Here is a 141432-nt window from a genome sequence, read left to right as displayed (position 1 = left end):
TCATTAAATGCGATAACAACAAGGATTCTCTATTGCTGATCTAACCATTCATCCCCATTATGAGATAATGACAAGCATCATTTAGCATCCAGTAAGTCATTCAGGATAGAGGCGAGAATCGTCGACCCGATAGATCGATTCATTGACATAGGTGTGATTAATAGTAACGAGGATCATATGCCTGGATGGATCTTCCGCGGGTCAATCAAACTGAGTGGCGATTCCTAGGATCTTGATCCACTTGCCTATTGACTTCTCGTCTCACTACACCACCAAAATATAATAATATTTCTCTTTTCCAATTATTAGAGGTTTGTTGGCTCAAGGCCCACATCCCCTGCAACAACAAATATCTCCTCTGTTCCTGCCCTAATCTCATGGTTGCACAGACAAATCTCCCTCTCATTTGGGTTTCATCCCAAAGCTCTCGATAAACCTTGGTTTTCTTCTCTCATTTCTCACAGAATTTCAGGGTTTCAGCTTTCCCGCGCCTGAGTCTGTCCCTAATTCCAAACTACCCACTCCCTTCCCTTTCTTAAGTTTCTACTTTTGCCCTCAGTCTTTTGTAATAATAATAATAAAAAAATTAGGTTTTTTCTATGGAAGCAGAATTTCGTAATCATAATCATACTAAAAGCAAAGAAGAAACAGTGGGCTTTTCTCGAACGAGCTTCGGGAATACGACTGAAAAGCAGATCCGCCAAAAGAAGGACGTATGCAATGAGATTATTGAAAGGCTCCGAGAATCTGGACATGAAGCTGTGGATAGTCCCGGGTTCGTAGAAGGCCTCCATGCCCATTTCCAGCATCTACCTGTCAGGTACGGCCTAGTAGGGTTCATAGGGTTGAGGATTATTTGCACATTTCAGTTTATTTATGTCTTTCTCATGTTTGCACGAGTTCAGTTCATTTTATATGACCAAAATGATATTAGGTGTTTTGAGTTTCAAACGTTTCGTGGTTAATTTTCGTCTTACTTAGATGTGCATGAATTCTGGTCATTTGATGGGAACAAATGATTTGGTCACATGTATGAACATGTGGTAAGGTATGTGAGTCAGGGGTTAGGGGTTAAACATTTCGTCAGAATATGATCATATGATATTTTTCATGCATTCATTTTATATTATTTTTATCTGATTTGCCCAAGTTTCTACTCATTTCTGGTTAATTAATTAATTTTTGCTCTATATCTACCTGTGTGGTTTAGCATTTCAATTAATTTTTGCTCTATCAGATTGAAATGAATTCATGCTTTAGGATAATATGGTTTAGGATTAAACATTCCATTGAGCCTTTCCTAAATTTTATTTGAATGAGATCATAAATATGACCATGTGCTATTTTCATATTATAATTGTAACGCAAACTAAATCATTGAAGTTATGTTTGTTATTTATTTATTTTGTATGAGTTCATATTCATTTCAACTGATATGTCCACATCTGTCTTTGAGATACTATCAAAAAATTTACTTGTAACATTTGCTATGCTATATGGATTAAGGTTGATAGTGTCTACACATTTTTAGATGATATTCTACAGCAGGTTTAACCATTCAAGTTGGTGTCTTTACTTGATTTGCATGGGGTAACTATACTTAAAATCTGTATATCACATGTATTCAAGTTCTAAATTAACACCCCTTTTTATGATAATTACATATGCCCTTTCTTATTGAGTATGTAAGTATCCCCTTTATATGATAACCTTCTGTGACTGTGGAACTTTTGGAGATTTTCCCAGGCCATGTTTGTTCGAAAACTTTTCTATTGTGTAGTTGAATTTAGGTTACAGATAGGGCAATTGGCCTTTTGTCGATATCCTGTCTGGATAGCTATAGTGCTGGACATTGACATATTCCATGCACATACTTGGGTGTTTAATATCATGTAGAGGGCCAGTTACCCTTCTGCACATCTTTTTCTCCCTGTTATGTGATTGGATCAACCCTCTTACGGTTGCAGTGGTATGGATGTTTCTTGATGCACTAGTCTTCAACATGGGTCTCTACGGGATGTGCAAAAGTCACCTAGGTTACTGGCTGATCTTAGCTTAGGGAATTGGTTAGGTCAGAGGGTTATTAGTGCGCTTATTTAATTTCTTTAATTTTATGTTAAATTATGTTATTCTCTTTGTTAGGAGATCCACTGCTTGATAATGTTTCTAAGGCTGGTAGCAATTAAACATCCATATTTATGATCAAGCTCATCCAACCTTCACCTTTGGAACAAGAGATAGACTTTTGGTAATAACCTGGACTTCGCTTTGGTCAATCCTATCATTAATTACATAGACGGACTCTGTCAAAGTGAAGCAACCTATATATGAAAAATGTTTATACACCAAGTCTTACAGAATTTAGTAGCTTGGGTTCACATACTTCCATTCCAAGTATTTACTAAAATAGCGTACTCTGTAATCTTTGGAAGAATCTCAACATGTCATTGTCTGTCTTTATTTTCTGGATCATCTGCCTATATAACCCATGCTACAAGCTTGAGCAAAGGATGTTATGTGGAGAAACTGGGGTTACCTCCTTCGTTATCTTGGTAAAGTTCATAATATGATAGTGCACTTTACTGCCCGTTCGTTAGGGTGTTTATCATCTTGTTAATGTTGATGGTGTTCCAGTGCCATTGTCATTATCTGTGCTAGTCAGCATGTCATTGTCTGTCTTTATCATGGGTCCTCTGCTTATATAACCTATTGTACAAGCTTGAGCAAAAGATGCTATGTGCAGAGACTGGGGTTACCTCTATTGTTATCATGGTAAAGTTCACTATGAGAGTGTACTTTACTGCCAGTGTATTAGAGTGTGTTTCAACCTGTTAGTGCTGATGATGGCACCCAAAACTTCTATGAATACGGCCAGACAAGGAGTCTTCAGAGACTGGAGCCATGATTGTTTAAGGAAATCTAACAATGTTCCTAATCCCGTTGATGATATGCTACCCCTGCATATATGCCCACTGTCTACAGAACATCAATTTTTATCAATAGCACAGCCTTATGTTGTCAGTACATTCTTGTGCTATGTCAGGCCAGTTTTTTATTGATGGATCTGTTTTCTTGGGTGTTGTATTCCCTGGAATTGTCCTGTATATATAGCTATGACTTTATTGCCTTTTCTTGGGTGTTGTATTTCCTGGAATTGATGAATTATCCTGGACACTTTTGTATTGCCTTGATTGCCATCATTTTTGTTTTGTCCATATTAACATTTAGTCCACTGATTTGATAAAATGTTATAGGAGAATAAAACAACATTGTTGGAATATAGGAGTAGAAAAACAAGCTCATGCATGAGTTTTGCGCCATCCAATCCTTCTTCTTTTGCAGCCTTGTTTACTATTTCTTCAAGTTTATCGATACATAGACCAAAGAGTGTGGGAGAGAGTGGACTCCATTGCTTGACCCCCATGTTGCTCAAAAAGTACTTCAAGAAACCACTATTCATTTTCAATTGCACCTGACATGCTCATAAAATCATGCTACAGCTGTTTTATATTCTATTGGCTCTCTGATCTCCATCATTCTTTTCGAAAGCCCACTCCATGATACAGTATCAAATGCTTATTTGAAGTCCACAAAGCAACAATATAGTGTGTGAGAGAGAGCTAAGATCATGTGCGCGTTTTGTATATATTAGAACAATACAATATCTTTCTACAAGAAACGGAGACCAAGGACTTTCATTGCAGGTACGCTATGGATGTCAATCCTGAGAGAGCTGAAGATGTTTTGGGGCACAAGAGATTACTGGAATTGGCAAGAACTAATAAAACTGCCCCCCCCATTGTCCATGTTAGATCTATCCATGTAAGCATTTCCCCTTTTTCTCCATTGGACATGTTCAAAATGGTGTTATGAACCTGTATTTAATTAAGGATCTTAATTTTCTCGTCCTATTTTTGCACGACTTATAGTAGGGATTTTAAATTTCCATAATCATCTCTAGATTCTTAATTAGCATATAAATTAATGACCTAGAAAATAATTGAAGTATGGGCTGAATAAATTATCGCAGTATATCCTTAAAAATAAATGCAACAGTTTGTGTATATTTACTTTATTTTGACTCTAGTCTGCATCTTGCTGAATTTACTCTATGAGTGTGTTGAGTATAGGTTGTGCCCACTGGACTGGATGCTTCAGAAGTAAATGTTTTAGAGAATTCATCGGGGAAAGAAGATATTGGGGGCATTGCCAAGCCAAGGTATTGCAATATTGAAGGAAATTTTATCTTTCTGATTCAATGTATTGATAAACTTAAATCTTCTTGTGTCAGTATGCCTGGTCCTCCTTCATTCGGCACTTTCGCAAGTTTAGAAGCATTGGCAGTAGAGATGATCAAGCCCTCAGGAATCGATAATGATAGATCTAGCATTGCTAATGGTCTTCATTCTTCACCCAAGTAAGATGCACCTATGTTATGTAATCTTTACGAGAAGTGTCAGCATATCTGGGCTTGCATGTATATGTGTCCATCATTCTTCATCTTGATGCCCTTTGTATTAAAAGAAACCTTTTTTTGTTGGATTATTAAGATATCATGTACCCATGCATGAAGTTACCTTTTCGACAATGGATAAACCAAAGCTTCTTAGTGAGGTAAAATCAATGTTGTAAAGAAGGTTGAGAGCAAGAATTTCTGCAATAAAATTATCATGCCATACTATCTGTGATTATAGTCACAGCTGCGTTGCATGCGCAGTTATCATCTGTGCTTGCAGAAGTTGGACTCAACATTCGTGAAGCTCATGTATTCTCAACAGATGATGGATATTCTTTAGATGTTTTTCTAGTAGATGGTTGGCCAACTGAGGTACAGGATTCATTACCAAATGCATTACCAAGTCTCATATAGTAATTGCCATTTTCTATTATTTTTTCTTTGGGTGTGAAATGTCAGCAATGAATGTATTTTATATAGGACACAGAAGAATTACAACACCAATTGTGGAATACAATAGCTGATTCAGAGGTATGTGCATTGATGAGCAGCCTTTTATATTCTTATCATGTAGCTGAAATGGGATTGTGTAGATTTTAGTTTTAATATATCTTCGTTTATAATAAAATAATTTGGCTGCTAAGGTTCATTCATGATCATGTACATATAAGGTTCCCCATGAGTTTGCCAGAGGGTAATAAATTATTCAGCATCATTCCTTTTTTCATAAATGTGTCCTTCCACAATTCAAGGGTAGATCCAAAATTCAAATAACATGGTAGTGATGGTGACTAGGCAGATGTACATGCTGATGTGCACTTTTAAAAAGGCTGACATATCCCAGTTTGGGTAGTAATATAAAATTTTGATCAATGGCAAGCATTCTAGTTGTTTATTTCTATTGTCAACAGAAGAAAATTTGGACAAAAGATTCTAGTGATGAGGCAATGCCAGATGCTAAAAGGGCAGCAGATGAGTTTTTGAGCATCCCATCTGACGGCACTGATGACTGGGAGATTGATCCTAACCTACTTAGATATGGCAATAAAGTGGCAAGTGGATCATTCGGAGATCTGTGAGTACTAACTCTTCCTTACATTTAAGACTTTATTTGAACATTGAAAATGGATATTTTGCAAATTCAATGCAGGTTTAGGGGTACATACTGTGGACAAGATGTGGCCATTAAAGTCTTGAAACCGGAGCGTTTAAACAAAGATCTGCAGAAGGAATTTGCTCAGGAAGTCTCTATCATGAGGTGCTATTAGAAAACAATCTTAATAAATTATTATTTGGCCTGTCTTAAAGCACTAGGATAAGAATCTTTCCACAGTGATAATTCATTTGAAATAGTCCAATGAGTTTCCTTCTTGCACAACAACATTTGGGTAAACCACTAGTTAAGTTCTGAAGTAATGTGATATTTGGAGTACATGGGTTCAATTTTCTTAATCTAAAGCTGAAGTTTTTACTATCTGATCCTCAAGTTTAGGCTTCACGTGCATGATTGTATGAGAAAAATCTTTTATCAGACTGTAGACACCATTTATGTTTTGTTTTTAATCTTTCAGGAAAGTTCGTCACAAGAATGTTGTACAGTTCATTGGTGCATGCACCCGACCTCCCAATTTATGTATTGTTACAGGTGATAATATTTGGATTGGTTTCTGCTGACTCAATTGTGTTTGTACTTTGTTACTTGAAAGATTCTCATGATGTTTCATTGAATCAAAAAATAGAATTCATGTCAGGAGGGAGTGTTTATGACCATTTGCATAAGAAACATGGTTCATTCAAGCTACCAAATCTGCTTAAGGTAGCAATTGATATTTCAAAAGGGATGGATTTTCTGCATCAATGTAATATCATCCATAGAGATCTCAAGGCAGCAAATCTTTTAATTGATGAGCATGAGGTAATTCAAGTAACACATCAATCTATATTTTGAGATTGTGTAATTTTTGTTAGATAATATTTGCAATAAATGAAAGTCTAAGAACGTAATTGATTACGATATATCCAGGTTATTAAGGTTGCAGATTTTGGAGTAGCCCGTGTCCAATCGCAAAGTGGTGTGATGACAGCAGAGACTGGCACTTATAGATGGATGGCTCCTGAGGTAAGCATGTGCTGCTAGGTATGCACCTAGAGTCTGGGATACTGTAGGATTTCTCATTTAGTTAATATTTTTCCTGTAGATAAAAAACACCCAGAGAATTTTTCACTCTTCAGAAGCCCACATCAAATTTCAAACAATATTTTCTAGTCACTGAAGATGGCCATCTTTCTATCCCTGCCATTCTGCCACGCCTTTGTTTGATGTGTCCTCTTCCCAAAAATATATACATCTAAGTATTAGTATAGGCTATATGTTAATAATATGCTTTCTGATTATTTCTTTCCTGATAAATGACTGTGTCATATTCAACAGGTTATTGAGCACCAACCTTATGATCATAAAGCTGATGTATTCAGTTTCGGAATAGTCATGTGGGAGTTGTTGACTGGCAAGGTGTTGTGGTGTTGACTTTATGTATGCATATATGTAATACTCACCCACTGCATAGCACTCCTGAGTAGTGTAATCCTTTGTTTTGTATTGCAGTTACCCTATGACCACTTAACGCCATTGCAAGCGGCTGTCGGAGTGGTACAAAAGGTTCGACGAGTAGGAAAATGGCACATTTTTTTGTTGTATTGATGAAGTTAATGTTTTCCTACTCAAAGCTTGCCTTAAACCACAGGTGGGGTGTTTGAACACTGCCTCCTATCCTCTGTTGTCACAGATGACAATAGATGCCACCCCATTAACAGACAGCATAAGAACTTGTTTGCTAAATCAGACACATCCTTACTATTTACACCACTCACATCAGATAGAGCGATTTGTATGCCACTTTTGAATGATTAATTCTATAAAGTTGTGCAGGGATTACGCCCAACCATCCCCAAGAATGTCCATCCGAAACTCGCTGATCTACTTCTCCATTGTTGGAAACAGAATCCTGCTGAACGTCCTGAGTTTTCGGAAATCACAAGCCTTCTTCGGGATTTTCTGAAAGAGGTCTTATTATATGATCCTATTTCGTTTTCATTCATTGCAATGGCTTCTAAAAACCTGGAATGAAAAAAAGCACTTCCCTGATCATGAAGCAGTTAATTTGTAGGTCACCATCGCGGAAGAAGAAAAGGAGAAGAAAAAAGGTGGCTTCTTTTCAGCTTTGAAGAGGAAGCCAAGCTTCAGCTGACTTGTGTTCTTGAAGGTATTTTTAGTTGAGGATTGGTTACGCTATTGTTCTATTTTATAATTGCATATTGTTTAGGGTACATGAAAGAGCTATCAAGAATGGTGATAGTCTCCGAGTGTCTTTATTAAGGGTCTCGGAAATCTTTGCATTATGTACATCATTCCCTAAGTGGATACAATCCTCTGGGGATGTACATCATTTGAGATCAATTGTAAATGCCTTGTGTATTTCCTGGGGAGGTAAATATTATGAGATTCAAGACCATGATCTTTTATAACCTGAATTGTCTACATTTTTGTGAAAGGGAAATAAAAGATGTCATGTCTTCTGTTTACAACCTATTGAATGGCTCGCAACTCTATTGATGTATTTGCAGTTAAATTCTTAACAGTGTTGATAACTCTCTTTAGAATGTGTTACACAACTGGGCACAATAACACTTGTTCCAAAGATATCACCACAGCACATATGCATGAAATCATTGATAATTTATGTTAGAAATAAAGTATGTCATGTCTTCTGTTCACAACCTATTGAATGACTTGTGACTCTATTGATGTAATTGCAGTTAAATTCTTAACGGTGTTGATAAGTCTTTTTAGAAAATGTGTTACACAACTGAGCACAATTAACACTTGTTCCAAAGAAATCAGCACAGCACATGCATGAAATCATTGATAATTTATGTTAGAAATATGTTATAACAAACATTTTTTAATTGGTAGTGAATTGTTTTTCAAAGGCAAATGACTTGTTTAACATATAGATGTTTGAGCCTATGAGTATGTATGCAGAAAGAAAAGCTTCGAAACCAACATGGGAAGTTATGGATAATGTGAATCCTGGGAGTGAGGAAAAAGGTGTGAAACTGCATTGATACATTGGATTCCATGCACGCCCAGAGAGTAGTCATGTGATGAATTTAGATGATTTATGATTAACAGAAAAGAATCAAATTTAGTTCATCACTGTCATCCACAATTGCATGGAAGTTATATATATATATTGAATGGTTATGTATTTGTCCATGGATGATTTGATCGCCTTAGACAATATATATTTTTATTTGAACGGTGCTGAACCATGATAAAGATACGGAGATATATGCACAGAGAATTAGAGCTTATTTGTATTTTAAAGGTGTATTATGTGTATGTGATCTAAAGCCGAGTGCATTTTAGGAAAGGACACGTGCAATTATAGCAAACTAATAACTTCTCTATTACACTTCGTTTACAGAAATTGCTCAAGTAACATTAAAACAATTTAGTTTGCTTATTTGGCAATGCATTTAATGGTAAAAGGAAATGGATATGAACAATATGGTTAGGTTTTCCTTCTGAATGGTACTCCCATACTATAACCCTCTTCTCGATTGTCCTACTCATTTTATCCTTTGCACATGCAATCCATGCAATGATGTGCAAGTTAAAGGTATAAAGTTAGGTTTTTCTTCTGAATGATACTCCCACATTTTAACCCCTTCTTTATCATCCTGTTCATTTGATCCTTTGCACATGATCCATGCAATGACGTGCATGTTAAAAGGTATAGTGCGCAAGTTTGGAAAGAATGCTATGATTGTACATGTAAAGTCTTATCTTTCATGCTGCACCTTTTGGAAAGTGTAGATTGTACGGCCTATGCAATGTTAGATATTATTGCATATAACATATAAACCAATAATGGTTAAGTGTCCATTGAATGTATTGATTGAGCAACTTTTTGTTGTCTAGATTGCTTCCTTCGTAAATATACTTGGTCTTACTTGGTCTCTTCTCTTCACTCAATTGTTACATAGTAATTGGACCTTAATTTATTGAACTTTTTTGTGGACATTTTGCCGATTGCCATATTATTATAGGACAATATTCAGAATTAGACTTTTTTTCGCACTAACATACATTGTATTGGACAAGATCATAACCAACAAAACCAAATGAAGATGCCAATGGATAAATGTGAAGAGCATCCATAAAGTTGAACAAGAATAGTGTGCCTTACCATTGTCCTTTTTCTCCTCTCCACACATTCATTTAAATATGAACAAGAACTTGCATACATACACACTTGAATATCACAATGTAAGATCCTAAATATAAAGTTAGGATTCTGAGCTGATGGCCTCTTTGAACACTAACTTCCAAAACATAACACATTTGTCCTCTTGAAAGCAATGAAACAATGAAACAATGACACATTTTGGATTTATATGTTATAAATTCTTGGAAAGGCGGACAAGTGAGTTAAATATTGTGAACGTAGGTCTTATATCCTTATAAGGTTTGTTCTTAATGAAATATTTTGGTATGAAGAACCATGCATGGGAAATATCTTCTACAAGGAAATACACCAACAATCTAGAAATTCCAACCTAGACACTATGCAATTTTTGTTTTTTGGTGAGATTACCAAATTGCCAAATAATGCATGCATTTATCTGCTTGTGTCAAATGTTAGAAATGTTTTGAAAGTCAGTGAATAGTAAAGGCAAATTCAATGTCAATGATGTATTTTGCTCTTGTGCAACAAACTCGGAACGGTCAATCGTGAAGAAATTGTTCAAACCAATATCTATACAAGATACCCACGATCCCGCCGGCTACTTTTGTTGTTGAATGCAAATGATGGATATGAACATTGAGACGTGAACAAATAACCAATAGACTATATCATTGAAAACACTTTATGACTTTTTATATCATGAAGATGTGTTGAATAGTGTATTATTAGTTTGAGAAGATAGGATAATCATCGGGTAGCAAGCAGATGATGATTTATACTAATTTCAATTCTAGATATACACATGCAACTTGCAAGGATGTTACACTTTTAAATTTACGGTTATTTATTGTTTTATTTACTTATGATAGATAGGAGAATATGCAATATGTGATACACCTGATTCACAATTACATTCAATACCCCAACACCTTTATTCTTGTTGGCTTGGAAGTTGTTCAACTGACCATATCAACCTTCTACATTACAAAAATCAATTGATGCATTACACATATTATCTACTAAAGCACATAGCACAAACCTTGTGCAACTATAAGGTTCTGAGGTAGCTGTTCTCAACTTCAAACCAAATTTGAAATTAAATTATAGATCTTGAGAAGGAAACATCACAACATAATAGGGCTTTATTGTTGGAATTCTACATGAAATCATCGGTTAGCCAATGATGATCAAGGTTACCTTTCGGGCTGGTTTAAAACACCAACAAATTCAAATGGGGCCAGTTTTTCTACAATGATTGAGGAGATACCAAGCACAATTTGGCATTTCCTTGCAAGCCTACTTGTTGAAGTCATTTGGTTTGTTATGTCACAAATTTGGGCATTGTTAATTACGAAAGTTTTGCCATCCTTTCAACTAATTTTCACATAGGGAGGAAGCCATAGCTTTACCAACGGAATAACTGGATTATGAGAATATGTTCTTCTAAGATGTTCTCCATAGAGTACCACAATCAATATTTAGGGTGAAAGGTAAATTGATTTAGCATTTTTTGCGATTGAGCTCTAACTAAGATATAAACCTACGATTTTGACTAATTAAGGGAGCTTCTAATGAACAAATTAAGCTTCAAAAATTAGAGTGATGAATTATCAACTATGACATGCCTACTAGCAATTAAATAATCACACATCTTAATTATTGTAAATTGATCTTCAGAAAAAGAGGATTGCGATATCCATTGGAGTCAACAACAACTACAATCTAATCTCTACGATTTCCTAGCAAAGCAAGTCATTCTGAAATAAAGAGAGCCCGGAAAGGTTGTTTCAATAAGGAGTAGCAATCAATTTGGGTATTGGTTGACAAAAGGTCAAATCAATTTGGGTCTAATTTTGGTAGGGATCTCTTTTAAACCAAAATGCAGATGAGGATCAGTCTCTTTTAAATTCCAACATTGATGGGATGACATCTCTTTTAAAAACAAAGCATAGGCGATGGCGATGGTAATGGTGATGGTGATGGTTGAAGACCACCAAACCCAAAATACATATCATGGGGTCTACTTCAGCAAACTACATGTCCAAAGTAAAATTTTGATTGGAACATCATGGACATATATACTTCCATGTTTGAAAATTCATATGAATTAATAAGGAGATTTTTCTGAGCTCAAATGGATAAAGAATTTCAAACCATTCTACAAGAATACACAGGATGATCAAAATGCTCAAGTTACTCGCCACATTAAGATATGCCCTATCAGTAAACCCAAGATAAAAATATATGTACGTACACATGATTACTCATAAAAGAATTTGAATTGATACAAGGGAAAATACAATATAAAAAATTATACAACAATAGGGCATGTACCCTCTCCTCTATCTTTCATACATAACTATGTTCATCAATCAAAGAGTTTTTATTGAGATACGATATCTATCATGCATCGTTGGGTAACTCTAAAAGCTGAGCTCCAACGACCTCCATTGAAGAAGGATTTTGAAGGAAAACAACCATTCCACACTTAGCTTTTGTATATCCTTCCCAAAGCTTAATGTTAACTTGTCCCCGCGTGGGCTTTTTAGTTACAGGTGCTTGCAAGGTGCAAACCTTTTCTAGGCTTCTTACAATGCGATCATTTGTGAGAACTCGTCCTCTATTTTCGCCCTTGCAACAATCTGTCACCAGTCCATTCTCAAAAATGGCTACCATTGCATCAACATTTCCCTCGACCTTAACTCTCAAGGATACACTTAGCGTCAGTTGGAGCTCTGATGGGTTTGGCCTCGAGAAAGAAACCTGATTGAGATAAAAGGTATAAAATCTCTCTCTCTGTCTCTCTCTCTCAAACACCAATTATATTAATAAATGTGTGTACAACCACTACTTACAATGAGTGTCACAATGGAGTACGGTCACCCACTAACTACACGGGTAGTGGAATATGTTAAATTGCATATAGGCAAGACAAACACTCCACTGAGAAAAGAATTTCCACTTGCCCATATAAAAAAATATATCACATCAGTGCTCCCTTCAACTTTCACAAACATGCTTTTGACTCCATGCCTACCATCAAACACAAAAGCATTGCGGATATCCCAATTATGACACAATCCCTAATATCTTAGAAGTAGAAAAACAATTTCCATCTCTAATTTGGGTCGACCTATGTGAATTGTGCAAACACCCACTGTCTTTAGCATCAAATAAAACCGTGATAAACCTAACCGAATGTGATAAACATAACTCCAAATCTAACAAGCAATCAAGCACTGTATGAACGATGAGTACTATCTTCCATTTGAACAATGCAAAAGAAGCAACTACCCATTGCTATTTCTCATCGTTTTAGAGTTTATCCCACAAGCAAAACCCCAATCAAAACTCTCCAAATGAAGACCTCTGCTACAAGTGAAATGTAAAATGCCAACCAGGTTGTATGATCTGCCACTATCTATGCTCAGAGTTTAGTAGACACTGATACAAGAGATTAGTAGTCACTTGTAAAATCCGCATATGACCTTGTAAACACTAATCAAACCACGATTTCTCTTTTGGTTGTAACAGTAATGAACCTTACATTAATGCAATATTTTGTAGTTGTTGCAAGGTAAACCAATCATTGGGCAAGATGCGTAATAATTGAGGTACTTCAACAAGCTCCAAAGTTTTTTGAGATGGAGCCTCAATTATATCTCCCGCCTCTATAACCCCCAAATAAAACATGTGATTAAACTAAGAGCACGATCTCTCCTTTCTAGGCCAATATAATAACCGAGAAGACACAATTAACTTTTTTTGCACTAAATTACAATGCTCTTTACTAGATGATGATTTCCATACAAATAGCGAGAGAGCTTCTTGCCATGAACCATGAAGACCAAGGAATCCTAAGTCAAATACATTTGCTCCGTAATTGCCACCATGAACCCTTAATCAATGTCCTCCCATATATTAAACCTTGTTTTCAATAAAATATTAAATAAAAGATATCCATGATTGTGAGTTTGATCACATCTTGCAAAAATGAAAATCTATGAGCCATCATATGCATAGATAAGTCCAAGGGCTTAGGTGTTCATAGATGATTCCACACAACCCATTTGATTCCCATATTATCCCTTTGCCTCCACAACAAATATAAAAGAGGTTGCAAAACAAAATGCAAAGCCTTTGTCCATGGCAACAATCGCAAGTAATATAATACCATGGTTCCATAATACATTGTACAACCTTTAGGTGTACGTACAATGGCCAACATTGTGACTTACAATACATGGACTTATACCCTAACTTACTAGACATCAATTCGATCAATTCACCATTCGTAACATTCATTCCCAATTGGATACCCCAAGTGCCGAAAAATAGAGCCTTTCCTAACCATGGGTTTTTGCCATCCTCTCTCTCTCTCCAAAAGATCCAAAAGACACATAAATGCTAATTTTTATGTTCTATTTGGATGCAAGATATGGAAAAATGATTCGGAATATAGGATGCCACACACTTGCTTCATGATGCATCACTAGCTTCATCTATGTTGCACCTAACTCCAAATCTATATTCTTCGCCAAACAACAAATTCGCACACATGAATACATGTTAGAACACATCCCATTGTCTGCCATCCAAACCATTGCTTCCATGCAACCTAGCTCATGTGTATTGCAATGTCAGACAGAAAGTTAGGACACAAGGGTTGAGAGTAGTCGACTATGCAAGTATCACACTTTGAGAGCACTTCATGCATTTCTCTTAAGTTAAGATTTATTATACGACCAAAATATCTAGATATGTTCTTACCAAATGCATTAAGGGTTGTCATTTGGACAACTTGGAGTATCATCCCACCAACTTGGGATTGAAAATGGTTGTGCTAATGGAGTTCCTCGAGAGGAAAGGAAATGTAGATTATGTCATAGAGAGATAGAGGATGAGTAGCAATGGGCGCGGTTCGGTTTCGGTTCGGTTCGGTTTCTTGACCTTGAAACCAAACCAAACCAAACCAAACCGGTTATTCATAAAAAAAACCAAACCAAACCATTTAAAAAATTTGAAGCCATTTAAACCAAACTATTTAAGCCAAACCATTTAAACCAAACCGTTTAATAGGTATGAGAAACCAAACCATTTAAAACCAAACCGTTTATGTAAAATGTAGAACCAAACCGAACCGGTTTACCAAAAATCAAAACCAAACCAGTGTATCAAACATCAAAACCAAACCAAACCAAATTGGTTTTGACATAATCCAACCAACACGAAACAATAAATTGTACCAAATCAAAGACTATAACACTATAAAATAACAGAAATTCACAACACATTTTCTGAAAATTGTTAATTTGTGAAACATGATAAGATATTACATAAAAAGATAAATGTTTTTTGGAATGATAACAAAAATCCATACAATAGAGTTCCAAAATTCCATACAATAGAGTTCCAAAATTCCATACAATAGAGTTCCGAAATTCCATACAATAGAGTTCCAAATTTCCATTCAGTAGAGTTCCAATTTTCCAATTAAGAACAACAATCCATATAATAGAGTTCCAATTTTCCAAATCCATGGACCATAGGACTTAATCCAGCTTTTTGTTTCCAATATTTGAATAAGGGATTTCTGAAAGCATAAAATATACAAAAGAATTAAGTAATTCATAATAACAAATTTAAAGAATCGACTAAAAACAAAATAGTAAACAACATGTAATAAAAATTACAATGACTTTGAAGATCTCCAATTGCAACCACTATTGTCGTTAACATGTCAAAAATCAACATGATTCCTGTACATATAAAATACATAAAAACAAGTAAGTAATTATTAATAAAACTTTAAGTAAAGACTCAAACAAAAAACAACCAAGTAACAAGTATGCATACCTTAATCTTCCTTTGACTATCATGCGATATGTAATCTATTACCTCGTCTTCAGCAACAAGATCATCCAAATTCATTGTTAGTTCCGCATAACTGATGTGAAAATTATCTAACATTTGAACATTACATTCTTTTAAAACATTCATCCATGATCGAACGCACATTTCAGCTTTGAAAGTGCATGAATGTAGTTTTATCCTATTATCAAAGGTCATTTTTGCTGCCGAATTAGCCTCTTCAGCAGGTACTGATGATGCTGGTATACTGAGGTAATCACATGCCATCCTATATAGTGAAGGCATTGCCGATTTATTTTCATTCCACCATTGTAAAGGATCCTTATCCGTGCTAGCCGAAGGAAGTCTCATAAAGTGCTGAATTTCTGACTGTGAATCGGAAATAAGACTTTTATTATTTACACCCATTAACGTCCAAATTTTAGAGTTCTTATCATTTTCATGTATTGTGGTTGAAGCCGAACGTGGTTCAACATCACTCGAGAACGAGTGATAGTGGGACTCAATCATGCTTTCAACCAACTTAATATCTAACTCTCTTTCTGTATGATTATTTGGAAGAGGCAATCTATCAAACAAATAAAACGGTTTTAAACTCAAATAAAAAATCAGAAATCATGATGATAATTGTACGATATAAAGGTAAGCATTACCTGGGATCAAGAAACATTGCTATGCGAGATGGAATAGACTTTAACGATTCTTGATACTTAATTAAATATTGCAAGCAGTTCTCAGATGCTCTTTGAAGCACCTCTTGTGTAAATCTAGATGATCCTGGAAGCGAAGAATCTAAAAATTGATTGCAATGATTTAGTAAACAATTATATGCTAGCGATGCTAGTGATAATGTAGGATATTTTGAGCCTCCCAAAAAAGTAGAAACCTCGGCCGGTGTATCTAGCCATTCCGCCATGGCATGTATGTGACTCCAATCTTCTCTGGTCAAGACATTACCATTGAAATCACTTGATATTGTTAAATCTGAAATTGTAAAGTTCAATACATCTTTATCTTTGATAGATTGCCTAAACATTTCCAAGGTAGAATTCCATCTTGTAACAACATCGAGCCTTGGGGGTTCCCTTTCATGATGCTCAACCATCCTAGCATACTTCCTAAACACTTCCCTTCGAACCTTGCTAGATCTAATAGTATGGAGCACTGTTCTCAACTTTTCTGTTGAGGGTGAGATAACCTCTAATGCTGCCTTGATACCCAACTGAAAAGTGTGAACCATACATCTTAACATATGTGATGGAGCCAAAATTTCCTTACCATGCTCATCTTGTAACAACATGCTCAACTCTTTTGCAGCTACTTGTGCATCACTCGCTCCATCAAAAATTGTAGCTAAGAGTCGACTAGAAATATCAAAGGATCGAAGTCGAGCAAAAAGGGCATGTGCACAACGCTTCCCTGATCCAACACCTGGAAATACATGCACAAAATCCAATAACATTGACCTTGACCTTGCTGTCTCATGACATACCCAATGAAGTGTCACTGAGTAGAAGCCCTTCAAACTACTATTTGACCAACCATCAAATGTTATGGAAAATCTTGATTGGCATTTTGATAGCAAATCTATCACCTGACGACGCAACACCACATACATTTCTAGGATAGAACGCTTAATTGTACGTCTTGACTTTACTTGATATCCAGGTACAATTTGTTGCATGAATTCCTTAAATTCAGGTGATTCCACATGTGCATGGGGCAATGTTCCCTTCACAATATACTTCACGATGGCAGCATCAATTTTCTTCTCTAAAACATGAGATACTCTAGCTGACTCAATTGAAGATTGAATGTGATGTGATATACCTGAATTTTGGTCTGGGTCGCTTGATAAACGATGCTTTTCTGCTAAATGTTTGGCTATAGTGCCTGTGGATGTTGTAGAAGACCAACAAACATGGCAATGATGGCATCGTCGTCGAGGTGTGCCATTATCCATATAAAATATGATGTGAGCATCTGTCCATGATGTGCGTAGCCTTTTTCTTGAGCTACTTGTTGACCCACGACTAACATCAAATGAAGATGAGTTCATTGCAGCATCAGTTTGAGATGATGATTCCATTTTATGGTGTCCTATAAAATTCAATTAACTCAATTAGCACATTTCAAATATGTACATTATAATGAGAAAAATAAATGAAGTAGAAAGTTTGCTAAGTTAGCTAAGAACAGTAAAACGACCATTATGTCCAATGGCAAACATAGAAAGATAGACATGCCCATTACTCTAATCACTCAATAAAACATTCGTGTTAACTTCACTAACCAGATAAACAATGGACACCACCGTTTACTCTACTCACAAGATAAACGATGCAAATCCAAGTTGTCAAGTTAACCCATGACCGCGCACCCATGTTTACCTTAATCACCAGATAAATTGGACATCCATGTTTACTTTACTCCAATCATTAAATAAACAATGGATACCCATGTTTACTCTCATTAACAGGATAATCCATGGACATCCATATTTTCTGACAGGATAAACAACTGACACTCATGCCCCCAATGCTCATAAGGTAAATAATAGATGTTATTGTTTACTCTGCTCACAAAATAAACAATGGACGTCCATGTTTAAAATGCTCCATTCACCACATAAATACTCGATATCCATGTTTTTCTACTCACAAAATATAGAATGTGCATTTATGTTAACATCAATAACCAGATAAACAGTGGATAACCATATTTACTCTACTCTGAAGATAAATAATGATCATCTATGTTTACTCCACCCAGAAAATAAACAATAAACATGCAATCTTAATGGCTCAGAAAATGAGCAATGAACATCAATGTTTGATATGAATGGTGAAGACTTTCAGTACTTTATAATATAATGATACAGTCTTTCTAAGTTAGTTATGTTCTTGCAGGTGTATTTGCAGGTGTTCTAATTTCAGCATATACAATTGATACTCCTTCAGTCAGATAGCGTGGACTGAGAACTCCAAGAAATATTATTCCTTTCAATGAAAATCTAACGAGCATTGGTGTACATTAAGATCATGTCAAAACAGATCACAGAAATATCGAAAGAGAACATAGTTGAAGCTATTCGAGATAAGCAACAAGTATTCGAAAGAGAACATAGTTGCAGGAGTCCAGTATAGATTTAAACATTATACCAGTTCAAGATACTCGCTCACAAACACATACATATACATATATTACTGATTATTCAATCGAGCATAAACTCACATACTCGTATTGATCTCATATTTGCTTACATACAAATCTCTCTTCTCTCACATGTATGCACACACGTTAACTCACATACCCATATTCTCATATATGCAAACCACACATCTATAAAAAAAGTTTGGAGTGTCTCAGCCTGTGTTATGGATCATGATTCATACCTGTGTTATGGAGAGTTTGGAGTCTGAAGAGCAATGAAGTGGTGATTGGTGGTTGCCGCCTCAGCCTGCACAATGCCGCCTGTGTTTCTGTTCGATAATTGTGTCTGTCTGTAGTTAACAGTAGATACACAGTGTGTCTGTTCGATAGTTGTGTCTGTAGACTGTCTGTATCATACCCTATAGTTTGTAATATGTAGTATGTACTTACTACTACTAACTAGTATTAGGTCCATAGTAAAAATAAGAAGGGTATAATTTATAAAATAGAAAATTTAGGAAGGGTATAATTTATAAAATTGAAAATTTAGGGCTAGGGTAAGAACCTATAAACCTATAAACCGAACCAAATTAATAGAAACCGTTAAACCGATAAAACCGATAAACCGATAAACCGATAAACCGATAAATGTTAAACCGAACCGAACCGAAACCAAACCGAACTTTCATTCTTTAAACCAAACCAAACTCATTATTTAATTTTGAACCGATAAACCGTTAAGCCACGGTTTAACGGTTCGGTTCGGTTTGAGCCGAAACCGTGCCCATTGCTAAGGATGAGTACCATTTTACATGCAAAGTTCGAATCTATCCCACCCTCTCCCAATTAGTAGATACCTCAAACATAAAGACACTACGTACATATATCTTAGAGCTAATACAACATAGAGAGACTAAGCTACAAAATGTTTACTATAACCTTTCTAATAGCCATGAACTCATAACCATTGAATTTTTTCAAGTACAAGGGGAACGATGAACGTGGACACACTACACCACTCAGCCTCTCCCTCACTAACGCAAAAAACCAAAGAGCAACCAAATGCCCTCAGATACCGGGCTTCAAAGCCACTCGTTGTCATGTAGAAGGATATGAGAAGATAAGAAACGGGACTCACCCCGCCTAGAAGCTATCATGGTCAAGATACAATTTACATTGAAACCATGGGGCACACCTACATCGAAACCTGTCAACACCCCCCCCCCCCTTTTTCGAGGGACTTGGATTGAAATGAAACAATAGTCTTATGACAAAGCCTTTTTCTTTATAGAACATGTTACACGTCATAACATTTTTTGTACCACACTAGAACTTTTTTATTTATGTTTCTTTTATTTTTTATTTTCAATGATTGAGTACATATCCCATTACTGTAATCAATTGTCCCATGGGCAGATTTTGGTATTAAAAGTTGGGGCGAGTACTTCTAATTATAGTTGATCCCAGAGATTAAGTTGGCGCCCTGTGAATGCCAATACATCTTCTCATCATCATCCTCTCTATCACTAGATACATTGCATTTCCTTTGGGTCACCATTATTATCCTGATCACCATCGTGAACATAGACATCATCCATAATACCATCATCATTGTAGCTTATCACTCACATAGATGCATTGCATTTCCTTTGGGTGATGATCACTATCATCCTGATTAACGCCATATCCAATACAAAACTAAAAACCAGCAAAAACAAAAGGCTCCAGCAGAAGCATTCTTACCCGAACATCCAGAGCAGGGAATCTCGGGGCAGATTCAATGAGATCGGAAACCAATTCCACGTTCGAGCCAATACAATGCAAACGACCCTGGACAACCACCTCTGGCGTATAGATACTATCTTGTTGGAGAGCTTCACCATAGCTTCGATGCCTACCACTCCATCGATTGCATGCAAAGGGGTCCTTCCATCCTAGATAATCCCAATAATCCACATGATAAGCCAATGCAATTACAGGTGGAAGCTTCGAGATCTGGTCAGGTTCATTGCTTCTAGAATCTTCTTTGTCTCTATTTTTTACATCTCCATCTTCCCCTTCTCGTTTTCTATCTATTTCTCTTTCTTTCTCCGATTCTCCTCTTTCATCTTTTTCTCCTCTTTGTTGACCAAGCTTTGAAATAATTAGATCTGCAGGGGGGCATGAGCTGCATCCTTGTGATGTGAAGAGCTCTACTAGTAGTGGGCTCAATGACTTTGATGAACCAGAATGTTCTGATGACTGGAAAGGCAATTTTGTTGCCACAGTAGAAGATGAAGGTATAACAGAGCTTAGCTTCTCTGTAGAGGAACCACGAGAGAAGCAGAAGCAGAGGCCAGACATGGCTGTGATACTCTCGATCCACAGTGCGGGGAGATTTCCTCCCTAAACTTGAAAAAGATCACAGATGGAGTTTTTTATCAAACCCTAAAATCGAAGACGAGTTTTTCTTCAAAGCTGAAATCAGAGACAGTTTAGTCTCAAACCATAAAGGAAGGGCTTTATCTCAAATGCTAAAATTCAGCGATGAGTTCTTTCTACAACCCTAGAATCGGAGATGTTCCTACCAAAACCCTAAAATCAAAGACGAGTTTTCCGAGCAATGCTAAAACAAGAAATGATTCTTCCTTAAACGCTAAAAACAGATATGGATTTTCTCCGACGTCCTAGAATCAGGGATGCCAGTTCTGTCAAGTTCCTAAACATTAGAGATGAATTTCCTCAAACCTGTAGATGTGAGTGTTTACGGAAACCCTAAAAGCAGAATACGGACATTGTCCCAAAACCCTAAATATCAGAGGTAGGGTTTGTTCTCGAGCCCTAAAAAAGACATGTCAGAGGCAGGGTGTGCTCTTCAAGCCCTAAAAGCCAGAGATATGGAGTGGTGGGTGTTTTGTTCGTCTTCAAAGTTCAGACCTTGTTAAGGGGAAGAATAGAGAGAAAGAGGGATGTTAGATGGAAGATTTGGTCTTAGGGAGGGACATGAAATGGTTCAAACCTTGTTAAAAGAGAAGAATTCAGAGATGTTAGATGTAAGATTTGATCTTAGGGAGGGACATGAAAGTGAAGAATAGAGAGAAAGAGAGATGTTAGATGTAAGATTTGGTCTTCAGGAGGGACATTAAATGGTTCAAACCTTGTTAAAAGAGAATAATTGAGAGATGTTAGATGTAAGATTTGGTGGTCTTAGGGATGGGACATGAAATGGTTCAAACCTTGTTAAAAGAGAAGAATTCAGAGATGTTAGATGTAAGATTTGATCTTAGGGAGGGACATGAAATGGTTCAAACCTTGTTAAAGTGAAGAATAGAGAGAAAGAGAGATGTTAGATGTAAGATTTGATCTTAGGGAGGGACATGAAATGGTTCAAACCTTGTTAAAGTGAAGAATAGAGAGAAAGAGAGATGTTAGATGTAAGATTTGATCTTAGGGAGGGACATGAAATGGTGCCATGCACACCCCACCTGGGTTCAAATCCATCCTAGGTGGGTGGGTACATGAATGACTCTTCTAAATTCAAATATTCTTGGGTGGGTGACTACATGAATGACTCTTCCAAATCCCTTTATGCCCCAACTACGTAGTGTAGGGGATTGAACGCATGACCCTTTATTGTCTCCCTCTTGCACTGAAACAGATGAGAAAATTAATGCAAAAAGAGTGTGTGATGTTTTGTGGGAGCCCACTTCTATGGGTGATGACACGTCTTTTCACCCTAGGAAGAGTGGTGGGCATATGGAAACCTCTCAATCACTCGAGAAGACAATTTCATTATGTCGTAAAGGGGCATGGTTACTCTAGGACAAGCTACACAATTGTTGTTAACACCCACATATAAATCGATGACTTGTGACATTCTCCATCAAATCATAATGTGCACGTGATGATTGTCTCTTTTCATCATATTGTTGTTGTGAGCATGTGGAATGGCTAAAGTAAGTGGATTAGCTAAAGCAATTACATTAGCCCTAGATAGTCAATTGCTAATCGAGAGGGCTATGGCATAAACCTAAACCTTAGGGTGGCCACACATCGATGAAGAGGGAGGAACACATTTTCGACTCACAAATGTGTCCTTTAGTGATGAGTGATGGCAATACCTGCATACAATTATTTAAACTAGCATTGGGCATTGAATCATGATCAATAACTTGTTCATATTAGCAATAGTCGTCAAGTTCTCTACCATGAATTGAAAACCTTAGACAAAAGTCCTTGTCATACATCACCCATCACGACCTTGAAATATCACTATTATGTAGATCGTTATCACCACATTTGATGGGATTAGTATTCAACCACGTTTGATGGGGTTAGTATTCAACTCAAATAAACATGCTTTGAATATGGAATATGGGCATGCATGCAATAGTTATGTTTACATCGTGATTCATACCCCTCTCTCACTAGCTTAACCATAATTATCCATCACTTATCACTATCATGGTAGGTTTACCTTGATATCCCATAGAGTATTGTCACTACCTGCGTGTAATATAATGGTTGACGGTTGTTTCACGTCGAGGTATCACTCCAAAAGTCATAAATCATGTTTGGAGATGTGTAAATTGGATACTTATTATTTCTCCTCGGACTCCTCCCTTTAAATTTGGATTGTGTTTACCACAACATCCTAGAATGATATTCTAAATTAGGGGCATGTTGTTGAAAAGTAGTTGCGATGATTAGATCTAGCGTTGCATGTCCTTATAGGGATTTGAAAGGCACATATTTTAAGTTTGGGTGGGGGAGGGGGGGTGGAGGAGTAGGTAATGGTGGGTCACACATTGTTCCAAAAATTGGTAGTAGGAAAGTGAAGTGGTTGATAACTATGTATTAGATACTTGAGTTGATAGTGATGGGGATTGCGTCTTATTTGGAAATGAAAGTATAGGGGTTTCACCCATGGGTTTTCAAGTAGAGGGATCATCACTATCTCGTTGGACATTGTTGGCTTATACGTCATGCAAAAACACTACTCATAAGATGTACATACATACATTTGAACAAACCAAACAATTGTTGTTTATTGCATTGGTTGTTTATTTTTCTCTATATTTGACACACCTACCTTCGAAAGGGACTTAATGTTTTCCTTTGTGCATTGCACATGCACGAAACAACCACCGCTTTTGTCATGAGTTCACACATCATAGAAGAGACTTTGGATGTCTCCATAAATTAATGCTTTTAGATCCACCAAATTATTTCATCAAAATTCTAAACTTCACACGTAATAGATTTGATGATGATTTTTGTATTGTTACTTTGCGAGGCACATCAACCGTTTTCTTCATATCAACGTCTATATTGTTTTCTTGCAATGTGAGTGAAAGGGGAATACTAACAAAACTTGATTAATATTAAATTTCCACCTCAACATTTACGGTTTTTGGCTCCATGTTTAATTTTATGTAGTTGTTTGCATTTACATTGATAGCGTGTGTACATAGGATATAGACTTAATGACTGCCCACCAACACTCTAATGAGAAGAAAATTTAGGTGTGCCATGAATCTCTAATTCTGCATTAACATATACTTGTTTCAAACATATTATTTCATTCATGGATGATGGTATTATGCTATTAGCCATTATGTTATGACTAATAGGTGGATGTCAAAGAGCCTTATCAAGACAAATTTGAAATATTGCACCAAATGTGCGTACTTGACCTTCTTGTCGATTATATATCGGTACCAATACAATCATTAGAACCTTTGATATCATCTATGGATTTCAGTTTTATATTTTCCCTTCTTGACAAAACTTCTCACACGACAATCGAGAGGGGTAGAGTTAATGAAATTATTTGTGTAATTGAATTCATGAGGTTTTCATTTATGATACCGATATTGACATTCAAAACATTTGAATTGCTATTGCATGTCTCTTGATACGGCAAATCATTTATGTGCCATGAATCTCTAATTCTGCATTAGCATATACTTGTTTCAAACATATTATTTCATTCATGGATGATGGTATTATGCTATTAGCCATTATGTTATGACTAATAGGTGGATGTCAAAGAGCCTTATCAAGACAAATTTGAAATATTGCGCCAAATGTGCGTACTTGACCTTCTTGTCGATTATATATCGGTACCAATACAATCATTAGAACCTTTGATATCCTCTATGGATTTCAGTTTTATATTTTTCCCTTCTTGACAAAACTTCTCACATGACAATCGAGAGGGGTAGAGTTAATGAAATTATTTGTGTAATTGAATTCATGAGGTTTTCATTTACGATACCGATATTGACATTCAAAACATTCGAATTGCTATTGTATGTCTCTTGATACAACAAATCATTTATGAATCATGATCCAACATTGGCACTCACATCAAATATCATGGTGGTCTCTTCCAATTAAATATTGGATGAGTCATTAGATCATGGTTTGGAATCTGGATCGAACAAGAGCCAAACAATCTTATTAATACATATGCATTTGAAATATTCCAATGAAGAAACAAGTATCCCATAAAATAGTGATGAAGCATACTCTCACATAACTAAATTTGTAATGCAACCCACAAATGATGAAATGTTGATATGTACAATTACAATAATTAGAATAATATAACATATTTGAAATACAAAAAAAATGTTAAGTTCTTCCTTTTATTTAGTCTTTACAATTTCCTTTTGAATTAGACTTCTTGCACTTCAAAAGTAGTGTTAAGTTTTTAACCAAATTTTGTGTAATTAAATTATTACATGATTTTGATTTCATATTAACAATGAACCATGCTTGGTTTATGTAAGATATTCTATGCGTATTTTGCATCGAAGTTTGAACCAATCTATCACAATGGGAAAGTGGCCATTCTATCAAGATATCTCACATCACTTAATTACGAGGGTGGACTTTAACACACTTGTTGTGGTGATGTGGCAGACCCGAAAGGTAGAAAGTGGAAAAAAATAGAGGGCCCAACCATTGGGGAGTGACATCCACTAATTCCTTGGTTAGCCCACCCATGGAAAGAGCTACCCTTCAAGACTTGGTAGTGATACTTGGAAGTGCAACGCTCCAAGGTATGAGTCATGTTAATCCCTTCGAAAAAATGTGATTCAAATGTATCGTTGGAGTATAAAATTTGCATAGTAAGTATCCTCTTGATATGCTCATCGATCTCATCATCAACGGATGAAGTTGTTTTGTCAAATCAATGGAGCTCTATAGATCATCTTTATGTTTCCTCTATCAAGACAAATGGGATGGGATGAAGAGATATTGTCAAGGTCTCTACTATCCCTCAATGTGTTGTGGTCACTCAATAGCTCATGATAGTCACTTAGTCACACATTATAAGGTTTGGTTTGACAACAATGATGTCCTCGATTGTTGTAGTTGTGACCAACTTTGGAGCATACCACAATGTTGATTCGTTGAAGTGACATATGTGAACTTTAAAACCCTAAGGAAATAGCTAAAAAAATACACGTTTCTTGACTTTGCAACAACTAGTTTGTTTAGAATTCATAGAATATGCATGCATAGATGTTATCAAAACATTTAAGTGATACAAATTTGATTGCTTTCCATACGATCACTTGTGCGGAGTCATATCATGTACTCGAGTAGTTAGGCACCAATGCATGAGATAAATAACCCGGCTTTGGGATGCCCCAAAAATATGTTTTCAGATACTATTACAACCTATGCTTGCTATGAGTGCTTATTGTCTTCCTTTTCATCATAGCATGGGCCACTTCCTTGATGAATGGTGTTTGGCCAAAACCATACTACCATGTTGGCAAATCCATTCCTAGTTAGGCTAGAGACCAACTCAAGTGAGCCAAAGCAAAGCAACAACTAACAATCATGTGCCATATGGCAATATAGGTAAAGGTATGTACATAAGAAGTTATAACAAGTTTCATGTTTAGGAATTGGATAACATAGTGTAGTTTGTATAGAAAAGGTTTAACAACTAGATAGTTTAAGGATTGACTATATTTAAAGTCGGGACACATAACTACAACAATAGTGACCATGCCTTGATAAATTACCAAGTCCTAAATAGGAAATGAATAATGCCCTAAAAGGGACATTCCTTGCTTGGTGATTTAATTGTGTTTCCCTTTCTTATCTCCTTATCTATACTTGTTTTTCTTTCCATCTTCTTTTCTTGCTGTGTTGCAAATGAATAAGACAATTTGAGATCCTCTTTTCAACATGGCACTTCAAAACAAACTAGATAAATACTTGGTACATTACCCAATATATACTATTTTGTATGTAATTGTATACTAATTAGGTACTAATCATATGTGTAACTAGTACTAGTTATGTGAGTGATTCTTAATCATGTCACATGTGTGTGATTACATAGTGGAAGCATATGTGTTAATCTGTGCTTGTGTGCATATGAGAGGAAAATTTAATTAAGAGAGAGAAATAATTAAACAATAAACATACAATAATAGTTGATGATTAATACTTGAGAAAATAAGCACAAAAGAGCAAATGCTATTAAACATCAATTTCAAAAGAACCACGTGTTCCTTTGTGGTGTGCATGTGTTCCTTTGTGCCACCCTTTTAGCTCACCCTTTTTAGGATGCGTGTGCTCAAGTTGACCCACCCTTTTAGCACACCCTGTTTAGCCAAGCCAACCCAAATGGGTTCCGTTGTATCAACTATAAATTGATTAAGAAGTAAGAAGCTAAGTAGACTAATTTTTGATCTCTTATGTGCATTTCACATATTGGTGGAGATGCGGGGTACCAGTCCCCCACATTTAAGCATCTACCTCTTCCGCTTCGTAAGTAGCATCACCCTCACCACCATCACCGACACTCTTGTTAGTCTCTTGTAGTAGTATCTCTTCTATTAGCACCACCTTAGTTCACTAGTTAGGCCTCCCGATATCCACCACTTCCTCCATCCAAGTCCGTTTTTGGCGATCGCCATCTATACCTCTCTAGCACGTAAGCCCACTACACCTTCACCTTAGACACTCTCACTTTCTCACACCACTTTTATGTCTTGCCCCACCAATTCTTCCCCCTCACCTTAGGTTGCCCATTAACTTCTTGTCCCATGAGTTTCTCTGATCCCCCTCCTATACGATAGCCCTCCTGACCCCCACCTCAACCAAGTCCAGGTGGCCCTTAGACCACAAGAGTGATTGATCTTTCTTTGCCAAATGATCTTTTCCCCGATCCCCCTCTGACACGATAGCCCTCCTGTCCCCCACCTCAGTCCACAGGTGCGATTCATCTCTCGCCGCCATATGATCTTTCCTCAATCCCCCTTCGACACGATAACCCTCCTGTCCCCCACCTCAGCAAAGTCCAGGTGGTCCTCAGTCCACAGGAGCGATTTATCTTCGCCACCATATGATCTTTCCTCGATCCCCCTCCGAGATGACACGATAGCCCTCCTGTCCCCCACCTCAGCAAAGTCTAGGTGGCCCTTAGTCCACAGGAGTGATTGTTCTATATTCGCCGATTGATAACTCGTTTTTCGTCATTAGCCCCGTCCAACTATCAAGGCCAACAGTTCCATGGGGATGTCCTCAACGTCGTTGCACCTCAACTACGTGTCCATAGATGTTTACATCCCCACGCCATCTTCACCGAACGCCTCAACAAGACCCTCAAACACGAGATGGTTGCATAAATCAACCCTTTTCAAGCACTCTATGGGTGTAACCCTCGCCTCGCACTAAAATCAACGATGGATTTCCATTTGAAACCTGCTATCAGATGCTCCCCCTCCTTCGACAAGCCATTGTTCTTGTTCTTGTTCTTGTTCTTGTTCTTGTCCTGTTCTTGTTCATGCCCCTCAATCTCTTGTTTCTCGCAGGGGGGAAATGTGGTGTGCATGTGTTCCTTTGTGCCACCCTTTTAGCTCACCCTTTTCAGGATGTGTGTGCTCAAGTTGACCCACCCTTTTAGCAAACCCTGTTTAACCAAGCCAACCCAAATGGGTTCCGTTGTATCAACTATAAATTGATTAAGAAGTAAGAAGCTAAGTAGACTGGTTTTTTATCTCTTATGTGCATTTCACACTATTAAACATCGATTTCAAAAGAACCACGTGTGAGTGGACATGCAATGGTAACAAGATTCTACAATGAATGAGTGAGAAAATAGGATGTCTAGAAAATATCTAACATTGATTCAAAGCACAACATCTTATTTCATCGAACACTTATGGAGTTGACCTACATGAAGGCAACTACAAAATATTTACAACTACAAGGATCTTAACAATGGGTTAACTAAACAATCATAATTGAGCTTGATATCTCGATTCTCAACACTTAGTCATTAATTGTCTGTCACATGGGGTTGATAAATATGGATAAAAAAAACATGTGAACCAACAACAACAAAGCTCAAACAAAACTATAAGGGACTTAAATATGGTTGGGCACATGTGGTTAATGAAGTGAAGAAAAAACACAATTATCAATTGTATTAGTTTCTCTTACAATGGTAATTAAATGAAAAGTTACTCCAAATCACTAGACTCGTGAAGGAGCTAAGCGTCAAGGTGGCTACAAAGGAATATAAGCTTCAAGATGCCTCTAAGTGCCTTGGCTTGTAAAGGTAATGTTGGATGGGAAAATAATGAACTATATCATTGTTGTAACTTGTAACCATGGTAAGTGATCAAACCAAATAGTTGTAAATATACAATAACTCATATCTAAAACAATGACCCTAACTAGTGGAGAAACAACTCGTTGCTTTTCCCCAGCAACTACAATAGGCAAAGGACAAATTCCAACTAGTGGAGAAAAAATTCATTCACCATCAACTACAATAGGCAAAGGACAAATTCAAGAGAGTTGTAGGAGGGGTTAACGTTGTTAAAAATTAGGTTTTGAAGGCCCTTACGTGAAGAATTGTAATATTTATATAAGATCCAAAATATTAATGGTTTTATGGGTATATTAAGATTCAGGTAAATCACATAAGATTTGGACACATGTCAAGTATATGCAATGGCATGCAGACCTAGGGTGCAAATATAAACTAAGAAGTAGCTAATGTCACGAGGGAAGAGGAATACCTCTATCAAAACCTTGTTCAGACACCAGTGGTATGGTGAGGCTCTTGTTAATGATAATGTTTTGTGGATTTACACATAAGGTATGATCTTAGGTGATATTCGATGGTATAGAATAACGATGGTGTTTATGATCCATTGTAATTCCTTGGATTGGGGGGTGATTTGGAGGTAATGTGCCCTTAATCTATTTATTTCCTTAAATATATAATTTTTGCTTGATCATTAGTTTTTCTTTAACATCCTACCTCCTTCATTGATAGTTACGAGGGACCTCTACGGTTAATGGATGAAAAACATACAAAGGAGTGGCTTTACGATCAAGAATTGGTGTTAATGGCAACTTTTGAGGCATTGATTGCACTTCAACAACAATTTGAGCGTTTTATCAACCCAACAAGAGGCCTTCAAAAATCCCTTGAATTGGTTCGTACCAATGGCCAAAGCAAAATGATGATAGCAAGGTGATGCAATGAATGTTGACATTGTTGATGATTGCCAAAAGTCTTATGGCAATGGGTAACAAAATCTAGCCAATTGCACTTGCTCAACATGAACGGGACACCCAAGGACAACAAAGAAAAGGAAGATAAATTCCTTATCATGGAAGCAGTGTGACACTTGATGGTATCAACAAAATGGAAGCTAATTTCCTTGTCATGTAAGTAATAGATGTTAGAGGTTCAACACCACATTGCCACGTGGGCATACGAAATGGATGGTTGAGAAGCCATTTGAAACTTTTACTAGTTCAATGAGTTCCCACCAAGCCCTCAATCACCGAAAAGTTTAGACACCAAAGCCATTAAACGTTTTGGTGCTACCACTACAGTAGCTCCAATTGATAACCCATTGATGAAGCTAATGTGTGAATTCATTCAAGTCCACATGGAAATGGATGGTTGAGAAGCCATTTGAAACTTTTACTAGTTCAATGAGTTCCCACCATCCTTACAACAATATGCTTGTCACACGAGCCCTCAATCACCAAAAGCCATGTCTAAACCTTTTAGTGCTACCACTAGAGTAGCTCAAATTGATAACCCATTGATGAAGCTAATGTGTGAATTCATTCAAGTTGAGTCATTTCCCATCCATTTTATTTTTACTGTGGAGTCTAGTACATGTGCCCCAAAGGGTGTGTGGTATGGCCTTGATATCTCAACAACAATAATCATTCCAAATATGATATTGTTATCAAACCTTCTCAAGATGGCATGTTTTGTGAGTTTGAGTTTTTGGATAATAACCTATCGTCACTTATGATTCAATCCCCCGAATTTGTAGGAACAACTTCATGACAAGTATAGTAAGCCTACCTGAAGGTTAAAGTTAGCCATGGTACATATAAGAGGATTGTAAGAATAACTAGAGCAACGTTCTACCCAATGGTTGTAAATGAAATATCATTACTTAATTGGAAAGATACCAAAGGTTGTAAATGAAATATCATCCCAACACTTAATTGGATATTTAATTGGAAAGGTATCTAAGGTTGTAAATGAAATATCATTACTTAATTGGAAAGATACCAAAGGTTGTAGATGAAATATGATTACTTAATTGGAAAGATACCAAATGGTGTCAATGAAATATCATTACTTAATTGGAAAGGAATCTTGACACATTCAATATTTATGAACGATCTACTTAATCATATGCAAATGAAATATTAGGATACAACATGACAAGATATTAACACACACAACATGGTATTTCAATATTTAGTCAACATGTTATTTGGGTTCAACAATGTTGTCATTAGAATCAACGATGGCAATATTTTAGGACAAATTTCATAATGCAATATAATGCCAAAGAGTGTTCGTATAGTTGTGTTATTCTTGGTTTGGGAGTTTGATTTTCATATCGTTATTGTTTGATTTACTTCATTGTTTAGTTTCATATTTGGTCATTCTATTGTTGTTTTTATGGAATTGATAACAATGACTTTGTTGAAAACATTTACATATGAACTTGAATTGTAATTGGAAAACACCTTGCAATCAATCAAGGCCAACTTTGGCATTTCAACTATTTGAACAATTTGATGTGACAACACTTATGGATAAGATTTGTATGGAAAAGACGGTCAATAACAATGAGATCTATAGGATTCATACAAATTCTATCTAGTATATTTCACAAACCAATATGTTATTGGGGTGTGATAAATCATTAACACATATGTTTCACGTTGAGAGAAGTCCATTACAATCTTGTTAATGTATGTATACATATATGAATGCTTAGTTTGCTATAATTAAATAACATAAAATTAAATTAGAACTATGTATGTGGAGAGAAGCTTCTTTACTCTAGAGAGGTGAGAAATCATGTTCATTTAGTCTAACCCACATCTCAAGCATTAAACTCTAAGAACATTAAAACGACCAATGTTCCTTCTTTGCAATATGTTAAACTATAGTTCACATAAACAACGTTTTTTGTTTGTGCGACAAGAAATTGATATAATCATCCCTTGTGAAAGCACATTGTAACAGGAAAATGTAGAGTCGTGTTTGGTGGATGTATTGTTGCGGGAAGAAAAAAATAAACAAGTGGTTGTGGCTTCACAAATGACGTGTGTAAATTTAAATAATAAACATTATCCATAAACAAAGTGAAGTCAACAAATTTGTGTAAATGGAATAACACAGGATGTGTCATGCTTGTGCTTAATGATGAAAACTCTTGGGTATGTTATTGAAATTTAGCATCGTGGAAGGATATAGAAATGTCATTCAAATGAAAGGGAAAATATAAATTTGGTTCACAAAGAATAGTGCCCAAAAAAATAAACCCTATTGAATGTGTAATAAAAATAGGCAATTGTTCCATTACAAATGAGTAGTGGTAAGAGATTAAATGTGTCTATTGGCAAAGAGGGTGGTCATCACCAATCAAATGTGGAGAGAGGGTAAAATTTATGTCAAGAAACAAAATTGTTGCAATGAGATATAACCATGTGGGCATGGCTCAATGGAATGGGATCGTGTACTCATTACGATTACAACCAAAAGACATTGGTTCTCTTGGCATCTTGTTGATTTAATGATGATGTCCAAATATACATGCATATATATAAAGTAATGACCCAAGGAACTGCATAAGCAAGATTGACAAAGGATGGTTTATTTATATGAACAACAAGATTATGTGTTAAAAAAACAAATGATACATGTTGATGATATTAGGATGGACTAAGCACCATACTTACATACTCCAATAAGGAAAACATGCGTCCCATATTGTTCAATTGGGAGGAAAAAGGAATGCAAAGTAATAAAAAACAATCGCCTCCTTTCTTTAACATTCCAATTGGAATGTTGATTTTGACTAGGGAAAGATTTTTTACTAAATGGACATACCACAATAGAATGGGGAACATATGCCCTTCCATTTTTCCTTCTCTCTAGTTGCATTGATAGTAACCACTTCCGTAGGAAAAAGGACTACAATGTAATAAACAAGGATTGCCTACTTTATTTAACATTTCAATAGAAACCGAGGAAAAGTAAGCAACATAAGTTTTTGACCAAGGAGAGATATTATAAAATGGGTATAACACAATAGGACGGGGAATATATACCCTTCTCTTTTTGCTTCTTCTAATTGTATTTACAATAACCACTCCCCTAGGAATATTATACAGTAAGATTGTAAAAATTAAGCAACATTATGTCTACAACCAATGTGGATTTCTCCTACAATGCAACCCAACAAAATGAGGGGCATCACCCAGACCCAGGACTAGCCATAATGGGAGTCATCATTGTCGTCACGACGATAATTATCCTCCTTATCATTGCAAAGGCCATAAGACGAGCATGCATTAGTAGACATGTGGGTGATGGTTCTCCCTACGGGTCCAAAGGAGTGGTGGATAGGTGTTGTGGAGGGTGTCTAGATGGAGATGTAGAGGTGCCACCACAAGCAGTGATGCCTCTTGCACCATTGCCTCCTGAGAAAATGCCACCTCCTCCCCCTGTGCCTCCACCTCAAACAGAGTCTACTCCGGCGCAAGTGTCAATGACACCAATACCATCGGTTGCGACACAATCAACACCACCAACACGATTGACAGAACCTACTTCGGCGCAAGCAAGGAGCACAACCGCACACGTTCAAATCTCATCACCTCATCCTCACCCCCCTCATTTATATCATCACCCTCATCATCCTCTACCTCTACATCATATATCTCCTAGCTATCCAGGTAATGCACGCGCATGTGCTCACAAATCAATAACTTGTGTATGTTTTGCTTGACATTTTCTTGTTAAACAATCAAAAAATCCATGGAGGTAGTAGATTTGACAAATATGAGTATGTATCAACTATAATGGATGTTATATAGGTGGACCAACGTATATTCCTACTGGTCTCTACTACCCAACAACGTTGTACCCATACCCACTCTTATGCTCCTCCGGCCCTTGTCCATGCCCCAATTGTTGTACCTGTGGGAATTGATGAGGACAACATTGGGAAGGGGCCCCAAATCTAGCAGGAGGTGCAGAGTGGAATCGATCCATATCATCGCTGAACTCTGCGCTGCTTTTATCAACCTCTTCATGATGATCCATTTGGGGGCGGCGGAAGGGTCTCAGATTCGATTTCCCACAGCTTCTCTTCCGCATTATTCAGAAAATTTGTACAGAAAGCATCATGCTTAGCATACCTGTTTTTGCTTCTTTTGTTTTAACAATTCTAACAAAAGGAAAAGAAGAAGAAGAAGAAGAAGAAGAAAGATTTTAGTTCCTGATGAAGTAATATACTGAATTTATAACTAACGAAACTTGTACATCTAAGTTCTAGTCTAAAAAAGTTAGTGAAGTGGAGATAAATTGATCAACCTATATTAGAATTAACGTTTGTGTATGTACATGAATCCACAAGATGAAGCCAAACCTCTGGAACAAACTTGCATGGAGCATAGATAAGGATGACTTCGGATGCATAACCTTTATTATTTGCTTCCAAGACATCATGTCGAAGAAACTCTTAAGAAGCACACTCACTACATATATACTTAGATGATGCCTTGATGCGTGCTCAACTTACATGTCATAACAATAACAACTCACAAATGATTGAAGCAACAAAGGAGGGTGAAATGGTTATGTATGGAGATATCTAGACTTTAGGACAATCAAGATGAAGTTTGCATTAAAATGTCCCTCGTAGTAGTACCCTATTCTTCATTGAATGAAATTCAATGGATATCATGTCAAATATGTGATACTTTGAGGGTAGTTTTAAAGAGAAAGCTTCATGTAGAGTAAAACACATCAATTATGTGTGGCATACATGCTCAAACACACATGAGGTTGAGGTTTAGCTTTTTGTCCTCAAACATGCAAAAAAGCGAGCCCTACAAGGTCAAGACATGTGATAATATTGTATAGAATAGGGCTCGTAAACAAAAACCATGTTGTCCATTGGGTCAATGAAGCGCATTACATGTGGGTTTAGATGTGAATATGGAAACCCTAGATATCTATATGTGGTAATCAAGCCCAATGATTCACGTTGGCCTTGATGGAGAATCATCCTACATGCATTAACATGAAGGCACATTATGACTTTGTGCTAAGCATGCATTACAATAGAGAAAGTGATCATGTTTGATGTGAATGAAGTAGCGTACTAGCAAACAAGTATAAAGGTGGATTTGGACAAGAGTGTACTCAACAAGCCTGGATTCTATCTAAGAGAAATTTAGGCCAAAAATGAAGAAGAAAGAGCAAACACGTCACAAAAGTTAGTTTCATAACTCTCTCACAAAAAGGTTGTTCCGTTTCACATTGAGGTAAGGTCATTTGGCCTAAAACAATTGAGATAGTTTTGTTTTTCTTCTTTTCTCCTAATCGTGCACTTAGTTTAGTACTAACGTCGACATTCAATGCTTTTGTGCACAACTTTGTACATGGTATGCCCCTAGATTATGATGGTCTCAAAACCACAAGAAAACACAGTTGAGACACCAATTAGGACATAAATCATAGTTATATTTCATTATGAATACAAAAGCTTACAACCGTCCCAAATTGGGACAAACCACGATCAACCACTCGGAATTGGCACAAGTGGAGATTGAGTTGGGACAACTCCCCAAAACCACCAAAAAGGGAGAGAGAGAGAGAGAGAGAGAGAGAGAGAGAGAGAGAGAGAGAGAGAGAGAGAGAGAGAGAGAGAGAGAGAGAGAGAGAGAGAGAGAGAGAGAGAGAGAGAGAGAGAGAAATGTTACAAGCTCATTGGAACCAATATGAGAACAAGAGAATAGGAGAGAGTGAATCTCTCAAAATGGGAATGTCAGAATTGTTACAAATGAGGAGTAATCCTCCTTATACAGGCCAAATATGGCCATTGGGAGGTCCCCTTCGAACTCCCAGTCGGGATTGGGTTGTCCCAACCTAAGGTGGTGCCTTCTTTGGGACTGAGATTGGGCCCCGTGGTGAGTCCCAACTCTAATTAGGATTGTGCCCCAATTGGGACAACTTAAGGACATCACAATACTTTAGTTTTTCTTTTGTGTGGTCTCACAAAGTCTTGACATTTCCTCCTAGCATATAAAGAGTTACAAAAAAAACACTTATGACAAGATTGGACTTTAACATACACTCTCCAATGAAATGTGTTACACATAGTGAGTTTGGTTGAACTTGATATCTCATCAAACCAGCCTCCTAGCGACATCAAGACAAATAGAAAACCCCATCGGCATCCTATATCACAAAATATTTCTATGTATTATACCTCTTGAGCTAATTATATTATGCATCTGAAATAAGAGAGCTTGGCCTCACCAACAAAGCATTACATTGTCTTTACGATGTCATGTCAAAGGGGATGGCTAATCCCCTCTATGTACTTGAACTCCAAAACTATATGTGTTGTCTCAAGTCTCAGGACAATTAGTTTCTCACTTAGCCTACCATTATCCATTAAAACTTGTCACTAGTGCTACGGCCATATCATCAACTCCATGCTAATACCCGACCATGAACTACAATATCCCCAAAGAAACTATGCGAAAAGGAACAATAAATTGATCATTCTTAATATCAGAAAATGTGTATCAAACAAAATGTATACGTCGACCTCGAAGGTGATTGAGTCCCTTCAAGTATGAGATGTTTGTGAGTTTGATTCTCTCAAATCCCACATTGATTTTTTGTAACATTTGTAGTTTATATCTGATTTATTGGTTTTAGTTTATCTTATTATTGCTAGTACACCAACATTCCCAACAAATGCAACGAATATGGGATGAGTTTAATGATTAGCATGGATTAAAGTTTCCATTGGAGCTTAAATTATAGACTAAACATGAGCCAAACAAAAATAATTAAACTCCTAAATAATTAGATGGAATTTGAAATACCATAATTAGAACTATCTACGTGATATTCGGTATAATAGTTGTTTTTATGAATACGATGGGGTGTTTTGACAATTGGGATGATTACCCTAGCTTTAGGCACTCTCAAGTTTGATTGTCAAAACACCATGGTTTGGAATTTAGCACATTTATGTTTGGGATGGATGTAATGAATACCAATGCCAAATTAACATAATTTTACTCCAATCACATTTGAATAGCATAAGTCAAGCAACATTTGTCACAAGTCATTATATAGGATGTAGCAAAAGATATGAGATTAATTCGATTAACTTGCATCCAAAGTATTAAAATAGATTGCACAATACACTAGAATAGATTAAAGGGAAACACATGATTTTTTTTTATAAATATCAGCATAAATAATCATTGGAGGAAACACATGATTTATTTTTTAAATATCAGCATAAATAATCATTGGAGCATAATTGAATGAGAAACATTTTTCGTTGTCTTAATAGAGATTCCTTCTAGTGGAATCATTTTTGGATGTAATGAATGTGATTAATGCAAAATTTAAAAAATCCACTATTTACTCAAATAATACAATTTAAGACTGGTAACCATCAAATAAACAAACATAGTGTGTTTGTAAGTTATGAATAATTAAATGCTAGCCTCTAATATTAAAGTCATTATGGAGGAATTCTGACATGCTAACACTATTTTCATCGTCAATCACTATTTTCTCGGTTTAACAGGTTGCATGTGTTTGAAGTTTTGTAGTGAGCACATTATGAAGCATTAAACATAAGCCAACGAGCGTTGTCATAAATCATTGTAAGAGATGGAACCCATTAATGCAAACACACCGTAAATTGCCCAATAAAACTCAAATAGTATGTAAATCTAGATGAAACGTAAGGCAACCTAGATCCCTGTAGTAAAATTAAACTCACAATTCATATTTATTTAAATGGAAATACAAACATCATCATTGGAACTTACATAAATATTAAAGAGTCCAAGAGAATGGTTAGAGCAAGCATTGAAATTCCAATAACTTGTTTGATGTAATTATTGTTTGTTTGTGGAAATAAAAAACCCACGATCAATTCATTTGTCTCTTCAATTCTATGTTTGATTTCTTGGTTATGAGATGATGATTGTACGGCATACCGTATTAACATGAATTCAATTCTTGAAGTACGCATTACCCATAGAAATCTCAATTAAATCATAGCTTGGTCGAGCATCATTAAGTGAGACATGCAAGGAATTTCCAAATCCAAATTACATGAAGTTGGTCATATGTCAAACAAAAGAAAACGTGCAATTAAACCCAATACATGATTAAATGTCTAGACACGCGTCCGCAATCAATGCCTAATAAACGTTTGACTATGAAACGCTATAAAATGATATCGAGTTGTGGATCAAGAAACATTATACTTGGAATAGTTTGCAACAAGAACCATACTCTTATGTTGTAGGAAACATACTCTCAAGTTGTCGTAGCAATAACCACCTAGGAATAACACTTAAGAGACTAATAAACCTCAACATCTCTCATATTCTTGCGTAAATTGTCGTGACAAGATCATATCCACCGTGTAATAATAATATATCCATGCATAGAGTGACAAAGTTATAAAAGCTAGAAATCTGAGTGAGGATGTCAACAAATCATGCAAATCTCATATACAATGCTAGACAACACCAACAACCTGGCTCTCCTTGGTTCCGCCCTGACCCAAGTCGTGCCATCGTCGAGTTTGTTATCATGTTAGGTGCAATCACTATTATGGGTATTATTGTGAAGGTCGTAGGTCGACGTTGTGGTGGAGGAAACATAGCCAATGGATCTCACATATATGACGTCAAAGAATGGTTTGACAAACGACATGGAAGATGCTTAGATGAGGATGTTGAGGAACCATTGACCCAATCACCAATCTCCCCAATACCACCTCCTACAACTACTATACATATAACTTTACAACATCTACCTGTTAGCTATATCTCAGGTAATCTAGTGAGAATATTTATATGACTCGTATTGAATATTTACAAGGTTAATCTATTGAAAACAACACATCGAGAACATCATTTGGAAATAATCAAAATATTGTAACATATCATTTGAGCATGCTTAAATTGAGAAGAATGATACTTAACACGTTTTTGATACTTAAACATCATAAAATTGATGTGAATGCAAATATCAAGCAATCTAAACACAATGATTAGGTTCATGGTTTCATTTAAAAAACAAAGCCATGTTTTTTATATTTTTTATACTAGTTATATTGTTAAATTTTATGAATACAAAATATTTGCGTTATATATATTAATATTGATTAGAGAGAGATGTTACTTATTTTATCCCTAATACCTTAATCATGTGTGTAATTAGGTGGCCCTCTTGTTGGTCCAGGAGTCTCAAACATCTACCATAAGCAAATGTGTCCATATTCTGCTCTATATTGTCGATGCCAAGATTATTGAGCATATCACATGTAGTTCTTGACACGTGGCAATCAACCACCTTCTATCATCTTGATTCTCACATCTCTTGAAATTCCACGAGGGGGACAAAAAGAAGAATGAAAAGCGATGCATACACATAGAGTTGAGGATGAAAATCCCTTGGACATCAATTGTTGAGATACTTCAATGGCATATGAATGGTGGAGAATTGGGAGATGTAAAAACACATCCTCATCCACTTTTTTTATTTGTGATAAATTGTGCCAAACTATTCATCCCAATGGGGAGAACAATATATTTAATTATGTAACAATAGAATTTGTCATTCTATTCATTTCTAAATGAAACGCGAAAAAAATTTCACTCACTATATAACATAGCAGGTTTTTTTTTATGAATCAAATTTGGAAACGATATAGCACCTAAGATATGATTGTGTTTTGAGTGATGTCTACAATAATTTGAATCCAAATATATATTTGAATATGGCGGGGGGTTGGCCGCTTGTTGCAATTGTGCCAGGTGCAAGGCTCGATCAAGTGGGGAAATATATGTTGGCTATCATGGCAGGCCGCAATTAGCAAATACGAGCATCAGGAGGAGGGGATGTCTTTGGTGATAAAAGCACAAGAGGTCTTTTTCTCCTCCAATGGCAATGTCCACTCCACTCCTCTTAATGACAAATCTCAAGAGGTGTTGGAATTGGTTAGCCCAAGAACTCTTTGGATTCTATGGAAACAACGATGTAGGCGAGTCTTCTCCAACCAAACCGCACATCCAACAAGGTTACTGCAAGAGACATGAAGTGAAATTGTAGCCACTTTGAAGAGCCAATATGATGGCCTTAAGGGCGGCTCCGAGGGAGTTGAAAGACAACTAATAGCCTTCATCCAACAATGGTCGTTCTCTCCCTTTCTTGAGTTAGTGGCCATCCACATAAGATGGAACTATCGTGCCCCTTCAGGGATTTGTACATAATCGTATCATTTGTAAAATTTTATAACTAATGGAAGGAGTTTTTTTTTTGGAAAAATAAAATAAAATTTTGTGCAAGCCGGAAAAGATTACATTGACACATGAAAAGACACAAGCAAAACAAGGCGAAACAATTAACCATTTTCTAAGGAAAATCTTGTTGTCGAAATTTGAAATCTACGAAAAATACCACATGAGCATTAATTAACTTCAATAAACAATTAACAATATGCACACAAAACGTTAACCATCCAATCAAGCATCTAGTTAAACGCTCACAAACTCCAGTCAAGACAAAATAAAATCCTACTAATTGATAATTACCTTCGACATAGTCCAAATCACCCCACCTCACAATATTGGCCACATCCAATCAACTGTGAACCATTTGATGGTCTTTAGATAATTTCCAAAAGAACGGCTGCATGGTTGGTGCTTTATGATCGTTCCTTGTGGAACTTCATAAGGATAGTGTCCCTTCACATTCATAGGAACAAGAGTAAGGGCATCATTTGGACTCAACTCCCTTGCATACCGCGTACCACGTACCATATGCCCCATAACCCACTCAAGCACAAAAAGAGGAAGGATATGTATGGGAGACAAACGAGCTCGCTACAAGGAAAAACCCAATGGAGAAAGCTGAAGAAGTGAAGTGTAGGAGACGGACGCTCCTTGAGACCATGTGGGAGAACATGGCACCCTGAGCAAAGGGCGACAAGAGTCCCTCATCTTTCAAAGGAGAGACATGATTCAAGACTTGTGAAACAAGATAATGGAGAGAAGAATGTGAGTAATGACAAATGAGTGGAAAATGCGGACTTTGGTAATTCATGATATACCCCTAGTTTCTCTCGAGTTGGTGGAGAGGGGTATTTTGAGAAATATATACTCTCTCTCTTTCTCCGAAGTAGACAGAAGAAATGAATGAATACAGAAGAAGCAAAAACAGAAGAAGCAAGCGACAGAGAGGAGAAGAAGACTGTCGCCGGGTAAGGAAACAGAAGAGAAAGAGAGAAGAGAAAGAGAAGAAGGAGAAGGAGAAGAGAAATGGAATGACTTCTCTTGGCATCAGCGAGGTTGACATCTCTCGATGATTCTGCTGATGAGTTGTCCTCTATGTCTGCTGAACACCTTATACGCGGTAGGCGCCTGAACGATCAGGAAATCAGAATTTTAAAGGTAAGACCTTGAACACTTCACATCACACCACAACACGAGATGGCATGATTCAACACAACAACACACGTTTCTTAGACTTTTTTGTTGCTTCCTGTTTCCATGTAAAGTTATGTTTGTTTTGTTTAACCTTGTAAATGGAGATATAGTTCTCAAAGTAAACACAAATGATGCAGTGCAAAATTAGAGTTTCTTGTTGATAATGTTCGTCTCCTTTTACTTGGAATATTTGAATGTAATGGATTTATCTTTTCATTCACCTTCCAAAGAAAATCAGTGTTTTCTAGGGCAACACAGTATTAAGGATTATTTAGAAGTGATTAGCATTTTCTGATTTCTCATCTCATTTTTGATAATGCATTTCTTTTCTTCCATGTTCAAAAGCTTGGATTCATGTGAAATACCCCATGGCAGTTTCTGTTTTTTGCCGCGTAAATAGAATAATGGCGAGGTTTCCTCTACAATCTTTGTCGGCCTTCTTTCTCATCTGTGATGATAGTTTCTATTATTTCACCTTACGATGGTTGTTATAGTTGGAAACCATGTGATCTGTTGCTGCATATCGAGAAATGATTACTTTACTTATATGCTTTTCTGATAATGTATTTCTCATCTTTCTCATTGGAAAAGTTCTTCTAACTTTGAAATGCTGAATCTTTGTTGATGATATATGCTGTGAAGTGTTTTGGTGTTGCCTTTAGATGCAATGTTTCTCTGATTTATGTCTCATTTATGATGATGCATGTCTCTTTTTTCACCATCAGAAATATTTGATCTCGTTGATTTGGCTGGTGATTTTTTACCATATACTTTAAAGTGATTTGGTTTTCTTTGAGTGTTGAATTTTTTCTCTGATTTCCATGGCAAACGGGGAGTCATGGTAAACTAGAGTGGCATTTTGATAAGTGATCTAGATGATTAGTGTTGCTTGAAACTTAACGAAGATTTGGTGATGATGAAATACAATTTGCCTTATGAAATCATAAAAAGGTGCTATTTTGACATTCTACAAATTTGCTCAAGTCAAGTGGCACGAGAGGAATTATAGGAAACTAGAGGGTTAGTTTGATAAGTTTCCTCTTTGTTTGGTACCATTCTATTCCAAAGCTCAATTTGTGGTACTATATCACAAGGTCTACTTTCTTTTATGGTTGACTTTCTTGTGTAATTAATCTTTAATTAACCAAATCATCCATAAGCAAGTGTTCTTTTCTATGACTTGCTTGCCCAATTGCTCCTTTGTTTTGACTCTTAGCCCATCCACTTACCTTTTGCTCCATGATAGTGCTAAACAATTTAGCCATAGTTGAGCTCAACATGATTGTGCTAGTTTAATACTTTATTCTTATTGCTTGAATATTGACTTAGTTCAAATAATGAGCCTAAACCAATTATTAGGCAAACCTTATTTAATAGCTTGATCTATAATAATCATTATCAATGATGTGGCCTTGTCTATTTTAAGAGCTCACTTGTAATAAGAGTTATATATGCAACTTTGCCATTAGCTTCTTCGTTTTTTGTTTTCTTATTGAGATGTCTAATATCAATGTGCATATTACACGGTGTTTTAATGTTCTTAACTATAGGAGCCACTCCTCATGCATATAAAGCTTTTGTCCATATTGTAGCATCTCTTCATTTCTAAATTTACCTATATTGCTTACCTTGGAATTCCCATGGTAGTTTGGGTTGGAGCTTAAACAATATTTTCTTGAATTTGGAAATATTGTTTCTTTTTTTCTTGTCACTACGTTTCTAAATTGGTACTATGCCATGGACCTTTCATTTTCTTCTTTTGCCAACTTTGCCATTAGCTTCTTCGTTTTTTGTTTTCTTATTGAGATGTCTAATATCAATGTGCATATTACACGGTGTTTTAATGTTCTTAACTATAGGAGCCACTCCTCATGCATATAAAGCTTTTGTCCATATTGTAGCATCTCTTCATTTCTAAATTTACCTATATTGCTTACCTTGGAATTCCCATGGTAGTTTGGGTTGGAGCTTAAACAATATTTTCTTGCATTTGGAAATATTGTTTCTTTTTTTCTCGTCACTACGTTTCTAAATTGGTACTATGCCATGGACCTTTCATTTTCTTCTTTTGCCAACTTAAATAATTTGAGATACATCTTGCATTCCTCATCAAACTAAGAAGTACATGGGAAACTTGATATATGCATATGGAAGTATTGAGATCCTATGTTAAAGATGGCATCTTTCAAATGTTGCCATTTTTCTCTAAGCTTGTTTCTTAGAGAGATCTTTAACATATGGTTCTCAACATCCATTGCATATATCCTACCTTTTTGTAATGTCTCCCCTTTTTCATTCCATTGCATTTGTTCAGGAAATGTGAGTTTGTTAAGGTTTGAGAGCTTTGCAAATAATTCTCAACATCCTTTGTATATATCCTAACTTTTTTGTAATTACTATCCTTTGCCACTCCATTGCATTTGTTAATGGAATGTGAGATTGTTAACCGGAGAGCTTCGACAAATGCTTCTCAACATCCTTTGCATGCATCCTAACTTTTTGTGATTACCTTCTTTTTCACTCCATTGCATTCTTGATGGAATGTGAGATTGTTAATGCACAATTACAAGGGCTTTTGGTTTTGAGTTAGAATAAAGAGAACAAATTTTATAAACACATTTGCCAAGGATAGATCACATACCTTCATTAATGCGCAATCTAGGACATTTCCTTGACCTCAAGCTAGTAAACATGTGAGTATATTTGTGAAAGGAAAATCATTTATGCTACTTAAGACAATCAAGTTTGTACAATCAAGCATATATATGAGAATCCTTTGCAATACAAACCTTTGGGTGACGAAATAATCAAGTATTTATTATATTTTCTTCAAATGTCTCCATATTTTGATACTTTTTAAATTTAGCATTGAAATTGATCATAATCAATATCTTTACAAAAGTATATGTCAACTCAAGTTTATGAATGGATCATTCGCATTCCAACCCAAATCTACCTTTATGGTGATATAAAGCTTCTCATACTATCTCTCAATTTCCTATATTCTCTTTTCGAGTGAGCGTATATTGATTTTATAAGGTAACCAACTATCTTTGGTCTACATTTTGGCACATGCTCATAAGTTTCAACCAAAACTACAACATCAATATGTTGAGCTACATCACTTGTTCCTAACTTTGGATATTGTCTAGTAGTCCAAAACATGATTTTCAAACTTGAGGCACTTGTAGTGCAGTGCAATGCATCATCCCTTGGTACACATTTTGAATTCCTTTGTAGGTGCATATGCTTGTTTGCTACTTTCTTGTTTGTATCGAAAGATCCGATCAAACTTCAAAAGAGAGTAAGTAACATAGAAGGCAAGCATATGGGCTTAAGAAAGGAATTCAAAATGAATAACATGTGATGATATATGGGACTACACATACCTCAAGTATGGGAAGCATGTTTTGGACCTCTAGATGATATCTATGGCATAATGGATTGGGACAAAGTGATGCAGCTCAGTGCATGGTTATGTTTTTGGTTGAAACTTAGAAGCATAAGGAAAAAGACATACATAAAATAGATGGTCACCTTATAAAAGCGATATGCCCTAACTCCAAAGGGAATATTGAACGTACAAGGGTAGCATGTATGTATAATGAGAGCTTAGATAATTTTATAAAACTATGTAAATGCGATGATTAGAATCGATACTTGTGGACAAAGGTTAATTTAGGGAAAGAGGAGCTCTATATAGTTGTTTGTAAAATCAGTCATAAAGAGTCAAACCAGTATAGTAGATTTGGGTTGGAATAATATGATCATTTCATAGACTTAGTTCAAGATATACTTATCTTAAGAAGCTTTGTCGAGTGTTGATTATAGGAGATTTTAATGCGAGTTTTGGAAAAAAAAACAAAATATGGAGTCATTAGAAGACAATGTAATGGATACTTGTCCATTTCGTGACTCAAAGAAGTGTAAATTATGAAACGATTCTTATTCGTATGGTTGATGACACGAACTTGATTGTCTTAAATGTTATAAATGATTTACCTTTCACAAATTTCTTGCATGGTACTGGCTTGAGGTGGAGGAAGTGTGGTAAATTGTGCATAAATGAAGGGATGTGATCTCTTACCGTTGAGAACATTGAAACACATTGTAGTATGTGCATTGATATAAGAGATGTCAATAAGGGAACAAAAAGATAGCTAATGGAAGAGTTGCATATGTAACTCTTATTACAAGTGAGCTCTTAAAAGGGACAAGGCCACATACTTGTCATTGATAATGATCATTATAGATCAAGCTATTAAACAAGGTTTGTCGAATGATTGGCTCAGGCTCAAGAAAAAGAAGAAGAAGTCAATATCAAAGTAAGAGATATGAATCAAGTTTCACATTATGGCATAATCATGCTGAGCTCAACTATGGCTAAATTGTATAGTACTATCATGGAGCAGAAGATAAGTGCATTGGCTGATAGTAGAAACAAAGGAGCAATTGGGCAAGCAGGTTTTAGACAAGAAGATTCTCTTATGAATCATTTGGTTAATTTTAGAGTAGCTATGGACGAAAGTTGACTACAATGAAAAAACATCTTGTTGCTATTTTATTGATTTGAAAAAGAGCTTGTGATACAATATCACAAAGTGAGATATGGAATTAAATGGTGGAAATGGACATGCCATCAGAGTTTCAAGTTGCTATTGCTAACTAAAACTGACAATGGATCTTAGAATATTTAGTAATGTGGGGGTTAAGGAAGGATATGTACCACCACTTACACTCTTTGCTTTAGGGATTGATAATGGGAACATTAAAAAAGAAGAAGGATTAGATGCCCCAAAACTTATGCAACTAGTTATGTTATTGCTTTTATATGCAAATGAAATGGTTATATTTACATATGATGTTATTGCCATGCAAAGTCTACTAGGAGTGGACTAATTGTAAACAGGGAAAAACAAAAGTGGTGATAGTGTGACATGAGCTCGTTGCTACCCTTTTCGTAAATAGTCATCTGGCTAGGTATTTGACATCAAAAAATGGTTCGAAATATGAAGTGTGGAAGATCTCGTAGAGCTTTCAAGTGATGTTAACATGTAGTTATTGTAGAAAGGTTAATGGAACCGCGAAGAAAGAAGTGGGAAGATGCTAACATGACAAAACTAGAATTTTACATTGTAAACATCAAATTTGAGTATTGGGTTCGGTATTAAGGCAAAAATAACTATCGATCGTATTCAACCTTATCTCATTGCCAACACGAGTGTTAATCTTGTAGAGCCTTCATATTTCTTCGTACTTGATCACACAAGCTAGGTATTGGAGTTGCATTATGGCATCAAAATGTGTCAAATATAAAGGCATGTAAGGTATGTGTGAAGGCTTAGTAGAGGATGAATGTCACTTGATTTTTACATAGTGAGCATATGATGATATATCAAGAGGGGATGCCAACTTGAGTGTGATACTTCAGACACTGCCTAGAAGGTTGAGCTCGTATGTGATGCCTTATTCACACATTTCCCTTCTTAGGAAAACTTGTGCACTCACATCCATGGGTCAACATTGGCCTTATTATGGACGCTAAAGAGATATCTATGTTTCTATGTATCTTGTTTGAATAAACTTTAGAGCTATCTACTAAGCACTGGATCAATGCTATTTCATATAATAAATTCTATGGTTGCTTGTAGGTTATGCATGAGGGTATAATCCAGGTTCAAGCGAAAAAAAGGACCAGCCTAAATTACTATGCATGAGTACTATTTTTCACATTTTTGTGAATGTATATTCTTTCTAAGGTGATCATTCTCTTCTATAAGCTTATGTCATAAGCACATATATTTTGTTGATTCAATGAAGACAAGAAAGAACGCATGTGGCTTGAATCAAAATGGTTCGTTTACTACCTGGTCATGTTTTTGTACTATTCAGATTTTTTCAACCACCTTTGTTAATTGGATGTGTTCTGAAGCTAATATCCTCTAAATTTGAACGTAGAATGCATTATGAAGACTTTTTGTCATATAGGGTTAAAATCTAGCTATTTTTTAACATTTATCAGCCAAAATTAGACTTTTTCCAACTGCTACTACAATATGTAAGTATTGCCGAATTTTGTGTTGCCAGGGCTTATAATTTATTTTGAGTGACAGATTGATTTAATGCATTTGAACACATGCCCTCGTTTCCTTCCTGTTGGGAGCAACCATATAGACCCAGCGATCAAGACTTTGATATCAAGGCAGTTGTAAAAGGTGTGTCTGCAAAATTAATGAAGGTAATATTGCCACTCATGAAGAAATATTAATGGGTGAAAGAAAAGGCACAATCTTTGTACATAACATCATACAAAGTAGGATATTTCATGATAAATGACTTGTCAAAAGGAAACAGATATAAAGAGCCACACGTAAAAATAATTCACACTATTTTATGAAAGTGGTCACTGTGGTGGTATGATTGATTGGGGTATAAGAGCTCAGATGGAAAATGGGCCCTTCGCTATGCGTCCTTATCGTCGTCATCTCTATTTCATGCTGAAAGTGTAAGACAGTATCAACTCCTAATAACAATTTTTGGCCTTGCCTCATGACGGGTGTTCCATCACCTTAAACCTCCTCTCCTCTTTGCTCTTACTCCCTTCTGGTCACCTGCAATTTCTTCATTTTCTTTCTGTCGTAGCTCACCTGCACATTATTTGCAATTTGAAAGTGATGTATTGACTCATGACGTTCATACTTTGTGATAATGTTCTTCAGCGGCATGCTCACCCTGGAGATTCACATATTTTAAAGGTCAAGTTCAAGCACTTACGCTCACAACATTTTCTTTGTAAAATCGTTTTGCTTCATATGGCTAGAAGCATAATGTGGCAAACATTAGATATATGCAAGCCAATTGTGCAATGTTTTTATCAAGCTGCTGTTTGGAAAGTCAGTTATTTGTCTAGCTCAGGCTCTATATTCACACAATTCTCCTCATAGGAAGAAAGAGAATCGTAATTGTCAACATACAAGATGGTTAATGATGATTGTTCGAATGCGTGATAGTTGTCGAATTCTTACACTGACAAATGACAAATTTTCACTGGATAAAGGTTACAACAATCTACTTGAGAGAGTTGGTGGCAAATCCAAAAGATGGACTTGTTTGCTTAGTGCAGGGGTTGTATATTGATCTTCATGCTTGACCAAAAGAATGCCGGTTAAAATTCCTCTAGAAGTTGGTTGTCATATGTTGATTTTGACAAAATGCAGCTCAAATGTCAACAACATATTTTATTATAAAAATATTTTTTGGCAGACTTTTACATTCAACAAATTTCCATATTACAGATGGGGTAGCTTTGTTTAACTAATTGAGGTGTGTTTGGATATTCATACGATAATGAGGCACTGCCACTCTCCATCATGCTTGTTTGTGAGCTTAGTTACCACAAAATAGATTGTGAGATTATTTGTTTTGGTTGTGCTGAACACGTTCTTGAAGTCAAGCAAACTCAAGGTTTAGGGATGAATTTCTTTTGTAAGTTGGGCTATGTGCCATGTCTAGTTTGAAGTTTTGTTTGTCTAGAAGTTTGATTACATACTATGCTTTTTTCACCTTTTGTAAACCATGTTTCATCTGTATTTGTGCAAGTTTTGATGATGATGACATTAAATGATCGAAGTAATATGTGGCAAAGCTCTGATTGTTACCATTATATGTACATACATACATATATGAATTTCAATAACAAGATGCCATGATGTATAAGCAATAATTTGTCACTTCTAAGTTTTCTCATATGATGTATAACACAATCATTTCTTATTGGTCTTTGATGCCTAATCTCTTGTTATCGTGAAAGCAAAGTTGTATGGTGTGAGGCCCATTACGATTATGACATCTTGGGTCTTAGACAACTTTATGAAAATAAGATGGTAAACATTGTGCCTTATACATGAAGTCATACATAATATTCAAAGTGGGGATTTCAGAAGACCAGATTTGGCCACCATACATTTTATAGCTTTTGTAGGAGAATCTTTAGTACTTGTGGGCCGTATGGCCTAAGCAAGGAGTGCGAGTGTATAACCTTTGGCGGTTGGATAGTTAGGGTAAATAGTATGGTACCTAAAGAATAGTATAAAAGAGAGTAGTAGGGGAGGAGAAGAGAGAGAGAGAGAATTCAAATTTCAATTTATGTAAGAAAAGGTCTTTTGGCAAACATGTTTCGCTCTATATGAGCTCATCAGTGCTAAAGACCATATACAAAAAATGTGAGAGGCTTATATAGGGGAAGATGTAAGAAGAGTGAAGGGGAGTGGTGGGGATGGATGAGAGGGGATTTGAATGTGTATAAAGGAGGATGTGGGAGTTAGGGAGGTAGTGAATGTAGAGAGGGATAGCTTAATGAGTTTGATGGTAAGGGATGATTTGGGGATCTATTATATTTAGTTCTAGTAGAATGATAGCAATAGTAAGTGTGATGTTTTAATGGGGATTTGGGGATCTAATATATTTAGTTTTGACTAGATAAGAATAGAGTGATTTGGACTTGGTCCAACATATGAAGGGCTTAGGAATGTTTTTTAGTTGGGGATCTAGGCTAAGGTCGGCGTGTAAGTCTTTTAAAAACGAGTGGATACCTAATTTAGGGGAGTTTTTAGAGTACCTAAGCTTGAATATGGTAGGTGTAAGGGAAGATTTGTTTTTATGCTTATGGATGAGAGTATTCCTAAGGGAGAAAGGATGTTTATTAAAGGCTTTAAGGATGAAATTTGGTGGGTAACCTCGGCTAATGAGTCTAAGGAAGAAACGCTTTTTCATTTCTAGGTACCCTATAGGTGTGCTTTCTCTAACTAGGTAGCGTTTTAATTCGTTCGAAATAAAATTTTGTTTGACGTGTATGGGATGGTCTGAGGAGAAGGGAAGATATTGATAGGAATTTAATGGTTTTTGGAAACAATTGAACGAGAACTTAGAGTTCTCTAGATTGATCCAAATATCCAAGAAAGGGAACTTAGTGGGGGATGTATGGATCGTAAGTTTAATAGAGTTATTGGTCATAAGGCTATAGATACTGAGGTAGTCTAAGAGTTGGGGTTTCGTACCTGTCCAAACCCTGAATGCATCATCTATGTACCTAGTAAAATAGAAGAGATGGGGTGTGGTTTGTGAGTTTTCTAGGTGTGATAAGAAAAGGCATGCATAGACAACTGAGAAGTTGCTACCCATGGCCGTTCCTTTGATTTGTTGGTATACTTGATTATCGAAGGTTAGATAGTGATACTCTAGGGTTAGAGCGCTAAGGGTATAGATAAGATTGGTCTTGGCTAAGGAAAAATGGGGAGAGATGATATGGCAAAGTGCTTTGAGTCCTAACTTAGGGGGGATGCTAGGATAAAGGGATTCTACATCAAAAGAGAAGATGAAACTGTTAGGAGGGGGGGTTAGTTGTTCTAGTTTTTGGATGAGTGAGTGTGAGTCTTTTAGGTATTGTTTTTGGAGTACTAGGATGGGTAATAGTTGAAAATGTAGCCATTTCGAGGTTTGCTCGAATATCGAGTTATTATAAGAACAGATGGGTCTAAAGCTAATGGGTGTTTTATGGAGTTTAGGGAGAAAGTAAATATTAGATACTTGATATCCCTTTACAGGTTTATGGAGTATGTAATTAGCTTCGATAAAGGAAAGTGTCCCTAGATTTTTTTTGCACTATACTATTTAGGCTATATAAGAGTTCTTCTAATGGAAAATGGGTTACTTTTCTATAGGTGGTGGTATCCAAGAGGTGGTTTATAGCTTTTTCATAATAGGTATGTTTGTCTAGAACACATACTCCCATGTTCTTATCAGCCGGAAGAACGATAATTTGGTTGTTTTTCCTAAGGCTCTTAAGGGTTGTGCGAAGGTGAAATGGTGTCCTAACGGGTTTGGGTTTAGGTTGTTGGAGTTTAGACAAAAGGAGGGTTTCATGTTTTTTTATAATATTTTCAAGAGGGGGATATTGAGATGGTGGATTCCAGTTAGGATTTGGTAGTTTAAATGGATTAAGGGGGGGTGAGTCCATGTCTCTAAAGAAATGTTTTAAACGTAAAGATCTACTTAAACTAGCAAATTCTTTAATGATAGTATTAGTGGAAGGTAGAGAGGATGGTTGAATGTATTTGAGTCTTAAGCTTAGCAATTGTGTTTCATTATTTGTGAGGGGGTGTTTAGATAAATTGTGAATTTTACTTTCTATTCGAAGGGTAGCACTAAGTGGTTTCCAAAACTTTTTTCATGGTCTATTACTATTGGATTTTTTATGGCGTGGGCGGAAGGGGACTACTCTCTTTTATACTATTCTTTAGGTACCATACTATTTACCCTAACTATCCAACCGCCGAAGGTTATACGCTCACACTCCTTGCCTAGGCCATACGGCCCACAAGTACTAAAAATATTGGATTCCATTTTGCTATCTAGAATATAATTAGGGTAGAGGCTTTATTGGACAATTTAGCTTAGGTTAAAATAAGCATGTAACGATAATAAGCAGGCCCTTATTTCAATCTTTTTACTCGCAGATGAAAACAATCAATTACACAGAAGGCAGACAGAGGAATACATTCCGATATCGAATCCTGTATGTAAGTAAGACCTTTGGGAAATGGGGCGAATGAGGAATGTCTGTGCTCTGTGCTGCCAAATGTGGCGGTACCGCAGAGATGAAATCATGGAGCAAGAGAGCTAGAGGAAAAATGGTGTCTGTCTGTCTGTCTGTTTGATCTTTCTCTCTCTCTCTCTCTCTCTCTCTCTCTCTCTCTCTCTCTCTCTCTTCACGCAAGAAGAGCCAATGGAATATCTGATGTTCTTCTCTGGATCTTACGCAATTTAACTCAAATCCAATCCTATCCAAAGTCCATCTCTCTGTCTCTGTCTCTGTCTCAATACACACACACACACACACACACACACATTCATGTCCTCCTTACCGTCTTGCTTCCCGTTGTCGTATGGACTCCAGCTGCTCCGGCAGCACAAGCCGGAAGACCCTCGAGAATTTCCTGCAAACCCTAAAACAATGGCAAATCACCATCATCATGCTCTTCACAATGACCTTCCAACTCTTCCTCGTCTTCTCAGGATTCTTCCGTAAGCGCACCGCTCACCCCCTCTTCCACTCCCTCATCTGGATCTCCTTCATCGGTCTCGATGCCCTGTCTGCCTACGCCATCGGCCTCATGTTGGCCGGTGGCTGCGACCATGTCTTTTCGCTTTGGGCACCCATCCTCCTCTTCCATCTCGGGGCCTCAGATTCGATCAACGCCTACTCACCCTCTGACAATGAGCTATGGCAGAGACACAGCTTAAAGATGACGCTTGAGATCATCGGTGCGGCCTACATTCTCAGCAGGTCCGGGAATTGTACCAAATTCTTGGGCACAGCATCCTTGATATTCATCATCGGAGCGTTCAAGTATCTGGAGAGGGTCCACGCACTCTGGTGCGGAAGTGCCAACCAAGTCGTGAGGTGCTCACGCTCTGTTTACCGATTCATGGCCTTGGACCATGGCCATGGCTCTGAAATGGATGAGAACCATATCCATCGCCTGGTAGTGTCAGGTGAAGCTTCATGGTACAAGCAAAACAAGTTTCGTCCCAATTTCAACGCCGAGAACACATCTCTTGTGACATATGAGGATGTTGTGCAATGCAGGGAGCTTCGAAGGGCTGCGAGGTACATCAATGATGTGTGCCTCGCGTTCGCACTCTTCAAGATCTACCGCCGCCGCCTCACGAACCTCCGCATCCACCACAAAGACGAGGATTACGAGAAGGTGAAGAGGGTCTTCTTCCCGCGCGGACGGGGAGAACCCAGCCCCTTGAGAATCATGAAAGTAATCGATATGGAGTTGAGCTTCATCTTTGACGGGACTTTCACCAAGGGGGCGGCGGGGGGTTGGTTTCAAGGGATTGGGATTGCCACTCGAGGCTTGAGCATTCTCTTGCTCTTTGTATGTGCCGTCGATTTGCTAGCAGGGGATGTTGCTAAGATTGCTTGTGAAGGAGGATCAGATGGCTCGACATCTACCCCGAATGTTCGCTTTGCTGGTGCCATGACCATCTTGCTAGTGATTGTCTCCTTTGGAGTTGAATGCTTGCAAGCCTATAAGATGGTGAGATCTAACTGGACCCGAGTCTGGCTAGCTTGCTCCTACATCACCGAGAAGAGACGAGCGCTCTCGCGGAGGAATAATGATTGCCTAACCGCCTTCCATGAGTTCAATGTAAGGGTACTGAAAGGTGCCTTCTGGTATGTCGGCGACCCCTCGAAGCAGAAATGCTGGCATGAGAGGATCGGGCAACGCTCAGTGGTAGTCGATGGCATGGCTGCCTTGTCAGCACCATGGATGTGGAACTGGATGACGACGTTCGACATTCACCTTGTGATGGAAATGAGGAGGAAACGTAACGAGATCCTCTACATTGTAGATGTGAATGCAGGCGATATCCACTATCAATTGTTTGAGAAGATGGCACGGAAATTCGCAGACATCACCGTCGAGAATTTGGCCTCGAAAAGGGATGTGATTGCGAGGAGTGTAAGGTTCCCATTCGGAGGCCAGGGGTCACAAATCGGGCCCGAATTCTCGGCTTCGAGCGATTCTGGCCTTGAGGAGGCGGTGCTGAGCTGGCACTTAGCCACGAGCGTTTGCGAGATGGAACTCATCCTCTCGGGCCGTGGGTCAGCAGTTAGGATTGAAACGGAAGCAGTGAAGATGAGTGTTGCGCTATCGAGATATTGTCTCTATTTGCTAGTGGAGTCCACTGGGTTGACCCCAGCAGATCCCGACCTTTGCAAACCCCTCTATGATGGATTGGTGAGAAAACTAGGCGGTGCATTCAGGCGACATCCGCAGATGATAGAGATGACAATGGTGAGGGATTATGATATATCATCATTGATGGTGGCAGGGCGGGATGAAGATGCGGAAGAAGACGAGGCGGTGAATGGCATTCTGGTGTCGGGTATTGGGCTGGGCCGGCGGATCTTGGAGAAGTGGCCGGAATCGGAGAGAAGGTGGAGTCTTTTGATGGAAGTTTGGGTGGACATTATCATCTACATTGCCATCGCCGAGAATGCACACCCTCATGCTGAGCAACTGGCAAAGGGCGGCGAGCTGCTTAGCCATCTGTGGGTTTTGCTAGGACACTTGGGCTTTGGACAAAAGTCATGGATCTCTAAACCTCACAATTGACAAGTGACCTATTTCCATTTCCATTTCATTTCATTCATTCATTCTTTAGTTGCTCTTTTATGAGTACCCTAACCAGCCATAATTTTGGTAACACTAAACCCATTCACCTTATCGTTAGCACCCGAGTGAGGAAGTGGAACATGGGCACTGTCTTGCTTCGGTCGATCATGGTTCACTTCAGAAGACGATATCGGCAATCAACTTTATACTTACTAACTGCTAAAATGATTGGTCGATGCTTACTAACTTCTAAAATTTGAATGTATTAGCATCTAACTTCAACACACAATTGTGGAACCTGGGGTGATTGAAGTAACATTTTTTTCCCATTCTCATTGCTAGGTGTGAGATCCCTGGTATTATGAGTAGATATGGATTAGTCTAAACGTTTTAAAGTTTAGTTGCCATTTCCTTAATGTGAGAAGTGGTTTGCAAGTTTGTAAGTTGTTATGTCAATATATGAACTTTTGAAGCCATTTTATGGCCAACCAATTGATGTTCACATGCCTTGCCGGCTAGGCTCTCCAAATTCATTTCAGGCTTTACATCACTTTAATTTACCTACCCACAGGGAAGTATAATTATTCTTTGGTAATGTGCATGCATGAAATTTTGTTTGGAAAATGTACATGAGCTTTGACTCAAATCTCATCCCATAGCCTTTGTCTTGCAGCCAAATTGGGGGAGTATCACCTAAGAATGTGCCCCTAGGTGAAAATAGGAAGACAAAATGTTTATTACATGTAGCCCCTTTTCGAATCTAAATTCAATGCATACCATCCATGTTGCATGGTCTTGATTAAAGTCATTCGAGTGCTCTATCCACTTTTGGAATTTTATCGTGTGTCGAGCATATTTTCTAAATATATAAGTTATAACTATATATCTAAAGCAAGAAAACTTGCCAACACTAAAAAATGGCTTTATTAAATAAGAAAGTAAGCTATCATTTACGAGTCTAACCATAGCATAGCAATCATGTTCTCCAAGATAAATTAGATTGGGAAGAATATAATGACGACTTTGTTGCCCGAGAATTTTCAGGATTTGAATACATATATGTAATATCAATTGATATAGGTATCTTTCTTTCCATGTCTCTCTAGTTAGTCATAAAAACACCATATCTAATTGAGCCCTACCCTACCCCACTTGGATTACTATTATGTATGTATACATTGAATTTATGTCAATCGAAGTATGACCTATCAAATAACTACATTTGGGGCTTGTAGGCAACAACCTGGTTTAAATTGCTTATTTGAATTGATATTATGTTACAGTCCCATTTTTCTTTGGGAACTCCTTAAGATTTTTGAATAGCTATGTACTTTCCTTTCACTTAATGCAATAGCATTGATATATGCTTAAGGCATATTGCCTTGAGAAGGAGAGACATATCGTAGACATTTATTCCTAAACAAACAACTTAACTGTTGTCCATGGGTGTAATTATGCAAGTTGGAATTTGGACTCTCTATAGACTCTAGAGAAGTCATTTGAGGAGCTTAGAAGGGGAAGATACTAGAAGTGCAACAACCACAAAAGCATGCCAAACATTGTTAAGAGAAGCATCAAAGAAAATAAAGCACAAAGAGGAAAAATAAATTAAAAGGTGGGAGTATAATTAAAATTGGGATCCTCGTCACAAGGGGAGTTTTGGAAGTCGGAACTCCCTTTCCCCTTTCAAAACTTTGTCCTTGCTTTATTCTCTTGCACACAAATCTTGTAGCTCGATATTGCATGGAACTTAATTGTTAACACAACTAGTGATGATGGGAGGGAGTAGAATGTTTAACGAATATTAATGAGGTGCAAGTTGTTTGAAAAGTGTGTTACCTTACTGGTCCACCAAATTTTATTCTGATTTCAACAAATCTCACTTATTGGTTCATAAAGTACTAGGAGATTATTACCTTAACATTTCACATTCTATACCAACAATTCTAGAAGGTTCTCAATCAACAAGCGTGCCTGCGAGTTTAGGGAATTTATCTATCACGAGAATCCTCCAACATTGAGAAAATAGTAAAAACAAGAGCACTTTGATGGGTAGTTGAAACTTCCCACAAGTAGTGAGGTTTGTCATAACCACACTTTTGAATTCTAAATGGCTAATGCCACAACACAATGTAATTCAAGTGGGGTTTGCCATAACACTTTTGAATTTTAGGAGACTATTTCCCAACACATTGTAATTCAATGACTTTCACAAGGAATACCATTACTTTTAGCCAGAACTTATAGTTATCATTGAGATTAAGCATATTCTAAAGTGCATGATTTAAACATTAAAAAGACATTACTCTTATTAATAATATATGGCTCTTATGCACAAGTCTCTTCACCATCAAACAAATGCATCAGCGTAGCTAAAGAATGTGTGTTCATTAAAATTGGGCGTATAGAAATTACTTGTATCGTTCATCCAAAGAATCATTGTGATTAATTAGCATCAGTACAATGCCCCTTTTCAATATTGAGGGTGGGAACTTTGGTATGGAAGAAGCGCACCATTAACCAAACCTCTTGCATGTGGTCAGTCATGAGGTCGCCAAAGATTCATACATCGGCTCACATAGGAGTGAGTTCATATTGATCTGCTAATTTACCTCTTGTTATAGATCAAACACCCTTAGTTGTAATTATGCTTTGAATCAGCCATGTTTACGCATGTAACCCAACATGCTAATAATTCTGCTCATGATTGTGTTTGATTCTAGCACTTATAATCATATCCATAATCTACTTGTTGATCATAATCACGGTAATTAACTTCATGATACAACTTGACCTGCTTTCAGTACAGTGTTCTTTCTGATCGTGTGCCTACTATGATCTTATTACAGTAAACACGTCTATAAGTATTGATACATATATAATTATATTGGACATGGAAATAGATCACAGGATCATTCATTCTTATTTTATATTGATTATTGCGGACTTTATTAGAATATAATAAACAATAATCAATTAAATGATGCTACCTAGTCTAACTCATAAGTTGGTCTAACCTAATTATATCTAATTACGAAATCGTGAAGGAATTGATGAACTTACAACTCCTACTGCTACCCCTCAAGTACAATCGGGTCAAACTTGCAGATATTTGTGCATTTGCGTGGCAGTACCAATAATAAGTACACCAATTAATTATTGAAACTTGATGCATTGGGCATGCTAGTTATTTTCAGTAGAACACATCATGATGAATCTGACTGCGGGAAAAATGGTTTGAGATACATAGTTAGGGAAATATGTAGATGAGAACAAGCAATTACATACATTTGATGTTTTTCAAAAATCTGCCTCAGATATTGTTTTTGTGTCATCAGTAGAAAGTAAATTTACAATGTCTGACATTCATTTCTCTTTGAATAATTTATACATGGATAACGAGAAACTTTCACATGCCTCTCTTCTTCCTTCCTTGTTTTTATATATGGAAACCTCAAACACATGTGGTAAAAGCACCAACACCATGGCAGAAAAGAAGAACAAGTGCTGGCTACAGCTCAAGGAGCGATTATATGGTGAAGTCATCAATCCTGTTTCGAGCAATTATATAGTAGTGTCAGTCATCTACTGTACCCTGTGGAGCAAATTGTATATGGTGGTCAAATCATCACCCTGTTCTTCTCCCCTAGCTCGGCTCAGGAGCAGGTCCAAAACTGAAGGAAGGGCATTTTATGGGTTCATGAAGATTAAGGAGAAGCATCTCGTCCTCTCTTTGGCATTATTCTTCCGCCACCACTATTACCACCGCCCGACGAAGGGACTGCAGACCTATGGCTAACATTGACTTGGATTTTTCCAGCCTCTAGCCTTATGTTAGTAGACTGGCAATTCTTGCCACTACTAGTGCCTGCACTGTGTTTATGCTGTTGTTGATGATGATGGGTAGCTGTCATAGTATTAGTGACAACATTATTGTTGTTGCCCTTCATCCCAGATCCATCTGATCCCCCCCCCTTCCCTACATTCAACAGAGCTCCAAAATCCTCGCTTCTCTCATATGTCTGCTGGTTCTGGTTCCTCCTAGTTGGACTAGACCTGGAATTACCTATATTACCATCCTCTTGATGCTGATGCTGATGCTGATGTGGTAATCCCCTGTTTGTGTTGTCATGTGCACCATGTATTGATCTGTCTTTGCTGGGACTGACTTCGGTATGCCGTGTTCTCTCATTATTCAATGTACCTTCATAATGGTGATGTACCTCTACCCTTTTCCCTTCCATCTTAGCATTTTTACTGTATATCTGGAAGGTGTCTGGATGTGGGTTGTCAACATAGTTACTACTTCTGTCATGAATCTTGAAATCTGCTGTTTCTTTATTGTGCAATATACAACAACTCTCCACGTTATGTGTACGATGATGATTATTATGTGGGTCGATATTGGATCCTTTCATTGCTGCACTTTTACAGAATGAACAAGGAAATAATGCATTAGTATTAGCAGTAGTGGTGCTAGAAAGACCACCTTTTGCTTTAATGTTGTTGGCAGGGCTATGCTGATGTAGAGGGCGGTGAATGGATCGAGTAGACAGGCCCTCATCGGCAGTTGACATGTCGTTCATCATCAACGTCGTCTTTGTTGGGCTTCCTTTCCCGGATGATGCTATCATTCTGCACACTTTTACAAGTTCTACCCCTAAATTACCACATTTTTCCTCTGCCAATGAGGCCCCTTCAAGAGCTGTTTGAGTGGTCATGCTTAGCTCCAGTGTCTTGGATTCTAGAGATCTGCAAATTCAAAGGCAAAAAAAATACGTTAATTGTTGGTCTCTATGTCCTTTCAGTGTTATTTCATATGCATACATCAAGGGACATGGTATATATAGCGTGTACTTATATGCAGCAAGCTTGTTCTAAGAATTCACACTCTGTCTGAATATTATGTATGTATTATGTATTATGTATAACGTAAAATGTAGAACGTATAACATATAAGGTATAATGTAAAATGCATAATGGACAATGTATAATTCATAATGTATAATGTATGTATATGTATATGCATGTCTGTGTGTATCCATGAATGTATGTATGGTCCTGGATACATGCTTTGTGTGTGTGTGTGTGTGTGTAAGAGTAAGCTACCTTAGGCTTGATTGAAATTCAGACTCAATCTGTTGGATCCTAGTCTCCAGTGTGTGAAACTTTTGTTCAACTTCATCCTCAGGCCATTCAATCGTGTCACCATCTTGACAATCCCGGATATTTCTCAGAGATCCTGAAAGTTCTTTATAAAGATTGACCAATCTCTGTTTTTCTGAGCTGGTTACCTGATGCAGATTAGGACCCACGTTCTCAGCATTGTCACCACGGAAGTCATTCTCTCTGGAGACATTCTCAAGGCTGGAGAGCCTGTTCTCTATTTCCTGGAAAACCTGACAAGCTGCATCATACTTTTGTGACCACACATCACTCGATTTCTCTAACTCAGCATGTTTACTCTGAAGTTCAATTGTGTTAGAATCGAATGTGTCAATCCGATCAAAAGCAATCTTCATCTTGTCCTTCACATCATCAATCTCTTCCTTGATCTGCTTATCTTGCTCTTCTAATTCGGCTTGTTTCCGATTTATATCTTCGATCTTTACATCTAAATTGGACCTTGCCTGTTTTACCAAATTCATAAGACTATGTAGTGAAGCCTCCATTTGTTGCACATGTTGCTCACGATCTTCTTTCTCTTTCAAAGCGACAGTTTCTATCAAACTTATTGACTTCCTTTTCTCTTTCTCAATCCCATCTAAGGCTGTTCTAGCCTTATTCACATCATCGGCCATCATTTTTTTCCACTCTTCAATGTGATTGATCGTTTTGTTTCTCTGTTCTTCAATGACCTCGGCATGAGATCGAACTTTTGACACTTCATGCACAAGTGATGTCTTCATGTCTTCTGAGAGGGTAACACTATTCCTCTGAACCTTCAATATCTCTCCCAAAGCTGCATCAGCTTCTTGTTTTTTAGCTTCTGCATGAGAGATCAAAGACTCTTTCTCTTTTCCAATATGCTCACGTATTTCCATTACTTCAGACACTGCTGCTGCCGCAGTGTTCTTGTATGAAGACAAGTTCTCCTGGACACTCAAGCTATGTTTTCTCATGTTTTCTAGTTCTTTTTGCATAGTGTTACTAGTCTCTGAAACAATACTTTCAGCTCTCTTTGAAGCTGCCTCAACTTGCAATAGAACTGCCGCCACTTGCTCTCTTTCTTTGTGTAGAGCGACTATCACACTCTCTACGTTTTCTCTCTGTTCTTTGAAATCATGGTTGTGCTCAAGTTTATGTTCAAGATGCGAAATCCGGGTCTCTAACCCATCTAACACGAGTTCTTGTAATGGATGTTTGGATTTCACGTTGAATTGATCTTGTTGTTGGTGCTCTGATATCCGACCCATGCATTGGTTTTCTAGTTTTTTGATCCTCTCCTTGCAAGCATGCTTTGTTGTGGTGATTTCTTGTCTTATTTCTTCCAGACCTTTGAGGTATAATGCTGAAAGCGTTTCTATTCTCTCTATAATAAGCACCCGATCACTGCTATCCGTTCCCATCTCATCCTCATCACGATCGGTTCTTAACCCCACCGATTCGGCTCTGTTGTTTTTTATCTTTATCTCATCCTGTATTCTCTCCACGACCTTTTTCAAGGTGATTTTCTCTTTGTTGAGGTGGCTCATGCTCTCTTTCATATTCTCTCCTTCATCTTTCATCTTTCCTACAGTCAATTTTAGATCTTTCATGTCAAGTTCCATGTCTCTCTTGAAGTCCTCGATATCGGCGCGTGTTTGCATGGTTTCTTTCTTGAAGTATTGCAGCTGTTTCTTCAAGCTTGCGTTCTCTGTTTTCAGCAAGGCTTGTTCTTTGTTGATGGTTTCTTTGGCTTGTTCAGCTATTTGAGTGAGTTCTTCAACACTATATTTGATCATGTCTCGTCCCTTAGAAAGCAAGTCAACCTCTGCCCACAGAAGATGGATTTGGTTTTCCATATTGGCCATCACTTTCTCTTTATCGCCTGAGAGAACATCCATAGGTTCCAAAAGCTTTTTATGGATTTTCTCCTCAATTAATTTTTCCATCTCTTGCCTTTCAGCTTTCCTCAATCTCTCAGATTCTGCTTTTAGTTCACTTTTTATTTCTGAAACAGTCTTATCTGGGATTTCTACCCCAACAGTGTTCATATTCTGAGCAAATTTTTGGGAAATCTTCTCCTCCATCAGAAGCTCGATTTGCTGATTTTCAGATTTCTTTGCTTTTTCACATTCTACGTAGGTAGCTTCAAGTTTAGCATCCAAGTCCTTCCTCAGATTTTCTATGTCTTCGTACATTCCAAGTTCAAGCATATCCATGTCATTCTTCACCCCCACTTTCAAAGCTTGCACTGATTGATATATTCTTTCCTTCATATCCCTCATTATGTTGACTTTCACATCTGAAACCATAGAATCCATCTGTCTTCTTAGTGAATCCACCGTTGTAGAACAATCTTGTATCCTACTTTCCAATCTTTGCTCTGAGCCCTTTTTTTTTGAGTCCATTTCTCCCAACCTTTCTTCTGCCCTATCGAGCCCTTTGGTTACATCTTCCAGCTTACTTTTTATCTCATCTTTGATAGTCCCTTTGATGCATAGAAACACCTGATCTGTGTCATCTCTCAACACCTTCATTTGCTTTTCTAACCCTTGCATTCTATTTTGCCATGAATCTCCATCCTCTTCCACACGAGATGTGAACCCTTCGATGGATTCCTTGAGATCACCTACCAGACTTTGCAAGCTAGTAATCTTCTTCTCTAGAGCTTCCACTTGTAATCCTTGGAAAAGAGATTGGTGGCCGTCAGGTTGTTTGGTCGTACTATGCTTTGTTTGAATGTTTCCACTTGCGAGTGGATGAGCACATTTGGATGAGGTCTCAGCCAGGCTTATATTGCGCGGTAACGTGATGTTTGACAGACATTCAGAATCTGAATCTACGGCTTGCCTTATCACATTGTCCATCATACCAAGAATGCCTCTTGGTTTATGTTTTTTCCTTTTTGAATCATGTATCTGAGTTGCACTGTGAGACTTCAGCATTTCATGAGTGAGCTTTTGTTCAATAGCGGGCACAACTTCCCTTGCCCATGTGTCATTGCTTTCTTGATCCAGATCTATGGAATTGCTTTCCTCATTTGAGAGACGCTGCAATCTTGCATTATGAGATGATGGGCTGAACGACCGAGAAAGAACTGAGTGCACCTTCTCTTGATTGTTTTTTGCTTTTTCATGCTTTCTTTCAGAGGAGATTCTAGCCTTCAAAGATGAGCTTAATTTCTGCTCTTGCTCGCTTACAGAATGGTGTGCTTTTTTGTTTATCTTCTCCTGAAGCTTCTTTTCAAAGTAATCTGTGGCATATCGAAATCTGCTTCCCCTCATACTCGATTTATGAGACGATGCAGTTTCATCTTGATCTCCATCAGGAATCTCTACATAGTCTACCCTTTCACGAACTTTTGAGTGTTGGCTGAGACACCACTCAGTTTTATTAGGCATTTTCTCTCGCTCACCTCTTCTTGAAGAAGGAGAACGGCTTTGACCCTGATCTTTATTATTGTTTCTTTCATCAAAGGATTGAAGATGGGTAGCAAGAAGTGCACAGCCACCAAGAATTGCCTCCGCTCTTGGATCTGAATACAATGGAAAAAGGCTGTTTAGTAACCGATAGTAGAATGTCATGTGATTCTCTAGTAACAAGCACAATATTGAAGGTGGGATGAAATAATATTCGATTATTTAATCGATGACGAATCCATCATGTGAAAAAATGCATAATTCTGCATTAAAACGATATAATACTCATGCTTTATTTTCTTGTCATATTGTTGCATTTCCATCAACATATTTCCTTCACATTTCTTGTCGCATTGCATTTTTTTTCAAACAAACATTCTAAATAAATAAATACACAAGCTTTTCCATGTCTTGCCACATTACATTTCAAACAACAATCTAATACTAATGCTTTACATTTCTTGTCATATTTAGTATATCCAAAAACTGCTCCAATGCTCATGATTTACAATTTTCAGTTATATTGGATGTTAAAGACAAATCTAATATACATACCATTATAGTAATACACACACAAGAACTATGATTTAGCAATACATATGCTTGTCCAATATTTTTTGTACAACATAATATAAAATGAAGCTTATTCAATAATCTCGAGAAACGTAAGTAGTAGTAGCACCTGGAGGAGGGGAGCCTTTGAATTCATGTACAAGAGGGCTGCTATGGATATGCCTTTTAGAGGGAGGAGAGAGACCACTATTACTATCATTCCCGCTCATATCATGAGGATTCGCGGTCCATATTGCCCAAGTTTGTTGCTTTTTGGTGGGCGAACTATTCACGGCCATTTTCTTTGCTGATTTCGAAGAAGAAGAAGAAGAAGGACTCAGTCTCATTGAACGTTGGGGGGATTTTTGTCTGATTTGAGACCCTAATGACCAAGAAACAATATTCTTAGCATCAATAGCTGAATGGGTCGATCTAGGAGACCAGGTATGCAATGTTGGTTTGATATTTGATCGAGATGCTGAAGTATGGGATTTTGACAACGTATTGGCAACGTTTTTGTGAGAGATAGTATGAGGACCTAAGAGTTTGTGGGATTGATGATATTCCCCTAATTCGAGCTCGCGGATTCGTTTCTGAGCATCATTGAGGTAGAGCTGAAGCTCGGCGAGTAGTTTATCGTATTTTTTGTCCTGGAATTGGGGATGAGACGGGATGGTAGATGTGACGAGGGTTTGGAAGTTGTGGAGGTGAGAGAGCTCGTCCTGGAAGAGCTGGGATTTCCTTGACGAAATTGCCTTCTTGTGGCAGAGCCGAGCATTGCGACAGTAGAAGTTGAGGGGAAGGATGGCATGACCCATATATTAAGAGTAGGAGTGAAGAAGACAGAGAAGGAGGGTTCTTCTTTGGCATCCTGATCCTCTCTCTCTCTCTCTCTCTCTCTCTCTCTCTCTCTCTCTCTCTCTCTCTCTCTCTCTCTCTCTCTCTCTCTCTCTCTCTCTCGGTGTCTCTGTGTCTCTGTGTCTCTGTCTCGATCTCTTGTGTTTTATCTGTATGATGCTCTCTCTCTCTCTTTCTCTCTCTTCTCCTGTCTATCTGTTAGTCTTCCTGTCTGTGTCTGTGTGTTTCTTCCGTTTCTCTCTGTCGCTTCTCTTGTCTCTGTCTCTGTTTCTCTCTCTCTCTCTCTCTCTCTCTCTCTCTCTCTCTCTCTCTCTGTGTCTTTGGCGATTGGAATTAACTGTAAATTGCCGGACTTCAGCTGACCTTGAAAGTTATACATACATATATAAAATGCTTAAAAAATCCAAAATCCTTTTAATTCTAGAAGAAATAAACAGAAGGAAACGAAACCTAACTAAAACACCAATGATGCCCATCCAATCTAATCTCCATGTTAACCAAACCAAGAAGGAATGTAAGGAAAGAAAGAAAGGAGGATCCCCGCAAAGACGATGAACCGTCGAGCAATGTTTTTTGAGACCAATACTACGGAACCTAATGTGTGGATCCGTGAATATTCCCCTAATTCGGATACCTTTGTACTCGGAGATATGTTCGGATGCCACAGCGCGTATTCCCTTTTTAGCCTCATTGTTTAAATGTGGCACATGTAGGGACCAAGGTAGTATCTTTTGTTTGGATGATGTTCTGGAGATGAACAATGATGTGTTCCGTTTTTGTTTTTTTATTCTTCTCCAATTCCAAATTCTCCCCAACAATACTCAATGGAAGATGAGATCACCGTTTTTGGGTTTATTTTTGCCACCCACTAAGTTGGGTCTTTGACAAGGGTTTCCAATCCATGGGCACAAAAAAGGAGTGAAGAAATGAGAGCCTTGCCTAGATCAAAGTTCCAGGAAGCATATAAATGAGATAGGTCGAGAGATGGTCAGGATATTGGCCACAAATTTATGTGTATACAAGAGAGAGAATATAATAGTGTAGATGTTTTATTGTCCATGATGGGCCAGTTTTGACCAATGGGATTAAATCAACATATCATATCGTATGTCACTCCTTCCTAAGAAATGAAGTTACTACTTAGTACCAAATACTCTCTATGTGAAAATAAATGCACACACATACGTGTTCAACCTTCTTGGTGGAAATTTGAGTTTAACAATTGCATTGTCGTGCCCCTTAATTAACGAGTCATATTTCTCTCGAATTTACCTTAGATGTTAAGCATGTGATAGGTAAGTGGCATTCATCCTCCATTAGGTTTTCATTGCATATCGTCATCTTTGAGGGATGATGCCATTATGTTGCCTCAACACCTTAACTTATGTGAGCTGGTTTGAAAAAGTGTTTAGGTTCTCCGAGAGCCAAGGCTCATGGGGGTAGTGCGATGTGATTGATACATTTTGGCACTATTACCTTGTAGTAGGGCAAACATTGGGGGCTAATATTTGCATAGTAATATTCCAAATTTGAAATTTTAGCACAATGCCACTTCATCCTTAGTGAGTGCCTCGAGTAATCTATCCTCAATGGTCACATACTTCATAACATCATTTGAGAGTTCCAATAGATCTTTTACTCCCCATCTCTTAAACCATTTCATAATGTCAAGCACCCAACCATTTGACAATATTTTTCTCTTTTGTACGTTGCATACAATGTTCTAAGCTTCTTGTGATAATATATGATCAAGCATATTCTTGCCTTGTGTGTGTGTGTGTGTGTATGTGTGTGCGTGAGAGCGAGAGGGAGATCCACTCAGAGTGTCTTTGCAAAGACAGAATATTGCTTCTAGATTGTGTGTGTTTTGCACAACTTTAGACATTCAAACAATATTGTATGGATTTCGACGTGATGACGTTCAAACTATATTGATTCCCAAATTTCCATATGTGATTGACAATATTTGATCGTTTGAGAACTATTTCAGGTTTCGTAGCTAGCACTAAGAACGATACAAGATTTTTGTAGAAGTTGTCATGAGCTTTGATGATGAAAGAAGAACAATCACGTAGAAGTGATTGGACCCAATTCTCTGATGGACATGTCATGGTTGTGAGGATCCATCAAAATGGATTTGTAAATATTGTGAATTCTTGGATGCCCCAAGTGTTTGGAAGTAGTGCAAATATTTCATCCATCTTTGGGAAGTTTCGAAGATTGCAAAAATTTAGAAATAATTCGTGCAAATGGGAAACCATTCATAATTAATATTGTCAGGGGAAATGGCTTGTATATGCAACATTGTTGGTTATTCAGTTGTGGCATTTGTCACAAGGCGTGGAGACAAATTGATGAATTTCTTCCCAAGATCCATCTCGTGTATAGATTGGGGGATAATGAAGATCAAATTTGAATATCACATGTCCTTGTCAATCATCCACTCTTCTGTGTTTGTAGTGAGTCAATGGCTTTATAAAAGTCCTTGTTACAAATATGAAAATAGTAGAGAGGTTCAAAATATTGGTAGGGCACTCATTTCTTTCATTCTTTACATATCTCAACGCATAGATGCTCTAGGAACAAGAGAACCCAAGAAAGTTGCAATATTTGTGATCATATCATCTCTTAGATATTGCATATAGTTGGAAATTTTGGGATTATGACCAAGTGCATATAGGAAAATAATGGAAACTCAAGGGTAGGTCCGAAAAGAAAAGGAATTGAAGGGTATTTCTATGTTTTTGCACTTTTTGTTTACACAATTAATTATGCTTTATTAGTATTAGATGTAAATAGATCATGTAAATAGCTAGCATTGAATTTAGCAACGAAGATAGAAACATATAACATACGACCAATTTTTCTTAAAGATCTTTTAATTCAAGTAAAGATAATTATCAATGCAAATGTCATAATGGTTGGCCTTTTAAGTCCACCATATATTGTATGTTCTTGATGGCCCCTCTTTACCACAATTCTTATTGCACTACAGTGACACGTTAATGGTTGGACATTCTAGACTCCTCAAAACTTACTTGATTTCTTAGAGATATTGGTGGTCTTAATTCAGAACTTTGTTGAGAACTACTACATTTGTATTTGTGATGCATGTTGTCAGTTTTAGAGTTACCATATGGGTTGTTACCACCATTGTTGATTCTTGAAAACCTATGGTGGTTTATTTCTTCGAATTTCATTATTGATATTCTATCTTCCAAGGGATTTGATTCCATTTTCACTATGGAAGATTGGTTCATGAAGATGACATATTTGATTATCCAATAAGTATATGTGGGGAAGTTTATGACTTACCACATATTGTTCTAGTTAGTCTTACTAAACTAACCCATAACCAAGAGCTATAAAGTTGGGGGCAACGTTTGTGGGACAAGTAGAAGTGATTGGTGATCTAGTAGTGCTTCAGAGCCTACTCGCAAAATACTAACGAACAAACGAAGGAATATCTAAACCTAATACCCAAAAGCACACAAAATAAATTTAAACTGATTTAATTACTCTTAATTGCTTGATATTAACTAACTATATAAGGCTAATGAATGGCATTAGAGGGCATGACAATACATAGTTGAGAGAAATTTTAGTTAGATTTATAAAGTAAAAGGACAATGATTAGGGGAGGCTTAAACTCTAGCTCAAGCTCTCTATAAATATGTACACATGTATGTATAAATCCTGAATGAATGAATGAATAAAGAACCCTGCTGGGGAATTTGGTTCTAACGCAGGGGCAGGGGCAGGTGCAGGGAGAGGAGAGAAGAGAGGAGAGATGGAGGAGGAGAAGGTGAAGATGAAGAGCAAGAGCGCGTACGACGTGCTGTCTGACACGAGGGGCGCCATCGAGGAAATACTTGCCAGGCTGCTCTTCATCAAGAAGGAAGGGAGGAACCGAGCAGAGCTCCGCGAGCTCTTCACCCAGGCCTCTGTGGCTTTCCTCAGCCTCCGCCAGGTCTTTCTTCTCTCTCTCTCTCTCTCTCTCTCTCTCGTTGTGATATATTCAGTATATAGATGACCACCATTTCATTTCCATGTCTTCTAGAAAGCACGATGTAGGCTATCCACATTCTGCTCACATTTGATGGTCCTGGTCATCTCTTGCAGATCAATCGGATCATCTTGCAAGACGAGGATCGTATCAAACAGGAGACTGAAGCAGCCAAATTACCAGTTGATTACACAACTTTACAGCTCAACAATTTGCTATACCAGAAGAACTACTATATCAAAGCCATCAATGCATGCAAGGACTTCAAGTCCAAGTATCCTGACATTGAGCTCGTTCCTGAAGAAGACTTCTTCCGAGATGTGCCACCGGATTTAATGAAAGATCCGGATCCCAGAGAGGATGCACATAAGACAATGCTCAAGCGGCTCAACTATGAGCTTCACCAGGTCTTTTTGCTCTCCAATATTTTTCTGTGTTCTTAAGTAATATCGTGGATGCTCTTGCTCCATTTTGAAAACACCAGATCAACAAAACATAGTGCAAAAGTGGATATATATCCCGGACGTTTTAAAATCTTCACACGGTAAAACAAAGTAAGTAAGTTAGTGGTAATTAAACAATTAAAGATTTTGAAAAAATGCAAGGTATTATTCAGAACCATAACTAACGTCTATTTCACTCGGATTCTTCGAGGAACCCACTAAGCAATGTGTATTCTCACCTCTTGACATCTTCTTTTGCTTTGGATCATACAATAGTTGTTTTTCTTAGCAGAAAAAGTTTCATTGTTTCTATTTTTGGAGACATTTGTGGTGGCCTACAGTTAAGGGGGTTTATCAGCCATTGACCAAGTTCATATTTTTCGTTGTAAATAGAGAAAAGAGCTATGCAAGCAACGGGAGTTATTGGAAGCAAGAAAGAAAATGTTACAAGAGAGCATAGTCAACCGGAAGAAATTTCTATCCAGCTTGCCTTCTCATCTGAAAGCTCTTAAAAAAGCGTCTCTGCCAGTTCAGCAACAATTGGGAATACTCTATACTAAGCGCATGAAACAACATAACCTGGCAGAGTTACTGCCAACGCCCCTTTATATTCTGTATACACAGGTCTTAGCTTACAAAGAAGCTTTTGATGATAATATTGAGCTGGAAATTATTGGAAGTGCAAAAGATGGTCAAGCAATTGCTCGTCAACAAGCATTGAAAGATTCAGGTAGCAGTCTTTATGTTTTACAGATAGGGACATATGCTTTCTTGGCAAACGTAACGTTGGGGATTTTGAATCTCTTTTTATGGAAGCTGACATGTCTTTTGTGCAATTGCCTTCGGAGAGTCTTTGTCCGAATCACATTATGCTTGATCAGGTTCATATTTTAAGAAAATTTTCCTATTATCAATTGGTTGACTCCGTTTTGTTTCATGTGATATGAATATAACACAATGAAGGTGGCTTAAATGTGCATGCTTAATGCAACGAGATTTCCAAAAGTCATCTGGACTGACTTGTGCAAACATGCACCACAATTCATGGTATAGATTTAGCTTTAATGGCAAATAATGATGATTAAGGGATAGTAAAACCACAAGGCCCAACAATGAATTAAGATATAGATATGCGCATGTTTTCATTCTTGTAATAATTTGATTATGTTCTGTTTTTGTAGATCTATTGAAAAATAACTCATCTTTGTCTGGAATTCCATAAAAATTGTTGCTTTTATTATCTTCTACCTTTATTTCTTAAATAGTTCAGTGCCTAGCTAACAAGCATATTGGTTTTTATTTAGTTAGTTATATTAGTAGATTATAAATTTATCATGGTTTTCTGTTCTGAAAGATGAGACATTGCTGTAAGATGTAATCCTCTTATTTGGCCTTGTATACCATTTTGACCTCGTACAAGACATTTGATAGATGATGGGCCAAATCTTGCCCGAGCTTCAAAACCACAGGGAATCAACCCCTAATTTAGCATGCAGGATGCAGCGATAATCATACATCACTGGTTTGTTAAATAGCACCTTACCTCCACTGACATTGTGCTGAGGAGTCACTAGAGAGTGAGCAGAGGAATGCCAGCGACAATGGAGACTGAGGTTGAGGTACTAGGATATAAAGTGCCGAGGAAGTCACCAAAGAGTGAGCAGAGGAATGCTGACGAGAATTGAGACCACAGTTACTAGGATATTAGGCACATATGTGATATCATCACCAGTTCATGGAGACCATTGCTCACTATGTCTGATCCGCAGTACAACCAAATGCACTAATGGAATTTCATCATAGTTCCATTTTCCAAACCAGCCAACCTTGGATACGAAAATCATGTGGACCATTGCTCATGGGCCATATTATCACTAGATTCATGGACACCATTGCACACTCGCCATGTCCGATTCAGAGGACATCTTGCCGGTAAACTTGACTCCACAATTTTTATGAGAATTGGTCAAACTTTGTCATAGTTCCATTTTTCCTATATTAGCATTCAGGATGCAACGACAATCACACATCACTGGTTTCTTTCATAGTTCTTTACCTCCACTAACAATGTGTCAACAAGTCACCAGAGAGTGAGCAGAGGAATGCCGACAACAATGGAGATGTAAGTACTAGGATATAAGGCACACGGAGACCATTGGTTGCCATGTCTGATACACAGGGACACCCAAATGCACTTGTAAAACTTTGTCTTAGCCCCATTGTCCACACCAACCAAACTCGGGTACGAAGTCCAGCCACAATTGCTCTTATACATATTAATTGTGCACTTCATCCCACCGCTTGCGTTAGGAAACCTAGAGCTTTTGTTTTTGTTTTAGTATGGTGGCATGAATTAACCCATATTTGTAATCATGATTTATCTCATAGGCCAAATTTGGCCTCTACTAGATGTTAATATATGTTTCTTTCTTTCACCAACTCTTGTCTATGGAGTAGAAACCTGGGGACCGAGTCTTAGTGAGGCAAATAACTGGAAAGATCTAGGGAGACCTTTAGTCAATGATTGCCTGCATGATAAAGAGCAAAGCATTGGCGCCCCATGATATAATCCAGGCAAAGATGGCAGCAGCCCCAATAATCATTGGTGCATTATTCCGATCAGTGACCAGTACCCAATGCCTATGGGAGCTCCCTAAACAAAGGTACTTGAGTTTGGCACTTATGTCCCTAAAACGACTTGTTCAACACGGACATATTCATTCCTGGCAACAAATGTTTCGAGTCACATCGCATAAGCATAAATGCACTACCCCTGCTCCAATATAGCTTTGATTATCCCCACCTAAACATGAAGAAATTGGAAAAGGGTGAGCCGAGCTGATATTATCAACTTTGAACACATAAAACCATGGATCAGCCCCATAACATCTCTTGGTTGGAAGATGACCCACTATAAGACACTTTTTACACAAATTGGAGGATAGATTCATCATCAGATTCTCTTATCTGGACATACATCTATCCTATGTGTTGGTTAGTGTGATAAGGCGTCTGTGAACTTCTTCACATCAGTTAGAGATTGTGGTAGGCAGATATGCATTAATAATATCTCTAGAAGAAAGAATTTGCAAATTGTATCATTAGGGATACATTCCAGGTATACATTGCCCATTATCCATATTTATTAGCTCATTTTAATTCACAAGTAATCGTCAAATGTGAAACTTAATCCTTTGAAGGACACCAAAACAAGAAATTATTGTATGTAGCAGTTAAAAAAACTCCTTCGATCTTGATCTTGTAGGTTTCTCACATGGAATTCATGAAGAGATGAAGTTAGAAGAAGATATACAGGAAGAGGAGGATGATTCTCAGCGAAGAAGAAAAAGAACAAGAAAATCACATTTTAAGGAGATTTTAGATGAAGGAGTGTATCATGCTCATCCTCTTTCTATTCTATGGCACATATATGATGATGATTTTGCTGGAAATGGAAAAGGGAATAAATTGATAACCTTACGATTTGAGTACCTGATGAAGCTAAAACTTGTGTGCGCGGGGGTCGAAGGTTCCCAGGATGGACCATTGGTGCTCCTCACCAATCTCTTTCCTGATGATAGTGGCGAGGAACTCCCAACAGAGGTATTATTCATCTACTTTGTGAGGTCTCAAATGTTTTGTTTCAGTCTTTGATAATGTGAAATGCAACAGGTTGCAAAATTATCAGCTGGTGTCGACTTTCAATACGACACCACTCGTCGATTTCATCCTTATAAATGGGTCCAGCATTTGGCTGGTGTTGATTTTCTGTCAGAACAACCTCCTTTAATAGATGGTACTCCTACAGGAGAATCATCAAAGGGATTGTTGATTCACAATGGCTTGATTGCATATCGCCGCCAACACCGAGTTCAAACTATACTTGAAAAGCTTCGTAGGCGAAAGAAATCTCATTTAGCATTGAAGTAAGTAAAAAAATGCATCTTTCTCATGTTTCAAAACGTTTAAAACAGCCAATATGGCAGTTTTATGGAACCTCCTAACTTATAATCATGGAACAGACCTTTAAGAACCAAACATTCTTTGCAAATTAAATCGCCTAAAACAAGTGTACCAATGTTATGGTGTCTACTTATATGTGATGCTCAACACCATGATGTTTTCTTTTCTCTTTCTATAATTATCATGAATTATCCATGTCGGCTGCAATAGATTCTCAGGGGACAGTATTTATGACCATTTACCCTGATATACAGGGAGCAACTTGATACCCTTGCATGCATAAAGTTGCCAGATTGTTTGTACACTGAAACACCATGGGGATCATGCAAACGTAAGTGCTATCTGCAAAGTTGGGCTGAGATCACCCCAGCCAAGTTGCAAAAAGCTCCTGTTAGTAATGATGATACATCAATTGTTATCTCATTCGCTTCCCCTCTAGATGAAATGGAGGTTTCACCTATAAATAGCTTAGAATCTGTACGAGAAGATGGTGAACTTCCTGCAGCTGGATTAGTTCAAGCTATTAAAGGATCAAAGTACGCTGATTTGCAAGGGAGGAAAAGAATTCCAGTAAAAGAGAAAAACCAAATAAGACGCTTCCCTGCAGCAACGATGAAAGGTGCATTTACAATAGGTAACTCTGGATCAACCAGCTTTCAGGGCCTAGAAACTGGGGGTTTGGATGATGAAATTATGCTATCAGAAGCAGCTATACTTGCGGAAGGCAGCATGGAGGATCTGGGTGTGACTGAGGCTTTGAGTCCTGCTAAACTTCCCAAGGTAAAGCCACTCTGGGAGGATTGTGGCACCCGACTGTTTACTGCTGTTTTTAGAAGAGATGATGGTCCTGGAGGAAAAGCAATTGAATTGGAAGCTAAGGTATGTGCACTTCCGAGGTTTGGAAACTGTTGTACCTCTTTCATCTTTACTTTCTGTAATTGATATGAAAATTCTCGAAAGTCTTGACACCCTAGATGTTGATTCCCTATGTACAAGATTTTCTTAGAGACACTATTCTGAGGCCAAAATGCATTAGACTTTTTCTGTGATTAGTAAGGCAGGATATTTTCTTTGTACTTTCTGGTCTGCATAGAAGTCATTTTCTTTTAGCCAGTGGGTTATCAGTTACATATATGAGATCCAGAAAGTTACAAGAATATAAAATATGGATGTACCAGAGCTCTTCATGTATCCCATTATTATTCAGACCAATTGTGGTCTTTCTAATTAGAGCCTTGTGACATCAATTCCTTAGATAGCTTGTTAGAGAATCTGAACATGCCAGTTTATATGGGCGATTCCCCATTGCTTCTCAACTGGAGTGTGAATACTCCTATGGGTCACATGCACGGGCACATTCACTATAAACAGATTCAGCATACATGGAACTTTGCTGTTCTTGTGCCATAGTAGCTAGAAGTTAAGGAAATAGAGAATTGATAAATGACAAATAAAAAATGGAAATGATGGGCCTCTGGTTCAAAGAAGAAATTAAGAAATAAAAAAATAGAAATTTAATGGAAAAAATGCATATTCGAACTCAGCCTCAAAGAAAATTACTATCATAAGACTGTTGAGTCTTAAGATTGGCGAAGAAAGCTTGTCCCATTTTCACAAAGTGTGAATGGATCACTTCCAAGTTTAATCATTTGCGCGGAGCCAAGGAACTTTTGTGGGAATTAGAGCCAAATACACCCTTGGAATATTATGAAGAGAGGGAACGCTGGAAAATGGAAACCACTAAAGAAAAATATTTGACTAAGAAAACACAGAATATTTATGAAAGGGTCACTAAAGGAACACTTGAAAAGAATATTAATAGAAAATAATGACATTCCTACTATTTCTAATAGCAATAAGATGTTCCTGAATTCCTTAATTACAGGAAACATCATTTTATGCAACTATGGGCCAGGCATGGGGAAGAAACTTTAATTGAACCATTAAATTCAATAAACATTTAAGTTAAATTAATTAAATCAATAACAAACCATAAAATTAATAAACTATTAAGGTAAAAAAAGTTAACCAAAAACCTATAAACCTTTAAACCAAACCATTTAAACCTATAAACACGAGTTTTAGAACCGAATCTTTTATCGAAAATCCAAGCCAAACCAGACCATTAATTTTTTTTGGAACCAATAAACCGTTAAACCATGGCTTAATGGTTCAGTTCGGTTTGAGCCGAAACCGTGACCATTGCTACCTATAATCATGAAAATGACCACAAACAGAAGCTATCGGCACATTAGAAATGAAACCACTTCACACCTCTGGTGGAGTTGGATAACATATAATACGGGCCATTGAAACCATTGTTAATTGTCCAAGACTTTTAAAGATACTGAGGTTTTTGATGGTAAAGGTACGCAATAAATCAAACTTGAAGAAGAAATGATTTTGTATCAACATCTTTTGCCAAGACACCACCAATAATAATTTGTCTCCGACTGCAACAATTTCCAATTTTTTGCAGGTGTTTTCCTGCATCCAATCACTCTACATATGTTGAATTTCGTTTCCTGATATTCAATCTCCTCTATTGCAATTACCAATGCTGTAACCTTGATATACCTTGGGCTGGCATTGGTTGTTGGGCAGTTGTCTTCAAATATGAATGCTAGCCAATGTAGCAAACTTGTGTTTGTAATGCATTAATGTGTTTTTCCCTTGTGACACCTAGTTCTAGGGAAGCTTCCTTCTGGTTAGTAGACTTCTCATATAGACGATGTGATTGGCAGATGCCTGTTCCATAATTCGTATCCATGGGAAGGAAACAAGCAGAATGAAACTGTAGGTTATAGCATAGAAATGCTATGGCATTTCTCTGTATTATGTGCTCAAGTCCATTCCGATTGGTCTCTGCCATAAACACCTCATCCATGATTTGATTGGAAAAAACATTCCGTCACTCTAGAAATCTAGACAGAGAAGTTCAAGATTTTCATCTGGTATTTGTTTTCATGATGTAAATGATGGATTTCATTGAAAACCTTCCTAATCTTTGATTCGATGCGGTAGTGTTCGCCTTTATGACAATTAGCAACATTGTAATCTTGATATACTCTGGTTGGCATTGCTTGTGGGAGAATTGACTACAAAAACAACCTAAGCCATTTCCAAATGAATTCAGTTCTCATCAGAGTGGTTTCAGCAGGCAGGTTTATGTTCTTGTGCATATATCAGCCACTTAAAAATGACAAGCTTTGTGATCAAATCAAGTGATAATATGATAGTTGAAGGTTCTGAGTTCCCTTTCTGCTTGGGCATGCTCCTTTTTGCTTGTTTTCAACTGAAATATCGTTATATTTTACAGCACTAGAAATACATATTCTTCACAGCAGTGTGAAATATCCGGATGCTGCATCAAGTGCTTAATGCACACCGGAGTGCTGATATGCTGTGGCAATAAATGACAATCATGCACCTCCTCTGAAGAATTTTTTTTAGAACATTGAAGACTGCAATGAGATGAATTGTCATGACAAGTAACCTTTCATGTCATGGACATGATGCACAATAACATGCTGAAAATAAACACACATGCCATGGCCAACGGATTATGCCATTGTTAAATTTGTATGATTTCCTTGTGTATCTGTCGCTGCCGGTTGTGGAGCCTGCATATCTTTCTTTGTTTTGGGTTCTCTTCACCATCCTGCTTTGTTCCTTTTACTCACAAGGAGCCCATAATGGCCTGGCTCCTCCAAGAGCAAAGAATGTCTTGATACACAGCTTTCTAGGTATTGATATGCAAAATGTGTGACGGTACTGAATGAGAAATATGCATTCCTTCTGGAGACAGAAGTCCAGAAGACAGAAGAATGTAATGAGATAACTGCCATAAAGACTAACCTTTCAGTGATGGAAATGATGCACAATATCATGTTGAGGATAAAAGCGAAACACTCTGTGTGTCCACCAATTATGCCATTGCTAAAGCTGCTATAGTTTCATGTATATCTTTGGCTCCTTGCTGTGCAACCTACAAAGTGTCCTACGAATTGGGTTCTCCTCACCATTCTACTTTCTTCTTTTTAGCTTGCACATATTCCGGAATTAAGCTAGCCTCCTTAATGGCGTGGCTGCTCCTATAATAAAGTGTCTTAATGTATAGTGTATGGATGTTTGTGCATGTCTGGTTGTGCATCAGTCTTTATATTTGTGTATGTCTGCATTATGCAAGCTTATTCTGAGCAGCCACAGATTCTTTATACAATTGTTTAGAGAAATACAATCATATTGATAGAAAGAAAGAAAGATATATTAACGTCTTTTAAGAGGCCAAAATGGCCTATAAGACCGAATAAGAGATTACATCTTAAATGTTTTCTCGTCTTTGAGAACAAATCAAAATAAAGTAAATATTACACAATAAATATAAAAGTAAATAAGATGAAGAGAAAAGAGACGAGAGAATCTGGTTTTTGGCACATGCGAGATTCTCAAGTTAGGTGTATTGTAGCCTTTGTCTCCGAAAGATCTCTATCATAGGTCGATCTAGAATGGAAATGTCTCCAAAGTGAGGGAAGCACCTACGATGGCGGGAGATAATGGCTTTTATTTGTCGATGACAAGGGTGTCGGGGTCGTGGTCCATGGGGCCGGGGCCTACGTGCACGGCAAATTGCCATTGCCCGATCAATCGTAACCCCTTTGTTATAGAGAGAGGAAGAGTTGAAGGTCAATATTATTTGTGAAGGAAATGTTCAGGAATATGAGAAGATTGTTTTCTAATTCAGGTAAAGCTAAGTAGTGAATATCCAACCCGTCCTCCACAATTCAAGCTGTGTTCGGTATCTGAAGGATTGGTGCGAAGTCTTCCAAAACCACCAGCTGGTGTTCTAGATGTGATTGAGAAATCTAAAATTTCTGTAGAGAACTTCTTCAGCTTCAGTGAGCTACATGCCATGGAAATACAGGTGGTGTTCCAATTTTTATTGTCAAAATTCATTAACTGATTGCATTAGAGTTCATTGTAATAGTTTCTGCTGATCTTTACTTTTCGTTATGCATAAACCTGCTAAAGTTTAGGCTATTTTTGGTAATTGAGAATCCTTGAGATTTTCTTTGTTGCATAATGCAGAAGTTTTCTCCAAAATTATAATTTGAAACTCTGGTATGAGAGAATCAAATGAGATAAGTGGGACACAACTGTTGTAAAGTAGCATTTGGATGAGTACATGACAAACAGAAGACATTGTTAGAATTGTGAGTTATGTAGACTTTGTACTCGTATTTAATATTTTTTATTTGTGGATTGTGTAGGTGAATATTCGTGTTTTAGAATTTCTTCCAGAATCCCAGGAGAATGAAACACTAGCTCAACAGCTCTCATTCTTGGCAATGGTGTTTGACACTTATGTTGATCACAAAGTCTCCCCCCAAGATAACGCTGTCTCATCTTTGCTTGGATTGGAATTGATTCATAGATCAATTAGAGGAAGGGATCGGGAGATGCAAATTTTATGATTTACTAACATTCCGTGTGGGATATGCTTAGACATTTATTTAGTGTTCTCTGTCATAGCTCTTCCAACATGGGGAAGATAAATTGTGCTATTATTTTCTGTGGTGACTTGCTACCTGCTTTTCCAATGCCTTCAGAGCCTGCCTCCATTTGCTGGACGTATTAGTTTGTGGTCCCTGTTCGAAAGTATTGCTAATCTCCAAGTTTAGTTGCTAATTTTTTATATCATCTTCTTGAAGCTTCCATTCCTAACACTTATATCAGTAATGCCCCTTATCAGGCTACTATTTTGATTGGCAGTATATATAACATTCCAAAACCCACATGCATTGGTAATACACAGTTACGATAACATGAATTCAGCTGCACTTCTACAGTCAACTTCATGTCATTTTGTAGCTGGAAATTCAGTGTTTTTCTATCTCAAATACGAATTGTCTATTCTTACTGTTTCCTGCAGGTAACATGTTAAATGGAAAATGATTTTTTTTTACATATTTTCCAGGTTTTTTAAGGGATCATAAAGATTTGTTGTAAAATTTTCAATATGGACTTTTCCCTAAATGTCTATGCATTGTAGTTCGATAAAAACATAGGACTTCTACAGATTTTTCTTAATGTGACCCACCATTTGCTTGCTCCATCTATTTTGAGCTATAGATTGTTGAAGACACCTACCTATGTGTTGTCTTCTCCATTATGTTCTACATTTGTGGAATATGTTGTGAAGTATTAAAATTAAATTTGCTTCATATGTTAGCTAAATATTTTATTATATAAGAACATCTGAAAATAAGTTTCAATGATATATTCCTAAATTTGGAAATGAGGAAACTTGGTTCCTTTGTACTTGCAGACTCACCTAGTCCAAGTTCCACCCATTTAATTGTTTGCAGAATAATGTTTATTTTGTGTTCTTTTCGTTTTTTTTTCTATCCATTGGCCATTGGGGATTGGTTCTAAAGAAGTTTTTTATTTTGCATTATTCAAGTGGAATATGGTATTTATCATTTCATACAATGTGTAATTAATCGTTAGATTTAGAGTTACATATCTCAAATTTAGTACGTTTTTTCATGTTATTTGATGCCAATGCATTGGGCGGTTTGCAAAAATGACATAGATTGAGCTGAAATCAAAGAGGGAATCGTTTTATTGTTTCTAAGATATTGGGGATTGTGCCACAATGATAGTATGCATAGAGTTAGGGCATATGATATGGTAATTTTGTTTATGGGAGTCAAAATTATTTCCTCAATGGAGAGCTCATCTTGATACCACTCAATTGTAGTATGAATGTAACATTTTTCACTCAAATTTATTAATATAATCATGGGTATTACAAAATTAAAATGAGAAAGCTCATATAAGTTACAATGTACACAACTAGACATACAACTCTCAACAAATCACCTTTGGGGTTTTAAAAATTTAACACATGAATATGCTTTCAATCTAGGTATGGTGAACCTGCCAATGAATCTCCCATATTTTTGTCTTTCTTGAATAGGTCATTTTCATGTCTTTGGCTAGATATGTCTAAACTCATAAAGTACTTGTGTTTCATGGCATTCTTTCTTATGACATCCTTTGCACCAAAATCATTTATTTGCGCATGAACCATCAAGACCACAAATGCATACCCCGCAAGGTAACTAGACGATGCCTTCTTCCTCATGGATTGAGTGGATAACAAGTAACTTTCTTATGTCTCTCATATGAATTCTTCTAGTACTTTTCTCTTTTTATAGCATGCCCTCAATCATTTATCAGAGAGAGATAGAGAGACTTGCATATGCAAAGCAAGGACCAGAATTTAGTAGCAACACAAATCAAGCAAATCCATTTTCCAATTTCAGTATGTAGTACAAATAAATCTACGTTCACAAATCCTTGGCTTATTTCCATGTGATTATAAACATGTCTTCTACACAATACTGCCTACACAGCATCTTTAAAATGTACATCTTCTAAAATCCCCACGTTTGGGGTCCTAATAAGGGTCTAGAATCTTGCTTTCATTCTTTAAGTATGTTATGTTCAACAATAAAGATTATACATGCTTTGAACCAAGGATCATAAAATCTGTGCCAATGGGTAGATGGTCACTGGGATAGGTTTGGTTGGGGAGCCCATTCTTGACATCCTCAATGTCTAGGGTTGGGGTTTGCAAGAGGCTCACTGGTTTCATAGTGTCAAAAGAGGAGACAAAGATATAATCCAAAGTACCTTTGAATCCAGGTACACAATTGGTGCACTCCGGTTCTCCTAGCACAAATCCGTACAAGCTATGAAGCGGCAACAAGCACTTCCTCGGTATCTTGTTCTCAGAGTATAATGACAAATTTGACAACTTAGTTTCAACAGATACTTCAACACCATCATGCACAAGGTAGTTATATACCTGAATATCAAAAAGGGCAACACAAACATGCTCATGTTTAGAAACTCCTTGCCTTCATGCACACACAGACATAGGGATACACCTACCTGATCACCTGGTGTAGAGTTAAAATCGCCGCATATAATTATTGGGAATTTGCGAAGCTTCAAGATTGTTTCTAAGGTACATTGAAACTTTAAAATACGGTCTGTGAGGTAATTCACTTGTGCTAGTTTCACATCCACCCAATCAGGATCCCTAGAATGAAAAACAATTTTGATAGAAAAAATGAATAATGAAGATCAATCTCCGCCCATTAGCAATAGACCTAACTATGTCAGTACATTCGCACCAGTTTCCTATTTATTATTATCTGAAAATCCATACTTTTAAAGTCAAAGAAGGCTAAATCTTGGGAGCCAAAATATTTTTCTCCTCAACATAAAATAAAGGGCATTTGAATTTGAAAACCTTTATAAGAAAACTATATGAAGAGCGAGCCAGTCTGAACCTCAAAGTACAGCCTTGGAACTAACCATACGCTCAAACTGGAAACCTACTCACCTCACTTCCAATAGTGGGCTATATTAGGAGGAGAGCTAAAAAGGTTTCGTATTTATTCCATTAACAACGGGTACTCTATTCTAGCAATGTAGAAGTATATGTGATTAGAATACCAGTAAATTTGTGTATTTGCCAGCAAAAATACCCTATCCTCCAGAGCAGGTAAAACTCTAAAACCAGCCATGATGCCTACGCAATCCCTCCTAAGGCGCACCTGTGGATCATTTGGATCACCCCTGTCTGTGTTTCCATTAGTTATACGATTATAAATGTCATTCATATCAAATTTGTGTAGTATGATTTTAATTATAAGGCTAACCCGTCAATTTCTCAAAAGAATGTTCATATTGTAAAGTTGTGGTTGCATGTGAAACTTGTCCAACTTCCTTATTCACATTATTATCTTCCAGAACTAAATCATTGTAGTGAACGAACTCAGTTTCTATCACTTCAAGTCTGCAAAAATGAGAAACGAAATTTATTGGAATGCCCTATGAATCACAAATGCCAATCACAGCATTTTTAAAATGCCCAACTTTGTCAAGCCCATATGTAATCCATAACCTCTTCATAATTTTACAGAAAAAAGTACCCACCGTCCAGGCCGATAAAAGATGGCTGAACCATCTTTTCTTCCTGGCCTTTGTGCATAAATGCTTGAATACCCATGTTGACCTAACTCCCCCTTGTAGAAGCTCTCGTATTCATCCAGTTCCTAATGGAAACCAAAGACCCCAACTAGTATGTTGTCCATAGATGTAACCCAAACATGAAAGTGAATCAACAAACTTTTCATTCAGGGGAATTCACTTGTAAGCAAAGAACATCTGCATCAAAGCTCAAAAGTTGTGCTAAAAGATTCTCAGAACGAGCCTTCCATCTGAAAAAATGTAAGTGAGATTATGGTGGGGGAACAATCCACCTTTGGCATATTTGCTCAAAAGAAATATGTGGCAGAAAAAACGTGACTCGCAAAAATGTGATTATAACAATCCATTCAAACTTTTCTTTGCTGACCTTAGGCAATGAGAAGGAGAATGTGGAAGAAACCGACTTCTCAAGTAAGCCTGCATCACGACAATATGTATGTATCCATTACATCGAAGATTATTCATCTAGCAATGCTTATATGGTTTCTCACAGGGGATAAACGTGTTATGTGGTGGGTAGCAAATCAATACATTCACAATAATTACATATTAACAAGAGTCTACGGTGACTCTGGGTAGATCATATATTAACTATAGCGTAAACAAAAGCAATGCAGGAATACCTGGGCCAGAATGTTGTAGGAAACAAGCCTGAGTACCGTGGGAGCCGCTGAGGCACATGCCCAAGTTAGGTATTAGGCTCAAAAGAGATTAGGTCATTATGATGACTACCATTAGTGTTATGCATGGAAGACAAGTCGGGACGCCTCACCTTCTTTTTCTTCTTCATGGACGGAGGGGGGCATCGTGGGGGCCTGGACTGGAGTAAAGACGGGAATCCATACAGGTGAGGAGGAAGACGCCATATGAGAATTTGTCGCTAATTTGTGCGCGCACACACAGAATTTGATGGAGATGGAGATGGAGATGGAGATGGAGATGGAGATGTTGGTTGAACGAACGATTGAATCTGTTTTGGGCAAGCCAGTCTTGTTGATCCATCGGACAAACATAATACATATACGATTCCTTGGCAATATATACATACATAACTCAGCCAACATGGATGTTGTCATTGGTTTGTCTTCTTCCTAAAGTATTGTAAGTCCAAAAAAAAAGTAGTGCTTTTCAAAAGCCTGAGTTGTGGAATTCCTTTTGTAGTTTTGATACCCAAATCTACTAATGTTTTGTGATTGGATTATATTCCCAACACTTTTGATGCTTTCGGGTGGTACATACACACACACACACACACACGAGAACTTCTCATAATGTTGGGGCCTATGTAGTTCAACTTGAATCATGCTTAATTTGGAAGCTTCGAATGTATATACATACATATATGGTAGTGGTAGTGGCAAATGGTAGTGATTTGCCTATATATAGATAGATAGCCTACAGCCAAAAGGAGTATACAGAATTTGAAAGCTCGGGAGGAATGGATTTGAGGTTCCAAAGTAAAATCGTAAGAAGAACATCAAGAGAAAGTGTTATCCCCGAGAGAGTGGCGTAGTTGAGTTGAGCCAAACTCCCCATCTCCATCTATGCATGTACAATATACGTATGTATACATGTCCATATCAATACATATATGTATGTGTCTGTGGTGAGTAGGCTCGGTCATTATTCATATGTATATACACACATGACTCATAAACCTTCTACATACATACATATGGTGTATGTGTAATATGTGTGTTATTATAATTATATTCATATCGTATGTACATTGTATGTATGTACGTATGTGCGTGCGTGCGTGTGTGTATATATACGACGTACGTACGTAGGTACAGACACTTGCTATAACGCCGTCCCTTGAAAGAGAGAGAAAGCAGGAAAGAAAGAAGAGAGAAAGAAAGAAGGTTCCATTAACGAGACGGGGAGACACAGAGACAGAGACAGAGACAGAGGCTGAGAGAGAGAGAGAGAGAGAGAGAGGAGCCCCTTCAAAAGAAGTGAGGGAGACAGACGAAGCATGCAGCAAACCTCTGTCGGCGCTGTGGGTACACCGGTGATAGGGAAAGGAGGTGGAGGAGACGGTGGGGGTAGCAGTAATACGCGACTCCATCATCACTGGTGGGGCCATGGCCAGGATGCTGCTCAAGGTCCCATGAACAGGAGGAGGGCATCGGTGGAGGCGGAGATGCAGCGTGTGAAGCAGCTCCCCACCACCAGCAATTACGCCGCTCACCGCATCCGGGTCCTCGGCAAAGCCATGCAGCTCCTCTCCATTGTTCCAGAGGTACCGTGCAATACATCCATCCATCTACTAACCCTAACCTTCAATTTTATTCTCCTGCATATCTACAACAACCTTAATAATATATGTTATACTTTTTTTAAGTGATTCTGGTACTGCCCAAATTTGATGCGCACATAATCGAGGTCTCAAATGTAGAATAGATCCTCAGGATATTTATGTAGAGACTCAAAGTGTATGGAATGGAATTGATGCCTGCACAAGTTATTGAAATAATCAGATTCTGCAGAAATATCCAGTTGAGAAGAATATAAAGTGAATCGGGAACTTGTAATTCTGAAAAGGGCAGTTTCATCGTTTTTGGTGTTCCTATATCAGAACTCAGAAAATGAAGGCTGCAAAGCAAAGTGTTGGAAATGTTATATCAAGGAATCATTATTGAGAGATAGTGCTTAACATTAGAACGAAACCCTATGGAAAGATAGAAACTGGGGAGTTGTTTTTTTGGTAGAGAACGTCCAGAAGTTGCTCTTTTTAGCTGAATTGATCCATTTAATGAACACAGTCTACTATGATAAAGTTGAAGGTCATACAAAACACTAGTTGTGATAAATATGGCTGGTAGATTCTCGCAACTACTAACCATTCTTACTTTTTTATTTGATGGTTGATGTGTGTGTGTGTACGTGTGCGTGTGTGGGGTACTGCAGACAAGATCATCATTATCAGAGCCAGAAGAGTTGGAGCTTCTATTTTCAAGTGTTTCTCTGTAAATTCACTCTAGGGATACATGGGAGTTGCAAGTGTATAGTGTGTGGTATCATGCATGATGCCATCCAATCGTGTGGTTCTATGGGAGTTGCAAGTGTATATAGCATGCGGTGTCATGGATAATGCCATCAAATCGTGTTATGTTACGGGAGTTATACAAACTTATAGCATCTGGTATCATGCATGATGCCATGGAATCGTGTGGTTTTGTAATGTTGTGTAGCATTCTGTCTTTTGTAAATGACTTCGTTCAAACAAACATTGAAATGGGGTTTTTGTATACATTTTGCTTTGCTGGGACATGGATGTCTATTGTTTATGCAAATTGTTTAGCGTAGTCCTTGCCAATAACTTTATTCTTAAGCATTTCTGTTTTATGTTTGGTTGGATGTTGGGTATATCCTTGCCTCGTTCTAAATGACTAGTCCAACATCAGAAGTGTTTCTTTTGTTTATATTTTTCCATATCTAGGGACATCCTTCTCTCTTTACATTATGAATTATATAATTTAGACATGCATTCAGGCATACAACTATGCTCTCTGCCTAGATAACCACATGGATAAACATACGTGAATTACACAAATGAGACAGACAAATAGGTATGTTATTAATGTTCATGACGGAACGAAACAATTGGTAGGATGCTCGAACTGGTTTAAAGCATGTCTAATCTGCTCTTATAACCTAACTTCGGAATGTAGTTCTGTGAGATTTATGTAAATGGGGGAGGCATAGCTCAACATTGTGGAGCATATGTATATCCGATTGATGTGTTACTTGATCTATATTGCAAACTAAGTGCTATCTATCAGGAGAGTTTGAGGGTTGCTATAAAGTTTTGAATGGTCATGTGCAATGCTCCTTACATCATATGAGGATATTAACGCTTTTATGCAGTTAACCCTTTTTTACTCTTGTCTTCCTTTTAAGCATGAAGGATTGATACAAGGACAATGTTTGAACTCAGTCTACCTTTTGTAGGTTTGCTCATTTCAATTATGTTACATTTCACTAATTTTGTAGGCCACAATTTAGCAAGCCACGTTTTTAGGACCATTGATATCCTTTTGCAAGTTTGCCCAAAAAAATTACATAGGAATTCTGTTGGAGTTCCAAGCTTATGAATATGTGACAGAAATTTAGAATTCTATCATAGGTATGCATGTTAGCGAAATCATATAGAGAAAGATGGAATTTCGAAATCGAGCAACCTGAAATACCTATTGCTACAAGAGACAGCATCATGTGATGTGCAACTCCTTTAGTGTCATATTACATATATAGCATTGTATGTGCTAGATGACATGGTATTCATGCATCTTTACTATGGACACTAAAACGGAAGGACATCCACTTTCACTAGTTGAAACTCGTGTTCAACAACAATCAAAGTAGTAGTTTTTACTCATTTTTATGGAGTTGCGGCACAAGGAATGAGTTGCGCCACACTGGGGAGAATTGCAAGGAGTGGATTTCACATGAGAATGATGTGTGGATGAAGAAAAACAAGATTTTGAGTTTGAGCACACGGTTCCATGTCTACGTATATACATACATACATACATACATACGCATACATATATATGCATATCCATATACATACATATACATTTACTCATTGATGTATCATGTATGTATGTATGTATGTATGTATCATGTATGTATGTATGTGTGTATGTATGTCCTTTTGCGTATGCTTTTTTGATAAGGGAAGGAAAAGGGAATCCGGCTCTCTCTCTCTCTCTCTCTCCATCACACTATAATACATTTCACGCATGAGCTCGCGGACATCTACTCTCGACATGTTCAAGCCCATCTTTCCTCGTTTGATTCTTCCTTGCCTTTAGAGAACCTCATTACAGAACTCACACACATCCTTCACTCAGCCGCCACTAGTAGCTTCCCATACACGAAAGACTCCAATCATAGTAGAATAGGGTCTATGCCACAAAACAAGTGGTATGACGAGGATTGTAGAGAGTTGTATAGACAACTTAAAGTATCGCGACTCAGTGGTACTATCTCCTTAGTACAGGCTCGCAAAGAGATGCGCAAGATGACACGTCGTAAAAGACGAGCTTGGGAAGCATCTCAATATTGGGAACTCTACCATATGCTCATGAGTAGGGATTGTGCCCTTGCATGGAAGAGACTACGGGAACCGAGACCACAAACACCCATCGAGGATCCCAATATTTGGCACACATATACCGAGAGACTCTACCATGTCCCGAACCAACCACCCATTCCAATGCCCTCCACACCTCGACCTACCATGGGGACACTTTTCACGACCTCTAGGGTCACGAAGGTCATAAAAAAATTACAACATAGGAAATCCATGGACCACACAGGATTGCGAGCCGAGCACATCATATATGCTCGAGAGTGCCTAGCTCCCCTTCTCACTCTAATCTTCAACCGCGCCCTCGCCGAGGGTTTTCCACCACAATGGGCCACGAACACTGTGGCCCCTATACATAAAGGAGGGGACCCAATGGACCCAAATACATATAGGACCATTATGATAGGTCATACGCTTGCTAAACTATATGGTGCAGTAATGGAAGCGGAGCTCAGTGATTATATGGAAACATTAAGTCTTCGAGCACCTGAGCAGGCTAGCTTTAGACGAGCCTTCTCCACTATTGACCACATCTTCACACTTAGGTGCTTAATTGACCAAACAAAGGCTCGTAAGAAGAAACTATATTGTTGCTTTGTGGACTTTCGCAAAGCCTTTGATACAGTTCCTAGGGAGAGGTTGTTTGATAGACTTAAGAGCTTGGAGATACCAAATGACATGATTTGGGCCATTTATGCCCTATATGAGCAAGTCTATGGGCGCGTAAGATGCCCAGGTGGCCTATCCGATTGTTTCACTAGCACCATTGGTGTAAAACAGGGTTGCCCCCTATCACCGACTCTTTTTGGGATCTACATTGATGAGATCACTGATTTTATTGCTCGTAAGGGAGGCAAAGGAGTGGCTATTGGGGATACGCAAGTTAGTCTCTTACTCTACGCAGACGACATTGTCTTGCTCTCGGAGTCGGAACACGACCTACAAAAGCATCTTAATGGCCTAGATGACTTTTGTACACAACGAGGACTGGTAGTGAATCTAGCGAAAACTAAAGCCCTTATCTTTCATACATCGTCCAGAGTTAGGAGTAAATGTCACCTCATCCTCTCTCATAAACTAGTTGAGGTGGTGGGATCTTATGTATACTTGGGAGTCACTTTTAGTGCTCGCTCAGGTAAATTCTCGATGACCCAGGCAGCCAAAGATAGGCTAACGAGAGGATATGCATCCCTCTCACTCTTAGAGAGACAATGCCACCAAGCATACTTTCAAGAGCCACGGACTAAGGGATGGCTTTTCGACTCATTAGTGACCCCGTCCCTCATGTATGCATCAGTAGTATGGGCTCCAGGTCTACCATCTTTCATGTGGACGCAATTGGAGAGACCTTTAGTGGCGATGTTATCACGTCAACTCCGAAGCAAATCGACAGTACCACATGACATTATTAGAGCGGAGTTTAGCCTACCCCCGATGTTAGTAGAAGCACTCTTTCAAGTGGTAGCTTTTATTCATCGGATACATAGTCAACCACAAGATAGGATATCCCGTCGAGCCTTTGAGGCATCCCGATCCTTACATGTGTCTGGAGACACCAACTCTTGGTATAGCATTGTGGTGAGTTGGTTATTTGCAAATGGCATAGACATTAATAACCTACCTCCCCTTAAGTACAACCATGGGACTGATCAAACTTTAATCTCTCGTGAAGATCGTAATAAAGTGATACGCCAAGAAATATGGCAAATCTACACTCGATACAAATGGATCACCCCACGAGAGCCACTCCCATCTAAAATGGTGTACTATAAGGAACACTTCTTGCACTTCTCTAAGTTAGGGTTTATTACACGACCAAGATACCTAGATACTTTCTTATCAAATGCACTAAGGGTGGCCATTGGACAACTTAGGATATCATCTCACCAACTTGAGATTGAGAATGGTCGAGCTAATAGAGTCCCTAGAGAGGAAAGGCTATGTAGGTTATGCCACATAGAGATAGAGGATGAGTATCACTTCACATGCAAGTGCCCAACTTATGCCGAGATACGGGCGGAATACCAAGACATACTAGGACCCTCTCCCACCCTCTCCAAACTATTAGATACCCCGAGTGTAAAGAGACTAGGTAGGTATATCTTAGAGCTAAAACAACATAGGGAGGATAAATTACAAAGTGTTAATCATAACCCTTTTACTACTCATCAACATGTACCTAGTGTAATTTTTCAGGAACATGGGGAGACGATGAATGTGGATACACTTATGCCGCTCGGCCTCTCCCTTGAGGAAGCAGAAATACAAAGAGCAACCAAACGTCCTCGGATGTTGGGCTTCAACACAAGTCAACGTGGAGTAGAAAAGATTAAGAAGATAAGGGAACGTGAGCTACGTTGACTCGAAGCTATGGTTGGGGTACCTCTTACATGGGGACCACGGGCCACATCCACATCATGGCAACCCTTTGACCCCCCGCTTCTCTTCGAGAGACTTGGATGGAAATGAAATTAGGCCTAGTATAGAATCATTCTCATTGTAGAACATGTTTTTTATATAGAACATGTTTGTTGTTTTCTTAGAACTATTTAGCTTAAACTCTATTTTATCTTATTTTTATTTTTACTTTCGATGAATGGGTAAATATCCCATTTTTGTTGTACACCATTTGTCTCATAGGCCAATTTTGGCCTTAGAAGACGTTAATATATCTTTCTTTCTTTCTTTCTTTCTTTCTTTCTCTCTCTCTCTCTCTCCTGTTTAGCTATGCTCTGATTGATTGATACGTGGCGATTTCTCCTTCTCTCGCGCGCACAACACCGATGGCGATGGCGATGGCGATGGCGATGGCGATGGGAACTTCTTCTTTGTCCTCCTGTGCAACCACTCCTGGTCGCTTTTGTTTTCCGTTGTCCCGCGAGAGTTCATGCAAGAGGAGATCAGAAGGCCGTGGCCATGCTGTTTCGATGATGCCAGCTCCGCCCGATGCTGCCCTCATGCTGCAGAGCGTGTCTGAGCAGGACCATCATTTTGTCACATGGCAGGTCATTGCGGGTGCGGCAGGTGGGCTTTTGTTTTGTTCTACCACACTGCTATCTAGGTCGTCATTGTATAAGTGGACTCACTTGGTCTATCTTTGTGTGATTGGCTTTAATATAATAAAACAAAGTCCTTCGGTGGATGGAACGTTTCTGAAATTGCAGAATTTCAATGCATAAAACAGATAAGATTGTGCCATGTTATTACTTATTGCACGATTTTAGAAGCTTTCTAAGAGTTTCTAGAAGTTATAGTTTGTAGGCTTTAGAGTTGGGGAGGAGAGAGAAACCCAACATAGAGATAATATGTTATTTATGTTATACATTGGTAGTTATGTTCAACGGATCCGAAGAAGAGAGCTTAGCATCATCAATAGGGTCTCAACGACATCTCAAAATGCCACAATGAAGGGGACACCTAGTGCTCTTTACATAGCCCAATACCTATGGATCTCAAATCATCATGTGTTCCCATGTGTCATATGCCCTTATGGGTTTGTCCCCAAGTCCTAGGATAACTGGTTTCCCACTTCTCCTACCCTTAAACCATTAAAGTTAGCGTTAGATTGGGTCCTTACAGTTATGCCTACGACATCTAGTCTCATCATTGTGGCAAGAAAAGGCACTATGATAGAGAGTGTTGCTGTCTAAAGAAGAACAAAAAGGACAAAGGAAATTTTGGGAAGAAAGTGCATTGTAAAAGAGACTGTTGGAATCTCAAAAGGAATGCAGGTGACAAAGATAAAAGTTCCAAGTTGTTAAAAGCTCAAGTTTTGTAAGAAAAATTAAGATGATGGAAAATTTTATACAATGAGGAAAGAACTGTTACTGAAGGAAAAAGAAGGTTCATTGAGTCTTGACTTATGGACTCGGGAGCAACATTACATGTGACCTAGAGAGAATGGTTCACCAACATGAACCTATCTGAGGAGGATCTTTTCATTAGAGAAGATAGTGCCTTGGATATTCATGGCATTTGTACCGTCAAATTGTGGGTGCGTGATGGTAAAGTTAGCACCATCCAAGAGGTATCAAATCTGAAGGGTCTGAAAAAATTCTATTGATGAAAGTGGAAAAGGTAGCTGCAAATTATCATGCACTAAGGTAAAACGCAGCAAGAAGGACAAATGTCTATTTCATTGGTAAGTTCTAAGATGAATCGATGATAATGGGGCATCATTGGCTTAGCCACATGTTGAAACAAGGTTTGAACATTCTCACAAGAATTTCAAGATTCTTCTGAAGCAGCACCAGAGCATGAAGGACGAGAGCAAGCTGAGTTTGCAATTTCAGAAGTTTGATGGTCAACTAGGGAGAGGAGAAAACCAACTTGGCACTCAAAGTACATTATAGAGGGAAGTGTTGCATTTTGTCTATTAGCAGAGGATGGAGAACCATCAACTTTCCATGAAGCCACAAAAAGCCAAGAAGTTTCTTTGTGGATAACAGCAATGCAAGAAGAAATTGAAATTCTTCGTAAAAACAAGACATGGGATCTTGTTCCACTACAGTGAGGAAGGCCATCAGGAAGAAATAGTTCTACAGGATAAAAAACGAGATGGAAATGATCAAATGGAGTTGTATCATGCAAGATTGACGATGACGGGATATGTTTAGAAAGAAGATATCAGCTTCAATGAAATATTGTCTCCTATTGTTCGGCACAACTGTTTGGGCATTCCTAATGTGCTACATTTTGATTTACAGATAGAGCAGTTGGATCTGAAAATTGCACTTTTCGTGGAGTTTAAGAGATTTACATGCTCCAAAAACGAGACTTTGAAGAGAAACGAAAAGAGGACTTGCTTTGTAAGCTGAACAAATCTTTATATGCTCTCTAACAGGTACTGAGATGCCGGAGTTGAAGAGATTTACATGATCCAATCGTCTTCGCCATGTACTATAAAGAGGATACTAAGATATGTCAAGGGTACCTCAAATGCTGCTGTGAGTAATTGAGGTTCAGACTATACTATCAGAGGCTATGTTGATCTCTGATTATTCTGGTGATGTTGACCAAAAGTAAGCCCCATCACAAGTTATGTGTTTACTCTTGTTGGATTCACAAGTTGGCTTTCGAAACTGTAGTTTATCATGGCTATTTCTATGACAGAGACTGAGTGTGTTGAGCTACAAAAGCCAACAAAGAGAGGCAATCTGGTTGCCAATGCTATTGGAAGAGCTCAGGCAGAAAGAAGAGAAGATTCCTCTATTTTGTGATGGTTAGAGCACTTGACACATGGCTAAGAATCCAACATTGGACTTGAAGACAAAGCACATACGAGTATAATACCACTTTGTATTTGAGAAAGCGGGAGGATGTGTAGATATATAGAAAATCCATACTAAAGACAACCTAGCTGAGATGTTAAGGAAGCCAATCAAGAATCAAAGTTTACATGTAGATCCTATGTTGGCCTTACAGAAATATAGGTGACACAAAGAGGGCAAATTTAGAATGTATGGAAGAATTGCAAAAATGACATTAAGTGGGAGATATGTGGCTAAAACATAAAAATAAAAACTGTTTCTTGATGAAGCATTTTCTACCTTCAATAAAAAGCTAGCTATAAATACCTGAGCAAAAAGGTAGCACTACATATACATGCTTTAACCACACTACAAACACAAGCCTCTATATCTTCTGCTGTAATAGTCTCCTATTTTTCACCAGAGAAAGAAAGAAAGATAGATTAACATCTATTAGAGGCCAAATCTGATGTTTAATACAAATCACGTTTACAAATATGGGCGAATTCGTGTTATCCATATTGAAACAAAAATAAAAGATCTAAGTACTGTGTAGTATTTTGGAATGAGGTGACATTAATTCATTTGGGGTTTTACTGTTAAAACCAAGCATTTTCCCCTATTTGGAGATTCTTTGGTAAAACTAATTGAGCATATATAACTCGTGCTTTTGTTAATCTGCAGCTGGGATTACTCCCTTTGTTGTAGCTGGCATTGAGTTTAGCAAAAGAATTGTAAGCTGTTAAACCCCTTCTTTTCTTTCTTCAAGAATTGTGGTGGCTGGCATTGATGTCAATATCATCTGAAACTAGGTTTTTCTTCCTTAGGCTGCCCAAAGAAATTGCAAAGTGTGTGAAGGATCTGGCCTTGTTAAGAGAGATGAATATTATTTTCGCTGCTACCGATGTGGTGAGTTGTGATCTCTTTACTGATGCTATATCTATGTACCTACCCACATGGTCTAGCTCATAAAGCATAAAGCCTTGAATTTGGACAGGTGGCTTCCTCCCTTGGCAGTCGTGGGAACGGTTCTTTTCTGGAAAATAAACCTCAGACATCTGTAATAATATTGTCTTGGCATCATTCATTTCATTAGAATTGGTATCAATCTGTAAATTAATGAAATTCTATTAAAAATGCAGTTATAGGTAAGTTCAATACAAAGGACCAGCATCATAACAATAAAATTAGCTATTCATTAAACAATGCTTCTTAATATCATTAACCATACAATGAATCATATATTATGAAAAAAAAAAATTTTAGTATTTATTCTACATATCATTTTAACTTTCATGTTAACTATTTACATCATGAACACCGCCACTTTTTTCCTAATAATGATTTTATGAATTTATTTTTTTTATTTTTTCCAAAAATGATTTTATGAATTCATTCTCCACAAACCTCACATGGAAAAATAGCATTGCCTTGCATTTAGAAGCAATCTAAGGCCTTATTAATAAATAAACCAGAGACAATTATCATTTTAGAAATGAGAGGTTATGTGCTAAAGCTCAAAGCATTGTTGTGCAATATATTTGAGGCATATCTATCTATATATATTAAATACGTGCAAAAGCATCATTGCATGAGAAAGGATTTGGGGTCAGTGTTGATTGACAAAAAAGGGGGTTAGTGTTGCTAGGAAATAAAGCAAGATTGTACCCAAGAATATTCCAATAGATTTGGAATTTGCAATGCATGTCTTTCTATTGATTTGGGATTTGGGTTTAGTGTTGATTGAACTTTCTCAAGATCTTTCTATTGATATATTGCAAGGGAGTAGTTTTGAGTGTAGAACATTGTTGTGGGAGTTCCCAAATCATGTATTAGCTTGAAAATAGAATTTATGGAGCACATTTATGTTGATATATTTTTGCAAGTGAGTTTTGTGAGTAGATAATTGTTATGGTATGGATCTAAAGTGGTTAAATATTTTAGTAGGTTTCACACTTTCCTAGAATATTATTCCTTCTCTTTCCTAGAACATTCTCTAAGAACCATTTGCGTGTGCTATTTTTGTAATGTTGACAATTTAAGCATAGAACTATACATGTTTCGATGATGAGAAGAAGAAGGCCTAAATGAGGTAATCTCTTAGGCTTAACATTTTTCTCTTTAAAAAACATGGGAGTTGGTGATGTTGTCACCCATAAATACAATTATGTTACTTTGTTAGTCCATGGAATCAATATGTTTCTTGGTCATCGTGATTGTTATGTGTATAGTCTCATTTGAGTAGGGTTCTTCAACTAAAACCAAATTCCTTTTTCAAATGTTTTCTTGCTCCAACACTTGGTATTTGCATCGTTATAATTGGCTTTCACAACACAATCACATGATTTGATATTCTTGGTGGTTGTGAAATTGTTGCCTAATCCAAAATCCACATTAGCAACACATGTTTGAGGATTGGCAAACTTGAGTAGCAATATTGCCTCCCCTAGTGGGTCAATGAGACAATGATTTGACAAGCAACCAAATACCAAGATGAGATGGACATGACTAATGAGCTATAGAGGCAACTCTCTAAAATCAGTCTCTCATGCCTCATTTTGAGATATTGGACGAGAACCACAAGATTCAAGGGTGCATGCTTGATGATATTAGAAAGAAGCTCATCTAGGGACGAGGAAAACGCCATCATGACCATTTCTATAACTAGGAAATACAAGGCTCAAACATCCTAATGGTTGCATTGGGCGATCCTATTGCATTGCATGTTTAGGGACCAAGAAAAGACCATGTGACCATTCTATAACTAGGGTAGACGATACTCATGTATCCTAACGGTTCCATTGGACGATCTTATTGCATCACAGTTTTAAGGACCACATAAAGACAATTGAAGCCATTTTCGTGACCAAGGTAAACAATCGTCACACATCTTCATGGTTCCATTAGACTATCCTGTTGTATCGTATGTTGGATGCCACTATAGTCTACATCCGATGTTTTAGGAATTGGATAGGCATGCCCCCTTTTCTTCGTTGTTTCTTCAACTTCCTACCCATGCTAGATGCAATTGTAGAAGATAATGCCATCTCAACCATTCCTGAGCTCTATCCCCCTCCCATATAAATCTAGTATAATTGTTGATTTCTTTCTTTAGCCTACATTCGTCCATAGCATTTGTTGACCCATAGGCATGCTCATATGTTGGTCAAAAGGCCATAGATGTAAACTAGCAAGAGAACCATGTGTACTTAAGTAGGTTGTAAGCCTATTTCTAGCATTAAAGAGATCACTAATGATTCAATGCAATACATAAAGCATTAAAGTTAAATGAGGAGGTAGAAATACATCATTTAATTATGTTATTGTTAAGTAATTGTTATACACTTCATTACTACACCTTCCAACAACATGGACATTGACATTAGTATTTGAATTGAGAATGATCATACAAGGGAAAGGGGACAAAAAGAATACAAGATAGAGAAATATTATGGAATTGCTTTAGATGTTAAAGAGGACACAAATGTATGTATGGTAATTGTACATATATAAAAGAGGAATTACAAACCTTTTCCTTCTTCTTCTTCACATTCTCATGTTTTGAAGAACTAGAGAACATGGTTCTATGCAGTGGATATAGATCAATTAAGATGTGTGTGTGAGAGAGGGGAGTGGCAAAATTTTATCACGATGCTATTTGAAGCATGGGCAGTGGGGGTGTTTGCACAATTCACACATGTTGACCCAAAATCAGAGATGGAGATCGTTTTCCTATTTCTAAGGTATTGCGGATTGCATCATAATTGGGATATGCACAATGTTTTTTGTATTTGATGGTAGGCATGGAGGCGAAGTATATCTACGAAAGTTGAAGGGAGTATTGGTGTGACAAATTTCTTTATGGAGCAAGTGGAAATTCTTTCCTCGGTGGAGTGTTCGTCTTGCCTATTAGCAATTCAACATGTTCCACTACCATGTAGTTAGTGGGGGACCATACTCCATTGTGACACCCATTCATCATAAAACTTATTTATGATCAATTGGTCATGGAAATCAAAGAATGTTCAACACATCTGACCAAGTTCTTTAAATGCGAGGATGTGGATCAATTCACATTTGAAGATCACCTTCTTCTCCAAAACATGACCTACATCCTCGACAACCCAAGTGACATCAAGATCGTAATGGAATGCCATAACATTGTATAATTGATCATTTTGGTGTCATGAAGACCCTTACGCTTTGTATTACATGCACTTTCATAAGATATTGTTTCTAATCATGGTCCATACATCATCTGTCATTTAGGAAATGTTGATTTCAATTTCTCCAAACCTCAATTAAACACAATTAAGCATTCCATCCTCATATTAATGACAAAATAAAGCAAATAAATAAATCACATTCTCTATGTTGTTGATAAAATGATTGGCTTTAGATTTTAAACTTTCTTGGTCCACCTACAACGTCAATGTTGCGCACTCATTTATTAGCTTTATTATGTTCTTTGCAAATTTCAGATTCCACTTGGAGCTCAATGTGCATAGCTCAACAATATCATGAAACCCTTCCACAAAAGAGCAATATAGACATTCAAGTAAGTTTTTTAAGTACTGGTCTTGGAGTTTACCCACGTGCAAGTAAAACGCAAAGGAAAAATCTAATTGCCAAGAACGCAACTTCTTTGATCTCAAAGTAGGAGATAAACTCTTTGGACTACAACCCCCTACACTCTTTGGTGTTATGGAGCAATTTAACTCACTAACTTTTCAACCTAACCTCCTAATGCACACTCGTAGCCATGATATGCACAACTTTATGCTTTGGAAACATGATTGCAAGTCCTCCATGCATGGTTGCTAACATCAACAACCTCCCCCATTGAAACAAATAGAAATGAGTACAATGCTAGAAAGGTCAAGGATTTTAAACTGTCAAAATATCCACATTGGTCTTTAATGTCATGAAAGGGTTGCTCATTGTTTGAAGCCAATTGGGAAACCAACCAATCATCTTGATCATTCAAAAGGAGTATTATGGGAGTTCCATCATCTCATCCATACACAGATAAACATGCTCCTCTTGCAATCATCGCTTGAGGAGGAGATTTGTCATGGCCTCTGAAGTAATGGACAAGTACGGAGTCTAGATTATGCGGTTTAAAAGCTTACATTGTAAAGTTAAGAGAACATTAAGATTGAGCTTTGCTCCTCTACGAGACTACAACACCGTACTCATGGAAGATCTGGACAATGAAAAATCAGCTTAGTATTTCATTTCAACCTTCTTTTGGGTTACAAATTACAATTGAAAAACCCTGCACCCAGCATGAGTGGGAAGAAGTGTTTTGTAGGGATTGTTTCCCCCGAAGATCATGATAAGCCCTGAATTAGAGTAGTGCACGAGGATGTTGGACCTAATGCCTTCGCGGGGTTCATTGGATCTCATTACATACATAGTTGGATCGAAGCACACTCTCATTGCATTGTAATCCACTCGCATTACTTCCATATGTAATGTAATAACTCCAATCAAATAAGAATAAATTTTGGTGGGGGGGTAAAACCTGTAAGCATAAAAAGGAGGGGTGTTTATTATGTAGCATTTTATTCATCCTCAAATATCTATAGACTACAGTATATGAGATATCTATCTATGACTGTCGTCGTTTCTATAATTCTCATTCTATTCTCTGTTTCTGTTTCTGTTTCTGTTCTGTAAATACACCCCCCCCCTCTTCCGTTTAAAAGCTCAATTATTGCTGTGCTTTGCGTTCTAATATATATATATATATAAAATATAGAAGAAACCTGGTTTTCCCTTTTTCTTGTCTCTAAGAAAGATTGCAATCCCCCCCTCCTCCTCTGTCTCTCCTCTGGAAAGCTTCTTCCTCTCCCTTCGCTGGGGAATTCCGTTCTGGGTCTAAACAAAAAGCACCCATGATGGATCTTGATGTGGGCTGAGCAGGCGGGCACAGAACGGGGCAGAGAAAGCGGAGGATAGAATCAAGTGAAAAAGCAAAAGCAGAAGGGGGAACAGGAGGAGATGATGATGTTCACGCAATGGGCGACCAGGCGTCTCTTCAAGTTCTTGCTGAAGAAGCGCCTAGGGAGGTACTTGAGAGGGGAACTGGACCTGGAGCAGCTGGACGTGCAGCTCGCCTTCGGCCTCGCCCAACTCAATGATGTCGCACTTGATGTCGACCACATCAATACTCAGGTGGGTCATTCATTGCCTTTCTCTCTCTCTCTCTCTCTCATCAGATCTCCTTGTGTCTCCTTTCATTATGAATCTGAATATTTTATTCATTCATTTTCTTTATTCTTATTATTATCAATTTCTTTGATTAATCAGTTTCCTCCCCCTGTCTTATATAATATATATAGAAATTGAAGGAAGCATTTGTGGATTTGATTTGATTTTATGTTATTGTGTTCTTCATCTGTCTAATCTTCCCTTTATAGGCTTTTGGATTTTCATTAGAAATTGAAAGAAGAACCCCTGTATTTTTCTGACTTTCTTTTTGGTGTTTCAATTAAATAAATAAATACATCTAGCACCTTCATAGCTGTCGAATTATTATAAGCAATTGAAGGGAGGAGCCATGCCCTTGATATTATGTTTTAATTCTTCTCGTTCTTAGGGTTATCATCAGAAATTTGTAATTTTGTTCTCGATTAATTTGTCTAACTCTCCCTTCCCCTTTGCAGCTTTCTGATTTATCTTTTGAATTAAAAGAAGGATCTTTGGGGAGTGTAACCCTGAAATTGCAATGGAATGTTCCCCCCAGAATCGATATTGAATTGGATGGAGTTGAACTCGTCTTTGCTCCTCGGAAATCTGCCAAGAAATGTGATTTCGAGAAGAAGAAAACAGTGAATCTTAACGAGGGTCTGTTTGAATCGCAGAACATTGGATCACTTGAGAGCGAGTGGGGAGGAGTAGGATATGGTGGAGCTAACACTTACTTGCCCGTACAAGAAGGAGTGAGAGTGGTTGCGAATTTGGTGGAAAGCTTGCTTCTTGGCATGCACGTAAGTGTTCGGAATGCAATAGTTGCATTTGAAGGGTCCACTGAAATCGGGCAATCCAAGCATGATATGCTTGTTCTCCGAATTGGATGTGGTGAATATAGCATAAATTACTCCTCAGATCATGAAAGCACTCAGAATGGGAAAGATCCATTTTCTAGTGGTACCTCATTACTTCTGACAAATTCCATTAGTTTTGAGAAAATGTCTCTTGAGCTTCTGGATGTTGTTGATGATGAGAATGATAGCTCTATTTCAATAGCTGGAAGTAGAAGGGTCTTTGGACAACCGGTTTCTATATTGCAGAATGATGAGGATTTGTCAGGATTCATAAAGCTGAGTGTTCCCTGGAAGAATGGTTGCTTGGACATTTTAAAATTGGATGCTGATGTAAGTATCTCGAATATTAATTTACAATTCACTGGGGACCAAATTCAGCAGCTTATGGGTTTGGTCAGTTCCTATGGAGAGTGTGATAGTGATGCCAATAAGGCAACTTGTCAAGGTTATGATGGAAGTGGATGCAGTCAGAGTAAGGATTGTTTATCTGTAATAAAAGAATATGACAATGGTATGTCTGCCAAGGAAGCACCTGCTTATGATCCAGCCATGCTTCAGAGCAAAATTTCTAGGTCAAGTATTCTCCCTGAGGCAAAATTGATATCTGATTGGGTGCATTGGATAGATCCAGACAAGTTCAGAGATGAAGAAGCCATGTCTGAAGCTGACTTTGCTGCAAGGTAAAATCTCAAATCTTCTACCTCCATTGATTTAAAGTTGTGAACAAAGACATTCTCCCATTTTATATGAACTCGAATCGTTAGAGAGTATAGATTGCATTCAAATAATTTAGGAGTGTAAACTCGAAATATACTACTTTGAGATTAAAACAGGAGATCCTCACATTCTGGCTTACATAGGTTGGGAAACTCCACTATCTTTTATTAGGTCGGGACTTAACTATTCTATGATGTGGGAAAATACAGAGAGCTTTAAATTAGCTACATCTATACTTGTTACTTTCTCAAGCTTATGATTTTCTCAAGGAAAAGGATTGGTCACAAGTCAAAATCCTTGGCGTATGTCTCTTGTGCTAGACTTTGCCGTCAATCTTGAGAGGAGATACTATGATATACTGCATATCTAAGAATGCATTTGTAATAGAAATAGCTAAATTCATGCATTAATTCGTTTCATATAGCATATACATACCTGTGCTGGTTCCTTTAAACACTATTTGGTTATGGCTGTAAATTCCCTTGTGGGAGGTGTTGTTTTCTCTATCTAAAAGCATCCTTCGGAGCTTTATTTCATTCTCATCCTCTTGAATCTTGGTGTCTTAGAGACTGATGAATTTTCTATACGCTTGACTTCATGCCGTTGTCGTATTTTTATGGCTTTGTCTAAGTACAGCACCGAAGAATTTTTCGATTGTTTCGATGGCACAAGGAGCACACAGGCAAGTCTCACTGGAAGTGGACTATGGACGTGGACATGCTCAGCATTCAATGCAATCACAGCGGCATCCAGTCTTGCTTCTGGTTCAATTTTAATACCACAGGGTACATAAGCTAAGTTGGTTATTAGAATTATATGCTGAATTGTTTGAGAGGTAGTTTGTTATTGAATATTCATCTCTTTCTGCATGAAATAGACGCAGCTAGACAGGTGGAGTATGATTTCAAGATTAAGGCAAGAGGGATATCTATTATTTTGAAAGAAGGGACCACCAAGGAGGAAAGAGGGATCGCCAATCCTGGCACTAAGGATAGAAAATCCTTAGTGTCTTGGCTCTCTGAATCTGTAACTGTACATGCTGATTATTCGAGGCATGATCACATTGAGGCAGTCTTTTCAGATATTGGTATTTCTATACAGGTAAATGTCAGCATTATAGGGCATTTTCAGGCTATTGTATCTGTTGTAGCAATACATGATCAAACCCTATTCTTTCAGGTTTCTCAGAAGCGATTGTTGTTTGAACTAACAGCAAACCAAATTGAAGCATTTGAGATAAAGTATCAACATCAAGATATTGGTCTGTGTGACGCTGTATTGATAAGCTCATCTGGACAATCACTGCAGGCGCTGACAGAGAAATCACTACCAATATATCCTGTTTCCCTCTGCAATAATAGGAACCTGGCAAATGCTAGTGCTATGACAAAAAAATGTTTCTTGAGATTTTCAAATCAAATTCCAGCCATCCAATGCCGTATAGAGCATGAATTCTCTTGTCCTGCAAGAGATAAGATAGGTGGCATGGTCCAGAACACCAACATTAGAATTCATTCTCAACCATTGATAGTATGGATCGATGCTTCATTGATCAACAAATTACAGAAACTGTCTGCTGTTATTGGTCATGGTCATAATAACGTAAAGACAAATGCTAGTCCTACTGAAGTTGTATTGACAAGGAGTAGTGTACAGCTGGACATACATATACCAAGTTTACGTCTTCTAGCTACAGCTCCTCACTCTCCAGTATCACAGTTGTTGAAAAACCACATCCTGTGTGTTGATATATCAAACTCTATAGACAGTATGCATGTGCCATTATTCAAGCTCAAACTTCCAGATAGTGTGCTCAATCAAAGTGACCCTGCCTGTGTTTGCTCTGTTAATCTGGCTTTCAGACACAGCACGTTTTATATTGTTTCACCCTCAGTAAGTCTTGAAGGCTCTGTAAAACAGGCTGACCTAAGTTTTAAGGCCCAAGATTTTCTAAACGTTTCATTGGATTCTTCTAAATTAGCTACTGTGGAGATGCTGTGTCGATCCAAAACATCTGGAGGGGCAAGGCTTGCCGAACAAGCCTGGATTGGTGTTACAGAGCAGCAGAAAGGAGGGATGGGAGGCAGAAAAACAAACCCTGAATTCGCAGCAGCAACTGCTACAGAGGCAGTCAATGCCAAAAATGAGAGGATACGTGAAGACATCAGAAAATTTTCATCGACACATGTGCACGTTGTTATCCCCTGTTTAAAAGTTGAACTTCGTGAGTTGCAAGCATACTTTTTAAGTGAGTTTTTCAATGCATTTACAGAGGCTATAAAATTCAAGGCACCTGAATCTAGCAAAACTTCCCAGAAGGATTATGATCAAATATCAATAGCAATTGATGTTCTAGAGGTGGAAATCATGGTTCAATCTCGAGTAATTGGGCCAAATACAGGGTCTGTATCTTCAGAGATGAAAAGCAACAGTCCATGGAGCAACTTCATGATTGATCTTACCAGATTTCAGCTGCTGCATGTTATGCACATAGGAATGATTCAGAATGCCAACTATTTCTGGCTGCACCATGAAAGTGCCTCTATCAAGGGTTCACTACTAGAAGAAAATACCAGAGAACTTCCGCTTTTGACATGCCATAATGATGTACTTGGGCGGGGTGATGGAGGAGGAGGAAATGCATTGGCTACAAGGTCTGCAGGTTTAGAAGTATCAACCATAGCTTGGTCTGGTGGTGAACATGCAGAAGACATGTTAATAACGGTTACTATTCGAGGCTGCACATTTATTGCACATGGAGGCCGGTTAGATTGGTTGTCTGCATTAATTGATTTTTTTAGTCAACCTGCAGATCAGGAGCTGTCTTATGATGTTGTGAACGAGAAATTTTGTTCAAGAATGCCAGCAACAGAACTTTGGAAGGTTCAAGTAGCTGTATATGAGCCAGAAGTTGCACCTTCTGCTGGTGAAAACTGTGTCTTGTTTTCTCTAGATTTGCATGATGCAGCGTTATGCTACGAGCCTGGTAAAGAAGCTGTATCTGCAGCTAAACTTAGAGCAAGGACAGAAGATCCATCTGCTGAAATGGATATGTTTTCTCCTGTTGCATGTGCTATAGCTGCCGCAGCTGTGCGTGTTTCAAGTAATGCTATATCAAATACTATCAACAAAGATTATGAAATTTGGCTGAGAGATGTTGCCCTTCTCCTGGCTGATACAACATTCAGAAAAAACAGATCTTTAGATTACACACCTGAATCTCTGCAGCATGCGGGTTATGTAAAGGTGGCTGGAGAGGCTGTCATGGAAGCTGTTGTGCATATAAACAGTGAAGAGGGTCTTAAGTGGGAGGTGGAGTGTGCAAATAATCAACTGCGACTTGATACATGCCATGACACTACTGCTGCATTGGGTAGACTTATTGCCCAGTTGCAACAATTATTTGCACCAGAGGTGGGGCATATTTCTACAGGAAAAAAGTGCGAGCATGATACAGAGGATGGGGTTGACTGGGAGTCCTTTGAAAATCAAACAGGTAGTGATAGAATTCAGAGTAAAGGTTCTTTCAGTGAAAAGAAAGTAGCTTTTGAAGGGATTTCAGATGATGCCGTTGCATTTGCTGATGATACTCCTTTGCATGCAGCTGTTAGCTTAGGTGATTGTGTGAACCTGGCAAATAGAAGAGAAGAAACTTTTGAGATGCTTGGGAAGGTAGAATTTAGTAGTGATGATGGAGCAGATGAGAGCCTATGCAGCTCTTTGGATCACTCATCTCGAGATGGTGGAGAAATGAAGGATTATTGGACACCTACATCACAAAAGAATGAGGCACCATCATTTATTGAGGACTATTATGTTGCAAAGAAGTCATCTCCTTTGTCTTCCCCAAGTTTTAGCTGGAAGGGCTCACACAACTCCCAACATTGTGCAGATGATTTTGACATGGTGATTGCAGTTGAGGGGAGTGGAGGTTGGTATGATGGCCATAGTTTCAAGGTTCTAGAGAATCATGTGCCAATTGAGAGTGAGAAATACCGGTCCACGAACCAAAGGGGAAGCCTGTCTCATAGCTCAAGGAAGAGACGTGATTTGCCATCCAAATATCCACAGTCGGTAGGTAGAGTGGTTTTGCAAGATTTGAATCTTAGATGGAGGTTATATGGGGGATCTGATTGGGTTATTAGCCAAGCTCGTGAAGGTAGGCAAGTGGGGGTATGTTTGGAAGTGATTTGCAGTGGTTTAGATCTCCAATATGATGCATTCCCTGAAACTGGAGATGTTGCATCGAGGATGATTTTGAGCATTCGAGATGTTCGTATTTATGACTGCAGTAAGGATGCGCCATGGAAAAAGGTATTTCTACATTTTCAGTATTCTCATATTCAAGAGATTTCTGGACTTACTAATCGAGGATTTGATTGTGAAGGTTTTGGGATACTACCGTTCTAAATCCTTCCCGCGCGAGTCATCTGCTAAAGCACTAAAGCTAGAGCTGGAGTCTGTGAGGCCAGAGCCTACAGTTCCATTAGAAGAGTACCGGTAAGATTGTGCAACTTAAGAATCGTTGTATGCTATTAATTTTAACGATAAATATTTTCTCATCTGATTGCTAAATTTTTATTCCATTCAGGTTGTCTTTGCAGCTATTACCAATACTCTTGCACCTTGATCAACGACATCTTGACTTTCTTACAAATTTCTTCTCAGCTTCTCCTTCAATGTCACCACAACAGCTACATTTAGGTTATGAGGAGATTTTCTCTCCGCATCTAGCTGGTTTGGATGGTTTGGTCTTTGATGAAAAGATGCCCGAGGCTGCTGAAGAACCACTGCTTCCTTTCTTTCAGGTAACTGCGTTATAGCATCTTACTAATAAGAAGTGTGTACTTCTTGTCTCCTCATGATTCTCAGTCTTATGCATGGAAATGCTTGTCTTTCAGATGTGTGAGCTGCAACCTTTTAGTATCAGGGTTGATTATGTTCCTCGACGTGTAGATATTGGAGCACTTCGAGGAGGAAATTATGCTGAATTATTTAATTTAGTCTCATGGAAGGTAGAATGAACCCCAACATTATTATTATTGATTTGTCTGTGTTGAAGAGGATGGTATTAATAAGATAAATGATTGGATTTTAACCAATGTAGGGAATTGAACTTGATTTGAAGCATGTTAGAGCTTTAGGAGTACATGGCTGGGGAACACTCTCTGGTGTAATTGTAGGAGAGTGGCTGGAAGATATATCCCGAAACCAGGTAAGGCTTCAGCTTTGATCATCTCTATATAAATCATTAGATACATTAAACAACCTGACACTGTTCTGGCTTTTTGTGATGTAGATCCATAAACTTCTTAAAGGGCTTGGTCCTATACGACCTTTATTTGCCATGGGATCTGGTGCAGCTAAACTTGTTGTTCTGCCAGCGGAACACTATAAAAGAGATCGGCGCAGTCTGCTGCGAGGAATGAGAAAAGGTTTGAATTTTTTTTGGTTCACCTTTTTTGCACGTATATTATGACAACCAAAGCTGCTAGTCTTGTTTGAAGGATAATCTAGCTATATCTTTTTTGTGATTTTTATAAACTCGAGATTTGCATGTTTTTTCATGTGTAATGTTTTGCCAACCATGAAGAACAGAAATATACTAAAACTTAATGTGAAGAAAACCAGCCTCTGCTTCTTTCTCATTTTTCTTGACCATCCATATTACCAAAATTTTGTTAGTTCCATGAAACAACTTTTTATTGGTTCAATTTTGTTATTTGTCTTGAAGTGGCACTATTTGGATGATTAGTTACAGGTGATACAGCATTCTGTGAAGCATCTCATCTGAGACCAAGAAAATTAATAAAAAAATAGCATCCCCTGGTGATTTCTCAATTTGTTTTGGCTGTCCATGTGACTATCGGTCAGATATCACATGAAACAGGTTTTTATTGTTTCTATTTTTTGAATAACTGTGCACAGGTGCAATAGCATTCCTGCGAAGTATCTCACTTGAGCCAAGAAAGTCTAATAAAAGAACATCTTTTCATTCTTTCTCATACATTTTAGCTGTCCATATGACTTTAGGTCAGTTAGTTACATGGAACAACTTTTTATTTTTCTATTATTTTTTTCACCATGAGTCACAATTGTCTGTTGCATTTGTGGTTTGGATCTCTTCAGCCATTGCAGATGGCTGTATTTAAAAACAATTTTATTTTTGGGTGCTTATGAATCGCAGGTGCTATGGCATTCCTACGAAGCATCTCTCTTGAGGCAGTAGGACTTGGAGTGCAAATAGCAGCTGGGGCTCATGAGTTTCTACGCCAAACAGAGTCAGCTCTCGGGTCTGTGGGTCTTTCAAACTCTGTAGAAAAAGTGGAGACGCCAGCAAAGCTGAGCCAACCAGGAGACGTACGGGAAGGCCTTAAGCAGGTTTTTCCTATAAAATAAAACATGTTTGAAGCCTTGATTCAAGTAGTTACAATCTTGACTGGATCTTTAATATTATAATTTTTATTTTCAGGCATGTGAAAGCCTTACTCGTGGATTAGAAAGGACTGCATCCTCGTTGATAGGTAATCCAGTGAAGGTATACCAGAGGGGGGCGGGTACTAGCACAGCTGTTGCGAGTGCCTTGAGAGCTGCTCCTGCAGCAGCAGTTGCACCAGCAGCAGCAGCTGTTGGGGCTGTACATTGTGCTCTTCTTGGGGTACAAAACAGGTAATCTTATTTGATTTAAGCTATATGCTTTTTTGGGGAGTGTGGGGCTTTGACTATGATTTATGCTTTCTCTTGGGCTGTGGTTTTAAGTGTGCTTTTTCTTGGGTGATGCTTTAAGTTATGTATACTTTTTCTTGACAGTCTTGACCCAGAACACAAGAGAGAATCAGAAGAGAAGCATTCTGGTCCACCTCCTGAATCGGATCCCGAGATGTTTCTATAACTGAATGAATTCATTCACCCTTGACCATCTAGAGAAATTTATCTTGTAAAGCCTTGTACAGTTATCTGGCTCAGCAAGACAAAAACTTCCTTGCCTTCCAAAGCAGGGATGTGTGTATAGCCCTTCCCTATATGGCACAGCATGGTTGTACAATATATGTATGTAGTAGAATAGGATCATGCTTAGGCCATATAGGGTATGGGAGTTTTTGGGCGGAACTTTATCCCTTTGTATTTCAGTGATATAAAGCCAGTAGAATTCGTCTGGCTTCATTCTTTAGATTCTTGTTATAAATGGATAAATACCAGCAAGTAAATTCATTTTTCCTTGGTCTTATAGGCTATTTTGGCATCTTAAATACCAGCAAGTAAATTCATTTTTCCTTGATCTTATAGGCTATCTTTTTAATTGAGTACTGCTTCAAGAGAATGAATACACACACACACACACACACACCTTGTATATAAATGTCAGAAGGTAAGATATTAAGGGGGACTAAAATTCTTCTGGTACTCTATGTGTTGCTGTTACTCGATCTATCGATGACTCATCGAATCAAGGCATCAAACACACACACACACACATACACACCTTGTATATAAATGTCAGAAGGTAAGATATTAAGGGGGACTAAAATTCTTCTGGTACTCTATGTGTTGCTGTTACTCGATCTATCGATGACTCATCGAATCGAGGCATCAAACACACACACACACACATACACACCTTGTATATAAATGTCAGAAGGTAAGATATTAAGGGGGACTAAAATTCTTCTGGTACTCTATGTGTTGCTGTTACTCGATCTATCGATGGCTCATCGAATCGAGGCATCAAACACACACACACACACACACACACACACACACACACACATACACACCTTGTATATAAATGTCAGAAGGTAAGGTATTAAGGGGGAGTAAAATTCTTCTGGTACTCTATATGTTGCTGTTACTCGATCTATCGATGACTCATCGAATCGAGGCATCAAATGGAGCAGTGGTCAACAGATTTCATAACAGTTTTGATATACAATACATATATTATATTGACATTGAGATAATCTATCTACCAAGAAGGTAGATCATTGATACTTCTGATCGTTAGTTAGACAAGGAATTTTATTGAGAGTATTTTGCGAAGCTCAAAGACCTTTCGGTCTAGACTAGTATGGTCAACCCTTCGACAAATATTCTTGTCAATATACATGTACTTATGATGCCATTATCTATGTTTTTGAAATTGATAAAATCAGAAGTAATACACATCTAACAATCAACCATAGTTGTGTGCTCCATATAAACTCGGAAGCAAATAATCATACCTTGTGATTATATTACTTAGTACAAATTAATCCCTTCTTTAGCATACACCAAAATACTATATGATTGTATATTTGTAATGACAAAGGAGATTGAACTTCAATATACCATTAACTTTTGTTAACAATGCTTAAAGAATGTGAAGAACCTTACAAGAATATCAATTTATAAGAAGTCTACATTATGAAATGAAAATATATGAGAACAACTTGGTTTGATGTTCATGGTTGCTTTGAAGCACATAGTTTCAATGCATTCATGATTGCTTGCAAGAACAAAGCATTACAACAAGTTGTATTCAAAAGAAGTGGAGCAAGCCAAGGGGTATATGTTGAAAAATGGCCACAAAGGATGAAAGCCTTACATCTTGGAAAATTTGTCGGAATGACTCAAAATTCCTTGTGCATATGATGCACTTTTATGCCATTAAAGTTCCATAAAAAAAACCCAACAAAAATCTAGTTAGAACACAACGCCTCATCCTAAAACATAAAATATTGCATACACTACACATTATGATGCCTCACCTCTTATCCTCAAATGTATTGATATAATAGAGATAAATGTAGAAGAGACTAGACTAGAATGTGCACATCATAACAAAAACATAAAAAACATTTATGAAGAAAACTCAACTATTTGGTAAAAATGTAGTTTTGTTTATTAAACTACTAGATTTTCATCCTTGATATATGTATTTGGAATTACAAGAAACTTTGCAAATCAATAGAGGACTTCTTTACAGTGGCATGCTATGCCTATTTCCATGAAATTCCACATGAACACCTACTGTTGTCATGTAAACGCGTGTGTGTTCTAGTACTTGGACTCTGGAGGATGTGATGTTGGGAGACAACGGGTAGCCCTTGTGTATCCCCGTTTTGAGTAACATCTCTTTCGACGGAATTCGATACGAGGAATCCTAGTTTGTGCAAACCTTGGTTCAAGAATATTCCTAATTAGAGGAAAGCTTCTACTTCGAAGAAATGTTTGCTTTGAGGAAACCCTGGTTTGAGAAAACCTTGGTTCAAGGAATTCTTTCTCTTTGTCAAGTTTATAATAACAATCGTGGAATTCTCTTTTGGCTATACCAATGATCTCTTGAAGAATAAACTCTACGCGATTGTGAAGGATCCTCTCCTCTATCGCCTGCTTGATGTTCATCGCTTGCTCTATTTTGGAGTAGAGCTTGAAGGTTAGTCCAACTCTTTCTTTTCCCCTCTCATTGAATGCTAAGGACAAGACCAACCCTTCCTTTCTTTGAGTGTCTCAAGTGCTATATTTAATTGAGGGCCTAACTTCGTCGTCCTTCCTCACTTTTTTCTTTACAAACAAAACATCATAGTTTTGGCACGCGACTTCTACCAAGCCAGTCTTCTCCGCCACAGGGTCTTTCCACGGCCTCGTCCACTTTGTCCTTTTGGAGCTTCCCCTTTGTAAGACTCCCTAAGGATAGATGACCATAACTCATGCTCTTTATCGCCCTTGGGCTAGCATCTCTTTACCTATTCGACATCCCCCCTTAACGTGCGTTGTGGAGTAATGGATTGTAAATAAACAACATTTTGATGCGAGCCTCTTGGAATTCTACATAATCCTTGATCTGGTGGTTCGGGTCAATCACTCCACATACACCTTATTACGAAGGTGGTCAACCGATCTTGAGGAGAGGAAGTTCACGATTACTCATCATCACCTAGGCTATTTCCAGGTCTCACGCCATCTTCATTACCTCATCAATTGTCGTGCCTCTTGCTGGTTCGTCCAACTCATTCCAATGACCTTCATGTCATAATGCCTTCTTTTGCTTCAGGAGGTTTCATCATCCCATTGTCGTCATTTGTCAAAGCGATTGTATGCCCTTTTTATGGTAGCCCAATCCCAGGTAAGCCCATTAAAGTTCTTCTCTGTAGGAGGGTAAATTCCATACATACATTACGTTACAGAATACATACATACATTACATTACAGAATACATACATTACAGAAAACAGTAGCGGCCTCTCATTGAAAACAGAATACATACATACATACATTACACAGCTCCAGGCCTCTCTCCTCCTCTTTTCTTTTCTTGATAAGCGGGGACCAGAGAAGATAAATTACATATTGGAAAGCCCTTCAGAAGAGAAGAAACGCTGAGGAACGACGATGTCTTCTTCTCTTTCATTTCTTCCCAACCCCATGTCTTCCTCAATCTCCCATTCGTCTTCTTCTTCCTTCACTACCACCACAACTACCTTTTTCAGTGAAAAGCTTTCCCTTCCAAAGCTTAGCAAGAGTAGCTTCACTACCCCATTGTTGACTTCACGGAGAATTTTTTCTATCGATCTTCACTATACAAGGTCGACGCAGAGGAGACCTTTTGTTGTGAGCTTATTGTCATCATCATCACCATCTAAAACAAAAGACATAACAGGTTAGTTTCTATATCATTTACTATGTCATTGTTGGAAATAGGTCCTGAAATGTATTTTCTCATACTTCCTGAAATGTACACAAGTTTGAAGGATGAAATTTAAATATCTTATATATAATGGTATAGCTGAATTAGTTTCATGAATGTTAACTCATGCTGGAGAAATAGCTCATGAATAATTGAGGAGCATTTATTACATTGGCTGTAGGAGAAACTTAGTTAAAGGTTTAGGCTTTCAGGTTTTGGGTTGAGTCATCAACTTCTGTTCGCAAGCGTTGTGATGGTAAAGGTTCATGCCGTTATATATGACATACAAAAACCAAGTATCACAGCATGAAACATGCAACCTCAATCATAAAGACCCTATAAAAACATAGAGGGGACAACAGCCATAACTATGTAATGAAGAAGTGATAAATAATTAGCTATTGTTTTAGTTACGTATTTTTTAGTGGGTGGATTTTAAAGATATATATTATTTTTTACATGGAGTGAAATATGGGAATGCTCCAAAATTTTAACTTGGGCAGAAAGTGGAACATGGGGTTTTGTGTATTCATGTTGGAGCCTTTAGTGACAATACACTGCGTAGTATTGCATCAAATTTTAAACACATGGAGTATTGTGGTCTTGAATGCAGAAAGAGTCCCCACGAGTCACATCACCAAGAAAACACATATGTCTACATTGACAAACAACAAGAAGTTTACAAGAAGACACCATTGCCTCTTCGTTTATGTAGTTATTATCAATATACGTATATTTGTGGCTCTATTTGGACTTTCTTTAAACTAGCTATCGATAGATTGTCTTCTTGTTGACTAGGGCAAAGGCACACACCAAGATGTCATGCAAACTGTACCACCTCACTTACTAAAACTCGAGCTGTGTTTTTCAAAATTTTGAACTTACCAGTCTCAAAAAGGTTTGAAGTATTAATCGAGGGGAAAATGCTATGTAAATATATAGTTTGCTACATTTTACTATTTCCCCGGAATGTTTTATATTTTCTCTTAATTTCTTAATACTAATAATGGATTGTTTCATGGGCATTAGTGTCCTCAAGAAATGATGGTCAAATGATATAGTGAATTAGTTGATAATGATTGTTATGTATAGAGATCTATGTCCTCAGAGTTACAGCTGATTAGTGAGAAACGTGTGAATAAATGAATTTGCTAAAATCTGATTCTGAATACATGTTCTTGATGTCATAACCGTCTGGCTATTTTTGGCCTGCTCTACAGGGGTCATTGTGTTGGTCATTGGAGGAGGAGGAAGGGAACATGCTCTTTGTTATGGTTTGCAGCGATCTTCTACATGTGATGGAGTCTTTTGTGCTCCTGGTAACCCGGGAATCTCTGCATCGGGTGATGCTACCTGCATTCCAGATTTAGACACCAGTAACAGTGCAGCTGTTATATCATTCTGCCAAAAGTGGAATGTTGGCCTTGTGGTGGTTGGTCCTGAAGTGCCTCTAGTTGCAGGTCTTGTAGACGATCTTCAAGCAGCAGGAATATATGCATTTGGCCCTTCAGCTAAGGCAGCAGCCTTGGAAGGATCAAAAGATTTTATGAAGAATTTGTGTATGAAATATGGTATCCCAACAGCTAAGGTTGGTTGTGATTTATCATGGTAACCTTGTAATTTCTCTCAATAAATAGTTTCCAAATATATAACCTTGGTTTTATTACTTTTCTGGCTTACGATTTGTGGAAAGCAACAAAGGTTACCCTTTTCCTTGATTTTTATAACCCATGACATGCCCCTTATGAACTAACTGAATATGTCACTAGTAATCTGCAAATGATCCATTTATTGGAATAGTGCTGTATATTGTTACCAAATCCATGGTCAATAGAACTGGGTCTATCAAAAGCGCGAGGAATGATACTTGTTTGACTAATATAGCAGCAACTAGATAGACGAACTCAATGTTCTTTTAATGAGTGTTCCAATGTTCGTTTATATTTTAGTCAGATATTAAGGCCATGGATCCTCTCAGGATCAGACTGAACATTGTTTTCTTCAATTCTCATATAGATGTCCATATCTAACACTGCTTTCCAAATGTTTATTTGAAGGCATCTATAGCAATTTGAAGAAAATGGATGGGTATTTCTTGATGGTATTTTACGTTATGTACGATTATATTCAAACTTTAACTAGAGCCTGTTAATTGCATGGTTCTGAATAACTTAATAATATCTCATACGCTTCATTTCATTGGCTGCAGTATAAATCATTCAGTGATGCAGCAGAAGCTAAGCATTATATTGAAGAGGTAGGAACACCCATTGTAGTTAAAGCTGATGGTTTGGCTGCTGGGAAAGGTGTTATTATTGCGGATACATTGGAAGAGGCATTTAATGCTGTAGATTCCATGCTTGTGGATAAGATTTTTGGGAGTGCTGGAGGGCTTGTAATAATAGAAGAATTTTTGGATGGAGAAGAAGTATCCTTTTTTGCATTAGTGGATGGTGAGCATGCGGTTCCTTTGGCTTCGGCACAAGATCATAAACGTGTTGGAGACGGGGATGTAGGACCAAACACAGGAGGAATGGGAGCATATTCTCCAGCTCCTCTTCTCACTCCAGAACTTGAAGCGGAAGTTATGGATTCTATTATTATGCCTACTGTTAAGGGAATGTCAGCAGAGGGATGTAAATTTGTAGGGGTGTTATATGCAGGGCTTATAATTGATAAGCAAACTGGAATACCGAAGCTTCTTGAGTACAATGTCCGCTTTGGAGATCCAGAATGTCAGGTAAATTATTATGGCTTCTCTTATCTGCTTTAAACAGTGCCTGTTGTGATGTATAGATCCATAAGCCAATACAGGGTTTTTTATATCTTGGTATGATGAGATGAAACTTATATGAATTGCTCTTCCATCCTCCATGGCTGTGATTTCTGAAATGCATGGACGCCATAGTAGGCTTTAACTAATGAGATCATTTTAGACAAGATACATTGAAGACCTTATTCTATTTTCATGCACTCTCGCTTTGTCTTCTTGTGTAGACGACTTTCATACCTACACATGTGCCCAATATTTGTAAACAAGATACTATTAAGACCTCATTCTGTGTTCATGCACTCTCACAGAGGCTTCTTTTGAAGAGGATTTTCATAACTAAACATGCGTCTAATTACCAAATGAAGAGGAATGAGCTAGATTTATAACAGAACTGTGATCTCCATGCAGTATTAATGATAAAAATTGCATATATCATTTAATAGATTGTAGTGTAGTTCTGTTGATATAGTGGCAAGTAATCATAAAGCTGATGTTAGAGATACAAAAATAGTTGTGTTTTTTTTAATATTAGCTTTTATAGAATTATTTGATGTTTCTGTAAAATAGTGACCTGTTTTAAGCAAAAGCATTTAGACATGTTTAATTGTGGTTTACAATTCACTTATGCTCTTTCCACCTTATATGTTATTTTGTAATCATTAAAACATTTACCAATAACAGACAACAGTCTGCAAAACATTGTCTTTTCTTGATATTTTAGATTCCTTTTGCAGGTTTTAATTCCTCGGTTGCAGTCAGATCTTGCAAGTGCACTTCTTGCAGCATGCAAAGGTGAACTCAAGGGATTATCGTTTTCTTGGTCTGATGAGGTGGCTTTGGTGGTGGTGCTAGCAAGCAGTGGATACCCCGGAAAATACAAGAAAGGCACTTTGATTCGAAATCTAGATGAGGCAGCAACTGCAGCACCTAAAGTGAAGATTTTTCATGCAGGAACAGATTTGGATTCCCATGGAAATGTGATTGCATCTGGAGGAAGAGTTCTAGGTGTTGTGGCACTGGGAAAAGAGATTGCTCAAGCTCAAGAACGAGCTTATGTGGCTGTTGATACAATAAATTGGCCTGATGGTTTTTGTAGACGTGATATAGGTTGGAGGGCAATTGCTTCCTTAAAGGAGACTAAGTAAGGGTACAATAATAAAGGGAATCGTTTTTGTTCCTACCATTGATTCCTTTTGTAGTTGTAGACTATCTCTAGGAATTGAAATGCCAGTGATTTCACCACAGAACAGGATAAATTTTAAATATGACCAACCTTTGATTCCTTTGGTTGTCATAGAATATATGACCAGAAGTTGGGATGTCTGATTTTACTCAAAACATTGCTGATAATGTATGATTCTTTCAATAAAAAATCAAGAACGCTGCATGGAATGCAACAGAAACTGTAGACAGAATCATAAGCCTTTTTGTACAGAAAAGGGAAACGAAAATCTCTATTTTCGAAGTTTCTTTCATATAATAAAAAGAATTTAAAGACCCACCAGTTAAGTTCGTTACTTGAGGATGTAATGTACTATTGAATTAGAATTAGAATTGTACTATTGTAATGTACAATTCAATGTACTATTGAATTGGATGGTAGGAGAAGATAGTGTGCAAAATTATACACTCAGCTTGTAGTCTTGGTGTGGATATGGGCGTTTTGGAGCAATCTTGTAGTCTTGGGGTGGCTATGGGAAGTTTTGGGGCAATTATCACAATGTCATCAAGAGTTCTATGCTGCATGCAGATGCAGAATAGACCTTTGTAATATAAATTATTTCTCTTTGGAATCAATAGCAGAAGTGGATTTTTTCCATTGTTTTCTTTTGTACATATGATTAAACCTGTTTGCTTCCTGAACTGGACGAGAATACAATGCTTTGATCAAGGAAAATTTGCGCAAAATGTGTAAGTATGTATGTATGTACTTTATATGGTTAAACCTGTATGTTTTCTGAACTGGAATTGTGGGTAAAATGTATAAGCATGAACATACGGGTTTTCTTGGGCAGAATAGTTTGAATATGGCAAGATGGAACCATGGTTAGAGACCCCACACAAGAAATGACTAATGGAAGAGAATATGTTTAGTGTTGTAGCTACTCATGAGTGAACTTTGAGAATATAGTATCTATACCCCGCTACTGTTTTCAATGAATGAGAGAGAGAGATGGATGAAGTAGGGTTCAAATTTTTGGTTATCTATAGATGTGCCCCCCTCTTTGTTGCTACGAGTTAAGAAACAAACGACATACATCCTCCTCCTTGAGATACTAAGGCCACGGATTCATTTTCTGAAGAAATGGTTTACAAATTTAGATCAATACATTAGATGAGAATCGAACCAGGACTGTACAGTGACAGGGTACAATTCTACTGAAAGTTAAGGCTATTTTGTTAGTTTTTTCAAAACTTGGGGTTGATGCAACGGGACTTGTCATCTGCCTGTCAATGGATCCATGGGAAGTTTGGGAAGCAGAGAGGTTTAAAAGAGCATGAAAAGCAGATGGGGAAGAGCAAGAGATGCAACTTTTATAATGAACATGCTCAAGTCTTGTGCCAACAAGAAAGACCTTCATGAAGGTACAAGAATACATGGTGAAATCCTAAAAAGAGATGGTTTGCTTCTAGAACAGAATCCTCACATTGCCACTTGCCTAATCAACATGTATGCAAAATGTGGTATGTTTGAGAAAGCTAGGAAACTTCTACAAGAAGATTCTGTTCAAAATGTCGCTTGTTGGAATGCGCTCATTTCAGGGTATGCCCAACAAGGACAAGTTCATGAAGCATTGAATGTTTATTCATGCAGGCAAAGAGAAAATGTTGTTCCAAATTCGGACACTTTTATTTGTATTTTGAAGACTTGTGGCAACATAAGTGCTCTAGATGAGGGAAGAAGGGTTCATAAAATGATCGTAGATAGAGGTTTATTGGAGAAGGACATCCATAGTGGATATGTATGCTAAGTGCGGTGAAATGACAAATGTAAAAGACATGCTCAACTCACTCTCAGTTCGAGATGTAATATCTTGGAATATGTTAATTTCTGGTTACATTCAAGCAGGTCAATGCAGTGAAGCCTTAGATTGTATGCAACAGATATATTGTGAGTGCCTGTCGCCTGATTCTGTTACTTTTATATGTATATTGAAGGCATGTGGCACCATCGGAGCCACCAATAAGGGCAAACAAATTCATGACAAGATTAGGAGGAGAGGTTTGTTAGAGAAGGATGTCACACTTGGCAATGCTCTTTTGGACATGTACACTAGATGTGGCATGCTTTCTAGGGCACAGAAAGTGCTCGAAGAGCTTCCTGCTCGAGATGTAGTCTCATGGAACACACTTATCAGCGGTTATGTTCAACATGCTCAAACCCAAGAAACATTCAACTGTTTGGAATGAATGGAAAGTGAGGGTTTCTCCCCAGATGTGGTCACTTTCATGTGCATCCTGAAGGCATGTGGCAACATAGGAGCTATCGATGAAGGGAAACAAATCCATGAAAAAATTAGGAATAAGAAGGGATTGCTTGAAAAGGACATCATGCTTGCCACCATTGTGGTAGACATGTATGTGAAATGTGGTGCTCTTGCAAAAGCACAAGAAGTGGTTAATGATCTCCCTGTTTGAAACACCGTTTGTTGGAATGCATTGATTACGGGGTATGCTCAAAAAGGCTAGTATGATGAAGTATTAAACTGCTACAAATCCATGAAAAATGATGGTCTTAGTCCTGATATAGTTACATTTATTTGCATCTTGAAGGCGTGTGGAAGTAGAAGAAATATAGATAAAGGGGAGCAAATTCACGATGAGATTCAGAGAAGAGGATTGCTAGAAAAAGATAGCGTGATTGGAAATGCTTTAGTGGATATGTATACCAAATGTGGAGTGGTTGGAAAAGCACAAGAAGTGCTTGAAGGTCTTCCAACTCGAAATGTTGTGTCTTGGTCCACAGTAATTGTTGGATATGCACAACAAGGACAATGCCATGAAGCTCTTAACTGTCTCAAACGGATGCAATCTGTAGGCCTATCGCCAAATACAGTCACTTTCATTTCTATTTTGAAACCTTATATGAACATAGGAGCAATCAATAAAAGGCAAACAGATCCACAATGAGATTGTGCAGAGGGGTTTGTTGGAGGAAGACATTGTGCTTGGTACTACATTGGTGGATATGTATGCAAGATGTGGTATGCTTACAAAAGCCCAAGATGTGCTGGAAGACCTACCTATCAGAGATGTAGCATCCTGGAATGCATTAATGGCGGGGTATGCTCAACAAGGACAAAATCACAACACACTCAATGCGTTTCAAATGATGCAAATTGAGGGTATTTGTCCAGAGGAGGTCAGTCTTGTATGTATGCTTAGTGCTAGTAGCCATGCAGGGTCCTGGTATGAGAGCCAAAGGCTTATTGCGAAATTGAGTATAAAGTATGGGATTAGCCTTACTATAGAGCATCATACGTGCATGGTGGTTGGCTTTGGTAGTGCAGGACACTTTGATAAGGCAGTTTCTGTTATTGAAGCCATGCCATCTTGCATGGATTGTGCTTCAGTTTGGCTCTCTTTATTGGGTACATGCCGGAAATGGTCAAACGTTGTCGTGAAGAATTTCGGCCATAGGCGAAAACCGGGAAACATTGTCTACATTGGCGGGGTGCAGCGTGTGTACGCACCCATGTACATTTGGTGTGAATATCGAGGGCGCCTTTATGGCGCCGAAGAGTAGTCAAGTCGGGACAGACGATCCCATGAAAGTCGGGATTTGTCCCACATTGTAACGCATCCCTCTCCTTGTTCTATAAAAGGGAGGGAACGCCCTTTGTAAAAGGGTTGCCCATTTTGGATTAGAGGGTATATCGGTAGGTTTAGGGTTAGGTTTCTTCTGCTTCTTCTTCTTCCCCTTCGTGTTCGTTTAGGGTTGGCTGCAACTTATCTCCTGTGCAAGACCCCGCTCGGCGTGAAGAGCCCGAGAGCTCCCCGACGGCGGCTTGACAACAGACGACTGTTATAAACTATCCTGGTCCGGTTCGAAGCCGGGAGTGTATTCTTCTTATATATATACATATACGTTTGCGTCTGTCTGTGTATATTGGCGTCTTGTTGGTGTCGGGTGCTCCCCTCCTTCCCTGCGTTTCCTGTACAAGAGGGCGTGTGCGTGCGTGCGTGTGCGCGCGTGAGTCGGTGTCAAGCACGCTCTCTCACTCCCTCTCTCTCTCTTCGGCTGCTTCCGGTGCGTTTCAGGGGTGCCCCAGAAAACGGTGAAGTGCGACTTCCTACGCTCCGTCGCTCCCTAGTCCAAGACCCCCGTGGTCCCGCCTTTCTCCACGCACGCGCGTAACAACGCGACATCTTTGGTGAACCCGACGTGAAGGGCGGCAAGTGAGCATGGAGATGGAAGAAGACTTCGACTTCGAGGAGATGATGGCAAAAATCGTGATGGAAGACGGACGGAAGATGGCGAAGCGAGATGTGGCTCAACAAGCCGTCGAAAGGGTGGTCGATCGAGTCGGCCGATTCAATGGGAATGAGGTCCTAAAAATTTTGGGAGCCTACAAGGCCGAGATGGCGAAAGGGGGCGTGGACGAGGCGATGCGACTAGAGTATTTTCCTCGAGTGGCGGCCGTATCGGTGCACAAGGAGGTCAAGGAGGTACGAGAAGCTCATGAGTCGTGGGTGTCCTTTGAGGGAGCCCTATTGGAGGCGTACGGGTACACAGAACCGGAAGGAAGAGGTCAACATGAGTTCGATCGGTGGGTGTGTCGGCAACATGATGCGAGGCGGTCGGCCACAACACGGCCCGCGAGCGGCGGAGAAGAGAGAGCGGTGAGTGGGTACGCACTACCGCCGGAAGAGAGCTCAACGCAAAACAGTTCGGAGGAGCTCGACCTAGAAGCGCTAATACGGGAGGCATGCAAGCTTGTGAAGGGGAAAATCGAAGCCGAAGAAGGGCTTATTATGGAGTCGAGCCGGAGGCGGCCGGAGGATGAGGAGGCCGAAAGAGAATGGTACATCGGTACCACGGGAGAGGGTGCGGAGCGAGCCACCCTCTCGACATGCGGAGAAAGATAGACCGAGGACGAGGTCGGGGACGGTGAGGCGGCGATCGCCGATTCGAGCGGACATGAGGGAGTTCGGGCATGGAGGCCCGAAACATCGAGTGGGGAGAAGACGGGCGGTGGTGCCGCGACCTTACGCACACCGGGCCTAGAGACTCCGGCAACCGGCCCGAGAGCCGGTGTGAGACCTAGAGTGACGGGCGGTGGCGGCAGCAAGGCGGGCGACCAGACAGCGACGATGTGGGAGTGGGTGCGGAAAGAGCGACTCTCTCGTCTTGCGGCGGATGGACGGCCATGGAGGCCGGTAACTACGGATTCGGGACATGGCGGCCCGAAACATCTAGGGAGGAGGAGACGAGCAGTGGTGCCGCGACCTTCCACACACCAATCCTAGAGACTCCGGCAACCGGCCCAAGAGCCGGTGTGAGACCTAGAGAGACGGACGGTGGCGGCGGCAAGGCGGGCAACCGAAATGACGAAGAGGAGGTTTGTAGCGGACGGAGGCGAGATCCCTCAACACCGGGGCCGGAGACTTCGGCGGTTGCGCCCGAGCGCGGACATAAGACCGGGGAGATGGGCGGTGGCCGTGAGGATGAGAGGCCCGGAGTGGGCACGTGCGAAAAGACCGAAGGAGAGGTCCGGAGCGGCATCGAGGAGCGAGTCGGGAACCGACCCGACCAAAAGATGAGCCGGTCGGTAATCCGACCCGACCGGGAGCCGGAGCGGAAGAAGAGTGAAGCGGGGGCCGGTCAACCGGGCACGAACCGAAGGAAGCCGGCAAGATCGGGATTGTTTGATCAATTCGTAGCCGGCCGGGTACGGTTACGGTGGGAGCCAGTGAGAGCGAGAAGGAGGCCTAGTGGGCACGGTGATCACGGCTTGCTAGAAGACCGAGAGCGAGAGGGACCTTACACACCCATTCTAGAGACTTCGGCGGTTGCGGATCAACGTGAGACCGGAGAGACGGCGGGTGGCGGCGAGGAGTCGGAGGCCGAAGTGGACAAAGTTATCGGAGCGGGTATCCGGTATGAGATGATGGACGAGCGGGTCCAAGATGGCGAGCTTGGGCCGGAACGGGCTACGGTGACAAAGGAAGACGTGGCCAACGGAGGTCAGGTCTACGGCGGAAGCACGACACGAGACGCATGCAATACGGACGGTGGAGGGCCAAGACACAAGCATGCATACGGCGGACGGGCGACAACGATTGACCGACAATGACGGTCGGATCAAGCCTTCGAGAGGCAAACGCGGGATCGACGACATGGGCCGAGCGCGATCGGCATGAGCGGAGAGTCGTATCTAGGAAACGAAGGAGATACGCGGAGAACAACTGGGCACACACCGGGAAGAGAAAGCGCGGCGGCTTCCCGTAGGGCATACAAGGCCAAGCGGGCCAAGAGGGCGCAAAACGGACGGGCGATTCTTTGTGTCTTCCCACACTTGCTCCCGAGGCGATGGCAGTTGGGCCCGAGTGCCCACGTGAGTCCCAAGCGGAGGAAGGCGGCGGCGAAAGGGTGAGAATCACCGGCGAGACGATACGGGGAAGGAACGGACGAAAGCCCACGGACCCGATTCCGGAGAACTCGGCAATTGGGCCCGTATGCGCATGTAAGACCGAGGAGATGGATGGCGGTACCGAGGAGTCCCGGCACGATGCCAGCGAAGACGGATGGGAAACGGCCTGCGAGGAGGCCGAGGACGAACACGGCAGGAGGGGATCAGCATTCTGATACGGGTGGAGCGTGATCCGGTCGTGGATCGTTCGATCGGGGCCAGACTCGGCATAAAGGTGTCGATACGGGAGAGGGTGTGGGACGAGCCGCCCTCTTTTACATGGGGAGAAAGACCGACCGGGCGAAGGTCGAGGTTTGGAAAGAGAATGAAAGTCGGTCCTATGGGATTCCTTACACCGATACGGCTGCAGGCCCGAGTGCCGGCGTGAGTCCTATAAGAGAGATTGGTGGTGACAGGAGAACGGGACTCGGCAATACGGAAAAGGACGAACGGACCCGGAGGAGAACCGGGCGCAGCGGACTCCCGGATGACCATTCCAGGAGGGAGGAAGAGAGCAAGCCTACGAAGAGGCCGAGGACACGGTACGTCGGTACCACGAGAGAGGGTGTGAAACAAAACGCCCTCTCGGCAATGCGGAAAAGGATGACCCGGGACAGGGTCAAGAAGGCGACGAAGGCCTACGAAGGATCCTTCACACCGGTTCTAGAGACTTCGACAGTCGGCAACGCGGTCGACGTAAGACCAAGATACTGACGGTGGCAGCGAGGTGACGAAGGCAAGGGCTACGGATGGGCGGTCTACGGAGGATCCTTCACACCGGATCTAGAGACTTCGGCAGTCGGCAACGCAGTCGACGTAAGACCAAGATACTGACGGTGGCGGCGAGGTGACGAAGACAATGGGCGTAAGGAAGTCCGGTCCTACAGGATCCCCACACTTAACCAGAGACTCTGGCAGTTCGGCCAACGTGGCAACATGAGACCGAGAGAGAAGGTTGGTGGCGGCGGGAAATGGGACCCGACTAAGCGGAAGACGGCACAAGGGAGGTGCCGAGAACGAAGGGACAAGTGCCTAATAGACTGCACAGGGTCGGAACCAGGACGGTAAGAGAGGCCGGAGGAGGATCCTCCACACTCGCTTCGTAGATCTCGGTAACTCCGTCGAAGTAACAAAGACTGACACGGCAAGCCAGGGTGACAAGCTGGTGGGGGCGAGGGGACGACGGCAAGCGAAAGACCCAGGACCTGTTTCAGCAGCACGACGACAAGAAGGGCCAAGCGGGCTACTACGGGGTGTTCCTCAGAAGCAAAGGACACCGGTATGCGGGTGAACATCGATGCACGATCAGGCCGGAAAGGGGCCGACGAGGAGTGCAACACGGCCAGTACCAAACAACAGACGAGGGTAGGTGACATACGGAGGTGCCGGAGCGGAAAGGCGAGCGCGGAGAAGGCCGGAAAGGGATCTTCCACACCGTTCTGGAGACCATGGCGGTTCGAGCCGACGCGGCGATGTAAGACCATGGAGAAGGAAGGTGGCGACGGAAGGACGAAGGCAACGCGAAACACCATCGGGACATCACGATTCGACAACGGAGGCCAAGCGGGCTGCCACGGGCACTCCCCTAGCGGAGGACATCGGGCATACGACGGGAAGCAGGACGTTCATACGGTCGGACAAGGGCCAACGGAAGAACGCGTGCTACGGAGATCGTGGCAGAGGACCCATCGACGGGTCGAACGAGCCTACGGGGAGACGAGCGCGAAGGAAGACTCGAAGCCGCCGGATCAAACCGGCAGCGAGCCGAGATGCGGAACACGGGAGACCGGTTTCTCACCGGCCGAAATCTCTCACCCTTCAACCAGATTGGCACGTACCGGTGGACGTGCAGTTAGGTGGGGGCGGATGTCGTGAAGAATTTCGGCCATAGGCGAAAACTGAGAAACATTGTCTACATCGGCAAGGTGCAACGTGTGTACGCACCCATGTACATTTGGTGTGAATATCGAGGGCGCCTTTATGGCGCCGAAGAGTAGTCAAGTCGGGACAGACGATCCCATGAAATTCGGGATTTGTCCCACATTGTAACGCATCCCTCTCCTTGTTCTATAAAAGGGAGGGAACGCCCTTTGTAAAAGGGTTGCCCATTTTGGATTAGTGGGTATACCGGTAGGTTTAAGGTTAGGTTTCTTCTGCTTCTTCTTCTTCCCCTTCGTGTTCGTTTAGGGTTGGCTGCAGCTTATCTCCTGTGCAAGACCCCACTCGGCGTGACGAGCCCGAGAGCTCCCCGACGGCGGCTTGATAGCAGACGACTGTTGTAAACTATCCTGGTCCGGCTCGAAGCCGGGAGTGTATTCTTCTTATATATATATACATATACGTTTGCGTCTGTCTGTGTATATTGGCGTCTTGTTGGTGTCGGGTGCTCCCCTCCTTCACTGCATTTCCTGTACAAGAGGGCGTGTGTGTTCGTGTGTGTGTGTGTGTGTGTGTGCGCGTGCGTGAGTCGGTGTCAAGCACGCTCTCTCACTCCCTCTCACTCTTCGGCTGCTTCCGGTGCGTTTCAAGGGTGCCCCAGAAAACGGTGAAGTGCGACTTCCTACGCTCCATCGCTCCCTAGTCCAAGACCCCCGTGGTCCCGCCTTTCTCCACGCACGCGCGTAACAACGCGACAACGTGAAGCTTGGACAATCTGTTTTCAATCAAATTGTGCAACTAGATGATAACTTGGCAGCAGGTTATGTCTTAATGGCTAACATGTTTGCAGCTGCTGGCATGAAAGAGGATGCTGACAAACTTGAAGCCATGATGAGACCTGAACATGTATACTGCTCTGAAGAAATAGCGTTTTGAATAGAATCAACTGCCCATTTTATGTTGAAGATGCAAAGGATTATTTGTACATTGAGTTGAAGTCACAGAATTTTAATGTCAGCTTTTCTCTACAATTTCAAGAGAAAAATGCAAGCATTAGTAGTGTTCACAACAACTCATCATTGTTGCAATCAACTAGGATAGATAATGGAACTTCAGTCAACATCGGGTTGGGATAATGTTTCATGCAGGAGATCATCTCCCTTGGGAGGGTTGCCAGTTTGTAGGGGGCTTACGAGTTCTGTGATGCAGCTTCACTGGTGTATAGATGTCATCAAACGTTTGTTCTTTTGACATCAAGTAGACGAAAGATGAATCATGCACTGCTTCTACTTCACCTCCAAAGTGGGAATTGATATTTTCCATGTTATGATGAGCCATATAACAGCTCAATTCATGAAAGCATTATCATCAAAGTCTCCTGAAACTAAGAAAGAAAATATATCACTATACTGTCATAGGTGATATGATGTGAAATTCCCTTTGTTACTGAAAGATGGCACTTGTAAGATAAGTCTTCTGCACTTTTAATGCCTTTGTGCAAATCATGCCTTTTGCCCTGGTTCAAACTGCAATGGTTGATACGTTGCATCTCTCTATTCCATTTCTAAATCACCTCTCCACCCTTAGAAGTATTAGCAAATGGGAAGTGCAATTGTAGAACATGCTTGCAGGGCATACCTTGAAAAATATGAGAAATGTGAAACACATCTGTCTAAAAGAGAGATGATGTGATGGCTTCGTTAGATCCACAACACTAAGGGAATGGGCTGTTGTGTGAGGAGAGAGAAAATAGAGAGAATTGTGCATAAAATGGAGAGGAAACCCTAGTTGCTAAAGTCCCTATCTCATGATGAGAGATTTGGGACCAATTCTTATTGATAAGTAACTTTTAGGTCATTTGGGCATGTTAACATATGGCCAATGACCAAAAGTTATAAAGATAATGTAAATGCCAATAACCCCTAAATTGGGGCCAAAAATATAGTAAAGATGTGTATCGAAAGCTCTAGAAAGATGTGTCACATGGAACATTCAAGATATAGAAAAAGGAGAGTCCTTGGGGTGTTTATCCTCCAACAACCTCCCACTTATAAGACCAAGGAGGCACCTTTAAGCTAAGTAACTCCTACTATCTCTATACATAGTTGATGTGCCTTGGTTAAACACTTTGTGAGAGCATCTACTGGATTTTGTGAAGTATTGACATTGATCAAAGTGATTAGGCCATCCTCTAGCACTTCTCTAATAAAGTGGTATCTCACATCAAAATGCTTTGTGCAAGCATGAAGCATTGCATTCTTTGCCAAACATATGGCACTTTGGCTATCACAACCAAGAATAGGTGCCTTTTCAAGCATCCCAAACTCACTACACAAATGGCTTCTTTGGAAGCCTCTATAGTTGAAATATACTTAGCCTCTGTAGTAGATAGTGCAATTATATCCTTGAAATTCTAGAGCACCACGAAATAGCCAAACATGCAAGGGTGTATACATAGCCACTCGTGGACTTGCATGTATCCACATTACCTGCCATGTCTAAATCACAAAATCTGTTCAACTCTAACATACCTTTCAATAACATAGGCATCTAATGGAACCTTTCAATAACATGGTGCCTTTCAAATATTTAAAGATAGATTTGATTGTCTCCAAATGAGTTCTACCCGGATTATCCATGAACACCTACTTACAACTCTAACCACATGACCAATGTCTCATTCGAGTGGCAATCATAGCATACATAAGTGAGCCAGCCACAAGCTTATGCATGTGGAACATTCTTCATGTAATTGGTTGCATCATCATCTTCGGGACAATCATCCTTGGAAAGCAACATGTGGCTACAATGGCACTCTAATAGGCTCAACATCAACTGTGGAACATTGTTATGGCTTAATTGATTGTGTGAGATGATGAGCCGGCTGCTTGCAAAATAGCAATAGGATCTTGTATGCAGATCAGGCAAACAAGATGACAAGTGAGAATGTAAATAATGTGCATTGTTCAATCAATGAGATTACACAAGAAGATGAAGATGAAGACAGTTGCACAAACAATTAGAGCTCAAGAAAAACAATCGTATTACGAATCCCCCTAGACTTTTATGAAATTCATTTACTCACTTTTATAGTTAGGGTAACTAAGCCCTAACTAAGATAGTGTGTTCACACTAGGAATACAACTTGGGTGGAGGAGGACTTTTAGTCCATCATCTGACATGAACCACATAAAATTTGTACAACATTTTTTCAATGTACTTTTCTTAGGATAAATGCAAAGTATGATATTGTCTATCCCTTTTTATTTGCATACCAAGAATATGCTCAGCTTCCCCAAGGTCTTTCATTGAGAATGTAGAGTTCAACTATTATTTTAGAGCATTCAGAGTGCTCTTTTTCTTCCTTGCCAGCAGCATGCCGTCTACATACAATACGAGAATAATTGGGTGATCATCGTCATCCTTTTAATTTTATAAACAATGGTCTACATCACTTCTTTTAAACCCATGTTTGAGCATAAATGCATCAAACTTCTTATATCATTGCCTAGGGGCTTGTTTTAGGCAATATAAGCTCCTTTTCAACTTGCATATTAGATGCTCTTTTACAATGTATAGCTCTTCGTGTAAATCCCCATGCAACAAAGTTGTTTTAACATCCGTTTGGAATGGCGATTGTGAGGACAAACAAGACATGTAGTGTGGTCATCTTAATCATTAGAGAGAAAACCTCGTAGAAAACAATGCCCTCTTTTTCAGATATCCCTTAACAATCAACCTGGCGGTTTCATTTGATAACACCCTTGGAGAAATCAAGAGTGTAATCGAAGGAGGTCTAAGTGAAGACCAAGTCATACCGGTTAACTCGGTCGAGATGTACGAAATCATTGCGGACTTCAAAAGGGAAATCGGGGCGCATCGGACCGCCCACGTGGACACCAAGTACAATACTGTGGACCGGAAGGTGAAGCCAATCGCAACTCCCTTGCCGGAGGGTAGCTGGGAACAAATAAAGAGGGTCGCTACCGACCCAAGCTTGCGAGATCTGGCCAGCATAGGCCACCGGTTCATCAACAAGACGTTGCGAGAGTTGAAGATTAGTGGGGGTGGCTTCCTACTGCCGGCAGAAGAGGACCAGTTCAGGAGGATGCTCGAGAGGCACGAGAAAGCCTTCACATTCTCACCGGGAGAGATCGGGTGCGTCGACCCGACCGTTGTCGAACCAATGGTAATCTTTACGGTGCCGCACGTGTCGTGGAGTCTCAAGCCAATTCAGGTACCGAGAGCTCACATTCTAATGTTGATGGAGCTTCTTAAGCAGAAAGTGGAGCTGCACATCCTCGAACAATTGAGTGCCCCTTACTCCAACCGGTGGTTTACAGTAACAAAGAAGAATGGCACGTTACGCTTCATTCAGGACTTGTAGTTGGTCAATAAGGTGACCATTCACAATACAGGAGTTGAACCATCAATCGATGAGTTCGCAGAAGCCTTCACCGGGAGGTCCATATACTCGGTCGGAGATCTATACTCGGGGTATGATCAATTCCAGCTAGTCGTCGAAAGTAGGGACATCGCGACGATGTGAACCCCTCTCGACTTAGTTAGGATGTGTACCCTACCGCAAGGAGGGACCAACTAGGTGGCACACATGGTGAATGCAATGAACAAAGTACTGAGGGACTGCATCCTGGACATCACCATGCCATTCCTGGATGACATTCCTATAAAGGGGTGTCCGGAGGACACAAAGGATGAGTCTACCGGAGCAAATAGATGTTGAAGGTTGGTCACAGACCACATCTCCGACTGCGAGAAGATACTACAAAGGCTTGAGGGCGTTGGATTTACCTTCTCCGGGGAGAAGTCGGCTTTCGGACAACCAGAGATCTTAGCGGTCGGCCACCTATGCGGGCCGTACAGTCGAAGGTTGTCCTCGGCAAAGGTAGAGGCCATCTCGGTAATGAAAGAGTAGTGTGGATCCGTCACGGAGGTCCGACGTTTCTTGGGAGCATGCGCCTTCTACCACATATGGATACCGCACTACGCCCATGTCGTGGAGCTACTCTACGGCATGTTGAAGAAAGGCAGGAATTTCGAATGGGTCGAAGAGCACACAGAGGCGGTCCGGAGACTAAAACAAATGCTTACAACTGCACCAACTTTACGGAACGTTGTATTCAAACCGGACACTCCGATTTACATCACGGTACACACCAGCCTGACCAGAATCGGATGGGTCGTAAATCTAGAAGATGAGAACGGCACGCATTTCACCATCCGGTTTGGCGCGAGTGTTGACCGAGCAACAACGAGGATACGCCCAGGTCAAGCACGAACTATGGGGTATCGTTTCGGCGGTTAAGCTCGACAAGGACTACTTAATTGGGACATAAGTGATTGTAGAAACAGATTGCCTACCAATTCTCGGTATGGTTTCCATATGCGCAATTCCTGACTTGGCCATGCTCAGATGGATTGCGTACATCAAGTCTCTGAACCCGGAAATATGGCACATTTCCAGAAAAGACAACGCCATGGCTGATATGCTTTCCAAAGCAAGGTTCGAGGACAAGGATGGCATGGTGTCGGAAGACGAAGAAGTCGGCGCGGACTGCTTCAAATCAGCACGAATCAAGGTAAATAGGCAAAGCACTCCACCCCTGAACGAGTTCGACGAGGACAACTACGACAAGGAGTGGGTTCTAATCGGAAGGCTCCTAAGAACGATGATGGCGGATACATCATGGACAAGCCTAGAGGAAGCGAGTCAACTCCGAAAGAGGGCGTACAAGTACTTCCTACGAAATGGGAAAATCTGGAGGCATCCGAAGCAGTGGAACGACACGCCACTCCGAGTAGTAACGCGAACCGAGGATCAAGCGAAGTTGATATTGGAGTTCCACGAAAGCCGTTAGTCCGGGCATTGAGGTACATGGGCCATGTTCGAGAAGCTAAAGGATATGTACTAGTGGTCGAGAATGTATAAAGGCGTGCACCACTTCGTTTCGACATGTGAGAGCTGCCAGATGCACTCAGTGGTTCGACACCGCGACGAGCTACACCCGACTTACTCGCCGGCCATACACTTCAAGTGGATGGTCGACTTGGTGACAATGTCGATGGGAGTAGGACATGTGATACCTGGTGCTAGCAAGGGAAGATATGACAAACCAGGTGGAGGGTCGAGCATTGACAAACAAGACCACCACGGTCGTGTGCAAGTTTCTAATTGAGGATGTCGTCTGTCAGTACGGGTGCATAGGAAAGATAGTGGTCGGTCGAGGAGAGCTGGATGCGGAGGAGGCCAAGGAGCTGTTTGACCGACTAGGGGTGAAGTTGTCCCTCACAACGGCGTACGACCCAGAAGCAAACGGGAAAGTCGAGCAGGGTCATGGACCGATCATAAAAGCCATAGTGCACGCATGCGAAGGACAAGTCGGCAACTAGCCGAGACTACTCCCTTACGCGTTATGGGCGGACAGGACTACTCACAGTTCGGTGACTGGGTGCATGCCTACGAAGCTCATGTTCGGGCAGAAACCCATTGTGACAGTTGAACGAACAATTACCTCCTGGATGGCGGTCAATTGGGCTGATGAAATGAGCTGAGAAGAGTTGTTGGCGGCACGCATTCGACAACTCGAGCGAAGGCCGGAAGACATGGAACGGGCAACAACGAGGGTAAAAGAGGCACGGAGCAGAAACAAGGCTAGGTTCGACCGGACGCACCGACTCCGGCCGAAGAAGATCGAGGAAGGCGACTGGGTGCTGGTCTATGCCAACAGTCTTGACAACCAGCATCGGTCTACACATAAGTTCGCAAAATGGTGGTTCGGGCCGTACATGGTGACTTGTGCGAACGACAACACGACATACCATCTCGCAGAGCTCGACGGGACCCGAATGACGACACTGGTAGCCAGGAAGCGGATAAAGGCCTTCAAAAGGCGGAACGAAGCAGAACCGGACCCGATGATGGGAATCGAAAGCGATGACTCGGACCGAGAGGATGAGTAATGGCTGGCCCTAGAATCCTCCACTAAACTCGCTACTTGGCACATACCGGAGGATGTGCATTTTGGTGGGGGTGGATGTCGTGAAGATTCCAGGCCATAGGGGGAAACGTCGCCAAATGCATGGGAATGTGGGTGTGCACAAGTGGATTTATGTAAATACTAGGTGTTTGTAGGTTTTGTGGATTACTAGGAAGCTAGGCATTAATAGAGGATTTAATAAAACAAAGGGGGGGAGAACAAAAGGGAGATACCGAGAGCACATCAAGAGGTCATTAAACCTAATGTAACTGTCGCTCCTTGTGCTATAAAAGGGGCGGCGTCAGACTGTTTGACGGATAGAGGGTTTTGAGGAGGAGAAGATGTTGCCGAATAGGAAGGAGGAGCTCTCTCTCTCTATCTCGCTCTCTCGTTCTCTTCCGAACCTCTACGACCAAACCCCAGAAGGAACCCTCGACTTGCGTCAAGCGCCCGCGCGCTACAGGCCAGAGGCCAGAGGCCCCCTTTTTTGTGTGTTTTCTTTAGAGCTCGAAGCTCTGTTCGCGGCTCTGACCGGTTGTGTTCCCTGTGCTTCACGCGCACGTCGTAGCTACTATTGATAATCTATTCCGTTGCTTTATGTTGTTTTTCTACTATGTCGTTCTCGTGTTGCTATTCTCTCGCACTGCATTGAGACCGAAACCTACGACCACCTCCTTCGTACTCCTCTTTGTTTGTTCACGGTGTTTGCGTGTACGCGACGTGCGGGCCTCTTCTTCCTTTCTCGATTCCTCGGTTCAAGACCCCCGTGGTCCTGCCCTATTTCTACGCATCCACGCGGAAATACCGCGACAACGTTTCCGGGTGACTCAGACCCAACCCATCAAGTCCTTTGTCATCTTGGAGGAGTCATCCAAGCCGTACAATTTTGACATTCATCTCTCACACTCCATCGAACCCTAGTATGAGGATACATTGGTGTGAGGAAGCCTTGGTTCGAGGAAACTTTTGATTCAAGAAATGCTTTTGCTTCGAGGAATCATATGCTTGGATGAAATCTTGGTTGAGGAAACCCTCTTGCCAGCATCGAGAATCAACCTCTCTCTCTCTCTCTCTCTCTCTCTCTCTCTCTCTCTCTCTCTCTCTCTCCCTTCACTCAACACCATCGCACAGGGGGCAACAAGGGTTAAGACTAATTACCCATGCTTAATACAAGAAACTCTTAGATTGAAACAAAACCCGACTAATTTGTTTACAAAGACATCCCCTTTCCAAAATAAGGCTTACAATATCCGTCTTTCTCCATATTTGCATCTGTTTCATGCAAGACGACCCCAACAAATAACCCAAGATGGAGTTGAAGAAGAAGTGTATTCCACTAGCCCTAACACAACCCAAGTAGGAAGAAGGATGAGGAGAACCGGCCCAATACCCACTCGTACACAACACACAAGAAACCCTAAAACCCAAGAGAGAAGAAGAAAAATACCTCAAAAAAACCCTCTGAATCAATATCTCTTTTTAACTATTAAGCTTCCCTCTTTTCTTTACGTCCCACCTTTGGACCCGCCACATCACAACACCATTGTCAATATTTCGAAAATACATCTCATTGAAAATGTGGGAAAATTAACAACAATATTTTTAATCAAAATTAGCTAAGGAGAGGTTCCAAAATTTGAAATTTACGTGAGCACCGTGGGCAATCATATATAATTAACTAATTAATAGAGGCAGCTAACCTCGAGTAATTGGTTGAGGATGGAAACAAATAGTTATTGTTTGGTAGCCAGCTTGCAACCCCTCCCCCCTCCTTGAGCCACTACATTAAGAGATAGACATATGTATGTACATACTACTACAGTCTAGACTCTACAACCCAACCGTATACATACATATACATATGTATCATCAATATGTATGCTTCTTCTTCTTCTTCTCTAATACTACTACTACCAGAGTTGGGGGGAGAGAGAGAGACAGAGAGACAGAGTTCCTTCTCTCAAACAAAGTCTCGCTGCTCCTCCTTGAAGAAGAAAAGAGTAGATAGAGTAGAGCAGAGCAGAGCTCCGCGTGTATCCGTGCGCGCGCGCGTGAAGCTATGGCTTACCGCGACAGAGATAAGGAGAGAAGCAGCAGAGGAGGAGCACGCGATCGAGACAGAGAGAAAACAAGAGATCGTGATCACAAGGACAGAGACAAGGAGAAGGAGAAGGAAAGCAGGAGAAAGCAGCAAGAAAGAGACAGAGAAAACGACTCTGATGCCGACGCTGTGATAGGAGCAGAGAAGGAAAAGAAAGACCGGAGTAGCAGAGATCGAGGTAAGGATAGAGAGGATGTGAAAGATCGAGGTAAGGAGAGATTGGATGTGAAAGAGAGAGGTAAGGAGGGACTGGATGCAAAAGAGAGAGAGCGAGAGAAACGGGACAGAAGAGAGAAAGAAAAACGGGATGGAAACAGAGAAAGAGATGAAGAGGATAAGAAACACAAAGATCGAGATGTTGAGGATCAGAAGAAACACAAAGACAGAGATGTAGAGGATGATAGGAAACACAGAGACAGGGATGAAGACGATAGGAAACGCAGAGAAAGGGGCGAAGATGATAAGAAACACAGAGACAGAGATGAAAACGGTAGGAAACACAGGGAGAAGGATGACAATGACAAAAAGCGCAGAGATAGGGATGTGGAAGACGATAAGAAGCGCAAAGATAGGGATGATGATGATAAGAAACACAGAGATAGAGATGTGGAGGATGAGAGGAAACCCAGAGAAAGGGATATTGAAGATGATAAGAAGCACAGAGAAAGGGATGCTGAAGATGATAAGAAGCACAGAGAAAAGGATGCTGATGAGAGGAAACACCGAGAAAGGGATGCTGAAGAGAGGAAACACAGAGAAAGGGATGCTGATGAGAGGAAACACAGAGATAGAGACAATGATGAGAAGAAACTAAAAGACAGAGACGATGATGAGAAGAAACTAAGAGATAAAGATGGCGAGGAGGATAGAAAACGAAGGGACAGAGATGGTGACGATGATCGAAAGCGAAGAGATCGAGATATTGATGATGATCGAAAACGACGAAGAAGAGATGAGGATCAAGAGAGAGAGAGTAGCAAAAGTGAGCGAAAGAAGCACAGGGAAAGAGAGCCAGAAGCAGAGAAGAATAGAGAAGAGGATGAAGAGAAAGATAGAGGGAGGAGGAGGCGGAGGAAAGAAGAAGAAACTGAAACTAAGGTTAAGAAAGAAGCACCCCCTCAAGAAGAAGATCTTGAAGAAGAGCAAAGGAAACTTGATGAAGAAGCTGAGAAAAGGAGGAGAAGGGTTCAGGAATGGCAAGAGCTCCGCAGAAAAAAAGAAGAAGAAGAAATGAAAAATAGAGGCGATAACCAGCCAAACAGTGGTAAAACATGGACTCTTGAAGGAGAAGAGTCAGATGAAGAAGACGTTGATGGTTTGAAGAAGAGTGCATCTAATCTGGAGAACGATGATAATGGTGATATATCCATGGCTGATGAGCATGAAGAGTCTAATGGAGATCTAAATGACGTCAAAATAGATGGGAATGGGGATATAGCTATGAATATGGGAGCAGATGAAGACGATGTGGATACCCTTGATGCTTTTATGAATTCAATGGTTTTGCCTGAGGTTGAGAAATTGGATGCCAAGGATGCTCTCAGAGACGGAACTACTGTAACTATTGTGGAATCTGTGAAAATGAAGATTTCTGTACCAGTTTCTAATGGTGTCACTTCATCCAAGATTGTTTCTAGAAATGCCACGGGACGCATTCTTCCAGGAGATGATAGTGATTATGAGGAAGTAAACAATGAAAAGGAAGATGATGAAGATGAAGATGATGATGAGTTCATGAAACGAGTAAAGAAGACCAAGGTTGAGAAGCTGGCACTAGTAGATCATTCGAAAATCGACTACATGCCATTCAGGAAGAACTTCTATATTGAAGTTAAAGAGATATCAAGGATGACCCTTGAAGAAGTTGCAACATACCGAAAGGAGTTGGAATTGAGAATAAGAGGTAAGGACGTGCCAAGGCCGGTTAAGACATGGAATCAGACTGGTTTAGCAACGAAAACTCTGGATATAATCAAGAAGATGGGGTTCGAAAAGCCCATGCCTATCCAGGCGCAGGCTCTTCCCATCATCATGAGCGGTAGAGATTGCATTGGCATTGCAAAGACAGGGTCAGGAAAGACCCTTGCTTTTGTTTTGCCTATGTTGCGGCATATAAAAGACCAGTCTCCTCTCGTCTCAGGTGATGGACCTATAGGTCTAATCATGGCCCCGACGAGAGAGCTCGTACAACAGATCTATAATGATATTAAGAAATTCTCCAAAGCTCTTGGTTTAGCAGCTGTTCCTGTCTATGGGGGCTCTGGAGTGGCCCAACAGATAAGTGATCTAAAACGAGGAACCGAAATTGTGGTATGTACACCTGGCCGAATGATCGATATTTTGTGTACTAGTGCAGGGAAGATCACCAATCTTAGGAGGGTGACTTACCTTGTCTTGGATGAAGCAGATCGTATGTTTGATATGGGATTCGAGCCCCAAATCACTAGAATAGTTCAAAACACAAGGCCTGATAGACAAACTGTATTGTTTTCTGCAACTTTTCCCCGGCAAGTTGAGGTTCTTGCAAGGAAGGTTTTAACTCGACCAGTGGAAATACAAGTGGGCGGAAGGAGTGTGGTCAACAAGGACATTACCCAAACTGTGGAGGTAAGGCCTGATGGGGAAAGGTTCTTGAGATTGCTGGAGCTTCTGGGAGAATGGTATGGCAAAGGAAAGGTTTTAGTCTTTGTCCATTCGCAAGACAAATGTGACAACCTTTTCAGAGATCTGATGAGGAATGGTTATCCTTGTTTATCCCTCCACGGAGGGAAAGAGCAGACAGACAGGGAATCAACCATTAGTGACTTTAAAACCAATGTTTGCAATCTGCTGGTTGCAACAAGCATTGCGGCGAGAGGTCTTGATGTTAAAGATCTTGAGCTTGTCATCAACTTTGATGTGCCAAATCATTATGAGGATTATGTTCATAGGGTAGGTCGGACAGGAAGAGCAGGGAAGAAGGGTGTTGCTATTACGTTCATTTCGCCAGAGGAAGCTCGATATGCTCCTGATCTAGTCAAAGCACTGCAGCTATCAGAGCAGGCTGTTCCGGAAGATTTGAAGAAGTTGGCAGACGAGTTCATGGCTAAAGTGAACCAGGGGACAGAACAGGCGCATGGTAGTGGGTATGGTGGAAGTGGGTTTAAGTTCAATGAGGAAGAAGATGAAGCCATGAGAGCCGCCAAGAAAGCGCAAGCAAAGGAATATGGATTTGAGGAAGAGGAGGATAAATCGGATTCAGAATCTGAAGATGATGGAATCCGGAAAGCAGGAGGTGACCTTGCACAAGTAGCGGCAGCTGCTGCGGCTGCTATGGTTGCAAAGGCTGTAGGGCAGCAGCAACAGCAGCAACAGCAACAGCCTCCATTTGGTGTGAGTAATCAATTGCTATCGATGACTCAGGGTGTTTCAGGAGGGATGATTCCACAGCTTGGTCTGACCAATGCATCCATGGGATTGCCGAATGTACCAGCTATGACTACCTCAACAGGTTCGTTCTCTTCTTTCCTCCATTACATCTGATTAATATGGATATGATAGATATGTATTCCGGAAGTGTATATCTGTTCCATTTTCCTCTTTACATTTGAATGATATACAAGTAGTAAGTACCTCTTCTAAAAGTGGGTATCTGCACCATTTCTCTCTCCTTTGTGTTTGTGAACAATATGTAACTAGTAAAGACAGATTCTGAAGGTAGATATTTGTTCAATTTCTCCTTCACATTGTTAACAAATGTGTGTGGTAAACAAAGTGGGTATTTGTGCCATGTGTGAAGTAAGCATGTAATAATTAGATCTCGTCTGCTTTTGATCAACAAAATGTATATTTGGATTTTTACAGGTATTGTTCCATCTATCCCAGGATTAGGGTTTCCCGGCCTTGCTGTTAGTGCGGTTCCTCCTGTTGCCAATGAAGCCGCAGCGAAAGCTGCAGCTTTTGCAGCTGTCATCAACTTGCAGCACAATCTTTCGAAGATTCAAGCGGATGCAATGCCAGAGCACTATGAGGCAGAACTAGAGATTAATGATTTCCCGCAGCATGCTCGATGGAAAGTTACTCATAAGGATTTCCTGGGGCCAATAAGTGAATGGACTGAAGCAGCTATTACAACTAGAGGACAATATTTCCCCCCTGGAAAGCTTCCAGCCCCTGGAGAGAGGAAACTTTATCTTTTCATTGAAGGCTCTACTGAGAATTCTGTGAAGAAAGCCAAGACAGAAATTAAAAGGTTACTAGAAGAGTGTACAGCTGCAGCTTTATCACTTCCTGGTGGAGGTCGGCCTGGCAAGTATTCAGTTTTGTGATCTCCTGCTGGTGTAATGCCAATACAGAGTTTTCAATGAAAAGTTTCCTGTTAAGAGAATGAGCACTTTCAGAGAGGGTCAATCTTAGATATGAAGTTCAGTGGTAGATTGACTTGTATTTATTTGGGATTCAGGTTGGAAAAGGGTTACATGAGGTAAGACTCTATTTGTAACTTCTTACGACATTAAGAAGGAAAGTTGTTTTTCTTCTCGTTCAATGCGAACTGATAATGCATTATGCAACAAGAGTGTTGTAGTTGTTTTTCTTCTCGTTCAATGAGAACTGATAATGCATTATGCAACAAGAGTGCTGTAACAATGTAGGAATTTCCATCAATATTTAAGGTCTTTATTTCTCTTATTCTAATCAACCATTCCTGGAAGTGAGGATTATTTCAAAGATAAGCATATTGATGTAGTCTATCGGTATTTATTTGGAGTTTGAGATATCAATTTCATTAACCTAAATGTATTCATCTAGCCTTCCATTCATGTTATTATCATCTGATGTTTCTATACCAATACATTGTAAGCAATACTTGTTTCTTATTTCTAAAGCCAGTATTTTGATGTTGCATTAGCATTTATTTGATGATTACATGATTATGTATGAATTATGGTTATAGCCTTGGTCTTATGATTATATTGCATTTTGCCTTATGCAGGGATTAATTAGCCATCTCATTTTGTAGAATCATGATCTAATCTTTATTGTTGGTCATATTTGGTACATGCGTCTTGTAAGGTGTCATCTCCCATGACATTTTAGCCCTTTTACAATGTGAAAACTAGGACATATTTGTGCAAAGCTTACCTTCCATGCTTGCAAATTGCAATAATGTAGAATGAATTATAGTATTGATAGAATTTTGCTATAATTATGGATAGTAATTGGTGGTGATGATTCATGGCTTAAGAGGTAAACGGTTTGGCTTGGTTCAGTTTAAGCTCTAGAATTGGTTAACAATTCAGCTCATCTATCAAGCTTGTTAGTATATGTAAGTATTTAAATTACTTAATGGTCATTTTAATCTATAAATTAACATAAAACCCGTAAAGTGTTTTTTTTAAATGGCGAGTTTAATTGAGCATCACAAACCAAACCAACTTGATGCCAATTGCTAGTTATGGACTTCTATTTTTGTAAAAATATTAAGTCATCAAAATTGTAGTGAGTAGTATGAACAGTAGAAATTGTATGTTTCCATCTAAATCCACTTTGATGAGGATTTGATCATGGCAATGTTGTCAATGATTGAGAAACTCACACTGAAGAGGATTGGTTATGTTGGGGCGAGATATAGGCCTCTACAATTTTGAGAAGAAGCTACATTTATGGGGCAAGAAGCAAGCTAGTAGCTAATAATATACTGGTGGCGACCTTGACATAATCATATTATTGCATGATAAATATTATATAGTATAGAAGAGGAAGAAGAATCATTCTGGATAATGGTATTTTGACACTCGAAAGCTCAAGAAAAAGACATACACAACAAGTGCACATTTGTGACACTACATTTTCACAAGTTGATGTTTGTTTATACAATGAGCGGTTGTCAAGAAATTCAATGAGCAAAACAAGTTATATCGACGTTTTGGCATTCATAACACATATATTATTCTTTGACAACTTGTTACTCACAATCATTTTCTAGTTTAGGGAGCTCATAGTTAATGACATACACATCCATTTTGAAATCCAACAAAATGTATGTTGCTTAGACTTATTTTGTCATATGTATAAGTTCAGCTCTATTGAATTTTTGTAGTAGATGATCCAATAGTGATGCAAATGTATGGTATCTAGATGATTGATTGACAATGGTAGTGGTATTGAATTTGAAAACATGGTCATTTACTATGAAATGACTCCATCTAAGGGATAATGATGCACAATATAATGGTGTACAACATCTGGCGTGCATGAGGTTACCCCGCATGAGAAGGTTTTCGGAAAGAAGTTGGATCTATCACATGTTCGGATATATCGGCTCCATTGCATATGTGCACATCCCCGACGAGAACCAACAAAAGCTCGACCCAAAGTCGGAGAAATGTATCCTCGTTGGATACTCACGGGAGCAAAAGGGGTACAAGTGTTATAACCCCTCTATCGGAAGGTTCGTGTAAGCCAAGATGTAGTCTTCAACAAATCAGCATCATGGTGTGAACCCGAGCCGAATCCTCCCGAACCATTTCCAGTCGACCCGGAATCTGCTGAACAAGAGACAGAAGATGGAGATAGACTAGAACACATGTTCGAAGAAAGCTCGATTACAACAAGGCTTAGTGGGCCACAAGAGCCCTTGAGTGACCAAAGCACATCTCGGCCTAGTCCGAAGATGGACAAAGGCAAGGCAAAAATACCGGAATATGAAGACGATCACTTCGACGACAACAAATTGACTCACTCCCTCGACAATGAGTTTGGTGGCTTTGATGTACCTATCATGAGGACATCTGGCGTAAAGTAAACCATTGTCACGGAAAACAAAAAACTCCGTCGCTCCACCCGTGAGAAGAATCCAGTTAGCCGATTCGGCTACAACGATTATATGGCATACCACTATGCCTTTATGATGAAGGTGGCGACAATTTGAGAACCGGAAAGTTTATCAGAAGCAGTCAAGGATCCATGATGGGTCGAAGCAATGAACGAGGAGATGCAAGCACTATGCAAGAACGAGACACGGGATCTCGTTCCCTACTCACCGTAGAAGAAGGCAATCGGCTGCAGATGGATTTACAAGGTGAAGTATAATGCCAACGGCTCCATCAACCGCTACAAAGCTCGACTCGTGGTGAAAGGATACACACAAACACATGGAGTCGACTATGAAGAGACCTTTGCCTTGGTGGTAAAGATGACGACTGTGCGGACCGTAATTGCACTTGTCGCGGCGAAAGGGTGGCACCTCCATCAAATGGACGTAAAGAACGCCTTTCTTCAAGGCGAATTAGAAGAGGAGGTGTACATGGTACAACCAACCAACTTTGAATCCAACATTCATCCGAAAGCCGTCTGCCAACTCAAGAAGCCTCTCTACGACCTGAAGCAAGCACCACGTGCTTGGCATTTGAAAATAACGCAATATCTTCATCAAATTGGCTTTCGAATGTCGAAATCCGACAACTCCCTCTACGTATGAAATGACTCTAGAAGCCCGATTGTCATCATCCTATACATGGATGATCTGTTTATTGGACGTGAGCATTTAGTCGACATCAACAAGGTGAAATCCCTCCTCTCCAACAAATTCGAGATGACAGACATGAAGGAGATCCATTACTTCCTTGGCATCGAGGTAATTCGGACTCCAACCGACATTATGATCTCTCAATGACATTACATCCTTAACTTGTTATACAAGTTCGGGATGGCTGAGTGTAAATCTGTGGCAACCCCTCTCGATCAAAACCTCAAACTGGATGCCGACTTCGGCACGGAAGAGTACGAGCCGACTCAATATCAACAAGTAATTGGGAGTCTCATCTACCTCACAATCACTCGACCCGACCTGAGCTATCCAGTCGGCCTCCTTAACCAATTCATGCAAACTCCATGAGATATCCACTTGGATTGTGCTAAACGAGTATTACGATACGTGAGCGGCACAATGGATTTTGGTATTCTCTACGAATCGGCCACACCAATTCGACTTGAAGGGTACACAAATGCCGATTGGGCCGGCTATATAAAATAGGATTTACAACAAAAAATTTAAACCCTAATTCAAGCAAAAGAAAATATATAGAAATCAAGCAAAATCAAGAATAAGAAATCAAACATTTGCAGAATTCAATATTCAAGCACACACTATTATCTTTAATCAAGCAAAACCCTAAATTATAGTCAATAATCAACAATCAAGCAAAAACCGAAACATTTTCTGAAATCAATAAGCAAGAAAAATCCTAAACCCTCGACATGAAAAATAGGATTTACACCAAAAAATTTAATCATAAATAAACCAAAACCCTAAATAATCAATAATCAATAATCAGTTTATCAAGACAAACCCTAAACATTTTCCCGAACCCCAAACCCTCGACATGAAAAATATGATCTACACCCAAAACAATTCGTAGAAAAAGTAGAAACAAGTAAAATACATACTTGGAAAGTAAATGGGTGGCGATGGCAGATGTGGCAAATGGATGTCGTCGACGACTGGCTGCCTGAAAACCTTTCCCGGCAAAAAACCCTGATAATCTCGTTTGAAAAAATGCTAGAAGATGATAGGTTTCAGGGTTTTATAAACGTCGGTCGGGCGACTTGTTTGGTCAGTTGGGTGACCAAAATTGGATGCAGAGACATACTGTTGGGTGACTTGAGTTGCTTGGTTGGGCAATCACACTAGTTAATGGTTTGGGCGGCCACGCATCGGTTGGGCGACCACAATAGGTAGTTGGGTGACCGAGGACTCCGAGTTGGGAAACCTCTGACAACCATTTTTATCACGCGTTTTTTATTATCCAAATCGGACGGTGCAGATTGCATGCGCCATC

At 39.2% G+C, this 141432-nt stretch overlaps 15 protein-coding genes and 1 long non-coding RNA gene across 21 annotated transcripts; 13 read left to right on the top strand and 3 right to left on the bottom strand.

The window, feature by feature from the left end:
- Positions 1–472: 472 nt before the first annotated feature.
- Positions 473–7966, top strand: LOC147850145 (serine/threonine-protein kinase STY46-like). The gene is made up of 16 exons (XM_087336334.1): positions 473–820; positions 3705–3822; positions 4131–4219; positions 4292–4417; positions 4551–4614; positions 4718–4828; positions 4937–4987; positions 5368–5531; positions 5607–5714; positions 6028–6101; positions 6196–6371; positions 6480–6575; positions 6888–6968; positions 7062–7115; positions 7386–7520; positions 7624–7966. The coding sequence occupies exons 1-16, from the start codon at positions 600–602 to the stop codon at positions 7702–7704; spliced, it is 1749 nt and encodes a 582-aa protein (XP_087192460.1). The 5' UTR covers positions 473–599; the 3' UTR covers positions 7705–7966.
- Positions 7967–11968: 4002 nt separating this feature from the next.
- On the bottom strand, positions 11969–21603 carry LOC147850144 (uncharacterized). The gene is made up of 2 exons (XM_087336455.1): positions 20476–21603; positions 11969–12471 (listed from the first exon to the last, which is right to left on the bottom strand). The coding sequence occupies exons 1-2, from the start codon at positions 21073–21075 to the stop codon at positions 12112–12114; spliced, it is 960 nt and encodes a 319-aa protein (XP_087192581.1). The 5' UTR covers positions 21076–21603; the 3' UTR covers positions 11969–12111.
- An 11903-nt stretch (positions 21604–33506) lies between these two features.
- LOC147850143 (uncharacterized) lies at positions 33507–34483 on the top strand. Its single transcript, XM_087336623.1, has 2 exons — positions 33507–33990; positions 34132–34483. The coding sequence occupies exons 1-2, from the start codon at positions 33534–33536 to the stop codon at positions 34245–34247; spliced, it is 573 nt and encodes a 190-aa protein (XP_087192749.1). The 5' UTR covers positions 33507–33533; the 3' UTR covers positions 34248–34483.
- Positions 34484–38587: 4104 nt separating this feature from the next.
- On the top strand, positions 38588–39976 carry LOC147850142 (uncharacterized). The gene is made up of 2 exons (XM_087336519.1): positions 38588–39146; positions 39536–39976. The coding sequence occupies exons 1-2, from the start codon at positions 38795–38797 to the stop codon at positions 39625–39627; spliced, it is 444 nt and encodes a 147-aa protein (XP_087192645.1). The 5' UTR covers positions 38588–38794; the 3' UTR covers positions 39628–39976.
- A 1542-nt stretch (positions 39977–41518) lies between these two features.
- On the top strand, positions 41519–49269 carry LOC147850141 (uncharacterized). 3 transcript variants are annotated; one of them, XR_015531660.1, is made up of 4 exons: positions 41519–41766; positions 47454–47519; positions 47916–48040; positions 49066–49269. It is a non-coding gene; the product is annotated as an uncharacterized LOC147850141 (long non-coding RNA). The 3 variants fall into 3 exon arrangements; XR_015531659.1 differs by lacking the exon at positions 49066–49269 and having other exon boundaries at positions 41521–41766; positions 47890–48279; XR_015531658.1 differs by lacking the exon at positions 49066–49269 and having other exon boundaries at positions 41522–41766; positions 47916–48279.
- A 3388-nt stretch (positions 49270–52657) lies between these two features.
- Positions 52658–55012, top strand: LOC147850140 (uncharacterized). The gene has a single exon (XM_087336621.1). The coding sequence runs from the start codon at positions 52746–52748 to the stop codon at positions 54990–54992; it is 2247 nt and encodes a 748-aa protein (XP_087192747.1). The 5' UTR covers positions 52658–52745; the 3' UTR covers positions 54993–55012.
- Positions 55013–58504: 3492 nt separating this feature from the next.
- Positions 58505–64994, bottom strand: LOC147850139 (uncharacterized). The gene is made up of 3 exons (XM_087336293.1): positions 64239–64994; positions 60102–63672; positions 58505–59744 (listed from the first exon to the last, which is right to left on the bottom strand). The coding sequence occupies exons 1-3, from the start codon at positions 64924–64926 to the stop codon at positions 58700–58702; spliced, it is 5304 nt and encodes a 1767-aa protein (XP_087192419.1). The 5' UTR covers positions 64927–64994; the 3' UTR covers positions 58505–58699.
- Positions 64995–68716: 3722 nt separating this feature from the next.
- On the top strand, positions 68717–79303 carry THO5 (THO complex, subunit 5). Its single transcript, XM_087336318.1, has 8 exons — positions 68717–68936; positions 69089–69379; positions 69809–70145; positions 72681–73018; positions 73088–73341; positions 73633–74257; positions 78123–78302; positions 78649–79303. The coding sequence occupies exons 1-8, from the start codon at positions 68757–68759 to the stop codon at positions 78850–78852; spliced, it is 2409 nt and encodes an 802-aa protein (XP_087192444.1). The 5' UTR covers positions 68717–68756; the 3' UTR covers positions 78853–79303.
- A 1341-nt stretch (positions 79304–80644) lies between these two features.
- LOC147850137 (carbon catabolite repressor protein 4 homolog 4-like) lies at positions 80645–83433 on the bottom strand. The gene is made up of 9 exons (XM_087336639.1): positions 83220–83433; positions 83071–83117; positions 82815–82864; positions 82608–82677; positions 82394–82512; positions 82117–82253; positions 81911–82037; positions 81341–81491; positions 80645–81254 (listed from the first exon to the last, which is right to left on the bottom strand). The coding sequence occupies exons 1-9, from the start codon at positions 83311–83313 to the stop codon at positions 80904–80906; spliced, it is 1146 nt and encodes a 381-aa protein (XP_087192765.1). The 5' UTR covers positions 83314–83433; the 3' UTR covers positions 80645–80903.
- Positions 83434–84316: 883 nt separating this feature from the next.
- On the top strand, positions 84317–85703 carry LOC147850136 (uncharacterized). The gene is made up of 2 exons (XM_087336518.1): positions 84317–84692; positions 85361–85703. The coding sequence occupies exons 1-2, from the start codon at positions 84426–84428 to the stop codon at positions 85421–85423; spliced, it is 330 nt and encodes a 109-aa protein (XP_087192644.1). The 5' UTR covers positions 84317–84425; the 3' UTR covers positions 85424–85703.
- Positions 85704–90272: 4569 nt separating this feature from the next.
- Positions 90273–94085, top strand: LOC147850135 (uncharacterized). Its single transcript, XM_087336719.1, has 4 exons — positions 90273–90572; positions 93482–93531; positions 93625–93706; positions 93795–94085. The coding sequence occupies exons 1-4, from the start codon at positions 90332–90334 to the stop codon at positions 93842–93844; spliced, it is 423 nt and encodes a 140-aa protein (XP_087192845.1). The 5' UTR covers positions 90273–90331; the 3' UTR covers positions 93845–94085.
- Positions 94086–98759: 4674 nt separating this feature from the next.
- On the top strand, positions 98760–107782 carry LOC147850134 (autophagy 2). Of its 3 annotated transcripts, XM_087336679.1 has the most exons (15): positions 98760–98977; positions 99469–100529; positions 101203–101351; positions 101444–101667; positions 101746–104062; positions 104171–104880; positions 104954–105066; positions 105158–105374; positions 105468–105581; positions 105674–105781; positions 105866–106001; positions 106495–106599; positions 106754–106947; positions 107039–107235; positions 107377–107782. In XM_087336679.1, the coding sequence occupies exons 1-15, from the start codon at positions 98804–98806 to the stop codon at positions 107456–107458; spliced, it is 5901 nt and encodes a 1966-aa protein (XP_087192805.1). In that variant the 5' UTR covers positions 98760–98803; the 3' UTR covers positions 107459–107782. The 3 variants fall into 3 exon arrangements, with proteins under 3 accessions (XP_087192805.1, XP_087192803.1, XP_087192804.1); XM_087336677.1 differs by having other exon boundaries at positions 101746–104880; XM_087336678.1 differs by lacking the exon at positions 106495–106599 and having other exon boundaries at positions 98761–98977; positions 101746–104880.
- A 3137-nt stretch (positions 107783–110919) lies between these two features.
- Positions 110920–115501, top strand: LOC147850133 (phosphoribosylamine--glycine ligase-like). Its single transcript, XM_087336568.1, has 4 exons — positions 110920–111202; positions 112450–112817; positions 113439–113969; positions 114737–115501. Exons 1-4 carry the CDS (start codon positions 110935–110937, stop codon positions 115145–115147), a joined length of 1578 nt encoding a protein of 525 aa, XP_087192694.1. The 5' UTR covers positions 110920–110934; the 3' UTR covers positions 115148–115501.
- A 999-nt stretch (positions 115502–116500) lies between these two features.
- On the top strand, positions 116501–117413 carry LOC147850132 (putative pentatricopeptide repeat-containing protein At3g13770, mitochondrial). Its single transcript, XM_087336753.1, has 2 exons — positions 116501–116933; positions 117073–117413. The coding sequence occupies exons 1-2, from the start codon at positions 116501–116503 to the stop codon at positions 117411–117413; spliced, it is 774 nt and encodes a 257-aa protein (XP_087192879.1).
- Positions 117414–124450, top strand: LOC147850131 (pentatricopeptide repeat-containing protein At3g57430, chloroplastic-like). The gene is made up of 4 exons (XM_087336752.1): positions 117414–117635; positions 117777–118037; positions 118099–118594; positions 124317–124450. The coding sequence occupies exons 1-4, from the start codon at positions 117414–117416 to the stop codon at positions 124448–124450; spliced, it is 1113 nt and encodes a 370-aa protein (XP_087192878.1).
- Positions 124451–132501: 8051 nt separating this feature from the next.
- Positions 132502–137394, top strand: LOC147850130 (DEAD-box ATP-dependent RNA helicase 45-like). 2 transcript variants are annotated; one of them, XR_015531695.1, is made up of 3 exons: positions 132502–136103; positions 136457–137120; positions 137178–137394. XR_015531695.1 is itself a non-coding variant. In XM_087336659.1 (2 exons), exons 1-2 carry the CDS (start codon positions 132572–132574, stop codon positions 136918–136920), a joined length of 3996 nt encoding a protein of 1331 aa, XP_087192785.1. In that variant the 5' UTR covers positions 132502–132571; the 3' UTR covers positions 136921–137166. The 2 variants fall into 2 exon arrangements, 1 of the variants encoding a protein (XP_087192785.1); XM_087336659.1 differs by lacking the exon at positions 137178–137394 and having other exon boundaries at positions 136457–137166.
- Positions 137395–141432: the final 4038 nt, after the last annotated feature.

Source organism: Azolla caroliniana, unplaced genomic scaffold, assembly GCF_043228905.1.
Source record: "Azolla caroliniana isolate FFs.n. ecotype wild unplaced genomic scaffold, voAzoCaro1.0.p SCAF_21, whole genome shotgun sequence".
Taxonomy (NCBI): domain Eukaryota; kingdom Viridiplantae; phylum Streptophyta; class Polypodiopsida; order Salviniales; family Salviniaceae; genus Azolla; species Azolla caroliniana.
The sequence above is the reverse complement of the archived record's forward strand: the minus strand, read 5'-3'. Positions and strand labels throughout refer to the sequence as shown.

What these genes read in the sequence shown, in the direction of transcription:
- LOC147850145 (XM_087336334.1), top strand. Translation starts at nt 600, where the DNA reads ATGGAAGCAGAATTTCGTAATCATAATCATACTAAAAGCAAAGAAGAA. An exon ending in TCCATGTTAGATCTATCCAT is followed by an intron (nt 3,823 to 4,130) that starts GTAAGCATTTCC and finishes TGTTGAGTATAG; the next exon opens with GTTGTGCCCACTGGACTGGA. An exon ending in ATACAATAGCTGATTCAGAG is followed by an intron (nt 4,988 to 5,367) that starts GTATGTGCATTG and finishes TATTGTCAACAG; the next exon opens with AAGAAAATTTGGACAAAAGA.
- LOC147850144 (XM_087336455.1), bottom strand. Translation starts at nt 21,075, where the DNA reads ATGTCTGGCCTCTGCTTCTGCTTCTCTCGTGGTTCCTCTACAGAGAAG. An exon ending in TCCCTGCTCTGGATGTTCGG is followed by an intron (nt 12,472 to 20,475) that starts GTAAGAATGCTT and finishes TATCTCAATCAG; the next exon opens with GTTTCTTTCTCGAGGCCAAA.
- LOC147850143 (XM_087336623.1), top strand. Translation starts at nt 33,534, where the DNA reads ATGGGAGTCATCATTGTCGTCACGACGATAATTATCCTCCTTATCATT. An exon ending in TATATCTCCTAGCTATCCAG is followed by an intron (nt 33,991 to 34,131) that starts GTAATGCACGCG and finishes GATGTTATATAG; the next exon opens with GTGGACCAACGTATATTCCT.
- LOC147850142 (XM_087336519.1), top strand. Translation starts at nt 38,795, where the DNA reads ATGTCAACAAATCATGCAAATCTCATATACAATGCTAGACAACACCAA. An exon ending in ACCTGTTAGCTATATCTCAG is followed by an intron (nt 39,147 to 39,535) that starts GTAATCTAGTGA and finishes GTGTGTAATTAG; the next exon opens with GTGGCCCTCTTGTTGGTCCA.
- LOC147850140 (XM_087336621.1), top strand. Translation starts at nt 52,746, where the DNA reads ATGGACTCCAGCTGCTCCGGCAGCACAAGCCGGAAGACCCTCGAGAAT.
- LOC147850139 (XM_087336293.1), bottom strand. Translation starts at nt 64,926, where the DNA reads ATGGGTCATGCCATCCTTCCCCTCAACTTCTACTGTCGCAATGCTCGG. An exon ending in CAAAGGCTCCCCTCCTCCAG is followed by an intron (nt 63,673 to 64,238) that starts GTGCTACTACTA and finishes CATTGTATTCAG; the next exon opens with ATCCAAGAGCGGAGGCAATT. An exon ending in GAATTTCAATCAAGCCTAAG is followed by an intron (nt 59,745 to 60,101) that starts GTAGCTTACTCT and finishes TTGAATTTGCAG; the next exon opens with ATCTCTAGAATCCAAGACAC.
- THO5 (XM_087336318.1), top strand. Translation starts at nt 68,757, where the DNA reads ATGGAGGAGGAGAAGGTGAAGATGAAGAGCAAGAGCGCGTACGACGTG. An exon ending in AAATCTCATTTAGCATTGAA is followed by an intron (nt 73,342 to 73,632) that starts GTAAGTAAAAAA and finishes CCTGATATACAG; the next exon opens with GGAGCAACTTGATACCCTTG. An exon ending in TACATGCCATGGAAATACAG is followed by an intron (nt 78,303 to 78,648) that starts GTGGTGTTCCAA and finishes TGGATTGTGTAG; the next exon opens with GTGAATATTCGTGTTTTAGA.
- LOC147850137 (XM_087336639.1), bottom strand. Translation starts at nt 83,313, where the DNA reads ATGGCGTCTTCCTCCTCACCTGTATGGATTCCCGTCTTTACTCCAGTC. An exon ending in CCATGAAGAAGAAAAAGAAG is followed by an intron (nt 83,118 to 83,219) that starts GTGAGGCGTCCC and finishes CATGTGCCTCAG; the next exon opens with CGGCTCCCACGGTACTCAGG. An exon ending in TCTCCTTCTCATTGCCTAAG is followed by an intron (nt 82,678 to 82,814) that starts GTCAGCAAAGAA and finishes ACATTTTTTCAG; the next exon opens with ATGGAAGGCTCGTTCTGAGA.
- LOC147850136 (XM_087336518.1), top strand. Translation starts at nt 84,426, where the DNA reads ATGCAGCAAACCTCTGTCGGCGCTGTGGGTACACCGGTGATAGGGAAA. An exon ending in TCCTCTCCATTGTTCCAGAG is followed by an intron (nt 84,693 to 85,360) that starts GTACCGTGCAAT and finishes GGGGTACTGCAG; the next exon opens with ACAAGATCATCATTATCAGA.
- LOC147850135 (XM_087336719.1), top strand. Translation starts at nt 90,332, where the DNA reads ATGGCGATGGCGATGGCGATGGCGATGGCGATGGGAACTTCTTCTTTG. An exon ending in TTGAGTTTAGCAAAAGAATT is followed by an intron (nt 93,532 to 93,624) that starts GTAAGCTGTTAA and finishes TTTCTTCCTTAG; the next exon opens with GCTGCCCAAAGAAATTGCAA. An exon ending in TTTTCGCTGCTACCGATGTG is followed by an intron (nt 93,707 to 93,794) that starts GTGAGTTGTGAT and finishes GAATTTGGACAG; the next exon opens with GTGGCTTCCTCCCTTGGCAG.
- LOC147850134 (XM_087336677.1), top strand. Translation starts at nt 98,804, where the DNA reads ATGATGATGTTCACGCAATGGGCGACCAGGCGTCTCTTCAAGTTCTTG. An exon ending in ATATTGGTATTTCTATACAG is followed by an intron (nt 101,668 to 101,745) that starts GTAAATGTCAGC and finishes CTATTCTTTCAG; the next exon opens with GTTTCTCAGAAGCGATTGTT. An exon ending in TTAATTTAGTCTCATGGAAG is followed by an intron (nt 105,582 to 105,673) that starts GTAGAATGAACC and finishes TAACCAATGTAG; the next exon opens with GGAATTGAACTTGATTTGAA.
- LOC147850133 (XM_087336568.1), top strand. Translation starts at nt 110,935, where the DNA reads ATGTCTTCTTCTCTTTCATTTCTTCCCAACCCCATGTCTTCCTCAATC. An exon ending in TAAAACAAAAGACATAACAG is followed by an intron (nt 111,203 to 112,449) that starts GTTAGTTTCTAT and finishes CCTGCTCTACAG; the next exon opens with GGGTCATTGTGTTGGTCATT. An exon ending in TTGGAGATCCAGAATGTCAG is followed by an intron (nt 113,970 to 114,736) that starts GTAAATTATTAT and finishes TTCCTTTTGCAG; the next exon opens with GTTTTAATTCCTCGGTTGCA.
- LOC147850132 (XM_087336753.1), top strand. Translation starts at nt 116,501, where the DNA reads ATGAAAAGCAGATGGGGAAGAGCAAGAGATGCAACTTTTATAATGAAC. An exon ending in TAAAATGATCGTAGATAGAG is followed by an intron (nt 116,934 to 117,072) that starts GTTTATTGGAGA and finishes ACATTCAAGCAG; the next exon opens with GTCAATGCAGTGAAGCCTTA.
- LOC147850131 (XM_087336752.1), top strand. Translation starts at nt 117,414, where the DNA reads ATGGAAAGTGAGGGTTTCTCCCCAGATGTGGTCACTTTCATGTGCATC. An exon ending in GTCTCAAACGGATGCAATCT is followed by an intron (nt 118,038 to 118,098) that starts GTAGGCCTATCG and finishes ATATGAACATAG; the next exon opens with GAGCAATCAATAAAAGGCAA. An exon ending in AGTTTGGCTCTCTTTATTGG is followed by an intron (nt 118,595 to 124,316) that starts GTACATGCCGGA and finishes TTGTGCAACTAG; the next exon opens with ATGATAACTTGGCAGCAGGT.
- LOC147850130 (XM_087336659.1), top strand. Translation starts at nt 132,572, where the DNA reads ATGGCTTACCGCGACAGAGATAAGGAGAGAAGCAGCAGAGGAGGAGCA. An exon ending in AGCTATGACTACCTCAACAG is followed by an intron (nt 136,104 to 136,456) that starts GTTCGTTCTCTT and finishes GGATTTTTACAG; the next exon opens with GTATTGTTCCATCTATCCCA.